The 140226-nt window shown below is 40.5% G+C and overlaps 2 protein-coding genes across 3 annotated transcripts; one reads left to right on the forward strand and one right to left on the reverse strand.

The window, feature by feature from the left end:
• Positions 1–4131: 4131 nt before the first annotated feature.
• On the reverse strand, positions 4132–80663 carry cfap74 (cilia and flagella associated protein 74). Of its 2 annotated transcripts, XM_026270685.1 has the most exons (39): positions 80588–80663; positions 80235–80335; positions 80079–80154; positions 78760–78903; positions 77898–77996; positions 77697–77801; positions 73350–73523; positions 72950–73060; positions 72694–72796; positions 71607–71764; positions 71296–71467; positions 69978–70178; positions 68441–68599; positions 67498–67616; positions 55571–55637; positions 55089–55178; positions 54817–54972; positions 53745–53859; positions 52201–52319; positions 49073–49195; positions 48866–48987; positions 46387–46515; positions 36571–36658; positions 31374–31547; positions 17846–17979; positions 16901–17129; positions 15604–15732; positions 15391–15497; positions 15166–15297; positions 14089–14198; positions 13953–14008; positions 12905–13024; positions 11220–11372; positions 10214–10310; positions 9600–9754; positions 6978–7116; positions 6770–6885; positions 6537–6671; positions 4132–4459 (listed from the first exon to the last, which is right to left on the reverse strand). In XM_026270685.1, exons 2-39 carry the CDS (start codon positions 80311–80313, stop codon positions 4352–4354), a joined length of 4803 nt encoding a protein of 1600 aa, XP_026126470.1. In that variant the 5' UTR covers positions 80314–80335; positions 80588–80663; the 3' UTR covers positions 4132–4351. The 2 variants fall into 2 exon arrangements, with proteins under 2 accessions (XP_026126470.1, XP_026126471.1); XM_026270686.1 differs by lacking the exon at positions 68441–68599.
• Positions 80664–84012: 3349 nt separating this feature from the next.
• gabrd (gamma-aminobutyric acid type A receptor subunit delta) lies at positions 84013–98969 on the forward strand. The gene is made up of 9 exons (XM_026270687.1): positions 84013–84277; positions 91404–91519; positions 93662–93729; positions 95281–95501; positions 95900–95982; positions 96377–96514; positions 96689–96844; positions 97178–97386; positions 97918–98969. The coding sequence occupies exons 1-9, from the start codon at positions 84210–84212 to the stop codon at positions 98227–98229; spliced, it is 1371 nt and encodes a 456-aa protein (XP_026126472.1). The 5' UTR covers positions 84013–84209; the 3' UTR covers positions 98230–98969.
• The last annotated feature ends 41257 nt before the right edge of the window (positions 98970–140226 follow it).

Genomic DNA, 140226 nt, shown 5'->3' on the forward strand with positions numbered 1-140226 from the left:
TTTTTTTTTTGGTAATCTGTGCAGGGTTGTCTTTGTGACATTTGGCGACGCTCTCGCTCTGATCAGTGAAGTCTGTTGTGCTCTCAGTGCTTTGCTATACGGGAGCGCGCGCTCTTCCGGCAGAAGTGCCTTAGCACCCATATAAGGAAATTCCGCTCCATGTAACGTCACACAGAGCCATACTCGAAAAAAACTTTCCGAAACTTGTGACAAACCGGAAGGAGTATTTTTGGAACAGAAATACTCCTTCAAACGTACAACTTAATTTTTGAAACTTTGTCCATGTTTAGCATGGGAATCCAACTCTTTAACAGTGTAAAAAACTCAGTATGCATGAAATAGCATTTCACCCCCCCCCCCTTTAAGGAAGATTAAGGAAAACACTCAAACACTGTGCTATAACAAGTTCACTTGCACCCTAAAGAGAGCAGCCTGAAAAATGAAATGTAGCTGGGAAAAAAACAAACAAACAAAAAGACAAAACTAGAGGTATTTCCTATTGCATGGCGGGATAGTATCTTTTCTTACAGAAAAGCCTTTTCATCTCTTTTAGAAGAAAAACTAACACAACTCCAGGTACTCAATACAGTGGTTAAATTAATGAAAAATAAAACATCAATAGGCATTGACATTTCCCAACAGCATAGCAATAATGACTTTATAAATATTTTACTTCTAAGACTCTATTATAGATAAAATTGTTACAATCAGACAGTGCACTATAGACCCCCTGAGGAACAATTCCACTCATTCTCTACTAAAAAGGAGAGAAAGAATTGTATAAACTAGTAAAATCATCTAAACTAACAACATGTATGTCTGCATTTAATGTCTGAATATTATAAATTTGTCATTGTCATTAGGATATGTCCCATAAACCTGTTGTAACGATATGAACTTCTTACTCATCGGGAAGAAGGAGGCGGGAACCGGTGCACAATCAAAAATCATTTTAATACTCAAAAGTAAATACACAACGGCGCACCAGCCCCTCGCGGACGACTGGTGCGCGCAAATAAAAACCAAAACATAAAATAATATCCCAGGCCTGGTCCTCTCTCGTCCTTCACGGTCGTCACTCCAGTTTTATATCCTTCCATCTCCTACGTGGGACTCGATACTAGCGGTGGGGCTCAGGTGTAGCTCATCTCCAATCACTACACCTGGCCTCACTCCTCGTTCCCACGCCTCTCGGCCCCGCCCAATGGCATCTACAGTATTATTTTTTTTTTAAGTCAAGATTTAGACCATATCATAATAATGAGATGGCTCTCATTAGAGTTAAAATGATCTACTCTTATCATCTGATCATGGTTGTAACTCTCTATTGGTGCTACTGGATCTTAGTTAGTTAGTTTGACACTATCGACCACAACATTCTTTTGAATAGACTAGAAAATTATGTTGGCATAAGTTGAAGTGCATTGGCATGGTTTAAATCATACTTATACATATCTGACTGTCATCAATTTGTAGCAATAAATAGAGGTATCATTCCAAACACTAGTGCTGTATGGAGTACCTCAAGGCTCAGTACTAGGGCCATTACTCTTCACGCTTTACATGTTACCCTTGAGAGATATCATCAGGAAACACGGTGTTAGCTTTCACTGTTAGTCTGATGATACTCAGCTCTATATTTCTTTGTGGCCTGACAAAACATACCAATTGCAAAACTAACGGTATGCATAGCTGATATAAAAAACTGGATGAATAGTAATTTATTACTGCTAAATACCAAAACAACAACAACAAAAATGGAGATGTTAATTATTGGGCCAAAAACCTTTGTATGTAATGATCCAGAACAGTGGTTCTCAAACCTTTCCTGGGACACCCCCTGTCCTGCACGTTTTGTATTTCTCCCTTATTTATCACACCTGATTCAACTCATCACTGGAGACTGCAAGACCTGAAGAGGGTTTGACAGATGGAGACATACAAAATGTGTTGTGCTGGGGGAACTTTATGGAGAGATTTGAGCACCACTAACCAACAATGGATGGCTGCTCTGTCAATTATTTGTCATTAGTTAGGGACCAAGGTGTGCTATTTGATAGCAAGCTTTCATTTGAAAGAAACATTTTTAGCATTTGTAAAAAATATTTTTTTCTGTCTCAAAAAATATTAAAATTATGACCTATGCTCTCAATGTCAGATGCAGAAACGTTAATTAATGTGTTCATGACCTCAAGGTTATATTACTGTAATCCTTTTTTGGATGGTTACTCTCCATGTTTAATAAACAATCTCCAGCTAGTCCAAAATGCAGCAGTAGTGTTCTTTCTAGAACAAGGAATTATGACCATATTAGCCCTGTTCTGTCAACACTGCACTGCCACCCTATTAAACATCAAATACATTTAAAAATATTGTTAATTACCTATGCCCTGAATGATTTAGCTCCTCAGTACTTGAATGAGCTCTGATCACATTATTGTCCTTCACATCTGCTGTGAGGCAGACACACTCTTGCAGTTTAAATCTAGATTAAAGATCCATCTCTTTAACTTGGCTTACACATATCACACTAATAAATTCCTGTTATTCAAATCCATCACTGCAGTCACCTGGATCAAGATGCTGGATCAGCAATTAGAGACAACCTCTATAGCCCTGAATGTCAGCAAAAACCATGTCAACTAGATGTGCCCCAGAGACAGATCTCCAGTGAAGACCTCGTTACCTAGATGTCCACCAGGACAAGACCACAGGAACCAGATGATTCTTCCGCACAATCTGACTTTGCTGCAGCATGGAATTAAACTGTTGGTTTCATCTGGCCAAAGGAGAACTGGCCCCTGATTGAGACTCATTTCTCCCCAGGTTCTTTCTTCTATTTCTGTCACCGATAAGAGTTTTGGCATGCATACTACATTATTTTGAGTTGGTTTCATGTGTACGCAGATATTTCTTGAGATAATATTGTGATTACGTAAGAACGAGGAAGAAAAAAAAATCGGATAGGGAAAGCTCTGGCTTTGTGTCGATGTGGCCTTAATTTCCAGTGATATCCAGGTGTCTTTTGCTATCCTGAGGTTCTGTATCCTGTCCTGTGTTTAATTGATGGCGATGCCCGCCCAGGAGAAGGAGATTGAAGGTTAATTTTCAGCCACAGGTGGTCCAGTTTCCTTGCTAGAATTGATTTCTTGCTGCAGTACAATTTGTATCCAATTTAGGCTTTTTAAAGTATATTCTAATTTGTATTTGCTTCAGCATTTTAAAATTAAAGTCAAATGTGCAGTTGTTACATCTGTATGTTGTAAAGCATTGTGGGCAGGAGTAACTGAAACTGACAAATCATATTTAACTTTTCTTTTTGACAAGTGTATTTGACAACCTGACAATGGAAACTTGCATTTAATCTTTTATATATATATATACAAAAAAAGATGGTTACTACTACTATTATTATTATTTTTTATTAATTTCAAATTAGATTCAAAGTCACAATTCAAAGTGGGTGGGCCATAACTTTATCACTGGTGCCCTTTATACAAATGGACTGGGGATTTATCATTAACACTAATTGCACTTAGTGTCTGCACATTTTTACATTGTACTAATATTTTAAACATATCTGCCTATTGTAACCTACACTTAACCTTACACCTTAACCTACCCTTAAAGGGGCCATGATGTGGATTTTATTATATGTTCCTTGAGGTTTATTTATAATATTAATACAGTTTTCTACACAAAAAAAAAAACAAATGTGGGAAAATAGTGTGTTAATAATGCAAAAAGGAAGTTCATCATTGAATTCAGTGATGTCATCATAAAGCTCAGCTCAGCTCAGTTCAGTTTAAATGGTATCTGTGTAATCAAGTCAACGAAATCGCTGGAAATTCAATGTCCCCAACCAAGCAAGCCAGAGACGACAGCGGCAAGGAACCAAAACAGTGTGAAGATAGCACTGCAAATAAAAATCACCAGATTATTACAATTAATGGCAAAATTAACGTTTGGAAATGTAAACTGATATTTCCTACTGACAAACAATGGCAAAAGATATAAATAACAGACTTAACACCAGTTTTAGCTGATGAAAATACCAGTGTTCTAATAATGTTGGCCACCACTGTAAATATACGTAAAAAGAAGTTGATCCTTGTCAATGTTTTGTACATCATTGTTATTTATTGTTGCACAGTGAATTGACGGCACATTACAGAGAAAGTAATTCAGAAATAACATATATCTCTTATACAGAGCACAAAAAGGCCACAAACTTATACAAAATCAATAATGATCAAAAGGATTTCTACTACAATTATATTTAAACAAATATCAGGATTCAGTGACGTTGAATTATATAATAATAATCCTGGCACAGATTTAGAATGGAGTTCTATGTAGTTGTATTTGTATCAGTGTGGGCCATCAGCGTGACTCGGTAAACCTCAGTCTCATCTCCTCTCACCGTCAGCAGAGCACACGCTTGCACCACAGAGCTTGGCTGGAAGACAAAACACACACACACACTTCTGACTGACACCGAGTGTGAATAAGGTGAGGCGGAACATGCAAACTACACCAGGATTATTGTAACACACAGGTTTGTGAATAAGACTAAATTTATTACCAGATTACTCTTGATTAATTAATCAATTCAAACAACATCCGTCTTGTTCACAGTAATAAAAACTGAACAGTTCTTCAGAAAGTTAAATTATGGCACAAGTAACAGAGAAAGAGAACAGGATAAGATTAAAACATGATTGTATAACTGCCCAGTAGGTGGTGCCCAGTAGCACTTTTACACTAAATATGATGTATTAATCCATCAGGTGACTGCTTGAGCCCATATCAGGTAAATCAGATACTACGAGATGTTGTGGGGAAAGAGCCTATACACAACCACAGCTTGCGTTAAGAGAGGTATAAAATTGTTTCTTGTCTCTGCATGCGAAGGGTACCCAGCATGAAACATGTTTTCTGCAGTTCAAAGCCCTTGCTGCTTGGAGTGAACCACTGTTGTATGAGCTGAACAAACAGTCAGGAACAACCAACCTGAGCCAAAGGCTAAGCAGCTTCGACTACAGGTCAATGTGCCTGTGATGATGCTGGCCCAGAATGCAACATGCAAGACTGCTGTTGACCTGCAGAACTTGTGTGCACTTGGATGGGTTAAATGCAGAGCACCAATTCTGAGTATGGGTAACCACGACTTTCACTTTCAAATATCCTGATCCAGATTCGTATAAAGGAGGTATTGGAAGAAAGTTTGCAATATTACAAGTCAAGAAATGCTTGTTTAACTTCGACTCTGTTTCTGTCTGGGCCAAATTAGGGCAGTCCAAGTTAAGACTTGCAGTAGCTCAGTATAACGCATCATCTCTTCCCAACTGAGGGGGAAGCATTAAATAAACTACCACCAATCTCATTCAGATCAATGGAGCCACACTGGGCTTGACGCAGCTCATCATAAGTGTATTTGACCAGCGAAACATGGTTAATAGAGATAGACAGAGAGGGAAAATACCTTCTCCTCAATCTCTCAAGCTTTAACTTGGTGTTGTTGGTTGGGCTACAGGAAATGACCACACCTGGGGGGAGTCCCCATAGTGTCAACTACTGATGCAGCATTGACTGAACCTATGAGAGGGACTGACACTGATGTGGTCTTTGACTATATAGGCCCAACAGAATCTGGAGACTTCTCTGGAGAGTAAAGGAGAGTAAATATGCTCAAATTTAAACATGGTAAAATAACAGGCAAGACTTTCCTTCTGTGTTCTGTGGTTGCAGATTCTGTGTGGGCCTGTTTCAGAAAGCTTTGTGATATTCTATGACCTAAACACTAAGTTAAAGGGTTAGTTCACCCCAAAATTTAAATTCTGTCATTAATTACTCACCTTTATGTCAATCCAAACCTGTAAGAGCTTTGTTCATCTTCAGAGCACAAATAAAGACATTTTTGATGGAATCCGAGAGCTCTCTGACCCTCACATAGACAGCGATGCAACTGTAATGTTCCCAGCACCAGAAACATAGGGAGGACATCTGTAAAATAGAGAGGAGTCATGGGACATCAGTGGCTCAACTACAGTTTTGGGAAGGTACGAGAATAATTTTTGTGTGCAAAGAAAACTAAAATAACTTAATTTATTTAACAATTCTTCTCCCCCGAGTTATGTCTTCTGCCATTTTAGAGAGTTCCCAAGAGCGTAATCGACGTAATCAGAGTTGTTCACGCTTAGGGTAAAGCATACATATGCGTTGTGTTACTTTCCAACATGGTGGAAGACCGTAACTCTGGGGAGAACAATTGTTGAATAAAGTTGTTAGTTTTGTTTTCTTTGCACACAAAAAGTATTCTCGTAGCTTCCCAAAACTGACGTTGAACCACTGATGTCACATGGACTATTTTACCTATGTCCTTACTGCTACGTTTCTGGAGTTCAATATGTCTTCATTTGTATGCTGAAGATAAATGAAGGTTTTATAGGTTTGGATCGACATGAGGAGTGATTAATGACAGAATTTAGATTTTGGGGTGAACTAACCCTTGAAACTAAGATTTCAATACTCACGGCGAGACCACTAGGTGGCATCCAGGAGATGGTGATGGGACATCTATGTCCTGCGTCCACACTTCCTTGCATCGGTGCCACTTTGAAGCCCAGCTGCTCAACAGGTGAGATATTCTCCCAGGTAAACTCAACCGTCTGATAACAGAGAGCGGAAGAGAGGATAAAACAATTAAACAAGTTAAATTAAACTGAAACATGGCTTCAGATGACACTGTGTTGAACTGTTTGCTTACTTTTTTTGTGGTTGGTTTTGTGTTGTAGATACATCCAACATGAAGTCTGCGTGTGGCTAAGATTGCTCTCCCTTCTTGATATTCACTCCTGAGTGTCAGTAGCAAACGCTTGCTGTCTACATATGTGCAAGTTTGTGACAGAACGACAAAGACAATGAAATCAAGGATAACAATCAGTTAAAAAAATAAAATAAAGACGTAGGCGTACCTTCATGTTTCATGGTTCCTGATGTGTATATATGAGATGGGATGAGTGATTCAGAACAAACATCTACTGGATCCCCACCACAGACAAACATATTGTGTCGACATGAAGAACCCCGGAGCTCCAGCGCACACACCGTTTGCTATCAGTACATTCACAAACAAACTCATTTATGCTGTGAAAACACTGTCAAAACATCAGAACTGCTGTGCATGAAGCACACTGTGTATCTGAACAGACTTTACAGCGATGTGTACACTAATCTAAGATACTAGAGATACTGTATGTTACTTTGTATAAACGTCATATCACATTCCTGCAAAGATGACAGAAAAATTACTTGGAACTGCCATCCTGGGGCAAAACGTGTTTTATATCAAACATGAAGAGGACGCACCACCCTAGTGAAAAATACAATTTGAAATACATTTATTTCATGCTAAGTGTACCCTGTAAATGTACCTTTATTATATTAAACTGGTGCTTAAAGGGGGGGTGAAATGCTATTTCATGCATACTGAGTTTTTTACACTGTTAAAGAGTTGGATTCCCATGCTAAACATGGACAAAGTTTAAAAAATTAAGTTGTACGTTTAAATGAGTAAAAATACTCCAAACGTACAACTTAATTTTTGAAACTTTGTCCATGTTTAGCATGGGAATCCAACTCTTGTATAAACGTCATATCACATTCCTGCAAAGATGACAGAAAATTTACCGGTTTGTCACAAGTTTCGGAAAGTTTTTTTCGAGGATGGCTCTGTGTGACGTTAGATGGAGCGGAATTTCCTTATATGGATCCTGAGGCACTTCTGCCGGAAGAGCGCGCTCCCGTATAGCAGAGCACTGAGAGCACAACAGACTTCACTGATCAGAGCGAGAGCGTCGAGAAATGTCACAAAAGGAGTGTGTTTTTGGTTGCCAGGGCAAGACAACCCTGCACAGATTACCAAAAAAAAAAAAACAGCATTAAGGGACCAGTGGATGGAGTTTATTTTTACAGAGCATCAACGGAGTTGTGCAAGTGTTTGTGTTTGTTCCCTGCATTTCGAAGATGCTTGTTTTACAAACAAGGCCCAGTTTGACGCCGGATTTGCGTATCGTTTATTTCTTAAGGATAATGCAGTCCCAACGAAAAAGGGTCACGATCGTGTGTTGGAACCGCATGCGGTGAGTAAAACTGCTTCAAATATCTCTGTGTTGTTAACTTAGCTATCGGCGCGTAAGCACATCAAGTAAACAACATGCGATGTTGTCATCAAACTGCACTTTCCACATGTACAGCTTAAAAAAAAAAAAAAGAAAGACAACATAAAGTGGAACTTAGTCATTTTCCAAAACCGCTAAGCAAATATATACAGTTTCAGTACATACCACATAGAGACATTGTTGCTGATGCTGCTCTTGTTAAATTTCAGCCTCTGGATCTGATTCTGGATCAGAAATATACGCTGAATCTGAGTGTTAGCCATGGTTTGTTTTGGATGATGTTTTTTTTTCCTAACGGTAATGTCACAGCTTCCAAACGCTCTCAACGCAAAAGCTTACTCGCGCTCGTGATTCTTTAGCTCCGCCCACACGTCACGCCTCCAGCAGCTCGTGTTTTTTCAGGAAAAATCGGTACAGACTATCTTTCTCTTATGAATATATTAAAACTAAAGACTTTTTGGAGTTGTGAAGAATGCAGTACTACTCTATAGGTACTCAAGATTAACAGGATATTGAGTAAAAACGAGCATTTCACCCCCCCCCCCCTTTCATGGGAACAACTCCTTTTGTACCTAATAGTAGTGGTAGTGCTAAAGTCCAACTAAAGGTATATTGAAGTAAATCTGATTGTGCTAAAGTGGAGCTATTGCAAGTATACTTCAGGTAAACTTTAAATATCTTGCATGTAAAGACCTTTATTATGCAAAGATCATACAATCCTCATCGATAGTGACATTAAAACACATTTTAGGCTTAACATTAAGAAATGTACATTGTGCACAAGTAGTTATCCAAATAAAGTTTAATTATAATTTTTATATGAGTAAGTCTCTGGCAATATGTCAGTAAATGTGTTAATAGATTTTAACTATACTTAATATTATAATATATTAATGTTTTTTTCATATATTACTTTATAGCAGTAAGTGTTGAGATAATTTGCTCATAAAATGACTGTGACAGAAGAGTAGCTTGAGAATTGTATTACGTCTCGTCTCGCTGTATCATCTCAGTGAGCTTTTATTATGTTTTACACATAAGCAGTAAGAGAGAGCCTTTTGAAATAAAAAACCTGTTTTCAAATGTATCCAGATTAATGTACACATAGCCTTAGAATCATATTTCATAATTATATTGTTAACAGGTGGGGAAATTAATCACCACACTAGCCAAATGTGCATCTAATTTTGCCCAATGAGACATGTTGTTATTTAGTAACAGTAAAATATGTTGCTGTTTATTTTTATCTATATATTTATACACACACACACACACACACACACACACACACACACACACATACACACACACACACACACACAGTGCACTCTGAATAAAAATGTATAATAAATTAGAATATAACACTGAATAAAACTGAATGTGAGCTGTATTGGTGTGTAGATGAACGTGTCTAACTTTGTTCATGAGCTGCACTGTGAGAACATCTCTGTAATGCAGACTCTCATGATCGGGGTGAAAGGTCACGGTGATGTCAAGCGCTCCTGCAGAAGTAATCGCTCCCCCTGACGGTGACACACGGAAGACGCTCATCCCACTGTAGTTCTGAGTACCTGAGAGGATGGATGGATGATGATGATATTAATCAATGATTTCATACATTTAGGCAGAATGGTCATGTTTATGCCAGTAAATGAGCCTGTTCTGTTCAGGTTAAGGTTGTGAGGCGTTCATCATTTACACATGAGCCTCATGTTGATCCAGTCTGAATAAGCCCCATATGAATGATACTCTGCTATGGCTGAGGGAAAGGATTGTTAGCAAAGAAAATCTTAGGTTAGTTGCTCACACAAAGGTATTATATGACTTGAGAAGACGTGTAATAAAGCAGTGGTTCCCAACCACACAAGAAACAGGAACATGGTTGGGAAGATCTGTAAAATAGGGCTTAAGAAAGGGCTGATTAAAAGATTGCAGAACTGTTGGGTGACGTTTTCTCAGGTTGAAAATCTGCAGTCACATGCGTGTACTCCACAGGAGAGAAGACCTCAGTGTGTGTGTCTGTAACTTACCCAGGTGTACGGTGGAGTCCATGAGAGCCAGCATCCGCTCGGTCTGTCCTTCTAACAGCACACTGAACTGCACATCCAGCGAGGACATGTTCTGCAGCTAAACACACACAGAATCAGTTCGTTACCAAATTCATGTTTAGATCTTGCAAATCTATACACTATTGCTCTAAAGTTCAGTACATTTTTTGTGTTTTTGAAAGAACATTATGTTCACCACGGCTTCATTAAAATAAAATGCAGTGGCTGTCACTCCATTCTTCAGGTGTGACGTGGATCGTAAGAAAACATTTCAATACACTGATTTGATGCTCCAGTAATATTTTATGTTATAATTACACCATTTCGGCAATGCTTTATGAATCAAGTCTTGTTTGAAGAACAGCATTTATTTGATATAAAAACTTGTATATTATAAAGATTATAAATATATCTTCACTGTCATTTTTGATCACTTTAACGCACTCATTTAGCAGATGCTTGTGTTTAGAGTGACTTACAGTACGTACAGTGCTATGGTCTGTTCAAGACCACAATAATGACCTGATATTTGACAGAAGCAGTCAACAGAATTATACTGTGGTGACAGTGACCTCTAGTGTTGAACTGCAGCATCAATTTGACACCATCATGGCCCTATTAATGGCTCATTTTATGCTGTCAGAAAAAAATGTGAAAACTTGTACCTTAACAGCAGTACAACAGTGGGCAGTTTATATTGAACTTAACACTTTATCTACCCCTAAAAATGCATATTTATACCTTAGAGATATTGGGTACTACTATGAACCTTTCAGGGGTAAGGTGCAAACATGTTCTTTTGATAGTACAATAACAAGCTGTTGTAACCTTGAAGGTACCATTTTTGCAAATATTTTCTGAGAATGTATGATTTGATAACTGTTTTTTTACACAATGCATTGTTTGTCAAAAGGCGTCGGCTAATTCCTCAGTCAATGTGTTGAATGTGATGTTAGTGCACTAAGACATGGCAATGTAGAGTCATTACCCTGAACACTTGTGAGGCGCTCTCATTCACAGGAACATAGTCAAAGTGAATGTGTCCTTCATTTGAGCAGGTGATGATGGGATTTACAGCTTCACCACACAATGTGAGCTCCAGCGACATCTGACTGCAGCTCACCTCCAGTGTTTCACAGTACTGACAAAACAAAAATAATTGCATAATATGAATACTAGCATCAGCTCGGTGACAGTTTTGGGGTGTTCAAATGAATCTCACGAAAACTGTTCAGAAAATGGCTGGATCATATTTCAGCCCAAATAAACACAGTTTGTATTACAATCATAAGAATAATGGGTAAAGAGAGATGTTTTTGTTAAATGATGGGGCATCACTGGTTTCACATTTTCTGGGGCCTGAAAATGGAAGTTTGTGGAAACGGTGATATCCTGTAGTTGTGTATTCAGTCTATAGGTATGTGTGCATAAGTGTAGCATTCCGTTAGAGGGTGACATTGTGAACTGCTTGCCTATTGCAGCATTTTTTTGTAATTTTCACGGATCCATGTGAATGTTTTTTTTCCATTTTTTTTTACAACATTTTAATCAAGGCATTTAATATTGTAGATCACATATTTAAAGGAATAGTTCGTTTAAAATGTAATCACTCTCAGGCTACAGTATATCAGGCCAATATGTAGATGAGTTTGTTTCTTCATTAAAACAAATTTGCTGAAATTTTTCATTAAATCTCTTGCTCACTATGGATCCTCTGCAGTGAATGGGTGCCGTCAGAATGAGAATCCAAACAGCCCAACATCAAAACAACACAGTAATTGGTCACCCCTAGGCTGGGTCACCTATCTTTCATCTAAACGTGCAGCTTTTGGCATCACAAAACATTAACTGATGGAGTCATGTGAATTAATGTGATGTTTTTATTATTTGTTTGTACTCTCATTCTGATGGCACCCATTCACTGCAGAGGATCCATTGTTGAGCAAGTGATATAATGCTAAATTTCTCCAAATCTGCTCTGATGAAGATATAACTCATCTACCATAATTCCTCAAATAAAAACGGGTAGTCAAATAAACGCCGGGTCTCTGATAGTGGACAGGGGCATGGTCAACTGGGACAAATAAAGGCCAGTCTTAAATAAAGGCGGGGGGGGGAATTTGTGTGAATAATCAGCAGAGCCAGATAACGAACGTACACGCCCACTGCCGGTTTTCGGATCACCAGTACACTGAACCAAGAAGCGTTTCTGTCTGACGCGTCCGATTCGAGAACCGAGGAGCTGATGATACTGCGCATGCGTTATTCAGCATGAAGCAGACCGACACACAGAGCACATCTGAACTAAACTGATTCGTTTGGTGATTGATTCTGAACTGATTCTGTGCTAATGTTATGATCTCTGTCCACTGGAACGCTACGCTTTTAATTTAAAATGAGGAATTACAGTATTCAGCAAATGTAAATTAGGGTGCACTATTCCTTTAAATACAGCATGTTTAATCAACATATTTACACATATTTCTCTGTAGCTATTACCAAATTGTCTAAAATTAAAGACTTCATCCAGCATCTGCATTTTATTATATCTACTTTATAATCAGCTGGTGTAGCAGAGCCTTAAATTTAGATGCAGAAAATTTTTTTTTTTATAATATAATTATAATCTGTGTAAGGGGGGCAATAACTGTCTAACAGTGAAGCAATGCTTACCTTCTTGGCCAGAGAGGGTGTAAATGCGATCAGGATCATGTGTGTGTCTTCAGGAGCGATGGGACGCATGGCATTCAGGACAGAAAACGGCCCAGTCACATCCAGCAGTGATGATGTCAGCTACAAGTCAGGTTAAGAGTGATATTCATCAAACACAGGGTTTTATTCGCAGTGAATACACTGAAAATGACATTGTACAGGTTAACAGCAGAAATGTGATGCTCGTAGTTATTGTATTTTAACAGCACATTTGTTTGAATGATTATTTTTGAAATGGGAATGTTTTTGTAGCTCAATATATTACTGATGTAATTCCTGTGGGTAGGGTTTAAAGTTTATTTCCTAGAGCATGTATTGATTTTGTTTTTAAAACTAAAGATTAGTTGAAACTATTTTCTTTCATAATCAATGACTTTAACTTTGAACCTAGAACATACCATGTAGTTTTTTTCCATATAATTACATAACACCTAACAGAAAATTACTTACATTTAACATGAAATGGAAACTGTGACCATCTTTTCTGCCCTATTTTGACATGCAGTATATGAGAGTGAAATATATTTTTTTTTTATAAGAAAAAAACATGGGGCACATTCATGTTTTCAATTAATTACTATGAAGGCATAAATATATAATGATGTGCATGGATAATTTATAATAAACACAGCAAAATGTCCATAAAGCAATGGTCATATCACTCTGATATGTTTTCATATTTTAAAGTCTTGCTATTGCCAGTTATATAAATTAAATTGCCCGCTGCAGATCAAGACAGGTGGAGCTAGGGGAGGTAGAGGGTTTCTGCAAGACTCGCTTACAGCAAACATTGACCCAAATTATTGAAATGTAAAGCAGCAAACTCAGTGACTGCTGATGGCTGCCACAAGCTGAAGAGAAAGAAGATGAACAGTACAAGCCACTATATGTGCACGCTGCTGTCAGAAGTATATAAAGATGCTGCTGCATCAATGGACATGATAATATGGTGATAAGGTTATGCAGAGTATGACAATGCTATACTTGGTAAAAGGATTGAGAAAGATACCTTTACAGTCTCTGAAGAAATGTTCTGGATTACACATTTTTTCAACACTTTCTGACCTACAAGGATAACACAATCGCAAGTGAACTGGAAGATAAAAGCAGAAACAGCAACAGCAGTTCAGCAGAATGTTTATTACCTACTGACACCTGATTAAAGTGGACGGTGTTGTGTCCACTGTCAGTGATGAGCAGTAATGCTGGTCTGATGGCTGGGCAGTGCAGCTCCAGATAGAGGGTCTGATGTGGGCTGCACAACACGTTTGAGTTCAGTGAGCTCTGAGATGTGACATTACTGCAACATACTACAACAAGAAAGTTTGCTTTTCCCATTCATCTTAAATTCTGTAGCTCCGTAGGATGTACATTGTTCATTGGTTTCGGGAGACAACATTTTTGTTTTAATCCAATCATCTGAGCCGAAAGTGTCATGTAACTGACTCTACAGTCACAAGAACATTATGACACGATCACAAACCTTCAACCTGGCACCGTGAGTGACTGCTGTGGTGTAGTGACTCAAAGGCCTGCTTCATGACACAACACTTTTTCTTGATTATTGTTGTTAAACGATAAGATAACATGGTAATAGTTGCAATCCAGTGAGTTGAGAGTTGTTGAGTGTATGAGCTTTACACAGCGGCAAAGGATGCTATTTAACCTTCTTTAACTGATGCATTGAAGATGTATCTCACTGAGTTTTGGTTTATGAAAGGTCTCTCTTATGCATTCATAGGTTTCGTTAAAAACCTAATGATACACTTTTTACAGCACTACAGCATAAAAAATACTTTGTGAACCTTCTTTTTGAACATCTGAAGAGGTAGGGGTGCTCCGATCACCATCGGCCGATCGTTAATGCGTATCTCGTCAGTAAAGCCGGTTTTCTAATCAGCGGTTAATTCCATCAGGTGCGTGATTTCACATAGAGCAGCTGTTACTACACAGAGCCATTGTTAACTGAGAAGATGCGCAAATCCACTTCATTTTAAGCGTTTATTGGCGCATCGTCTCAGTTAACAATGGCTCTGTGTGGTAACAGCTGCTCTATGTGAAATCATGCACCTGATGGAATTAACCGCTGATTAGAAAACCGGCTTTACTGACGAGATGCGCATTAATGATCGGCCGATCGTGATCGGAGCACCCCTAAGAAGAGGTTTTGTTAAAACTTGTTTTATGTATCAGTCCCTCTCAAAACCATACTCTCACATCACCTGTATCTGGGCTCCTCCGATGTTTCCCGAATTATGTCTGAAGAAGAGATGAAGCAGGATATGATGTAACGAACGTGACGCTCAGTGAAAGAGCGCAATAGTGAAGCCTTTACAGCCAAATATTCAGTAGAGCTGTAAAGAAACATTATAAATAAAATCATATTTTCAACTGTCCCCTGACCCTTATGTCAGTGTCATCAAACACAGACTGCTTGGCCTTCGTACCTTGCCTGAATATCTGCTGGGCTTGGGGAATGGAAGGGGCTGCCATTTGCAGGCATCACTTTGTTGCCATGATCTTTTAACGAAAGCAAGTGGGTCTCCAGTTTGCTCTGTAAAAGAATCAAGATATTAGGGAAGTTACTGTTCAACACTTGTTAATGCTGAATGTTGTGTAAGAAGTGGCATGGTTGTCCTGGACATTGTTCTGCCCCTCACTTTGGCATCAGGTTCTGTATGTTGGCAGTTGCTGGTGTCAGTATGAAACTCCTCTTTCCAGCGGAGAGCTTCTGCGTTGATTACGTCATCAGACAGTGTTGGGCTGAATGTAACCTGCACCAGACTCTTCTGTGAAGGCACACAAATGGATGCTGAGTATATTTTCGTACAACATTTCAGGGCAAACATATAATAGAGATCCATTCCATTCATGCTGCCAAAAATCCATAAGCATCTATGCATTTGTTTATTTTCTGTATGTTGGTTTCAAACATCTAGATCATAAATTATTTTTGTAAATAAAAAAAAATAAAATAAAAATTAAATTAAATTTTTAAAACAAGTAAATAAAATTAAATACAATTAATGCTAAAATCATTAAAACTGCACCGACAAAAAGTTAATAAAAGAAAAAAAACATTCACTATATGATGTAGGATTTGAAAGGTTTCTTTGTGCTTGTTTTTGTGTCATATCAGGACACAACTCTGTATAATGACATGGGTATGACACAGGTATTACAAAAAGAGGGTTCTTATGAGGACATAACCCATGTCACCATTTTTCAAAACGCTTATAAATCATACAGAATGAGTTTTTTTGAGAAAGTAAAAATGCACAAAGTTTCCTGTGAGGGTTAGGGTTAGGGGTAGGGTTGGTGAAGGGACATAGAATATACAGTTTCTACAGTATAAAAACCATTACACCTATGGGATGAGCACACTTTACACAAAAACAAACGTGTGTGTGAGAGTGTGTGTGTGTGTGTCATGCTTAAAGAAACTGAAACATTAAGATTTTATTCACTTCCCTAATTGCGGTAATTTTTATATTGCAGTAATAATTTATTTAAATGATCTGTTCTATTTGAATATAGTTTAAATGTAATTTATGTGATGTCAAAGCTGGATTTTCAACAGCCTTTACTAAACAAGATTCTTCAGAAATCATGTCAGTTTACATTATGTAATCTAAGAGGGCACAATTAGACATTGTGTTATTATGCTGATTCTATGGGAATGCAGAAATTTTAAATCTTAATAATATTACAATATCATTTTTTATTGTATTTTGTGTACTTACCAAATGTATTGTTCAGTGAACTATTTTTTCCAAGGAAAATAATATTTAAGTCTTGTTGTGTCCCAATATTAAGGTATATGACTATATTAATATGACTATTAAAAATAAACTTTCTATGAGTAATATTCACTGTAGCAAAATGTGACAGCAAGCTCTGATTTCGCCTAACAGGATAATAAAGCAGACTGTAAGCTGCAGCAGTCATTAGCGATACCTGTCCAGGCAGAACTCTTCCTGAAGCAGGTGTGATGGTGATGTCAGAGTTTTCTGGAACAGAGAAGGTGAAGAGCCGAGCTGCAGCCTCAGGCCCGGCGCTGATATTCTCCACATACAATACTGCTGTGGCCCGGTCTCCCACCGCTGTCCCTCCAAACTCAACCAAACTATCAGAGAGTTTCAAGGAAGGCTGGACGGCAGTCGCATGACAAGAAATCAGGAAGTCTCTGAGTCAAGAATAGAAAGCATAAGTTAGAAGACCGAAAAATAACATCAATAAATTAAAGCAAAATCAAATAATCAGATATAATCATGCAGAACATGGTCATAAACATAACCACTGAGAATAAAAGAGACATTCTGCTGAATGCTATAATCAATCTCTACAGGAACAGGCCAAGAAAAAACAGATGTGACCAGGCAGATCAAACACCTTCTGACGAAATAAATAAAACATCTTAGAGATACAGCCCCCGGTTCCTTGAGCAGGAAACAAGACACTGTGTCATGTGTGTACACTACGATAAGGCATGCAGGTGTGACCATCATCCGAAGTGTGTAGAAACACACCAATGATGATTGGCAGACGTAGTCCTACAGTATGACGTCACAGGGAGCGCATGTGCTTAAAAAGGGGCGCCTTACACCACACATAATAAACTTTATTGACTAAAGGAGATGTGGCTAAAGATGGTTGCACACAGGACAAGAAGTGCAGTGCTCTGTCACGTCATGGCTAGGACAACTCACAGGTATCAGTACAAGACATCAGTCCAAAACAGTTAATCTAATCAACAAATAACAAACAAACAAAAAAAATTAAGTAGGGGTGAAAATATTCCCCTAAGAATTTGGACACCACTTCTTCAGTGCAAAATAATTCAGCAGAATGCTGTCTTTCAATATGTCGCTTAGGTAGACCTTCATGCAACTGCTTTCTTACCTGTTAATGCTTGTTTTACATGTGAGTGTGAAGTTGTATTCCCCTGCCTTTGATGGACTGAAGATCAAGTAAATGTCCATGCATTGTGAAGGCAGCAAAGTGCCAAAACCATCATTAGGCTGGATGTCAATAAACTGAAGAGAAAGAAATATATATATATTTGTACATGTATTTATATATCTTCAAGGCCCCTGAATCTCATAGTCACATTTAAATTTTCATTTTCTTTTTTCTTTTGATTGAGATCTGATCTTTATAAATTCTTCAGATGCTCTCTAAATCTGAGCACATTTGAGCCAAACCCTCCTGTCACAGGACAGATTACAGACAAATTGCCCCCCCTTCAAAACTCTGTTTTCGTCTGATTTGTTTTTACTGTGCTATGCCTTACTGTGTGTGACCATGGAGTGATTTGGAAATGAGCGACACCTGTGCCACTCACCGGTCTCGAGTCCCACGGAGGAGATCGGAAGGATACAAAAGAGGAGCTATGACAGTGAAGGACGAGAGAGGACCAGGCCTGGACTTTATTTTACACTGTGCTTTGTCATTACTTTGATTCATTTAAGCAAAATACTTAAATATACATGCATTCAGTACACACCCACACACACACACACATCTGTAAATATATTAGGGCTAGTAATTCAATGCGTTAATTAGATTAATTATGGAGAAAAATAACGCGTTAAAATTAACACATTTCAATTCAAGATATGGGGCAAATGCCAGTTTGAGATTGTGTCTCATATTTACATCACATAATTAAGAAATATCAAATGAGAAGTAGGCTAAGTGCAATATCCCATTAGAGCAAATGTGATACTCATCTTATACAACAGTTCATTAAGAAGTTAATATTGTATTATTTTAGATAAAATGGTCTGTTTTGCTCAATTTTGCCAACCAGAAGATAAAGACAAAGCAGAATAGTTTATCTACGAGCAACCCACAGCGGCATTTAATTTCTTAATCCACATTTTGAATGAATTTAGTGAACCATTTGGCACGTTGAACCATTGGCATATGCATTGGCTTTGAAGTGGCGCTGCACAGATCAATCGGTTTATGCCAAAGTATCATAAACGTTATGACAAGTAATCGCCTGCTCTCTAAGCTCTAGCGGTTCTTTGATGTCACACACAGGTCGGTCTGATGGTTATGACCCGCTTCAAGTCGAACAAGCCTAATGATTCAATAAACTATTCACAAAGAACCATTTACTTCACTCCTGAATGAATCAGCAATTTTAATGAATCAAATGAATGAATAGAGGACTCGATGACTTAGTCATTTAGACATTAAAAAAATTCTTATTTTCATATTAATAACATACACACACATATATATATATATATATATATATATATATATATATATATATATATATATATATATATATATATATATATATATATATATATATATATATATATACTACCAGTTTGTAACAGTAAGATTTTTTTTATTTTTTAAGGCTCACCAAGCCTGTATTTATTTGATCCAAAGTACAGCAAAAACAGTAAAAAAAAATAAATAATAAATCCGTACTATTTAAACTAACAGTTTTCTATTTGAACATATTAAAATGTAATTTATTTCTGTGATTTCAAAGCTTAAAATTTAGCATCATTACTTCATTCACATGATCCTTATTTTCCTTATTGTAATACTCTGATTCACTGCTCAAAATTTTTTATTATTATTATTGTTAGAATATATTTTCTTCAGGTTTATTTGATAAATAGAACGTTCAAAATTCAGACATTTTAAAATTCTGTTTTCACTTTGTCTTCACGGGGTACGGAGTGCACCTCAATGAATGTGTAATATATATATTGCTAAATCAGCCAATCACATGGCAGCTACTCAATGCATTTAGGCATCTAGATGTGGTGAAGACGACAGAGTACAAACCGAACATCAGAATGTGGAAGAAAGTGGACTTAAGTGATTCTGAGTATTTTACAAACTGCTGATGTACTGGGATTTTCATGCACAACCATCTCTAGAGTTTAGAGACAATGGTCCAAAAAAGAGAAAATATCCAGTGCGCAGCAATTGTTCGTTGAAAATGCCTTGTTGATGTCAGAAGTCAGAGGAGAATGGCAGACTGGTTAGAGATGATAGAAAGGCAACAGTAACTCAAATAACCACTCGTTACAACCAAGGTATGCAGAATATCATCTCAGAATGCACAAGACGTAGAAGTCAAGTCACCTTTATTTATAAAGCTAAACAGACTGTGTCAAAGCATCTGAACAACATTAATTAGGAAAACATTGTCAATAATGCAAAATGAAAGTTAAAGGCAGTTTATCATTGAATTCAGTGTGTCATCATTCAGCTCAGTTCAGTTTGAATAGTATCTATCCTGTGGAACCATTTGCAATAAAGTCAGCAGTATCGCTGTAAATAAAGTGACCCCAACGAAGCAAGCCAAAGGCGACACCGGCAAAGAACCAAAATTCCATCGGTGACCGAATGGAGAAAAAACCTTGGGAGAAACTAGGCTTAGTTGGGGGACCAGTTCTCCTCTGACCAGACGAAACCAGTAGTTCAATTCCAGGCTGCAGCAAAGTCAGATTGTGCAGAAGAATCATCTGTTTCCTGTGGTCTTGTCCTGGTGATCCTCTGAGACAAGGTATTTACAGGGGATCTGTATCTGGGGCTCTAGTTGTCGCTGTCTTTCATGGCTGTAAAGGTCCTTTCTAGAAGCTGATCCACCATCTGGGCTGGATACAGACTGGATCCAGGTGACTGCAGGGACCATCTGTAATGCCACGTCAGCAGAGGGAGCCTTCACCTGAGTACTGACTGTTCACAGCTCCCTCTGCTTCTACAATAATTTCCTGTTTGGGACTATTTAACACAAGTCAGCATGTTTTTACTTTGTGAAGTATTGCCAGTTTACCTGCCTTACCAAGCGTTTCCCCATTGATTATTCTGACTGCCTGTTTGTGCATGACTTTGCCTGTTTTCACATTATTGCCTCTTGGATTGCCCCATTGGATTTATTGCCTAATTTGGACTGATGTTTGTGTTTGACATACTCGCCTGCCTACTAGTCTCTGCCTTTTGGATTCCCCTTGTGCATTTTGAAAGATCGGACTGCCATTATCGATTTATTTATATAATCAAGAAGACAAATTTAATTCTGATGATAAGAAATGTGCCGTTATGATGTCACTGTTGTCTGGAAAGGCTATCGACTGGGCTGCAGCCATTTGGGACACTGACTTGATTTAGACGATCATTTGACTACTTTATTCATTCAAAAACTACGAGAAGTGTTTGAATATCCCACAGGGGGAAATGATATATCAACCCAGCTTCTGCAAATGTCCCAAGGTAACAGAAAAGCTGCTGACTACACCATCTTGTTTCGTACACTTGCTGAGAGTGGATGGAATTATGTTTCTCTCAACACTGTGTTCCAGAAAAGCCTCAACCTCAACGTTGACCTACAGCCAGAATTGATATGTAAAGGAGAAAGTTTATCATTTTCTGACTTGGTCACTCACAATCAAGATTGATAATCTCATGAGACAAATCCCCACGAAGAAGGCATGTGAGATAGATCCAGCCTGTTACATCATGTGTTACTAAAGCCATACCAACATCTACCGCCAAGTTCAATGAGGAACCAATGTAAGTGGGTTTTGCCACACTCTCAGAAGGTGAAAGAGCAAGGCGACGCCAACTTCGTCTCTGTTTCTACTGGGGAGAACCATGCCATCGCTATCAAGGATACCCACACAAGGCTCAAATCCCCATTATGGTAAATAAGGAACAATTCTCTCTCCCCAGTGATCAGTCCTTCAAACTTCCCCTTACCTTAAAGGTGCCATCTGTAATGTTTGGCAAAAAAAATCAAGTCATACTCCACATTCCATACCAGATGTGGGCAGTATGCCTCAATAAAGTGAACTGGTCTACTCTAGAGTAACAAATGAGAAACGGCATAGTCTCTATGCTCCGCCCATACTTTCACAACAACACTACAGCCATAGCCGAAGACTAACTGTGCGTTCACACCGCCGGCGTCTAGAACGTCAAAAATCGCTCTTGCCGCTCTGCTCACGACGCTGCAGAAAGATTTGTGAGCGCTCAGACGCTCTAACGTAGATCGAATGCTTATTTTGTATTTAAAGCGGCCGCAAAGCAAACAAGCTTGTTGATCTCGTGCAGACTAACCACAAGGAGTTATAAGTTAACCTCATTAAATATTGTTGTGGACGAAATATTAGGATCCTTTACTTAAAATGAACGATCTCAGACACCTTGGTCCACGTATCACTTTTCATTTATTTTTTATGTCCCTGTACGCAAACAGGGACACATCATAGATTAATACAAACGCTAAACAGCAATAATCAACCTGTCCTTTATTCTGCTTGGGAACTAATGTGCCAACTCTCAAGCATTCACCGTGAGACACACGCAATTGACTCTTTTCACACGCTTTCACACCACATCAATTTTTCACGCACAGAAAAACCACGAAGCAAAGAGGACACGGAGACCAACAGACTAGACAGAGCAGGTTAGTTATGATATAATAAAATGGGTAACGTTAAGTTATAGCTAGCTAATTATCAAACGCAGCTACGGTTAGCCATCGCTAACATTAGCATGTTTATCGAACAGCCTTCGATACATTTCTATGTTATAACTTCCAGAAAAGAAATACACAAACATATAAAACAAACTTCTAGCGAAATACTAACAGCATCTAACTTAGCAATCCAAAAGAAATGTTGCAAGTTTGGAGTCTAACCTCATTTCTTTCAGGTCCATCAGCTGTCTCCAGCAATTAAAAGAAGTGCCGATGTTTACTCTGGTTCGGCTCCTTTTCTTATCGGATTTGATTTGTGATTCCGAGCGCGGTTGTTTCCCTGTAGCGGGTGGTGGTCTCTTTCCAAGGGCTTGAGCCATCCTTTCTCTCTCTTCCCTGAACTGAAATGAAGTACTGGGCTGTACTTTCCACATGATTGACATCAGCTTCAAGTACACGCCCACAAGCCGTGTGAGTTATTCATGTATTGCAGGTTGGCTGGTGGTTATGTTGCCCGCATACAGCCTCCCATGGCCAAAACTGGTATTACGACACCTGTCGGGCCAGAGCTAGTAATGCTAATGCTAATTAAGGTTGATATCTCTGCAGCACTATAACTTGACATTTTTTTAATGACATCGTCGCCCTTATTTCTTCTCATTCTTTTGATGCGTGTAGGTCATGTTATGGATATTTTTACCTCAATTTTTGCATATGGCACCTTTAAAAACATAATAACTGTCCATCTCGCTAACAGCAATGATTGACTCTGGAGCCGCATTAAATCTCATTCATGAGGATATCGTCAGGAAATACAATATACCCATTCAACCATGTTACCCACCCATCAAGATTAAAGCCATCAACGACTGCAATTGGAACTGGTATAATTCATCAAACCAAGACACTAACCCTACAAGTTGGTTTATTACTTCAAGAATACATATCCATCTATGTTTCCATCTATCACTGACTCCCCTAAGCATGAAATCATCCTAGGATTTCCATGGCTGTCTGTTCAGGACCCAGTCATTTTCTGGCATTAGGGTGAGTTGACCAGGTGGTCTGCCTTCTGTAAAAGTCACTGTTTCTTCTCAGTTTCCCAACCATGTTATACCACTAGTGTTGAAAGTCCCATAGGTACCTAGGCAGTTTATATTCCCCCATGTTATGATGACCTGGCAGAGGTCTTTAGTATATCAATCTTTTGTATGGCAACCCAACTAATTATTGATTTACTCCCCAATGCCATGCTTCCCAAAAGTCGTGTTTACCATTGTAGCAGATCTGATTCGAATCAGACAAATTAAAGAGAACTGGATCTTATAGCCTAGAATTTTCTCGTCCTGTTTGATCGCTCACAGAAAACAATATATTGATCTACATTTTCTTAGGCACTTTTTGTTTGTAAAAGGCTTCAACTATCATGAATATTGTGATTTACACCTGAGAAGACAAAGGCCCGCATAATGAGCTGCATAATGTCTTTAAGTCAGCTGTGTCACTGAGAGGGAAAAGTTACAAGAAAGAATGCGAGGACAAAATAAATGTACATAATTTTATCTTTGTAGTTTATTTAGAATATATTTAATTATCTCACAACATAATTTAATATTCACTTGCGAGTGCAGTTAAACAGTTTATTAGGAACAATCACAGCTGACTTTCAAAGCAGATTTTTTTGCTTTGAAAGCCATTTGCCATTCACACAATCCTTCAGTAATCCTTTTAAGAATTACATTTTATTACTATTATTATTATTATTATTTATTATTATTATTATTATTATTAATGTGGAAAAGAGTTAAGAATATTTTTTCAGGTTTTTTGTTGTTGTTGATAAATTAAAAGAACAGCATTATTGTTACATTTGTTACAGTTAAATTTATTTGTTACATTTATATTATTTACATCAAGCTTTTGTATGGTATAGTGTATATTGTTATTAAAACGTCATAATGTTTGACTTGATTATACATTTAATCAGGAATTATAGTTAAGTCTAGTGTTGTCAAAAGACCCGGTACTTCGGTACCAAGTCGGTACTAAAAAAATAAAAATGTCACGGTACCAGGTTTCTTTAAGTACCGGTAGTACCGAGGTCCAGTTCAAACCCGGTTCAGTGCAATGATTTCTGCAAAGCAGAAAATGTGGACAGAATCTCAAAATCCAGTCATGAAAATGAAACTTACATTTTAATATGGACAGGCATGGAATTTGTGAAGTTAGCATAAATTAATCAAAAGAAATCTCCATATGGACCAGTATTTGTAAATGATAAGCCACAAAAGTTATTGAAATATGAATCCTGCATGTTCTGCGCGTCTCTGTGTGAATGAATGAAAGACGTGCGGGTTTGTTTACTACACAGACTGAAGCGCGGGACGCTTGCAGTAATTTTAGCATCTGCCATCTCAATGAGGACATCAATACATAAACAACATCACCAGAACTGTTCTGAGACACTTCACAAGCATTTCACCGTTTCATTTGAGTAAAATAAAAGTAGCGCGTCAAAATACAAGTTAATTTTGACATAAAGGCATTGTGCTAGAAATATTACTATTATTTAGTAGAATGCATGTGATACTGCTACTACTGTTGAAAATTAAAAAATAAAATCACACAATATTTCTTCCATGTTTTAATTTTAATAGCAAATTCCCTTTATTTACCAAAAAATTAAATGTTTAAATTTCATTAATTAAAAGACAAATTAAATTTGGTTGAAACTTGTTTACTGATTTTAATAATTATATTACTTGTAGAAAAACTTTAAACACATTTGTAAATAAGTATAAAGAATGGCATTGGTTTTATTTTTAGTTATAAAAAGTGCATTTTTTTTTTATTAGCATATTTTTGGTTTTTGCTTTGGTACCGAAATTGGTACCGAGAACTGTGGATTTTCACTTGTATCGGTACCGAATACTGAAATTTTGGAACCGTGACAACACTAGTTAAGTCTAACTAGTAAAATGTTACATTACACATTATGTGAAACCTAATACAAGTATATAAATAAATAAAAAGAGACTTACTCATGTTTATGATCTCTGCTGAATAAAGCGCTTCATTCTTTTTTTTTGAGGAAATCTGAAATCCTGGGGTAATCCACAGAGCATCTTTTTGGGGTGAATTGTTTCTTATTGCTCTCATCACAAAGCGAACAGTAAAATGAAAAAAAAAAACTTGAACAGTCTTGCTGCTTTGTTTTCTGTATGGGCATATATATATACGGATAGATAAATTGATAGATAGCTCAAGTGGTAGAGCATTGCATTAGCAAGTGCAAGGTTGGGGGTTCAAATCCCAAGGAATACATGTTAGGATAAAATTGTTAGTTTGAATGCAATGTAAGTTGCTTTGGATAAAAGCATCTGCTAAATTTATTTAATTTAATTTATTCAAGCCGTGTGCTTCAGTGAAACAATCTCAATAGCGCGTTCAGCGCGGGGGCATGGTCGCATTACATATAATGAAGAGAGATGTGAAAAACGGATATTGTGTTGTTTTCATATGGATCACTTTATCACAGAATATTTGTTTTCAGTGGCACTTGTTTAGTTGAAAAGGATACACGACAAGCTTTCTATAGATATATCTCTCATGTCTCTTCGTTGAGTATTCACTGAGTTACAGTTACAGTTCATTTTAATTAAGTAAACGAAGATCACCACAGACAAAGGCTGCAGACAGCACACCTTGTTTGTTATCTTTATTTTATAAATGCCTGTATACTATGTCTGTATACAAAAAAACTAGACCCTTTACAGATTTGATTGATGTATTGCTCTTATCTGTATAATCAAAACTGAAAGTGTATTTTAAGTTATTTTGGGGTTATCATATTGTGTATACGCGTGAATCGACTCCAGAGGGTTAACCATGTCAAGTCTTCACTTCAGTTCAATTCACTTCACTTCACTAAGAATCAACTGTATGCCAAGTCAGAGAAATGTGAGTTTCATGTCAGGCAGAGATCATTCCTTGGTTAACACATTAGTCATCAGGGTGTCAAGATGGACGAAGCCAAGGTCAAGGCAGTGACAGAATGGCCACAACAATCTACCGTTAAAGAACTTCAAAGATTTCTGTGGTTCGCTAATTTCTACAGGAGATTCATTAGAAACTACAGCATGGTTGGATCACCTATGACATCGCTCCTCAAGGGCAAACCATCAAAACTCAGGAGTGGAGTGAGGAGGCTACTAAAGCATACAACACTTTAAAAGTTAAGTTTATCACAGCCCCAATCCTCAAACACCAGGACCCCAATCTGCCATTCATTGTGGAAGTAGATGCTTATGACCCGGGAATTGGAGCCATGTTCTCCAAACGCCATGGTCAACCTGGCAAACTGTATCCCTCTGCATTCTTTTCAAGAAAGTTAATAGCAGCTGAACGAAACTATAATGTTGGGAATAAGGAACTCCTGTCTATGAAAGCAGCCATAGAACAAAGGAGACACTGGCTTGAGGGAGCATTCCACCCGTTCCAGGTGATAACTGACCATAAGAACTTAGAGTACATTAAAGGTGCAAAACGACTCAACCCACGCCAAGCTCGCTGGTCTCTCTTCTTCGACCGATTCCAATTTCACAGTGACCTATCGTCTAGGGAGTAAAAACAGGCAGATGCTCTCTCCAGGCAGTATGATCTTCCCCTCGACAGCCATATTCTAGAATGCATTCTTTCCCCATCTGTAATCATCGCCCCAATCACCTGGGATATCATGGAGGAGATAAAGAGAGAACTGCTCCAAGAACCAGCTCCTGCCAACTGTCCACCTTACACACATTACGTTCCATAAAGTCTTAGTCACAGGGTAATTCAATGGGTTCACAACTCTGTCAGCTCTGGCCACCCTGGAATCTCCCACACTCTGCACCTGCTACACAACTCGTTCTGGTGGCCTTCATTGTCCAAAGACGTCACAACTTAAGTAAAAGCCTGTCAGGTCTGTGCCCAATCCAAGACCCCCAAGGAGTTACTATCCGGACTCCTTCAATCCATGTCCATTCCACGACACCCCTGGTCTCATCCCTCCATCGACTTTGTTACTGACTTACCTCTGTCCAATGGTTTCACTGCCATCCTAGTTATCATAGATCGATTCTCCCAGTCATGCCTGTTGATGCCCTTGAAAGGACTCCCCACAAACATGGAAACCGCACAGGCAATGTTCCACCATGTCTTCAGGAACTATGGCATCCCGGAAGATATTGTCAGTGACAGAGGGAGCCAGCTCACATCCCAAGTCTAGAGAGCATTCTGCAAGCAACTCGATATTAATGTCAGTCTCACCTCAGGTTATCACCTACAAGCTAACCGTCAGGTGGAACGATTAAACCAAGAACTAGGCAGATACTTACAATCCTTTTGCAGCAGAGAACAACATCAATGGTCGGAATTCCTCCCATGGGCAGGATACGCACAAAATTCGCAGACTCACTCGTCAAAGGGGCCTGACTCCTTTCCAGTACGTCCTTGGATATCAACCCTTTATGTTCCCATGGTCTGGCGAACCATCATCCGTCCCCGCTGTGGATGACTGGATTTGACATAGTGAGAGGGTGTGGGACAGTGCATATGTGAACCTTCAACTAGCTGTAAGAGTACAGGAACTCTAGGCCAACAAGCGGTGTCGGCCACACCAGGACAGCAGGTCTGTCTCTCTACATGCAGGAAGCTCAGCCCAAGGTATGTTGGCCCTTTAAAGATTCTACGAAGAATAAATGAGGACACATACCAATTAGAGCTTCCTGTTATCTACCGTACTCTCCCTCCTTTAAAGTTTCTCTACTTAAACTGGTCCAACAGGATGCTGACCCCAATCATGAGACTCAGGAACCGCTACTGCCGCTGGACGCTGATGGAGCACCAGCCTACAAGGCCAATGAACTGCTGGACTCTAGAAGGAGAGGGGATCAGCTCCAATATCTGGTGGACTGGGAGGGCTATGGACCTGTGGAGAGGTCATGGGTAGCTGCCAGTGACATTCTGGATCCCTCTCTCACGGAGGAATTTCATAGAGCCAGACCCAATTGACCAGCGTCACGACCACGGGGATGTTTCAAGGACTGATGTTTATGTTTGACCTACTAGCCTGCCAACTAGTCTCTGCCTTTTGGATTCCCCTTGTGCATGTTGAAAGATCGGACTGCCATTACGGTACTGACTCTCTGCCTGCTTAAAGACTCTGTCTGTAAGATCTTTTCCTAATAAACTTCTGCAAATGGATTCTAATACTGCCTCAGCCTCCTCGTTACACCATCTGATCTGGATACAGATACTGGATACAGATTTGCCATTTTGGCAAATCTGAGATATTTGCCAAAGTTCTTTATGTAAGTTCTGCGCAGCACTGATGCATTGTTTGCTTTCAAACTGTAACAACGTTCGTAGTTGGAAGAAGGAAGAGTACAGGGTTGGCATTAGGAGACTCGATTAATTTATTCAGAACTTTACAAAAACAAAAATAGTGCATCCAGCACTTTCACAAAACATTCAAGGCACACTTTAAATTTCTCTCTGTGCCACCATATTCTCCAGCCCCCCTCGCCACACAAACCAAAGCGTAAATACACTTAAAAAACACATCCTTATGACGTGGCTGATACAGAAGAGTGTACACCATCTGCAAACAGCTCAGATTTGCCAAAATGGCACTATGCTGATTTGGAGAAACACAGAGGAGAGGAATTGTTGAATAAAGTTGTTCTTTTTGTTTTCTTTGTATACAAAAAGTACTCTTGTCACTTCATTATGGTTGAATCACTGATGACAGATGGACTATTCCATGATGCCGATGACATGGGGGTAAGTGATTAATGACAAAGTTTTTGGGTGGAGTAACAGTTATAGTTTACAGGGAATCCAAAGTCCACCCCAACACCAGACCTGTTGGTTATTGGAGGATCTTCTGTTTCTGGTCTGTTAAATGCATTAGACATTTTGCAACGAGCCTTCAGCGCGTGCTGAGTGAGCGAGCGCCTTAGGGGCCATTCATATATCGTGCCTAAAAAGCGTCGCTTTCTCCTCCTTTCCAAAGCGCTCGGGCAGAAGCGCTCATGAGGCGTCTGTCTTTGCGAAGCAACAATGACGTGCTCTCTCCATGAGACGCGGAAATTTCAGCAAAGGATAAATGGATTTGCAGCTCTAAAAATCACTTGCAGTAGCTCTGCTACTAAATTTATTTCAAATTGCAATCCATATACAACTATGATCAGCTGTTCCTTCATCTTGGCTGAGCTTTCAACATTGTTACGGGAAAGGATGAAGCTGATTGGTTAGTTCTTGTCACATGACCCGCGGTGCGCTTGCGGCATTCTGAAAAGTTGAGATGTTTTTACATTTTGCTGTATCTAAAACGTACCGAACCGAAACCGAACCGTGACAGTATATCGTATCGAACCGAACCATGAATTTTGTGAACTTTTACACCCCTAATATATATATATATATACATACACACACACACACACACACACACATACTGACTCAAGGCTTTTTAATGGTATAGTGTATAATTTTACAAAAGCTTTTTATTTCAGTTAAATGCTTTGGTTAAACTTATTTCAAATAATCCTGAAAAGAAATGTACTCAACTATTTTAAATATTGATAATAAAAAAATGTTTCTAGAACAGCAAATCAGCATTTTAAGATAATTTCTAAATTATCATTTGACACTGAAGACTAGAGTAATGATGCTGAAAATGTATCTTTGATCACAGGAATAAATTACATTTTAAAATATATTCAAATAGAAAACATTTTAGATAGTAAAAATATTTCACAATTAGGGCTGGTAAGCGATTAACATTTTTTATCTTATTAATTACATGATGTGGTGATTAATCAAATTAATCACACATCAAATTTGGAGAAATTACTTACAAAAGATCATTTGAAATCATTGTTGTGTAAAGCATCAGGCATTACAAAAAGTAGGTTCAGTAAGAAATATTTTGTTTGATAAAACTGATTTCATATAGCCTACTCTTTTGGACCATGTGAGTTAATGATGACAGAATTGTCATTTTTGGTTGGGTGAACTATAACTTTAATAATTGATTTTCTTACTTTTATTATTATTACTATGAAAATATTAAATTATTTCTTTAATGAAATGATACTCTAAATAATAAACTAAAACAGCCAGTAGGTGGTGGAAAATGTTTTAATGATTAAGTCATTGCGTCATTTATTCAGTTGTTTGATTCGTTCAAATGGCTGTTTTATTTAGGAGTGAATGTCACACACCGATCAGTCTGTGCAGCACCACTTCAAAGCCAACGCAATAGGCCAATGGTTAAAAGTTCACCAAACTCATTCAAAACGTGAATTAAGAAATGATATGCCCCTGTGGGTTGCTCAGAGATGAACAGTTCTACTTTTGTCTTTATCTTGTTTGGCAAAACAGACAGTATTGTGTACAAAATAACACAATATTAACTTCTTAATGTTGTATAAGAATATTGCACTCATGTGATATTACACTTCTCGTGTGATATTTCTATTTCACATCTACTACGTGATGTAAATATGAGACACAATCTCAAATGCGCATATTGCCCCCATATCTTGACTTTTAGGGACATTTTCTAGGCTCCATCACGCAGTAAGTTGTTGCCCAGCCTGATATTAGTCATCAATCGACTGCATGAAATGGCAGATGATCCACATAGGTTTGGGGCGGGGCGAGTGTGTTAAATTACCAGCCCTTTTCACAATATATCTGCTTTTGCTGTATTTTTTATCAAATATACGCAGGCTTGGTGAAACGAAGAGAATTCCTTAAAAAAACATCTAACTCTTCAAAACCTTTTGACTGGTAGTGTATACATACTTATATATATTGCCATTGAAGTTTAATGTGATGATTGTGCAGAATAAGGTGAAAGCTTAAGTGGCATTTGTTTAGCTTGAAGTTTTGTGAAGTGTGTACACTCAATATTGTGCTCACCTTAGGATTACCCACAAAGCCAAACTCCTGAGGTAATAAGGAACAGTTCGTGAGACGCACAGCAATCTGAGCAGACTCATAAATGGAGCAGTGTCCAAAGTCCACCTCAGTGTGGTCGAACCGCAGGTCAGAGCTGGTGACAACCGCATGGACCGTAAACAGGACTGGCTTCACCTAGTTAAAGCACATTGAGCAATGTTATTCAGTAGAGTCATGTCTCCAATCTAAACATTCCTGTACAATTATGAAGTTTGCATTTTCATGTGACATAAATTCAAGGGTAAATGTTTTTGATTTAATATTACAAATAAAATAAATAAAAAGACAATAATAAAACAACATTAAATAACAGAAAATGTGTACTGATATAAAACATTTATTAGAAATTCTGCAGCTTTCCTTAAGAAATAAGAATTGTTCATCTGATTTCTTGGTGACTTTAACAAAATTACATCTACCTCTTTGGAGGCCAATAGACACAATGTACAAGTCCCACATGTAGCATGCTTTTCAGCTGCAAGCTCCACAAGGCTATTGGTTTTTGACCCTGACAGTTACATGCTAGTCTCATTAGCTAAGATACAAATGTGTAAGGAGATAAGTATACATTTTGGTTTAACTGATGTTGGAGGATCAATCCTCAAATAAAAATATTCATACCAAATAATTTGTTTGGTTTGTTGGTAAAATAATAAGTACTGTACATACATAAAATTAAGTAGAAAATGTATCTGACACCTCAAACACTGAGAACTGAAATAGTATTGATAGAGATAGAAACATCAGTAAACACTATATAAAAGACACAGCTAAATATTATTGTGACACTTACAATGTGTCCATGTGAATAGTTAAAATGTTTAAAATTATAACTAGAGTATATATATATATATATATATATATATATATATATATAAAATCTAATTTAACATTAAAGAAATCATTATTAGTATCAGTGACACTGCCCTTCATTTATAGTAGAATACTCTAGAGAAATGTTTAAAATACCAAATATTTTACGGTGTACTCACACTAGGTGTTTTGGACTGCACCGGAGCACGTTTGACCCCCAAAGCTCGGTTTGTCGGACTAGTCTGAGTGCTCTGTGCAATGCTCAGGTGCGTTTCATTTATCCGGTCCTGGCCCGGTTGGAAGAGGTGGGCCAGGGCACGTTTTCGATTTGGATCAGGCACGATATGCATGGATTAAATAAAAAATTAAATCAAGTATACTTAGGTTTATAACGGCTATGGTACTTAACCTTATTGATGAACAGGAAATGTAGTTTGCAAATAATCTACAATCGCGTTCGGGTTTGGTTCAAGGCAGCTGTGCCTAGTGTGAGTACTGTACACCCTTAAATAATCTATTTTGTTTCCACATTCATCTGATAGAAAATTAATATGCAATCATATGCAGAAATCTGCTGAATGAATGAATTATTTTTTAATCAACTGATTAAACATACTTAAATTTAAGTTTTGGTTGGACCAATGATGATCAATCTTAGATCTAAAATAAATGCAGGTTTATGTAATTATTCTATTGGATTAAACTTTAAACCATATTCACAAATGTAAGGGATTGTGTTTTAGTTCGGTCACCTAGTTGCAATTTTGTTCCTATGGTTTCTTATCAATTTTGATATGTGTTGCACCTGTTGTTAATTTAGTTGTTTCATTCACTTGTATATTAATCTCCTTTATTCCATTCAGTCCATTGTCAGTTCTCGTCGTGTTTATACCAGCACACTCCAGATGGAGCCTGATGCGATATAAGAGCCAGAGCAGACACCTGATCCATAAAATCACCTGGAAGCCTAAACCTACCACGTCTGTTTAGGTGTATGAACTGGCAACATCGCCAGTTTCTGTGGACCTATGAGAGGAATATGAGGGGATGGAGTGGAGCCTGTTTCATTAGCAAACACCCAACAATCAATAAAATCTGTGTTCCTACCCCCTCCCACTCCTACCTCCTCTGTCTGTTCTGAGTCTACAAAGTCTATGTCTCCAACCCTGAATTGTTGTTCCACTAGCTCCACCCAGAACCTCTGTGCAAATTACTCCAGCTGTCTGTTGACCACTCAGCTCCACCAAAGCTCCTCGCTCCCTCAGCTCCAGCAGGCTTCCTCATCCCTCTGACTCTGCTTTGGTCAATCATCACTCTGCCTGCACCATGGATTTCTGGGCCTTCAGGTGTGCTTTCTCCCTCCACCCCTTCAGATTTGGTGGGCTCCTCCTTCCCTCCAGCTCCGCCTTTTATCTTGGACGCTCCGGCACTCTGGCTCCACCTCTGTTGTTTATCACTGTGGTTCCACTTTGGTCTCCTCCCTTGACTCCTCCGTGGGCTTGCATCATGGATGTCCGGCTGAAGATTCCACCCTGGCTTCTACCTCATCAAGTCATCTTTTGATTATACCTCTGTTATCGCTGGTCCTGCCCTGCATCCACCTCCACCGCCCTCCTCTGGGACTTTAATTATGATCTTTGGTATGTTTGACTTTAAGTGGTGCTGCATAGATTAATTAGTGTATGGCAAAGTACTGAAATAGCAATCGGAAAGATTTATATATATATATATATATATATATATAAATGGGTAACTTGAATGTAAAACAATGTCATGAATTCGTTCTACTCTCATTTGTAAAATAGCCAACAAATCAATTGCTGTAGGCTAACCTGATCTCATGATAGTACGTATGGCATGATTTTCTGCTTCTATTTGGCATAATATTTATTTGCAGAAATTGACTTAGATATGCAAAAAGGCTGATAAATTCATAATGGCATGGCTGGTTAAATCGACAGAAATATCAACAAAACGTTGCACTTTTATAAAATAAAGAAAACAAACATGCTGCGTGTTGTGCAGTCACAGGTATTTACTTCATCTAAAATGAACCAAAACTCGGCAAATACATGCATCACAGACATGATAAATATATCTAAAGAAAGCTTTTAGGGACGAAAACATTTCATTATAATAATAATCTGTTTGCAATTCACTCTAATGGCGCATCTGAGGAGGCGGCGAGTCAGGATTGTGACAAACATTCTCAATTCCCTCTTTTTTGCAAAGGTGCCAGAAAATATATGCCTATATGCGCTACAACTGCTCCCTCGGAGCATGTATTCAGTGCGGGTGGAAACATTGTCACTCCATTAAGATCTTCGCTGAAACCAGACAAAGTAGACCAGACATGTTCGTTTTCCAGGCAAGAAACTTGAAGAAAAATAAAGCATCAGGACTTGTTGATTCACTTAAGCGGTCCAGTAGTTTAACACCAATGTTTCTGATGTTCCCTTATGTTGCGTTTTAAAAAACCCATATCATAGGAACCTAGGTGTGTTATTTGATAGCAATCTTTCTTTTAAAAACCAAATTTCTAGCTTTAATACTGAATATTTCGTTTCATTCTCCAAAATATATCTAAATTATGACCTATGCTCTCAATGTCAAATGCAGAAATGTTAATTCATGCGTTTATGACATCAAGGTTAGACTATTGTAATGCTTTATTTTGTGGTTGTTCTGCACGCTTAATAAACAAACTCCAGATAGTCCAGATATTCCTAAGATCACAAAACGCTGGACTTTTGGTCGTTCTTAGGATAGCAAAGTCCACTAAAGGAGGTAGAGCTTTTACACATTTGGCTCCCAAACTCTGGAATAGCCTTCCTGATAATGTTCGGGGTTCAGACACACTCTCTCTGTTTAAATCTAGATTAAAAACGCATCTTTTTGGCCAAGCATTCGAATAATGTATCTCTTAAATTGTGACTGCAGTTGTACCTGATCACCTGCACATTCTTATTTATTAGCTTTGGTTAAACTACCGTAATTCTTCAAATAAAAGCCGGGGCCTTTATTTACCTGAACTGAAGAAGGTAACAGGCTTTTATTTGAAGCAGGCTTTTATTAGAGGCAGGCCTTTATTTCTAATTCCATCTGTTTGATAAGTAATTATTTTAAATAACCCGTTTTAAACTAAAAGCGTAGCGTTCCAGTGGACCGAGATCATAACATTAGCACAGAATCAGTTCAGAATCAATCATCAGAAGAATCAGTTCGGTTCAGACGCTCTGTGTGTCAGTCTGCTTCACGCTGAATCACACATGCGCAGTATCATTAGCTCCTCGGTTCTCGAATTGGACGCGTCCAACAGAAACGGTTCTCGGTTCATTGTATTGGTGATCCTAAAACCGATGCAACCGGTTCTTGACTCGAGAACGAGAAACTCTCCGGCAGTGGGCATGTACGTTCGTTATCTGGCTCTGTTGCACAAATTTCCCCCCGGCCTTTATTTAAGAACTGCCTTTATTTGTCCGTGTTCACCACGCCCCCGGCCACTATAAGAGGCCAGGCGTTTATTTGACTACCGGTTTTTATTTGAGGAATTACGGTAATTAAATTTACTTTGTTGAAACAGCAACTATGCTAATGATGTCTCTATTTGTTTCTATGTTTTGCCACGGGATTTAAATGTCCCTGTCTTAGACTTGCTATATCCAGGCAAGCCTTGCCCTGTCTTGTTTCAGTATGTGTTTCATGGTGATATACAATTTGGAGTATTCATGTTGGAGGATACATTTCTGAACTAATTGGCTGCTCAATATTATATTTTTGTTTACAGGATGCAGACTAAAGAGCCTGCATTATGTTTATTTACACTCAATATGGGAATGACTGGATTTTAGTGTAAATAGAGCTGATTTTCTACAAAAAAAAATCAGCATGTTAATTTGCATGCATCAGGGTTATAGTCAGTTACAGATATGACTAATGTTTTCTGAAGCATTTTATAGTGGGGTGCCAAGAAGAAACTGGTTTTGTGCCAGCACTCTGTTATGGACAAAGGATTGGCATCAGTAAGAATCCTGGCGTGAATAAAGAGCCTAACTGAGGAAAAGGATGAGAGGACGTGATGAGATCCTGCTTTCTTCTTTAGCATGCTGAGACAGAGGGATGACAACCAGTGTCCAGTTCTGAGGATTATGGAGGTTTTTATAAACAAAATAAAGGGCAAAATTGGTGTAAAAAACCTAAAATACCTTTGCACCATGGCAGCAATTTATGCATGGACAAAGACATGAGAATAAAAGCATTAAATATAATGATTGGCAATGAGCCACTAGATATAAAAATGGGCATACCTGAAAGATATCCTTACTTTGAGAAATAGACTTCATACCTGATCCGCTACTTGTACAGCCAGGGGAACCTCCAGAACTCCTGTGTCTTTATTGAAGAAGCTTTTGGCATCTGCATACAAGCTCTCTCTATAAAGAAAAATGTTTTGTCATGATCTCCTCAAGATCTTAAATATTCCGAATTTATTAGACTCAGTATAAGTAATTATTAAAAATGCATACTATATACTTCTGCATCATGGTTGAGCAAATTATTTTAGCTTATCTTTTTTTTATGCATTAAAATGCATTTCACACACAGTGACCTAAACACACCTTTTTATGAGCATATTTTTGATTTCTGAATAAAAATGTATTTTGTTATTTCAGTGATGCTTCTGTTGTAGTACAGAAAAATAAACATTTTGATAAGAAAAACTTTTGCCACCAAATCAAAGTTGTGTTCAATCAAATGTGGTGTGACCAACTAAATGTTAACATTCAGAAACATATATTAACACACACACACACATACACAGGTTTACATTTTTTTGTGGGGACACCTTTATAAAACTTTACTTTATAAACTGTATGTTATATCCCCTTACCCTAAACCAACCTTTCATACAAAATGTTCTCCTATTTTAGATTTTTAAAGCACTTCTTTCTACTGTGTTTAATTTAAAAGCTTGTTTCCTCGTAGGGACTACAAACATGTCCTCACAAGGTCAAAAGTTACTGGTATTACTCTACTTATGTGTCCTCAAAATGTAAGGAATACCCGGTACACACACTGCATTCGAGGAAGCTCTACAGCAGGGGTGCCCAGGGGTGTTTGATTAGGGTTGGAGCTAAACTTTGCAGGAGAGTCGATCTCCAGAAACAGGGTTGAACACCCCTGCTGTAAAGAGTCACGCAGACCAAATGGTTTTTGGTTGGTGAATCAAGATCCTTACAAAACAAAACAGAACAGAACAAAAATAGTAATAATTCATGTTCTCTGGAGTTGCTAAACAGAGAAACAATGAATAAACAATGTTAATTTTTGTTCCTCTAAGCGTATTATTAGTTAAAGACTTTCAGGAACTGCTTCTTCTGAGTTAATAGAATCAGTTGGAGTGGCACTCTTGAATTGGCTTGGCACAGCATTGTGGAACAGCTTTGTGGGATGCCACCCAGCCCATCTGTCGATGGAACAAACACCCCTAACAGGAATCTGACTGGATCTTGCTTGTGAATACATCCTGACACATCCTCTGCTTTAAAAAGCTATTTTTAGCTGACTTGAGCTGAACTAAAACTCACTGCTGCACACAGTGTAACAATAAAAATATGCATACCCTAATATAACTCCAGTAAAACTGTAATTACCACTTTACAATTTTTACTTTGGTTGAAGTGCAAAAGTACTTGATTTACTTGAAGTACTTTAAATGCATGTATTTATATTATAAGTAGTGTTTTTTATTTTGTACTTTTATTTATTCAATTCATCAAATTTGGGAGGGAGAGGAGGGCTAATGAATTAGACAGAAACTGTAAAGCTAAATTAGGTTAGCGCTCTATATAACCTTACTTTATATTATTATTAACTGTCAATTAACCAGCCTGAATCAATAAGGACGATTGGTGGAGGCAGATGTTGTGTTGTAAATCAGTTTTATGCTGGGACCAGCATGGTAGTGGTAGTGGGCCATGCTGTGTGTGCCACCTCTTATTACAACAGCCAGTCACAGCAGTGAAATGGATAAATGCCAAAGTGCAATCTTCTCATTATTGGAATGGGAAAAAGTACCCATTCAGTAGCCCATTCCTTGTTCTGAGTCTCCAGCCTGTGAGGAAAGAGACATTAACAGATATTAAGAGCCTTCATCTGGCGAGACAACAACAAACGCTGCATGTCCTGAGTCTCTTTGCCAGAAGTAGAGTGACTGATTTCTGACTCTCTGGCCCAGAGAGGCAGAAAACAATACAGATGCATATGCAAACTAACCAGCTGGACCATGTGGGAAAATATTTTACAGAGACACCTTGGTGTTCTATATTGTCAGTATAAAATTATTTAAATAGAATTTTATGTTGTATACAGTATATAGATGAAGTCAGTTAATATATATATATATTCTTTACCTTAATAGTTTCAGAGAAGCATTTGATATTTTCATCTCCATTTCCTTTTCTATTCCTTGTATTCATTTAGTGTTTTTTGTGTTAATAAAATTTGAATGATTTTAATTTAATTATTATTTACTTAATTCTGTATGATTCTTCTACTGTTAAGGTGTCCTGAGCTGCTGGCCTGAGGTAAAAGGAGGATGGAGTCATTTATCATTCTCACGCACACCTTAAGTGACATGACCTAAACTAACAACATCATTGGTGCTACGTGTGAGAAACCACTACTAAAAATTTTGTTTTGGACCTAATTCAAACAGCTACATAATGTCCTTTCTTAAATCAAGATTTTGTTTATTTGAATGTATAAGGGATTGTAGATATGAATGTTTACCTTTACTAATTTATTTTAATGGTAATAAAGTACAAATATTCCATATAGTCTCACAATAAATATAAGTGCAGAAAAAAGTTTTCATAAAAATGCATCACTGGTCCTAAGAACCACCATAGTTCTTTATAAGCTACAAACACACACATTTTTGTCTCTTATTGTTGTGATCTTTAAGTGTTTCAATAGATAGATATAATCAGCAGCACTTGGGAAACAGCTGTCATTGTGTGTGATTCAAACAAGTTCTGTCACAGTACACACGGACAGAGAGAATAAGAAAGACACAGAGACCATATACTTTCTAAAAGCATAAATCAAAGCTGAGCTTTCAAAAAGCAGCACCATCACACAAATATCCACATCAAGAGAACAAGGAACATAAAGTAACTATAATTTTACATACAGTGTTTCACTCTCTCACAAGCTAAATTTTTAGCCCTAAGCCTCATTAGCATAGATGCTTGGGAAACAGTAGGAGTCAGTGTCAGCAGGGGAGTGTTAACAGCTGCAGCGACTTAATGTAACATGCATTAACAATGAAAAATTAGTTTACATATAAACTAAAATTAGCAACTTTTTTTTCAAGATGTAAAGATTCATTATTTAAAAAGTATTAAATGTAATTGTTGAAATTAACCAAAGTAAAAAAATTTAATTGGGAGCTATGAGCTTCTCAACCCTTCCTCCTGTAACGAGGATCCATGTGCAGAACTTTATTCAGAGAATGGTCAGACAGGCAGAAATCAGGAATGGCATCAGGTATGTTAGGGGCCTGACTTGACTCTGGAAGATCAACTGAGGCGGCCACCTTGTGCAGCGGCGCTGGGCTGATGGCAATCTTGTGCAGCGGTGCTGGCCTGGCGGCCATTTTGTGGAGAGACTTTGGGGCTTCAATGCTGTCCTCCGCCTCTCCCACAGTGAATGGACAGTCACATAATATCAGTGTATAGTCCATGATGTCCCTTAAACTCCCATACAGGTAACAATGATTTAGATGGTTCATTGAGTCCAAAACGGAACAAGTCCTTAAAGGGGGGGTGAAATGCTCGTTTTCACTCAATATCCTGTTAATCTCTTAATCTGTTAAGAGGAGTGCCCTCTACTGAAGTTCATTGGCCCTCCAGCTAATTATCGTGACACCTCCAAACTGCATGTATAATAATTATTAAAGAATTTAAGATTGAATTGGCATGCCTATCATTTACAGCGATATCGTTTACTTGATTGCAAATGATTGCACAGACACTATTTAAACTGAACAGAGATGACATCACTGAATTCAATGATGAACTGCCTTTAACTGTCATTTTGCATTATTGACACACTGGTTTCCTACTGAATGTTGTTCAGTTGCTTTGACACAATGTATTTTGTTTAAAGTGCTATATAAAGGTGACTTGACTTGAATCAAGGACGTTGGTTTCCAAATTAAATACATATCTTGCTCTCATCTGAAAAGAGGACTTTGGTCCACTGGGCAACAGTCCAGTTCTTTTTCTCCTTAGCCCAGGTAAGATGCCTCTGATATCTGTGGTTCAGCAAATTCCTTGACACATCTGTATGTGGTGGTTCTTGATGCCTTGACCCCAGCCTCAGTCAATTTCTTGTGAAATTCACTCAATTCTTGAATCGATTTTGCTTGACAATCCTCATAAGGCTGCGGTTCTCTCGGTTGGTAGTGCATTGTTTTCTTCCACACTTTTTCCTTCCACTCAACTTTCTGTTAACATGCTTTGATACAGCACTCTGAACAGCCAGCTTCTTTGGCAATGAATGTTTGTGGCTTACCCTCTGTTAAAAGGGTGTCAAATGATTGTCTTCTGGACAATTGTCAGATCAGCAATCTTCCCCATGATTATGTAGCCTAGTGAACCAAACTGAGGGACCATTTTGAAGGCTCAGGGAACCTTTGCAGGTGTTTTGAGTTGATTAGCTGATTGGCATGTCACCATATTCTAATTTGTTGAGATAGTGAATTGGTGTATTCTTGTTAAATGTGAGCCAAAATCATCACAATTAAAAGAACCAGAGACTTAAACTACTTCATTAGGTGTGCACTAAATTTATTTAATACACAAGTTTCACAATTTTAGTTGAATTAATGAAATAAATGTTAAACTTTTCCACAACATTCTAATTCACCTGTGACCTGTATTAATATACAGTTTAGTCATTATACATTATTATGTCGCTGCAGTACTTGATCCTGATTGATTATTCAGGTATTGTCAAAAAATAAAATTGAAAATAAAAATGTAAAAAAAAAAAAGTTGCTCATGGCAACATAGTTCGAATTACAGGGGTCCCCCAAAGGGACAGAAATATCAGTTTGTTTGTTTTGTTTTTTGGGTGGGGGGGGATCCAAGTTTATAATCGTTAACGAAAATGAACGTAAAAACGGAAACTAGGTGGGAAAAAACATTGTCGTTAACTGAAATAAAAATAAAAACGAGGCATATATTAAAAAGCTAGCACCCCAACTGGACGGATATAACGGCATTAGAACAAGGCAATGGACAAACGTCTACGAAAAAGCAGTGTATATGTGGCAAAATCTGCAAGAATAAGCAAGGCCTAAAGATCCACCGAGGGAGGATGAAGCGTCTGGTGGGGACAGGACAAACACAACACATAGGTGTCCAAACTGGTGAGACGCAGGAGGAGCCAGGCCCGGAGACACCCCACAGTGCCCGGAACCTCCAAGTGTTGCAAATGACTCCCTCTAGCATTAAGTCTGAGAGGAGGCAGATCAGGTGGCCTGCATCTAACATGACCTCGTTGTGGAACCAGTTTGATAGTGATGTCGATCAAATCCTGGAGACCACCATAAGGGGAGAAGTTGACAGAAAACTGCAAGCTATGACAACGATTGGAACAGTGGATAGGGTCTGGATTGCCAGGGAAGTTCAAAGCTTGGCTGTACCAACATGGCATTCTTCCCAGAATCCTGTTGCCATTACTCGTTTATGAAGTGCCAATCTCGACCATGGAAACCTTAGAGAGGAAGGTCAGTAGCCACCTCAGAAGATGGCTGGGGCTTCCAAAAAGTCTAAGATGCATCTCACTCTATGGGCACCACAACGAACTGCAACTGCCGCTTGGTCCTTGGAAGAGGAGTTCAAGATTACAAAAGCTAGGGAAGTGTTGCTATATAGAGACTCTAGTGACCCAAAAGTAGCAACAGCTGGGATTGAAGTGAGGACTGGTCGGAAGTGGAAGGCTGAGGAGGCTGTTCAACAAGCAGAAGCAAGATTACACCACAAGAGGCTGGTGGGGGTGGTAACAAGAGGCAGGGCTGGACTGGGTTCCTTTTCAACTCCCCACATTGACACCATCAAAGGGAAGAATAAGCGCTGCCTAGTCCAGAGGTGAGAGCAGTGGTTGAGGAAGAGAGAACCTGCAGGACAGTAGGAATGAGGCAACGGTACCTGGACACGATGGGAGAACGCGATCGAAAGGAAAGTGACATGGGCGGAGCTGTGGAAGGCAGAGCCACAGCGGATCAGTTTTCTCATTCAAGCGGTATATGATGTGCTTTCCAGTCAAACCTTCACATATGGGGCAAAGTGGAGTCTCCAGCATGTCCACTGTGCTCTAAGCGTGGAACCCTAGAGCACATTTTGAGTTGCTGCTCAAAAGCATTGGGAGAGGGAAGGTACAGGTGGAGGCATGACCAGGTACTGAAGGCCATTGCGGAAGCCATTGCTACAGGAGTTGAGTGGGCCAAGCACTCCCGACCCTCCAAGCAAGCCATTGCCTTTGTCAGAGCTGGAGAGCTGCCAAAACCAGCCGCAAAAACATCTGCAGGTATCTTGGCCACTGCGAGGGGCTGGCAATTGTTGGTGGACTTGGAGCAGCAACTCAAGTTCCCCAACCATGTTGTGATCACCAACTTAAGACCCGACATCGTACTCTTGTCGGAGTCCACTAAACAAGTAGTTCTATTGGAGCTTACAGTCCCCTGGGAAGACCGCTTGGAAGAGGCCTTTGAGAGGAAGTTCGCTAAGTACGAGGGACTGGTCAGTAAGTGCAGACAAGCCGGATGGAGAGCTAGGAGTCTCCCAATAGAGGTAGGATGCAGGGGCTTTATAGCCCGATCCCTGGCCAGAGCCTTCAGCTTGTTAGGTATAGATGGGATGAGGAGGAGAAGAGCCATCCGCAACACCAGTAAAGCAGCAGAGAAAGCCTCAAGATGGCTATGGCTAAAGAGAGGAGATCCATGGAGGAAGGATAGCTAGATTTGCCGACTGGACACAAGCTGTGGTCTGATCAACCACAGCTGGGTCGCCTAGATGAGGGTGTATGATGTTGAAAGACCCGAAACACTCAATGAGTCCAGGAACATCACTGAAGATGTGTCCAGTAGCATAAGTAGATGTATTTGCAAAAAAACCCTGATAACTAACTAAAACTGTAATGTGTGTAAGGCAAAACTAACTAAAATAAAATTATAGAGTAAATGTCCTTAGTTTTCGTCTTTGTCAAGGTCTTTCATTTTCTAACGATATTTAAAACACGCAGCGTATTCGTTCAGCTGCATTTCCTTTCCCTGCTCTCCCTCCGTTTCTCTGTCACTCATGCGTCTCTCACATGTGCGCACACACACACACACACACAAACACAGCCCCTCCCATCTGTGCACACCGCGTCTCCATGAGAACGAGTGTTCTTTCAACATTGAAAGCAAGTTCGCGAAAGGTTGGTATCTCTATCTCGTGAACACCTTTACACAATCATTTCTCTGCTTTTTGTGGACCTTAATGGCCATCCTTTGGAGATCTTTAACCCTGCTCCATATGTGATGTCCCGGGTAAAGGCAGGGCATCGCCTTTCTAAATCATGGGTGCCAGGGAGGAAGGGAAAAAAGGCAAAACCCCGATCTCTGTGGTCAGTATTTTAAAACAAGCCTGCTTTGCAGATATATTACAACAGTGTTTGTTGGAATGCCTAGCCGTTTACTATTTCAATTTTCAGTGCACTTCAATCATAATACATATACAATACAATGCACCTTGTACACATACTCATACATAAAATACTTTTTTTTGTCAGATTTGGACAGGTCTAGAAATATAGTGCTATATAATGTAAATACAATGTCTGGAAGTAGTGTATCTGTGCTTGCGCATGTGTGTATGTGACTCATTTGTAGAATACTGTAGTGTTGATGATACCCAGCTTGTTCTGACATTAACAGGTTAGCGGATTCTTGTATGTTACTGCTATGCATGTAGTTCTTCTGTGGTAGTATGGTTTTTCATAGTATGCTTCTTAATCACATTAAAGATTGCTCAGGTTTCACATATCACATTTCTGATTTGACACTGACTACAATAGACTATAATGGGAAATTGGTTTCTGTTTATACAGTATATGAGAGGGTTGGGTTTTACCTCCAGGTCTTATGAAATCTAAAAATAAACCAAATCAATATTTGTAAAAATATTACTAACTAGTAATTAGAATGGTATTTCAGTGCACTTAACTTCTAACTTTTGAGTCAATCAAAACAGTTCTCTTTTGGATATATAATAACAATGAGATATTCTTTAGCCTGCTGATTATCAGTTTGTCGCATGTTTAGTGCACTTGGCGATCACTTTGGCTATTGATATGGTAGTGGACCATGATGGTCATAGAAGAAGTGAAGGAGCAGTACCCCCCAATTAGGGTGGGGTAATTCGCACTCTGGCAACATAGCCAATACTATTTTCACATCTCTTGTTTCATTTGCAACCATTTTTTATAATGTGAGGGTACAGTTACAAATTACTGCAATAAAAATGACCTCGGAAGACAGTATTCATTTTTAATCTATTATATATTACATTTAAAATGGATAGATGGATGGATTCAATTGCGATTTGTCTTTTTGCTAGGATGCTGCTAGACAATTTTCTCATGAAACAATGTAGAATAATAGATATAATATATAGTCATCCAGACATTATCACAAATTATTAGAAGGATAGTTCCGGTCGTTGATTATGATTGGCTGAGTCATGTTCGAAGCCACTTTTGTGACTCTAGAAACACCTGTGACCTGATTACATCAGTTTTACTGCGCTACTGCTCTATGTTGCTCATTTTTACAGATCTGAAGATTTTTTTTTTTTTGTGTTATATTTTGCTGTTAATTATGACTAAATGGGTGGGCTAAGTGCATGCTTATTGTATTATAAATGTTTTGTTAAACCACAGATTCTTGGGGCGTATTACTTTAATAAACCTCTTCAGTGAGATACAGGATGAGGCTATCATCGTTTTTAATTGGCAAAAATGGCAGGCTAACTGCATTTGACCACAGGATGCTGTTAATCAATCACAATCACAAAGTATTACAGAGAGCTGTGCAACAATAGTCCATAATAACGACCCACAAAAGGCTCCAGTGAGAATGAGCCATGTGAACAGCATTACATAAGAAGGAGTCAAGACAGATCTGTGGGCTTTGGATCATGGGAGAGAGAGAGAGAGAGATTAGTGAAAGAGTGTGGATGCTGTTTAATGCTGTTCTAATCTGCATTTTAAAGCTTTCAAGAGAAGATTAATGCAATTTCTCCTCCTCCACTGCAGCACATCAGGCTCACAAAATGTTCTATTAACTTTTATTACGTAATGTTGTTTCATCTGACCTAAAATCAGCTTAGATATCAATATGCTGTTCTGTCTGATGAAAAATGTGGGCGAGGAAAAGGGCACCACATGCACGCTCTCAGGAGCCTACAGCACTGCAGCACACCGCGTTACAGTTCTGGTTTAAAAATATCTCAGCAGCCTCATTCAAATTCAGCTCCAACTAAATGTCCACATGCTTGTCTCAGGAGCTTTTATTGATGGTTTCATGTGTTATGTTGTGAGATGTTCCTATGATATAATTTACATTTTTAAAGGAGGGGAACAGGTTTTATTTTTTATTTTATTTTTACAACCATCTTATTTTTTTCTGTTTTTTTTTTGGTTTGTTTTTGTTTTTGTAACTTTCTCTGAGCAAATCTCCTAAATCCATCCTTAATCCATTCAAGCAATGTTTGCAACAAAAGTTATTTCATGAAGTATGAAGCATTTAGTGGAAATCAGCAGACCTTTTTAAATGAAACCGTGTTGGAGGCATTACATTACAAATAACAGGCGTTACTGTCCATTTCCATGTTAATTTGGTGCAAATGATTGTGGGAAAAAATGCAGTGTTAAAATTATTAAAGCATTCAATGGACCTGTACATTATAAGTTAATATTATGTTTTAGATAATATTGTCAGTATTGTCTGTTTTTGTTCAGTTCCGCCAATAAAAATGGTTCCAAACAAAGCCACAGCAGAATTGTTTCAGAGCAACACAGTGGTTATTATTAAATTATTAAAGAATACCTGGGCAGAAATTTCAGCTGAGCACTGAAGCTGGATTTGGCCTGGATAAATCCTGTTTTAGGTAAGATGGACATATGGTTCCTCATCTCTTTACACACCTTGAATGTCAATCTGAGAGCTGTGCTGGCCCTTAAAAGAAAGAAAGAAGAGAAAACGGCAGATATTCACATTCTCGATCAACAGACTAAAAGTGGAGACATAAACTGAGAGAACAATTATATTCATATCTGGAAGATGGCTCGTTTTCAATTTAAACAAACAAACAATTAGACTAGATTGTAAAAATGTAAACATCTATGGTGATTCAGGTAAGATTTTAGTTTTAGTAACATTATCTTCCTACAGCAGAGAGCACATGCTTCACAAATCAAAACTGGACTATATAACCAGAAAAATAAACAAAGAACAAGAAGCAGCTGACAGCACTCATTCAAATCCACATCGGTTGGGCTGTTTAATATGCAGTATTCCCACTATTTATATGGATCTGGAATAGGTGACCCATTCTACCTAATGTTGGACACTGCCTGCAGCAACAAGCTTCAAGAACAGCAGGTTATAATGCATGATCATCCTGAACATAAGTCAGACTGACAGCTACACCGAGAGCTCTAGATCATGCAACTCCTGCTTGCAAGTTTGACAAGATTCTACTCACATTTAGTAAAGTAGCTTTAGAGCAATTGATCAGGGTCTAAATGCTCAAGGCATCAGCCATCAAATAAATATTGATGTTGCTCTATAATGGTCTTTTATACATACTCTGGATTTATCACAAATCCATTGTACAGTACTTTATGTTTATTAAAAAGCTTGAGAGCACTTTTACCAATGAGTAATAGAACAGATTGTGTCATACTGTACAATAGGTCAGAAATAGAGTGCAACAATAGGAAATACACTATCACTGACTACCTTTACATGGACATCAGTAATCTAATTATTTACCTTAACTTAATATTATGATAAAGGTGTTTACATGAGTTGCTTTTAGAATATTCCTTTCAATGTTCCTGTTTTACATGTTGTAGTACATAGATCGATTAATGGTACACGTCATTACATCCCCACATGACGCCATCCAACGTCCCTTCCAGAATTTTATGTGTATAGTTCATCTTCTTTATGATGCCATATACAGTTTTGGGTGTTTCATTTTTTATTTTACAAAAGCTTTGAATCCAGTTAATTATTTTTCATGCTATACGTGGAAACAGATGACGGCATTATTAAAGCCATGCTCTTTTGTTAGCTGTCAAACGATTGACCACTTCCGTGTGTAAAACATGGCAAAAAGTCCTACACGACAGTAATAGTGTGATTAAGGTGTTTATGTCTATACTGCACTTTGATAATGCGACTAAAATAGGCATACTCTACGTCTTAATTTGATTTGATTAAATGGCAGACTCTTAAGCAGTCGTCTAAACATACAGTAGATATGTGCCTCTACAGTGTATTATACTATAATAATTCATTATAATAATAATAATTACTAATTAGTTACATTACTAGTTAACGTTCCTTTTTTTCTCCATGAAATGTATGAAATCCCAGCATACACGCTCCCTATAAATATTTGTTATTAAAGCATCAACATTCACAGAACATTGTTATTTTTAACTAAAGCCTACGGTTGCTGCGTGCATGGTTTGGCAGAATGCAAGCAAAGAGCACTGCATTTATAATCTCTAAAAGACATCTCAATTCATTGCAATCTCCAAATCTCTGTTATAACTTAATAAATATATGCATAATGAATATTTTATCATGTCTACAATTTGTGTGTTATAATGAGAGGATTCGTGAGCAAGCTCATTTCAGCACTGCATTGCTTAGCTGCAAACACATGTTATAGCCTAAACAGAAACACTCCATACACACCTGTTAATCGTTTATATTTCATATTACTTTATATTAATTATATTTATATTATGCTTTTGTGCAATAGATTAATAATTTATTTGTTTAGATATTTCTATTTTACGGGAGTCCAGCAAATCAATTTATTCTCCCGAATCCCACACACACATCAAGTCTTGTCCCACACACTGCTTTCTGTTGCGTCGGGTCTCGCGGGAGAAGGTCTCTAATCCACTGGCACTTGACTCGACAGTAGGTGTGCTACATCCTTTTTACAATCTCTAGATTATAAAACACTGTATTCTGTCAGCAATGTAACGTGGCGGTAACATATAGAGACCTTGGCTTGTAACTATACTCTAATTACTATTTTGAAAATTATAACACGGTAGATTACTCCATTACTAAAAAAGTAATTAAATTACAGTAACGCGTTAATGCCCAACACTGCCCACAACAAAGATTTTGGGAAAACGGATATATATATATATATAGATATATAAGGAGTAAAACGGATGTAAAAGACACATCGGACTTTCAAACTATCTGATGAGGTATAGAGATCAATGGCTGATGTGGATGTTGTGTTGATAAAAATATAAATGGTGCAATTCACCTGCTTTGAACTTCGATGCTGTCCTGATACAGTCGATCATACATGCAGATTCTTAGGTCAATATTTGGCTTGGTCACCCAGACAGGTGCACTCTCTGCCACCCCACAAACTGAAACCATAATCTATGCATTCAAGAAAACAAGGAGAAAAGTCAAGTTAATCTGCTGAGCTGTTATATTAAGCAAATATTTAAAAAAAAACTGATACCCGTTGACAACTAGGTTGAGAAAATGTGATTTGGAAATCCAGTTTTGCCTCCCCTGGAATTGTTGGTGTGAAGATGATGGGTAGTTTGACACTCATAAATGGGCCGACATCACCAACATACGCCTGCAGAGAGACAATCAATCTGTCACATTTCCATTTAACTCTCACACCAAAGTGAGATTCACTATGAATAAATTGCAGATATATATAGTGGTGTTTAATTGCAGAGCATGAAAGGTTAAGCACAAATGTTCACCCCAGAGAGGATTTAGAATTCTAACAATGGATTCCTATAGAGCTTCTCACACCATGGGCAAACATTTGCCCACTGACACAGCAACAAAAAAGTCTTCAGTCAAATACATTTACATTAGTATCTTTATTTGATCTTTATTTACCAAAGTCTTTGCTGCTTGGCCTAGAGTGCAGCAATATCTTCACTGCTTCACCACTGTGATCGAGGGAGCTGAATCGGGACTCTTTAAGATGTTGACACCACTTTACAATAATCTTTCAGTTGTTGGGCCCAATTTTAATGATCTAGACGCATAGTGTAAAGCGCACAGCGCATGTGCACTCAGGGCTTGTCCAAATCCACTTTTGTTATTTTAACGACAGAAAAATAGTTGGCGTATGGTCTAAACGGGTTGTCCCTATTCTCTTAATGAGTAATGGGTGTTTTTTGGGCGTAACATGAAATAAATCAATCAGAGTCGCATCTTTCATTCCCTTTAAGAGCCAGTTGCGCTAGTGCCATGACAGATTTGCTATTTAACACAGTGGAATTTGGCAAGCACAAAAACAGAACGCGTCTCCGAGATGAAACGGAACTGTTCGTGTGCGAGCAAATAGATAGATACATGCGATGACTATCCATTATGACATGTAAATGCACAGACACTATTTAAACTGAACAGAGATGACATCACTGAATTCAATGATGAACTGCCTTTAACTATCATTTTGCATTATTGACACACTGTTTTGCTAATGAATGTTGTTCAGTTGCTTTGACGCAATGCATTTTTGCGCTATATAAATAAAGGTGACTTGATAGATTTTTACACATGTTTGTGTGCTTCTGTGCGTCCCTGTGTTTAATAAGCAGCGTGTATGTGTGTTGCAGACCCGCCTATAATAACATGCTTTAAACAACAAAGAAAAAACATTGCGCCAGACTTTAGACCAGGTTTAAGTTGGTCTATGGCGTAGTCTATTTTCAGCTCCTTAAAATAGCAATGTGCCAGCAATGCGCCTGATCACACCTCTTTTTTAGACCAGCACTGTTTTGTGCATCTGGGCGTCACAGAGATCACACGCTCTGTATCCGTGCATTGCATATATAGTCATTCGGATTGATTACCATTAGTACTATTACACAATAAATACTAAATAGCTAGTATAGCAAAACCATGTTAATGTGTGGTTTCTGTAGTTTAACTTGTTTTGTTTTTTTGTAGTAGGCTAAACCCATGTTTAATTTTCATAAAGGTACATCTGTAATTAAAACATTATGTAACTGAGTGCATAAAGGAACATGAGTAATCTTACCTGATGCTGATATTACAATAGCCAGTACTAACAGTTTACGTGATCTGGCTCTTGATTTTATTATTTTAATTTTTGTATTATTATTATTTCTTTGCCGGGAGTCAAATATCTCAAACATGTGCGCGGTAAGAGCATCTACGGTAATTCACATTGGCCTAAACACACGAGGAAACAAGCTGTGAAATAAAATATCACTGGCAATCACAGACATTCACATTTGGACGGGATTAGTTTTCCCAGAGGATCACGGAGTTTGCTGAAAAACAGTAGGTCGTTTGCTCTGCAATTATCACAGAGGTTGTGTGAGAAAAACACAGACGTGGCAGATTTGGACGGGATTAAAATCACCAAGTACGTCTGCGAAACAGATTTCTCTAACGACCCCCTGTAAAACTAGTCCCGTCCGAAATAGGGCTTTAGTTAATATGAATATGGGCTTCAAAGAAAGTGTTACCAAAATGGGTGTGAAGTTTCAGCTGAAAATACTCCACAGATCACTTATTATAACATCTGGAAAATATAATTTTTAAAGCATGTCTACAATAGAATGTTTTGGTGGGTTGCACTTTAAATGCAAATGAGTTTAAAGTTGTATCTGTTAATCACTGTACTGTTAACTAACATGAACATTTTTATTAACTTACATTGATAAATTATGTAAATATAATTATTGTTCATCATTAGTTCATGTTAGTTAATGCATTAATGTTATCAAAAGAGACCATACTGTACTGGGTATATGTCTTGTTATTAGGGGTGCACGATAAATATTGGCCAATAATTAATGCGCATCTTGTCAGTAAAGCTGGTTCTCTAAACAGCGGTAAATTCAATCACATGCGTAAATTCAAATACAGCAGCAGATATTTATCATGCAACCTACTGGTTATGGTATTCTTTGCAATTATTTGTGACCCTGGACCACAAACCCAGTCTTAAGTCGCTGGGATATATTTTTAGCAATAGACAAAAAATCATTGTATGGGTCAAAATTATAGATTTTTCTGTTATGCCAAAAATCATTAGGATATTAAGTAAAGATCATGTTCCATAAAGATATTTTTTTAAATTTCCTACCATAAATATATAAAAAACATAATTTTTGATTAATAATATGCATTGCTAAGAATTCATTTGGACAACTTCAAAAGGCGGTTTTCTCAGTATTTAGATTTTTTTTGCACCCTCAGATTCCAGATTTTCAAATAGTTGTATCTAGGTCAAATATAGTCTGATCCTAATAAACCATACAAAAATGGAAATCCATTTAGGAAAAATTCTATATATAACTTGGGATACAGAATGCTAGAGCCATTATGTTGTTATGTTGTTGTTATGCTGCATTTGTCCAATCATTGACACTGGCACACAAATATGCAAATAAGAAAGGTTTAGAAATGCTCAGTCTGAACTGTCAGTTTGTGAATATCCAGGATTAATTGTTAACTGTAATATTGAAACCTTGAAGCAAGATATGCCAGGGTTCAATGTACCATGATTAATTACTGATTTTACCAGATTTTTTGCTTTCCTGTTTTGTTTTCTTAAATGTGTGTAAATGGTCAGTGTGCTCATACCGCTCCAATGCTAAACTCAGTTGGCTCAAAGCTGCTCTGCTGCTCCACTGTAGTATCCACTAATCCTGAATCAGCCATCAGAAGCTCATCAGGACCACGACTGCTGACAGGAGACACACCTACCATTACAGGCAAGGAGAATTTACTATTAAAAACAATTACAAAATGAATACATTGCAATGGGAATGCAAAAAAAAAAAAAAAAAAAAAAAAACCTTCTATTAAAGGGGTGGTTGACCTTTCCTTTTTTTTTTTCCTAGGCTTGATTGAGTTTATGTGGTGCAGTCTAACGTGTTCATGCTAAAAAAATTTAAAAACGCATTATTGTTCACATAATTTACTTTTATTCCACACTGATCTGTCCCTTCTCTGACAAATGCCTCAATTTATCTCCTGTTATTTTGAAGCCCCTCCCTCAGAAATATGCGACTGGTCAGCTCTCAGTGTGCTGTGATTCACTAAACTGTCTCTACAGCGCATCTGAACATCTTGGCCCTCAAGCTCATAATGTACTCCGGTTGTACTGTAAACCATGACGTCCTCTATATTGCTTATTAATTTGAGTCCAATTGAGACACAGAGAATATTAATGAAGAGGATTGCACAGAACCTGTGCAAGCATGGCTCTTAATGGTATGTTTGTTTGTTGTTGTCTCATACTTTTAGATATGCTTTTAATATACAGTTTTATTCAGATTAAAGCTTTAATACAGCACAGCAACCGTATACGTGTCCATGTATAATGCTTCTCATTGCTTTGTGAAAATAAGTGGATAAATGGGACAGTTTACTGGAGCTGATCTGACGATCTGAATGAGAGAGAGAGAGAGAGAGAGAGAGAGAGAGAGAGCGACGTGAGGAACAGGATTGGGAACTGCTGCTTTAGAACATTGGTTTTGAAACTTTGCGTCCATTAGAATCGTTAAAAGACAGATTTGCAATTCATATATGAACAAACTTTTACGTGCACCCCTAGTTTTCTCTTCCCCTTCTCTAAAGCAGCACATCATGGCCTTGCACCCTTTGTTGTGTGTTCCTGGGGGCCGGGTTAATTGGGTTTGTGACATAACAGACCATTGTGTTGTAGTCCCTTACCAGCATTTTTTGTAGGCATTAAACTGCCAGATTTTTTAAAGCTGATATCTCAGTTTGCATTGAACCTTCAGCACTGCATCTTTGCAGATATTGCTCAAACAGCAACAAACTAACGTTAAAAAAAGTGAAATCAACCACAGCCTTTAATATACAATTATGTAAAATTAAGAAACAATTCTGTTTAATTTTTTTAGACAGACGTCAGCACAATTAGTTTTAATTGATTATTTTTGTTTTGGATGCTGGTTGAACAAGGGGTTAAGTCATTGCTCAAAGAGCCTAGTAAGAATGCAGGCCTAATTAAAAATATACAGCCACATCAACATGAACATTATGTTGACATTTTTACATTTGCAACTAAAATGACCACAATTACAATTCTGTTACTGCAACAAACAAAAAACAACAACAACAGCAACACTAAACTACAGAAAAAAGCATTGTGTTACCTTGTTTAAGGTCCATGTGAGCAACGTCTCCTGTGTTCTTTGTGCCTGATGGAATTTCTGCTGTGTTCTCTACATTTACACTCGGCATCTCAGCACTGGAAGTTTTACCAGAAATCTGGGCAGAGAGATTGACTATAAAAATTAAATCTGAACTTCCCAAAGACCTTCTCTGTGCCCAATTGTTAATCAATGTTATTATGTGCAACTGATTGCCTTCATAATTAAGACTGTCATCAATGTAACTAACACAAATTATTGTAAACTGTAGCTAATGGGTGAATTTCATGAAACTTGTCAAGAACTGTCCAAAGATGTTTTTGCAAAATATGACCTGATCATAAGATTGCCCTGTGTCCTGTGATTGTCCTGTGTTGGCAAGGATATTAATTTTGATTGGCTAAAGTGATTTTGTTATAATGGGTTCTGTTCTCCCATATCCTCCACCATGTGTAACTGAAATCCTGTGTAAACCTTACGTTGATTTGACAATCAATGTATGTTGTAATTTTTATTATTATTATTTGCACACAGGAATCAGCACAGAAGTCAAATATTTAGTACATTTATGAAAATTTTACATAAATTGTATAAGTGTACAGTTTGTGTGTTTCCACAGGTTTGGTTGCACTTGTGAAGGTCTACATTTTGAAGAGAAACATGGCCTTACTCTTTAAAAGGTATATAATTTGGACAAATCATCTAATAAAGTTGTATCTACAAATGTAAACAGGTTTCTTTGAGGGTTTGGGTCAGCCATATAGATCATTGCATTGAAGTAATGAGTCTATGAGATGTCTGTGTGTTGGTGAATGTTTCCTGTAACATAAGATTTGCATCTGTTTGAAGTAATACAGCAACATATCTGCACTGGCACTTTATTCTACCACCTTTAGCATATCTGGGGATTAAAAAGCTGGCACCCCTACCTGAACATATTTTAGTGAGATTCAACCTTTTAGAAATATGAACATAACCAAACATCAGGACTATCTCCCTCTCGGTTCATTTATGACCACAGTGGCCTTTAAATAAGGCTCTGCCAAAGATAATATTCTATAGCAGTGTTGTTCACCAGTGTTGTGAAGGATTGCTCAAGTGGGCCGTTGGTGATGGGGGTCAGCATGTAACGAGTGCCTAGGGCTCCTCTGTTGGTTAAGGTGATTACTCGTGAAACGTTCTGTCCAACCACATGAGAACCAAAATCCACAAGCCACTGATCAACCACCACCTGGAGAAAAAATAAGATATGGGAATAAAAAAATTAAATGAAAAAACCTTATTAACAGCTCCTCAAAAGCCCATTATCTTGTGTGAAATCTGTGATGGATAATTTAATCACCTTACCTCACATTTTTTCTTGGAGCACTTAATGGAAACTGAAAAAGGGCCAGTAGCTGACTGAAAATGAATCATTCCATCCAAATCCACATCAAGCTAAAACAAAAAATGGATATGAATTACAAACCATTCCACAATCAGTTTAATTGTATTTAAAACAGTGAAAGAAAGAAAGAAAGAAAGAAAGAAAGAAAGAAAGAAAGAAAGAAAGAAAGAAAGAAAGAAAGAAAGAAAGAAAGAAAGAAAGAAAGAAAGAAAGAAAAAAAATGCAAATGTTCAACTGAAATTATAGGTTTTATCTACTAATTTTCCTGCTCATATGCAGTGATATAATAATAAAAACAAAAACAAAGTTACAACAGAATTTCATCTTATTTTCTCTGGCAATACATCACAGGGATGTGTAGTGACTACAGAGTAAAGTAAATAAATATATTTCCTGTGAAAAACTAGAGATGATAAATATATAAAGTGGGGAAAAACATTACCAAAGGCCTAAATATAACCTCCAGTTCACAAGCCATGCCTGCAGACATAGGCCCTGGTGGCTCAAAACTGAAAGAAAAAAAAGGTCACAGATTTATTGAATTAGAAAAAATAAAAGCAAACAGATTTATAGTGAAATTTGTAATTCAGGTTTCACTTTATTTTGATGGTCCCTTTAACATTGTGTTGAATATAAGTAACATTGCACCTACAAATCTACTAACTCTCATTAGAGTGTTTGTAGAGTAGTAGTTGACTGGTAGAGTTAGGGTTAAAGTAAAGTTGACATGTACTTACAAAGTTACTTATAGTCATAAGAATGTCTGTTGGGAGATCATCACAATAAACATTTAGCAGAAATGAAGCAGACAATCTACTAATACTCTAAAGACTACATGTTTGTTGACATGTACATGTAGATGCAAAGTTACTTATTGTCAACAGAATGCTTAAAGGGGTCTTACGACGTTGCTAAAAACAACATTATGTTTTGTATTTGGTGTAATGCAATGTGTTTATGCGGTACAAAAAAACAAAACAAAAAAAAACATTGTTGCTCCTCTATGCCCGCCTTTCTGAAACTAGTCTGTGGCGAGTGGGGCGGGGCCGAGAGGCGTGGGAACGAGGAGTGAGGCCAGGTGTAGTGATTGAAGATGAGCTGCACCTGCACCCCACCGCCAGTATCGAGTCCCACGTAGGAGATGGAAGGATATAAAACTGGAGCGACGACCGTGAAGGACGAGAGAGGACCAGGCCTGGACAATATTTTATGTTTGCTTTTTATTTTGTGCGCACCAGTCGTCCGTGAGGGGCTGGTGTGCAGTTTTGTGTTTATTTTTCAATTATTAAAATGTTTTGATTGTCCGCCGGTTCCCACCTCCTTCTTCCCGATGTATATGGAGTCTCAATATTATTACAGTGGTGCCGAAACCCGGGAGAAGGAGGGACGCGCTGCTGAAGATCCCTCGCCGCTGTGGTGAATCCGCGGTGCCCTCGAGCAGGCGGTGTATGTGCCGCCATGGACACTCGAGGCGGTGGGCTGGAGGGAGTTGCCGGGGACGGGCGAGCTCGCTGCCGGCCGCCCACGATATGGAGGGGCGGCTGCCGTCCGTGATGGAGCGGAGGAGTCAGCGCCGTTCGCCAGGGGGCCGGAGCCTGCTGCCTCCGCGATTGAGTCCGGAGGGGCAGGGAACGGGGGACTCCTGCGGCTGTCCAAAATCGGAGGAGCCGTCGCCGTCCATCGGGCGGCGGAGGAGTGTCGTGCCGTCTGCTGAGGGCCGTCCAGTGCCACCGCCAGGCACCGCGGAGGAGATCACCCAGCTGGTGGAGGGCCGAGCAGCAGTGCGTCTGGGAACCTGATTTTTTTTTTTTTCCTCTCTCCCCTCTCTCGTCCTTGTCGCTCCTCCTTCCATCTCCTTTTCTCTCGCCTCATCTGTCCTACCCCCAGGTTCCTGCAGGTCCCCGTGAGCGGTCCCCCCCGGAGGGACGGCTTGCAAGGGGCGATGGGGGTATGTGGCGGGTGGGGCGGGGCCGAGAGGCGTGGGAACGAGTAGTGAGGCCAGGTGTAGTGATTGAAGATGAGCTGCACCTGCACCCCACCGCCAGTATCGAGTCCCACGTAGGAGATGGAAGGATATAAAACTGGAGCGACGACCGTGAAGGACGAGAGAGGACCAGGCCTGGACAATATTTTATGTTTGCTTTTTATTTTGTGCGCACCAGTTGTCCGTGAGGGGCTGGTGTGCTGTTTTGTGTTTATTTTTCAATTATTAAAATGTTTTGATTGTCCGCCGGTTCCAGCCTCCTTCTTCCCTTTGTATATGGAGTCTCAATATTATTACATAGTCCATTTTTACAAAGCTCATGGTTCTGAAAAGTGAGGTGTGCTCTGACTGGCCAGCTATCCAGTGCATTGTGACTGGCTGATTACATTAAGCATATGATGGAAATGTTACACCCCTTAACATACTGTGATGCCATCTCCCAACCGGACCAGACAAAACCAATGAAACTTATTACAAAAGAGGGATTTGTAGCATCCAGTGGGGACATAATTACTGATTATAATGACTTATACTGTCTTTTTACACATTGTGTTGCGTATCGCGTTACGTAAAAATAAAACCCATGTCTGCATTTGTGACCAGAGAAATGACAAACTAGTGCCACTGTACACTACTCAAAACTTGCATTTGAATAGTCAGTGGCAAATTCTTAAAATTTAAAAAACCTACTCACAGGCTGCGAGTCAGAAGCACCAGGATGTCAGTTGGAATTGCCCCACTTTACAGAAACAGTCTTTGTGCACAGATGCATAAGACGTATAAAATGTACTGCACACTCAAAATATGGCGTGGCCAGCGGATTCGATGAAGGAGTGGCCAATGGGCTTGAGTGAAGAATGACTGGCAGATTCAAAGGAGTGGCTAGCGGGCTTGAGTGAGGAACGGCTGCTGAGATTCGACGAAGGAGCAATCCCGACAACCCCAAGCTAGACTCCCCTTTATCCATGGTGAAAGCAAATTGTGGCAGGGGGGGGCGTGGTTTAGAGAAGTTTGCAGCGGGAGAGAGGATCAGGAGACGAGCGGTAAGTGAGTGGTTTGGGCAGAAATTATTATCACCTGTTTCTTGTTCTAGTAATTGGCGTGGAGCGGGTATAAAACGCCAGGAGAGACGGAAGCAAGGGAGAGAGAGCGGGACTGCTGACGGGAGTCGAAACCGGAAACCGGAAGCCGGAAAGCGAAAGCACCGAGTGAACGCAGCAAAATAGAAGTCACCATAGGGTGTTTGAAAACGTTTGTTTAATTTCAGTTAATAAATATACGTCAGCAGTCCAGACGACCCCTTGTCCTCTTCCTTACCCATACGAACTCACAACACTGGTGCCGAAACCCGGGAAGGAAGACTGACCGACACCGCCGCCATGCAAAGCCCGTCCTCCACGCCGCTTGCGGACATCATTTCTTCCCTCGCGGTCCTCCACCGTGAGCAACACCAGGCGCTGCTGGATCTGAGGACCGACCAGGGGCGACGGTTCCAGGCCATCGTCCAGGCCCAGCAGGAGGACCGCGAGAGGTTCCGGGGCTGGTTCGATCGGGAGGTTCGCGCTGAGGCCGCCGGGCCGCCCTCCATGCACCTGCCAAGATGGGGGCCCAGGATGATCCGGAGGCCTTCCTGGAACTTTTTGAAAAGGCGGCTGAGGCCTGTGGGTGGCCCCGTGAGCAGTGGCCGGTGCGCCTTATTCCCCTGCTCTCCGGCGAGGCCCAGGTGGCCGCACAACAACTGCCAGTGGCGAACCTCCTGGTCTTCGACGATCTGAAGAGGGCCATCCTCCAGCGGGTCGGCCGATCGCCCGAACAACACCGGCAACGCTTCCACTCCCTGGACTTGGGCGAGGCCGGCCGACCCTTCGCGTTGGCCCTACAGCTCCGGGACTCCTGCCGCAAGTGGCTACTGGCCGAGGGAAGCGACGTGGAGCATGTCATCGATCTGGTGGTGCTGGAGCAGTTCATCACTCGGCTCCCCAAAAAGACGGCCGAGTGGGTCCAGTGCCACCGCCCCGCGTCGCTGGAATCAGCCATCCACCTGGCGGAGGACCACATGGTGGCGTGCCCAGGGGTCGGCACACCCCCACCTACTAACTCTCTCTCCCCTTCTCTCTCTCGCCCTGTCCCTCTCCCTAGGTCCCGTCCACCAGAGCATTTCGTGGACAAGTGTCCATTGATGGAGGTGGAGATGAAGGTCCGGGTCCCTGGCAAGTACCAAATTCCCTGGCAGGCTGGCAAGTCCCAAATTCCTGTGAGTATCAAGGGGGGTACATACCCGGCCTAGGTGGATTCAGGATGCAACCAAACCTCAATCCATCAAAGCCTGGTTCAACCGGGGGCATTGGATACAAGCCGCATGGTTAAGGTGCGGTGTGTACACGGGGATGTGGTGGAATATCCGGTCGTCCCAATTTTGATTCAATTTCGGGGACAAAAACATAGTGTGGAGGTGGCGTTTAGTCCCCACCTCCGGCATCCCGTGATTTTGGGGACGAATTGGCCCGCGTTTACAGTCTTATTGGGGTTGTTATGTGCGGATGCCTCTTGGGGAAAAATGGCACGGAAGGGGACCGCGCGGGTGCAGGTGGGGGAAACTGAGCCAGGACCGCTGAGGCCGGCTTCAGGGGAACCGAGTGGAATCGGGAGACTAATTCTCTCGGACCACGATGACTTTCCCCTGGAGCAGTCTCAGGATGAGATGCTAAAACATGCGTTCCAGCAGGTCCGCACCATCGATGGCCAGCCTCTCCGACCAGCCCTTCCGCTCTCCTATCCCTATTTTGCCATTTTAAAAAGACCGGTTGTATCGAGTGACCCAAGACGCTCAGACAAAAGTAAATACAACCCAGTTGTTAGTTCCAAAGAGCCGCAGGGAAATGCTTTTCTGCAACATTTCCGCTAAAAGTGTTTCGTCTTATCTACCGGGTGTGAGTTCCGAAAGAAATCCTTACTGATCAAGGCACAGCGTTTATGTCATGTACGCTACGTGAACTATACGGATTGTTGGGCATTAAGTCGATTCGAACAAGCGTCTATCACCCACAAACGGACGGCCTGGTCGAACGATTTAATCGCACTCTTAAATCCATGATCCGTAAGTTCGTTTAGGAAGATGCCAAAAATTGGGATAGGTGGCTAGAGCCCTTGTTATTCGCTGTGCGAGAGGTCCCACAAGCCTCCACGGGGTTTTCCCCCTTCGAGCTTCTCTATGGACGCCAGCCCCGGGGGGTGCTGGACGTTCTGAGAGAAACTTGGGAGGAGGGACCATCTCAGGGCAAAAACGAAATTCAATACGTACTGGACTTGAGAACAAAACTCCACACATTGGGGTGGCTATCAAGGGAGAATTTGTTACAAGCCCAGGACCGGCAGAGTCGGCTGTATTACAGGGGAACTAGCTTACGCAAATTTGCACCGGGAGAGAAAGTACTTGTATTACTCCCAACGTCGAGCTCTAAATTATTGGCTAAGTGGCAGGGGCCGTTTGAGGTCGCACGCCAAGTCGGGGATCTCGATTATGAGGTAATACTGTCCGATAGGAACGGGGCGCATCAGGTTTACCATCTCAATCTCCTTAAAAAATGGAATGAGGCGGAATCAGTGATGTTGGCAACGGTGATTGGGGGGGAGGATGATCTCGGGCCAGAGGCGAATCTCAAACCACAATCCCTCGCCCTGGCTCCAGGTGGAGATCATCTCTCGCCGTGCCAACTCACTGATTTAACGAAGTTACAGGCAGATTTTGCCGATGTCTTTTCGCACCTACCGGGCCACAGTAACCTAATTCAGCACCATATCGAGACCGAGCCGGGCGTGGTAGTTCGCAGCCGGCCGTATCGCTTACCTGAGCACAAGAAAAAAGTAGTTCAGGCTGAATTAGGCGCTATGCTTGACATGGGGGTAATAGAAGAATCCAACAGTAACTGGGCGAGCCCGATAGTTTTAGTTCCGAAAACGGACGGCTCAGTCCGGTTCTGTGTGGATTATCGCAAGGTGAATGCTGTGTCGAAGTTCGACGTGTATCCAATGCCGCGGGTTGACGAGTTGCTTGATCGGTTAGGCACGGCTCGCTTTTATTCGACATTGGACTTAACGAGGGGTTATTGGCAGATCCCCTTGTCTCCATTATCCCGAGAAAAAACAGCTTTCACAACGCCGTTTGGTTTACACCAATTTGTTACCCTTCCGTTTGGCTTGTTCGGGGCGCCTGCAACCTTTCAGCGCCTCATGGATAGAATCTTGCGGCCCCATGCGGCATATGCGGCTGCCTACCTGGATGATATCATTATATTCAGTAATGATTGGCAGCGGCATATGCAGCATCTGAGGGCTGTTCTGAGGTCGCTGAGAGGAGCAGGCCTCACGGCCAACCCAAAGAAGTGTGCAATTGGGCGAGTGGAAGTAAGGTATCTGGGCTTCCACTTGGGGCATGGACAGGTGCATCCCCAAATTGATAAGACAGCCGCTATTGCGACCTGCCCACGTCCCAAGACCAAAAAGGAGGTGAGGCAGTTCTTGGGGCTGGCGGGATATTATAGGCGGTTTATTCCTAATTATTCGGACCTCACCAGCCCCCTGACTGACCTCACTAAAAAGGAGGTGCCAGATACGGTCCAGTGGACGGAGCCGTGTCAGCAGGCTTTTACCCAGGTCAAGGCTGCTCTATGTGGCGGGTCGTTATTACACTCTCCTGACTTTTCTCTCCTTTTTCTGTTGCAGACAGACGCGTCGGACAGGGGGCTAGGGGCGGTCCTGCAGTGGCTCCACCGCATGAAGGATACCAACGCGCGGATCACTCGTTGGTATCTAGCTCTTCAGCCTTTTAAATTCAAGGTGATCCACAGGCCGGGTGTTCAGATGGCGGTGGCTGACTTCCTCTCCAGGAATGGGGTGGGGGGGGGGCTGCAGGCCGGACGGCTCCCCGGCCTGAGTCGGGCGGTGGGGGTATGTGGCAGGGGGGGCGTGGTTTAGCGAAGTTTGCAGCGGGAGAGAGGAGTGGTAAGTGAGTGGTTTGGGCAGAAATTATCACCACCTGTTTCTTGTTCTAGTAATTGGCGTGGAGCGGATATAAAACGCCAGGAGAGACGGAAGCAAGGGAGAGAGAGCGGGACTGCTGATGGGAGTCGAAACCGGAAGCCGGAAAGCGAAAGCACCGAGTGAACGCAGCAAAATAGAAGTCACCATAGGGTGTTTGAAAACGTTTGTTTAATTTCAGTTAATAAATATACGTCAGCAGTCCAGCCGACCCCTTGTCCTCTTCCTTACCCATACGAACTCACAACACCAATCCATAGCGGGAATTTGAGGCATTCCCTCAGTAACCAGTATGGATCAGCTCTAGGGATGAAGCAGATATCATCCTTTTTTGGAAGGCCAGACAAAGTAGTTTTGCTTTCACAACAAAACACACAGTGTCTCCATGAGCAGCAGTGGTAACAATTCTACAATGAGAATAAAAGTTACTCCTTTCTTTGCCCGAATATTTGGGAGGTATTATGTAAATCTTCCCACATAGTGACCTTGTTACAGTACAGACAGGTCGGAGACGGGAAATCACAGGTAAGGTGTTTTATTGACACAAGCAAATGGGATAGTGAACACCGGCGAGTCAAACTGAAGTGACAATCGTGACTGATGAGTGAGTGTAAAGATACTGTCCTTAGTATAAAGCAGAGTGAAGATCCAAGTGGCAGTATAGGAGTTGAGACATTGGAGGATTAAGACACACTCACTCGAGACAGGTAAGTATAACAATGGAAGTCCTTACAGAAAGCAAGTATGTGAGCCCTAGGTACAAACGAGACCAGACAGTGGCTGTGTGTGTGTGTGTGTGTGTGTGAGTGTCTTTTATGTACCAGTTGACTAGGGTGCTGACGAGGGGCAGGTGTGTGTGATCAGAACTCAGGTGAGGGAGTACGCTGTGATTGGATGGTGTTGGAGCCTGGCGTGTCTGTGACAGACGTAGACATGTGGGGGGGTGTCTAAACGAGCTGTTTTTAGGAGGGCATGGACATGTCTAAACTTTTATAAAGTTTTATAAAGGGTTTGAGACGTTAGTCTTTACAACTTTAGGTATTTTATCTATTCATGAATGACTTGTTACACTCAAAAGAGTAAGGAAAATTTGAAATTGCATCATATGAACCCTTTAAAAAGATCCATCAAAATAAAGTGTTACTGTATTTCTTTGCAATAACTACAAATTGACCGCATGAGAGAATCACCCTGCATTTACATTCAACTTTGATGCCAGCATATAAATAGATATGCTAATGTTGTCAATACTATATAAATAAAATACACATTGTGACATGAGAATAGATTTTAATTAGCACAAACTAATTATTATTAAGAGGCAAAAGCTAAGTAGCATGTTTCCTGGTTTCCATAAACTCATAGAGCACATGATGAGTGTGGTTTTGTCTATATTGTGAGAACCAAATGAGAGTAAAATCATCTGAAATAATTTATATTGCGAGAAGCAACCAACATTCACATTTTGGGGCCCAGAAAAATTTGCTTTGCTGATGGCCTTGTCTTAACATAACATCTCAGGTTACTTGACTGTAATCCTGTTCCCTGATCACTTGGCCATCTTATTTTCATCTGATTGAAACTGATATTTTCTAAGGCTCTATGGGGCCCTCATCAATCAGAGTGTAGCAAGCTGAAATGTTGGCTATATGGACTCTGGGAGTACCAGGACATGTACCTGAGAACAGTTTTTCCTGCATGAATTCCAACACTGAAACAACTTGGCTGTGAACTGTCTGTAGCGTTTGTCCTACACAAACTTCTGTGCCATCTGATAACATAGTCTAGTGGAGCAAAACTGTAGCACTTAGAATAATCTGTAATACATCATTTGGAAGCCCAACATCTCTAAATTGGTGTTTTTTTCAGAGGCCAATCAGGAAGTTTCCAGGACTCAGGCCGAGGATGAAGTACCATCCCCTATGCCTGAGATAGGGGATCTCTCCTGTTGGGAATTGCCCATGGCGAGCCATCGAGAAGGGACAATAGGTATGAGAACCACACTCTGGTTGGCCACCAAGGTGCTATCAGAAAGAGGCAACACCCTTTTTAATGGACTTTGGCCAAACAAAGCAATCAGGGCAAATGCCTAAAGATGCAGTTTGGACCATGTATAGGCCATTTTGTCCAAACCCAGGGCAGTTGGGGGTTTCAGAGACAAGTAAAGGGGATACTGTGCTATCTCTTGGGAAGCAAGAAGGTCCACCTCTGCTTGGTAGAACTGTCTGCCTACATTGGGGTGGAATTTCCATCTCCCTATGTCACAGCTTTTCTAGGCGACAGTAACTTTTCTGGCCTGATATTATTCAGGATGTTTAGAATGGTTTCTACACATGCAGGAGAAGGCCGGGCCACATTGTGGTCGAATCCTATACAAACCCTTAATAAGTTTTCCCCTGGGGAGGAGAGTGAATGCTTTTCTTGGCCTGCAGTCTCAACCCCAGGGACATGAGATAAGCAGGGACATCATCTCGATGTCACAGCACAAGTTCTTGAGACTGGGTCAAAATCAGCCAGTCATCTATGCAATTTAATATGTGGATTCCCTGGAGCTGCAATGAAGCCAGAGCAGCATCCATATATTTTGTGTATGTGCGGGTTGACAAGGCTAGTCTGAAAGAAAGAACATGATACTGGTAAGCATTGGTCCTGAATTGGATTTGAGAAACAATCATTTTGATTGTCAGCATTTTGAACTTGTTCTATGTGAGTTCTGAAGTAGCTATTCAATCCACGAAGATCCAAAATTGGATGGAACCCATTTTTTACCCCTTGGAAACCAGAAAACACTGGCTGTAGTAGCCCGACTCTCTGTCTGGGAGGGGAACGTTCTATGATCCCTTTGTCCAGCAGATCTTGCAATTCATGTGTCAACAAATGAACTTTTTCCAGGTTCATGGTAATGGGCTGGATGGCTGACAGCCCCGACACTTGAGCACAACAAGGGAGAAACTTGTCGAAAGTTTATTTGTGATGCTTTGCCTCTTGGAACCTAATGATGACTTTTCTGACAGAGTCACCAAATAGACGACATGTCAAGGAGGAACATCAAGGGGGAACGCTCTGGCCCTGAACTTGATGCCTGAGAGGTTAAACCACAGATGCTTCTCCACGTTGACCTTAGCAGCCATAGAAAAACAGATGGCGTGAGCTGTCTACTAAGTTGGGAGAGACAGATCTGTGGCCGTGAGAAGTTCTAATAATGAGTCCTCCTCAATACCCCTGCTCACCTCAGATCTTTTAGAAGGTCAGCATGTTATGCCTGCAAAACTGCAATGATGTACATCATGTAGATGCTAATCTGCATGGCTTGGTCGGAAGCATTGGTCTTTAAGTGATGATGCACTCCCAAGGGGAGAGGTAGCCTGTGAGCATCTCTTCCACCTGGGGCATCATTCTATGCCTTTTTTTCATCCTGGATAGTCGAATAAGTCAACATTGAGTGACATCACTACCGGTTTGACCGTGAATAAAAGGGCGCCAGTAGTATACATCATCCTCCTTTGTCTGGTATGTTCCAGGAACTGGACAAAGTGCATATCAGGGTGATAAACCTGAAGGCCTGCCTCGTTTGCAAAGAGAGTTTCTGTAGCTCAGTATTAACCAAAAATGGTTGTTTCCACCCAGTTCTCAGAGCTCAGAACAACAAAAAAGGGTGTGCAAACTTTGTTGCAAAAGAAAACCCTCTTGTCAATACTAGGAGAACTGTCTGAGTTTTTTTCGTAACATGGGTTTCAAGAAATCATACCAAGCTCTTTAAATGGGAAGAGAACCTTGCTAATTTACCCTACATTGGATAAGAGTCCTAACTGCTCTAGTGAAGACATAGCTATTCAACGCACACAACCCAAGAACGTGGCAAACACTCAAGACTGGAAGGGCCAAGGAAGAAGCACAGGAGGAAGAGAGATGATATTTTTCCTGAGCAGTTCTAGAACACTCAGCTAGTGAAGCAGAAATCATGATCACAATTAAAATATGATTCATCGTGTAGCCCAGCGGTTCTCAATTCCAGTCCTCGCGCCCCACTGCTCTGCACATATTGTATGTCTCTCTTTGTTAACACACCTGCTTCTGATGATCAGTTCATTAGAAGTGAGCTCTGTGCATGAACTCTGTTCTGACTGACATGGTCTCTACACAGTGTTAACTGCTCCCTACTCCCTGAGCATTTGTTGAAGTTTACTTCACTTTGGAACATTCATTCACGGATTTGCATTGCACAACGTCCATCTGCACACACGGACAACTATGACATCATATACCTCTGTAAATCAATACAGTTTAAATTCATGTCTCGCACACTTCAATACACATGAGTTCACTTCCACCATTATAACTGCAGTATATATTCCACCATCTCAGGGGACCTGTGCTGGGCCACAAACACCTCCAGCCTGGTCACGAAGACTCAGGAAGAAGAACAAGCTGTCTTCAGCCATGCTGGTGAACTTTTACCAGTGTGCGATCGAGAGCGTACTGACCAGTTGCATCACAGTCTGGTATGGGAACTGCTCAGTTGCTTGCTGCAAGGCACTGCAGAGGGTGGTGAAAACCTCCCAATGCATCACAGATACACCACTTCCTACTATTGAGGACATTCAGAGAAACCCCTGTCTATGTCGAGATCGCAGCATTCCTAAGGACTTCTCTCAGCCTGACCATAGACCATTTAACCTCCTTCTGGGAGGCGCTTCAGGAGCCTCCGGACAAGGACCAGCAGATTCAGGAACAGCTTTTTCCCTACAGCTGTCTCCTTACTGAATTCTGCTCTCTGACACCCCACACACCATAACTACATCAATACATCTGGTTTACAAACAAACAAAAAAAGTTCACTTGTTACAACTTGCTCTACTGTCTGTTCTGTCTATTCTGTCATCCCAGAATACCGAATGATCCATTTGTACACTGGAATATTTTATATTACTTTTTTTACTATCCATTGCATTAGTATTAATTATGTTGGTAATGTTTGGTTCCAGGTATCCTTTGTAGCTTCAGCAGTACTTCAATCATCACTCACTGAGTGATTAAATATGCTTTAGATGCAGAAGCTTTATCAGTGTCATCATAGACACTTCCCTTCTCAGGGAACCATAGTTAAAGTCATAACCTGAGATGTTTTTCCACAGAAGAAAGTAATACAGATTTGGAATGACATGAGGTTTAGTAAATGATGATCAGATTTTCTATCCCTTCAAGACAACCAGTGAGAGCCAGTAAAATGTTTTTGTATCATGTGCGAAACTGTTTTGGCTTTAAAAGATTATTGCTTCCATCAAAATGAGACTGATTAAATGCCTAAATGTAAGATATTCATGTGATGTGCTAAAAGAGCAGCTCACCTCACTGACACATAATCTTTAAGATTCTGTGACACTCCCAACAGCTTACAGTAATTAGTCATGTATGTGACATTTGTGAGCATGACTTTCTTCTTGTAGATATTCCCAACATCGCAATCCTGCAAATACAGTTTAGAAACGTATTGGCATGATGTAAAGATGATGGCTGCATTCAAATTTCAAGGCTGCGTTTACAAATGGCAAAAAAAAAAAAAAAACTGATTCTTTTTTCACGTGACACAAGTAGGATATTGTTGCGTAAACACAAGTTTCTGCACAATATCTGATTTTTTGCATTTTTGAGCCACTTCCAAATGTGTTTTTAAATCAGATGTATTTCCAATGTGGACATCTGACCTATGTTTAAACGCTTATATCTGATTCCAAGTGGAATTCCAAGCCATCGTAAGTTGAGGGAGACACATTTGGCAACAAATTTAAATGTTCTTAATGTCAAATTCTAAAAAAATTATGTTTATGCACTTGCACAAAAACACAATTTCTTTTCAAATTCAAAGAGCCTCTTGACGGTAATTATATAAATAATTTTATATACAGCTGTTCAAAACCTGAGGATCAACCATGTCGAATTATTAAATTTCAGTGGAGATTCAGGTAAATTATATCGGACACAAGTCATGGCTTAAGTGTATGACAAAAAATGAGATAAGGTTAAATAAATAAATTAATAAAAACCTTGTATCTGTGCTTTAAGCCTTGCAGTGTAAACGCAGCCTTAGTGAGCTGATGATGTGTATAAAAAAACATATTAGACTAAAACATAATGGAAACTTTGAATGGAAATTCTTTGCCGCCCTCATGGAAATGCATATGTTATTGTCTTATAAATGAAGAATATGTGCAATATTTTAACAGACAGCATGACTTAAGAACCTAAGTTTTGAACACCACTATTACGATGGAAAAATGCTGCATTCTGTACCTTAAACAGAATAACCTCTGGTTTGCTGATGAATGGTGGTCCTTTTGATTCCCTACTCTTTACAGTCTTTTTTGCCAATTTTGAAACCAAACTTTTGTTCACGTCTGTCTTTATGGTGGTATAAAATGTTTCAAGTTGAATATTTTCATCTGATGTTGCCTAGGTGGGACAAATATGAAAAAAAAGGAATTGTAATTAAGTATAATTAAAGCAACATTGAGGGGAGGGTAAAATTAAAATGAGAGATTGCTATGCATTGCCAACCAACTAACATTGCTCCACTCCTGCTGCAGTGCTTAATTTGTAAATTGCAACATCCTGGAACAAAGCGGGGTGACAGATCTGGCATGTGATTAGAAGAGGGAGAGCTAATGGAGCGCTCATGTAAAAACATTTCTAGGCCTGTAAAAGTTTTTGAAAAGTCATGTAATTTTATTTCACAAATCTCTATATAATAGTGTTATATTTAATCCGGACCGGAATTTCAAAGCTAGATTTTGTGTTTATCGAATAGCTTTACCAATTCCTGCAGCTTTCAATTTATTATGAGGAAATACCTGCAAACATTTATTCAATATAGCATGTAGATTAGATGAGTAAATAAATCCACCCAAACAAAATCATATTTAATTAGTAATTAGAAAAATGCATCAGTGGTTCCTCTTTCACTCAAGTGGCTTCACATCGGTGCATCTCACCTGCACTACAAGCGAGCTGCTGCATGCTGATCTCAGACTTTCACTCGCATTTCAGGACATTTGATAGAACTGCCACATGCCTAATCAGTCACTGTCGTTTTTTCATAAAATTTATAATTTGCACATCTTAAGTCTTTTCAAGCCATTTAGTACTTGCGCACTCCAGATGTGTTTTTTTGTGTGCTCACAGTCATGAGTATCATATTGATTTATTTTGTGAACAAGTGAACAAACACACAGAAATCAACATCAAAATGGCCATCCCGGTGAGTATCCTAGCACAGTCAGTTTTGTCTAAAGTAAATGTATACAGTTGAGAAATAAAAAAAATATTTTTTATCAGTTTATCAGTATTGGATCCGTTCACATGTCCCAACTTTTGTGCGGTCAAGTTCATTATTTAAAATGTAGATGTGCAGCAAGTCTTCACATAATAAAATATTTTTTTGTGAATTATATGTATTCTACTGGTCAGCACAAACATCTCTGATTGGCACGTGAGGAGGGGGATCTGCCAAAATGAGGTGCTAGATCAGATTTCAGAGGTGCCAGATCCGGCTTTGTTCCAGCGCAAATTAAGCCCTGATCTGCTATTTCAACATGAAGAATGTAGTCTGCAGAAATCAAAGTTGCATTCTCAGAGCAAAGACAGTATACATTCGAGACATGTCAAATGTAGTGAGAATCCAGTAGCATGACAGAAGACCTTTGTAAGAGAACCAAAGCTCTCTACATTTCAAACAAGCACTGCAGTTTGAGTGAGTGATGTAAGTAAGTGATGTTGACTTCTGATCAAACTTAATGAAATCAGTGTCATTGTATTTAATTTAAATTGTTACCTTATAATCTCTGTGTTTGTGTTCCCAAAAGCCTGTAAACTCAGGCTGGGCCAGGCTCATCTCTCCTTCATCTTCATCCTCAGTTTCTCCACGCTCTCCCCACTTCAGTTCCACAGAATCTAGAGAGGAACTGACCTCACTGTCACCAACACTGCGGGACCTGCCACAAGATGCTCTGGAACTTGAAATTGCATGCCTTTCCTGAATTAAAAACAACAAGTGGACAAAAAAGAAGTTTTTTTCCAGTATGTTCAACACTCCACCAGCCTCTCTTCTGTCAAAAGCTATTGAAACTAGAGTTGTGTTCAATCAGCTCTCTGCTTTTATCTCTTAGAACAGACATTTAGTTTAGTTAAATGTTCCAGTTGGTCCATTGTTTCATTGCTTTCAGGTGTATCTTGTAATAAATCTGTATATTTAGCCTGCATACTTTATTTGTTTCTGTTCTAGCCTTGTTTTATGCAACATGTTGTCAGTCTCTTGCTACTCATTCAAGTCAAGTCATGTTTAAGTTATAGTTTATAATCACAGATGTATCGGATTCGATTGCGGTATTGCCTTGCTTGTCAGTGAACAACAGCTCTGTGTATTAAATGCCGCTCCATCTGAAAAGGAGGTGATGGAGATCTACTACCAGTCACAGAACCGTCTTTGCTGACGAGATGAGCTTGACAATCACATTCTCAGTTAATTTTTCATTCATTATATGTTACGCTGTCAGTCTCTGTTTTCCTGGGTGTTCCCTAGTGAGCTCACTTCTCCTTAGGCACTTCACCATAGGCACTTTAATTCCTCTAGTCTGGTTCTGTCTTCACAGTAATTGCACTCCAATTAGAATCGCACAGGTGCTGACAATCCTCTGTCATTAGTCTCCCTATATATAGTTGTCTTTGTCTGTCATCTGTATGGAGTCCTTACCGTATGTGTGAGTTGTGCTCGTCTCCCGAGTCTTCCCGTTACCTTCTTGTTCCTCCGAGTTCTTATCCGTTTCATCCGGTTCCCTCTTTTGTTTGGTTTGTCTCCCATGACTGTTTATTTTGTATTTTTCCCTTCTGTTAATAAAACCCATACTTGCAATTGGATCCTACCCTCTCCTTGTGTTTATCCTAAACCCAACCGTCACATTATATCCATGAACTCCACCAAACCAGGTGAATGCTGCACACTGGTGGTGGTTAAGGAGAGACCCCCCCGCTTGTAAAGTGCTTTGGGTGTACAGCAATACACAATAAAACATCATATAAATGCATAATTAATTAATTAATTATTCTAATGATATACATTTATGGTGAGTGTCACACTAAGCATTCACTGGTACCTCTCTCTTTGTATGTGCTGATGGAGACATAAAGTTCTCTTGAAGTTTTTCATCAAGTTTTCTCTCGTGGCTCATTACAGGAGACTTTCTATGCCTTTCCTTCATGTTCTGTTCCAAAAGCAATTTAGCCACAATTTCCATTTGCCCCACTCTCTGTGTCTCCTCAAACTCACTTCAATACAAACAAGATAACAGATATGAAAGATAGGGAGAGAGAGAAAGAGAGAGAGAGATATATATATATATATATATATATAAATATTTTTTTGTGTGTGTCTTGGATTACACATATATTTATTGGAAATTCTTACGCAATTTTCTTGTTAAAGCGCTCCTGCAGTCTTTGTTGGTGTATGAGTTCAGTGCTGTTCAACCCTTTAGCCTCAAGTGACTCTCTCAAGTTTTGCTCTCGCTCTCTCTGTTTCTGTTCGTAGGCTTTCTGTCGTTGTTTTCTAGAACACATAGTTTCCTAAGTATATGGAGAGAAGATCAATCAATGGCTTTTACTGACACATACATTATTAGTGGCTCACAAATAAAGCAAAGTTCTTTAGGTTCCGTGTCCAGTGCTGTTGTGGATACACATATCAATAACACGTTTGCACTGTGTGAGACATAGAATTAATCACCATCAATATTCTTTATCTTATAGTTTGTTACGAGTCTTGGTATGAGTCTTGACTCGGTTGTGTTGGCAGATCTGGCTAGAAAAAAAAGTTGACTGATAAATCAAACTAGATTGATCAAGCTAGAGGTGTAATAACTAGCATCTTTAGCTGTTTGTTTGACACAAGAGACTGCATGCTGCACAATTCAGATGACAACACAGAAAATGGACTATACGTGGATACACTGCAGCAGCAGTTCTCAAATCCAGTCCACGCGAGCCCCTGCTCTGCACATTTAGTTTGTTTCTCTTATCACTTCTGAATACTTCCTCCAGAGGTAGAAGTTAAAGATCTTCTTAACAGGATTTTCTGCCAGATGTTGTTCCTATTTACAACCTACTTTGTTTGAGTTTCTTATGACTGATCCGGGATGAGAACATATGTCCAACAACAGAACACAGCCCTGGTTCAAATCAAGTAGGCAATTCTTCCCAGACACTCCTCTCTGTCATCACCAACATTGCTGTTAAAGCCTTTTAATTAAACATTTGCTTTGGTCTAAGCCTTTGCTTTAGTCTAAGCATCTCCTTGAAGGTGGTGAACCTACAAGGAGATTAATAAGCCCCATGTTGATAGTTCAGGTTGAGTCTGAATTGGCCCCATTGAGCACCATGATTAAGGCATTTCACACATATTACCATTTAATAATAGTGTAAATACAGCTTCTGCTTCCACAGACATGTCATAACTCCAAACTGAACAAACAACATAAGACTGATTAATTGAGTACCTGACTTGCAGCAAAACTGGCTTTAAGTGTCATCACGGCGGTCTGCTTCTTCTTTATTAGCTCCTTCTTCTTCTCTTCTGCCTCAGCCTCTTTCTGTTTCATCCTAGAACACAAGTGCTCTAAGGATAAGTTATATATTTCATTCTTTTGAATACACCATTTTACATTTCAGACTGGCAGCTAATATGAAAGCAGAATATTAAAAAGTTGTAAATATAAAATATAATAAATGTAAAATAAAATATACTGTTACTACCTCTGTAACGTCTGTTTGAGGTAGACAGCCGCTTTGCGATGGCTAGCAAGAGCCTGTTGCCGTTGTTTCCTCTGAACATCCAACTCCAATTGTAAAGTCTTGTTATATTCTCTGTCATATGGAAGATCACACAAATAACATTATTGTCTGAAAAATTAACAATCATTAAGAAATTTTCAATTTAAAGTTTTTAAAAATGGTGTTTCCCCCCCATACAACTCGTCTCTGTAATGCCAAGCTCTGTAGATGTAAAAATTCAACAACAGGTCTAAAAGTGACATGACTTAAACTTTTAAATGGCTCAGGGCAGATTAGGTTATTTGTCTTTGTTCAAAGAAAACTGCTGTGTATGTGATGAAAGCATTGTGTAATTGTGTGAAATATTTCATATTCAATTTACATTTTGTCATGTTGTGCTTTATGTCTACGTTCTTTGATAACATCCTTCTCTCGTTGGAGTCTGAGCTTTTGTTTCATCTTGTCCTGAGAGTGGATGTTCTTCTCTTCCAGCTCAAGCTCCTGACGCAGAGACGAGAAGCGACCCAGTTCTACTTCCACCTGACACAGCTCCAGCCTGAAAAAAGGGCAAATTACAATCTAAATTCCATTCAAGGCATTCCATTTTTTTGCAATAAAAACTTACTCAGTTACTAACGTAACCTTAGTTCCCTTAGATATGGAATGAATACTGCATCGTAAGCCATTTAGGCTAAGACACTATGGATAAAGTCAATTTCGTTTATTTCTGACAACTTTTTCAATCACGCAGTGAAACCGCACAACTATTGGTTCGTAGAGTTCGAAGGAAATGAACCAATGGCAGCAAGAGCTTATGGTGAGCGAGCATGCCCGAACCCAACAAAAGGGAAGGGGCATCGGGCTATATAAGCAGCCGTCTCAACCAGGAAAACTGATTTAATTTGACTCAAGCAATGACATAAGGTGTCCTTGCATATAGCACGGAAAAATATGCAATACTTGTTCCGTATCCAAGTTAGTAACAGAGTATGTTCCCATTCGATACTACACTCGTACTGCGTCGTGAGCCGTTTAGGCTAAGACGCTAAGGGGACAATACAATCACGCCGTGCTATCAAGAAGGATGACCAGGGATGTGCCCAGAGCAATGACAAGGGCTTGTAACAAATACGTAAAGTATCCCAGACCAATCGGGGAAGTAGTTACATCAGTCATCTTGATGACCTCCTACAGTTCAGGTGGCAAGGGGCCTGAGAATGTGTAAGGGACTTAGGCTAACACTAAGAACCCGGACACAGTCCTAGGCTGGACAACAAGCAAAAACCGACTATGAAGGTGGGCTTATGCTGACAGGCCCTGCATTTGTAGTGCAGTAATATCCAGGTTGTAGAACCTGACAAATTTGTACGGTGAGGCCCAGCTGGCCACAGCACAGATTTCTGGAGTAGACATACCACTAGACCACGCCCACGAGGAGGCCATGCCCCTTGTAGAGTGTGCTTTAACTCCAATCGGAAATTGGAGCCCGGAGGACGAGTGGGCGAGAACTATTGCATCCACTATCCATCTGGATAGCCTAGGCTTTCAAGACTGACAGACCTATTTCAACAGTTGGAACAATCAATGTAGGCTCAAGGCCCTGACAGGGCAGAGTAAGTTCAACTCCTGATCATCCTGAGAAGGAGGAAGTGCAGAGAGAACAACAATCTGGTCTCCATCGGAGAACACAAGTCGTCAGTCTGAAGCAGTTCGAAGGGCTCTTTGAGGCCCCTAACAACCGTGGATAGGTCCCATGTCGGGGTCGTGAAGGGGAGAGAAGGATTCAGCCTTCTAGACCCCTTCAGGAAATGAACAACCAAGTTGTTCTTATCCATGAACTGCCTGGCTATGGAGCATGAGAGGCTGCAATAGCCGCAAAATAGACTTTAGAGGTAGAGGGAGTATGGCCAAATCCATTAAGTCTTGGAGGAAAGACAATATCTGAGATATGTCACAAGTGAATGGGTCTTCACTGTGCACCAGGCGGTGAAAACCGACCATTTAAGGTTATAGAGGCGCCTTGTTGATGGAGCTCTAGCCTGTAATATGGTATTCATGATGCTTTCTGGGAGGTCTACCGATTCCCATCAAGAGGCTGTACATGGACAGCCAACAGATCGGGTCTGGGATGCCATATAGTTTCATTCCCAAATCCTTTGAACAGTAATGGGATGGAGTCTCCATTCTTCTGGGGGGAGGTTGCTCCTGGATAACATACCCCCCCCCCCCCCCCCCACTGTCATGTTGTCAGACCAGACTGGGACATGGTTCCCTGCCAGGAGTGGTAAGAAAGTGTAATTGGGAGGAACACAGGTAAACAGAATGACTAATTAGAAAGGGGAGAAACTGGGTCATGTGGGAGGGAAAACACAACAAAGACAGTCCAGGGGTGTGACATTACATTCCCGGAAGGCCCATCCTGCTGATATGGGGCTAAAAAAAAGTGAAGTGACATTCAGCCAAGTATGGTGACCCATACTCAGAATTTGTGCTCTGCATTTAACCCATCCGAAATGCACACACACAGAGCAGTGAACACACACACACACACACTGTGAGCACACACCCGGAGCAGTGGGCAGCCATTTATGCCGCGGCGCCCGGGGAGCAGTTGGGGGTTCGATGCCTTGCTCAAGGGCACCTAAGTCGTGGTATTGAAGGTGGAGAGAGAGCTGTTCATGCACTCCCCCCACCCACAATTCCGTCCGGCCCGAGACTAGAACTCACAACCCTTCGATTGGGAGTCTAACCCTCTAACCATTAGGCCACGACTTCCCCTAAAGGAGAAGCATAGGGGCTGCCAGGCAACAGCGGAGGAGGCAGCAGTGGGTGGGAGGGCAGAAATTTCTGGGTGGGAGGGTAGTAATTTCAGGACTTTCTCTGGGCTAAACTCAGAAATGATAGGGACAGAGTTCACCGACTGAAGAGAAAGGAAACGGGGCAGGTCGGTAAACAAGTCAATTAAGTTTTCTTCTGCTTTGCATTCTCCCAAATCCCTTTTCAGCTCACCTTCAGCCAAGGTGAAGGGGGTGGAGCTCACACAGAACACGGTATATATAGAGGAGCTGACAAGACTTATCACACATATTATAATTATTGGTTATGCTTTAAATTTTGTCCATATGATGGTGAAATCACTTTGATAAAGAAGAGATTTATTTATTTTATTTTTTTTACAGTGGATTCTAATCTTCAAAACTGATCTTGTTGTATGATTTATGTATTTTGAGTTCAGCCTTTAGATTAGACTATATAACTGTAGTGTTGTTTAGGATTCAAAATGTTATTTGCTTTTAATTTATGTCATTATGTCCTTTTTGACCAATCTTCTTGTACATATACTAGACCAAAATGTCAAGTTTGCCAAGGAAAAGCAATTATTATACCAGCAAACTCAAAATTTGATTAAAAATGAACAAACTAGGCTATAAATACTTTGTATTGTAGGCTTGTATTATAATATTATTATATAGCCTAGTGTTTATTAACTGATAAGACAGTCAAAAAGACAAACTCATCTATATTTTATTTATAACAGGGCTTTATTTATTTATAAAATAATAACACACCACAGATCCTGAAGAAACAGTAACAAAAACACAGTGACAGAAATGTCAGAAATAGCGTTTGGGGCTGTCACGTGAATAAGGAACATGTAAAACTCGACCCGAGAGACTCATGAGATGAACTAATCAATTCTCTTTCTGGCTCAGACTGAATTGGTTGGGGATGTAACATGTAACATTTTAATTACATTTTGCTGAACTAAAATGTAATTAAATTACATTAAGGAACAAGTAATTAAATTACATTTTATATTTAATTACATTTTGCTGAACGAGACTCAAAAGTCAAGTCGGTAAAATGATCCGAACTTCCCATCACTAATGCTCTGTCCCTTCTCTGAGAAACGCGCTGATCATTTCCTGCTTTTTTTAAGCCCCTCCCTCAGAAATAGGCAATGGACTCTGACTGGTTAGCTAGCCCAGTGTGTTGTGATTGGCTAAACCTCCTCTAGTGCGTGTCTAAACATCCCACCTATCACCTCAGCAGCATGTGCTCCAGTTGTATTGTAAACAATGGAGACGTTAATATTGCTTATCAGTTTGAGCTCAATTGAGAAGCAGAGGATATTACTGAAGAGGATCATGCAGAGAGATGCAGAGCATGTGCAGAGCAGGGAGACGTGTGGAACAGTATTAAGAACCGTTGCTTTAGAACATCGATTCTGAAACTTGTGAATCCATTAGAATCGTTAGAAGACAGAATCGCTATTCATATATGAATAGATTTGTATGTGCACCTCTAGTTTTCTTTACCTCTTCGCTGCGCAGCATGGCCTCGCCCCCTTTGCTGTCTTTTCCTGAAGGTGGGGTTTATCTGGGTACGAACCCGGGAAGTAACTCATTGTGGTCCCTACCAGCCGTTTTTGTAGGCATTAAACTGCCAGAATTTTAAAAGATGATATCTCCGCTTGCATTGAACTTTCAGCTTCATAACTTTGCAGATATTGTTTATGCTCAAACAGCAACATTACATACTAATGTTAAAAAAGCGAAAATCGCAATTAACCACCCCTTTATCAGCGAGAATTGGACTTTGAAATAATAAAATAAATAAATGAATAAATAAAAAATCATGACAAAAACAAAAAGGTCTATTTCAAGAAAAAAAAAAAGTAATCAAGATTCAGAAATAAGTATGTATAGCATTAATGAATAAAACTCACTCATGCTCTTTCAAGACCATGGCTAAATGAGCTCCCAGATCTTCTTCCACCTGCAGCTCAGCACATATACGCTTATGCTGAGCACGGAGCCGAAACAGCGCCACGCTGCACAGAATAATGCAGAATTAGAGACATTCAGCAATGTATCTTCTACAGTGACCTTTGTTCTTAAAATTATCTCTGTGGGCTTTGTTTTTTTACCTGTTCTCAGATTGTCTCTCTCTTTCCATGTCCACCTCAATCTTGTCTCTCAATTCCTCCAGGTTAGTTACATGAAGTTGAAATGCTTTTAGTTCCTCCCTGCAAGAGGATACTTTTTGTACAAACTCAGTTCTCCAGATACATTTTGTTATGTTCTGTTGTTATTCAGCAGCTAAAAACAAATACTATCTCCATTTAACAAGTCATTAAAAACTGTATTTGGAAACAAGAACTTTCCTATTAGAAAGTTACAAATAAATGCACAGACACTATTTAACTGATCAGAGATGACATCACTGAATTCAATGATGAACTGCCTTAAACTATCATTTTGCATTATTGACACACTGTTCTCCTAACGAATGTTGTTCAGTTGCTTTGACACAATGTATTTTGTTTAAAGCGCTATATAAATAAAGGTGACTTGACTTGACTTGACTAGAGAATTGTGAGATAAATTCAAGGCATATCTAAGGGTTGATCATAAAAAAATATATAAGTATAGTATATTTTATTTTCCATTACAATCATGTTTAAGTTTTAGACTTTAAAGGTTAGATTGGTTCATTTAAGATTTGTTTTTGTACAAACCCAACTCAAACAAACTCTTGTAATTTAACTATCTCATATGGTGTTTTAAGACTTCTCATTAAACTGGGCTTAAAGAATCCACACACTGCAGAAATCTTAATTAACCTTCTCTCTCTTGTTTGTCTCAAACTCAGTCCACCTAACTAACAGCTTTTCTGTGGCATGTGCTCACACCATGCTGTACTTTTGAAAATACGGTATTGGAGGCAGAGTCTAAAAAACATCTTGTTACAGCAAGGGCCACATTATAACATTACATGTGAATACAGACCTGGCCTGTAACACATTCTGTTTCTTCTGTTGGTAAAAGATGTCCAGTTGATCTAGAATTTTCTGTAGCTTGAACATGCGTATCTTGTCAGTGTTTTGCTTTTCCCCTCCTTTGTCACTTCCATCTTCACAATCACTCCCTTCCCTTAAAGTAGACAAGAGCCAGTAATACAGATTTACACCAGTGTTCAAAAGTTTAAAACAAATTCATTAAGGTTACATCAAATAGATCAGAATTAAGAGTATTGTAAATATGTATATAAATTAAGAGTTCAGATGCAAAAGACTCTTTTAAGTTCTAAGTACTATTTGAATTTTTCTTCTAAAATGAGTATTTTAATCAGGCTCCTGGGTGTAGGTTCAATAATTTCACTTTAATAATAATGAATAATGAGCATTTTTATCAGGCTCCTATGTTTATGTTCAGTTATTTAACTTAAATGGCAATGAACATAGCCTATTCGTATCCAAATTACTGAACCTACACAAAGGAGCCTGACGAAAATGCTCATTTTAGAAGAAAATGTCACACAGGAATCCTTCCTATATTCTAATTTTGTGCCCAAGTAACTTTTCTTTTAATTATCAGTTGAAAAGTGTTGTGCTGCTATATATTTTACAATAGAAGAAGGGATTTCTGAAGGATCATGTGACACAGAAGGCTGGGAAAAGGTTGCCGAAACTTCTGCTATGCCATCAGAGGAATAAAATTACATTTTTAAATTTAGTCAAATAAATAACATGGTAATAACATTCCATAGTATTACTGTATTTTGGATGAAAACAATATATAAACAATATATATATTGTGCTTTTGTTGGTTTGATTGCTTCTGTTGTCCTAAATGTAAGTTCTCAATGTAAGTTCTTTATATATATATATATATATATATATATATATATATATATATATATATATATATATATATATATATATATATAATATAAGCATTTGCTGAATTACTAAATGTAAATGTACTTGACCTGACCTAAACTGGGTATCATACACTGTTGTTTACTCCATATCTTAATTTCTACATGCTGCACAAAGGCAAGCATAGTTGTATCTACACACTGAGTGATGCAAAGTGATAAAACTATATTAATATAAACCCAAACATGTGTTTAGTACAATATTTACTCAGCATTAGTTAAACCCATCTGAATACAAATCAATAAGGTACTTCAATAAAATAAGTTTATTATTAATTTCAAAAAAATTGTTTATTCCTGTATCCTAATTCATGAAAAAAAAACAGTCTCACTCAATTGGACTTTCAGTCAAAATATTCAATAAAAAAGCACGCATTTTAACACCCACCAGCTGTCAGATCCTGTGGACCAATCAGGGACTAAGTCATCCTCAAACCTGAAGATGTCATCCCACGAGCCAATCTCTAAATTAAACACAACATAATTAAACATGTATAAAATACTAGCAACAACAGCTTGTAGTGGTCTTTAAAAATAGCCTTACCGTCTGTGTGCTCCTGTGCGCTAGTTTCGTGTGGCTCTGGCTCAGGTGCAGGTGTTGAGATATCTGCAATGTTCGCCATATTCTCGTCTCCAAATCAACAACTGCAGGAATTACAGAATAATCAATACTCGATAAGGATCAATCGCCGGACTTTATGCTGCATCAAGAGGATTAGCCTCATATTTGATACTACAACTTCAACGCGAAGCAGTGTTTGTGTTTGTAAGCAACCTAACCAGACTATTTGTCAGGCTACTTATTTCTAACTTTAAATACGCGTATACGCGTATACGCGCATGATATCCATAACCTAAATATATATTATATATTTTCCTATGGCAGAAGTTTCTTACATTATTAGTTTTTCCTGTCAACTCTCTTGCGTCTGAAGTCACGGCGTCTCCTATTGTTGGTGTGTTTCCATGGCAACACATACGCACTGTACCTTGGGAAATGTAGTGGCTGCAAGTAAACACACTTTTGTGCGCGCCTTTTGTGTAGTCCTTGTCCGATTTAAAAATAAAAGTCAAGAACTTGTTGGCTGTGGTAGATTGCCGCTTACCTTACATGCTCATTAATTTTTGTTTTGCATATTTAAAGAGACAAATCGCGAACACGGTTGAATAATCCACGCTGTTTTATTTCTTCCATCTCCAACCCAGTTTAATGTATAACAACCACTGATCTATATATATATATTCTATATTATAGATCAGTAACAACTGGTTCCTTGCATTAGTTTAGGTAAATGTTTAACAATTACAGTATTGAGCTGCTCCAATGGAAATTAAAATGAACAGTGAAATTAACCAAAGCTTATACAATACATTTTAACAGGTATATTTATGTGTGGAAATAACCGAAGGAAATATATGTTTGTCAAATGAAGCCAACTATCATGATTCTACTTCTTCTTCCTCCTCCTCTTCTTATTGTTATTATTATATTGTCTCTGTATCCAATATTTGCAAAAAATGACAAATGCTGTGAAAATACAGGTATTGCTATTGGCGATTACCAAAAATGAGAGTATCGTATCAGTCTTGTTCTGAAAAAAGTGTTATTGGTGCTTCCCTAATTTAAACTGAACTGAGCTGGATGATGACATCACTGAATTCAACGATGAACTGCCTTTAACTTAAAATTTTATATTGTGTTTAATATTGTCATGCTGCATTATTGACACACTATTTTCCTATTTAATACTGTAAAGTGCTTTGACACAATCTGTATTGTTAAAAGCACTATATAAATAAAAGTGAATAAAGGTGAATAATCATATGAGTTTACCTTATATGGTGTGAACCCAGAGTCTTCTGAAGGATACATCAGTAGCAAATTGATAAAATGAGCATCGTCCATCCAAAGACTTATATTGCATTTCGGGGGAAAAGCAAAAAACAAAACAAAACAAAAAAACATTGTTGAACAATATACAATATGGGAAACCATTAATTTGTTTTTCTACAATTAACTGTACTATAAATTATACTCTATGATTGAAAAATACTGTAAACTGATAAACTGCTCAGCATGATGACGTTTAATGTCTATGATAGCGCCTGTAGTCCCATTTAGCAACTTGTTATAACTGTCTTTTTTAAGAAATGTAACAGTTTTAAAAAATCACGAGTGGGGGTGTAACTGGTGTTTTATGTTGTAGACTAAAACATGAAAGTGCTTGTATGAACCACAGACCTTATTTCAGGGGATTTAACCAAACCCCCATTCAAAAAACCCATTGAATCTGGGATGTTGGAACCAGAATACTAAAATAATAGCTCACTTCTTGGTTTTTGTCTACAAAGTGACATCATAGTTCCATCACTCTATTGCACCAGCCTTCGTCGCGCCACGATTAAGCAATCACCCTGGGAATGCAGCCTTCAGAGGACTCATTGTGAATTGGGACGGTCTTTGCCGCGCCACATGACATCTCCCCCTTTTTCTAAAAAATAAACTATGCTATCTATTCTCCTCTATCCCCTTTTGTTGTGTCAGATCATGAATCATGAATTTGAGCAAAATAACACTTGTTTAATGAACAGAACAAACAGTTCAATTTTCATAAGCAATCATAAGAAGCTCTGCCGGACTAACTCCTGTAGTGGCAGAAGACGTCGATCAGTAGCACATGAGAGCTACCAGAGGATCTGTCTGCTTCAAGATTCTTCGGCCACCCCTGTATAAACTCTGGCCACCCCTAGGATTATTTGCAGTGGGTAAATTAATTTAAATGCAGAATGTAAATTCACAATAGTTAGTGAAAAAAAAAGTGCAGCACCTGCTGCAGCCCACAGTTTTGCGTCTCTGTGCAACATTAAAGTGTTTCGTTCCTGAATGAATCAACCGTTTAAATGATTCGGTTCAATCGGAATGACTCACTTATTAACAGTGACTCGCTGCCGCCTATTGGCGGTTTTAATTTCACATTTTAGGTACCTTTTCATTTTTTAAATAATTTCAAACATCAGTTTTCAATGTTTTATCTTTAAAATATCAAAACATTATTTATTCATTTGTAACTGCAGGTTACAGTATTCCATGTTCCACAGAGCTGAACATTGGTTTAAAGGTAAAAAAAAAATCAGGTGTCAGCACAATTAAAAATAAGATATCAGCACAATAGCACTCAGCAAAATAGTCTAATTATCGTTATCGATAAAATCCTAGAACTCACTGAGATATAACTTTTTGTCTATATTGCAAACCCTTAATTTTTTTTCTTTATTTTAATGTGCCACCCCAAAATTTACTGTGGCCTCATTTGGCCACCCCTGTTAACATTTTCTGGGGGCGAGACTGTGTCCACGATGTTCACAAAGATAAGCTTGGCCACCACACTGAGACCTGAGTTCTCTTTCTAGACTTTGTAAGGCCCTGGTGACCTTCCTGAATCTTTCCCAGAATGTCCTGGGAAATATGGGTTTGATGCCTTCTACATCTTCATAAATGTAACAGCATCGCAAACCAGGACGCATTAAATGCGCTGTGGCTGTAGAGATAAACCTAAAACTATGCGGTGTGAGAAATGAATGAATACACTGGCTTTGAAGTATACACTGACATGGGCTAAAGAAGACTGTAAAGCAGGGTTGATGTTATATAAGTACATCGTGTAATCGTGCAGAGTGGTTGCATCCTCCGCAAGCGGAGGACTTAATCTGATGTGAAAGAAGAGGAGGGAGTTGCAGCTACTGTTGGTAAATCTGATTCATTCAAATGAATCGGTTCGTTCGAACGGTTAAGTGCTTAAATTCTGTATGGATTCAGAACAGTTCAAAAGTCATCAGAAAGAGATGTCCTCTTTGCAAGGAAAATAGAAGCATAGTCTAATTAAGGTTTTATTTTTAATAGGCTATAAAAGATTAAAGGGCACATAATATTTCATAACAATAAGAATGGACAATTTTGGTTTCATATATATATATATATATATATATATATATATATAGCTATATATATATATATATATATATATATATATATATATATATATATATATATATATATATATATATATATATAGCTATATATATATATATATATATATATATATATATATATATATATATATATATATATATATATATATATATATAGCTATCTGACAAGAACAAACAAGAACAAAAGCAAATCATTTAAGCAATCATTTATTAGCCAGTAGGCCTACTGCACACTGATAATGTACAATACGTAACTGGCAGCTAGTGAAATAATTCAGGAGCGCTTCGTTAAAAAGAACCGACTCAGAAGAACCATTCGTTCGAGAAACGGACCTCGCGATTATTCCGGCTTTAGAGAGATGTCTATGAGAGGAAGCGAGTTATGTGTGCCGTTTTCTCTGCAGTCTGGATAAGGCTGGCTAAACTATGGATCATTATATAATTTTCCTGCGATTCTCCCAGGAGGCTAAGGAAATTAGGATATATTAATCTGTCTGTCTTCTTTTCGTCCGAATCAATTTTGCGCAAAATGGATGCACGGAGTTTTGCCGAGACGATCTTCTGGTTTGTGCTCATCGGGGGGAACAGAATGAGCAGGTGAGAATGCGCGCGTCCGTCACACACTGTGAGGAGAAGAAGAAAACATATAGCCCATATCTCTGCAGATTTATTCTCATGCTCAATAAATTATAGCAGTTTAATTGGTTGTCGAAATATTGCCCATTTATGAGAATCTTTATCAAATAGGCTTTAAGCAGTAAATAAATGCATTTGCGAATTTCATCTGATCTGTGAACATCCATCATCCCTCTCTTTTCAGTAATGGATTAAGATGATATTTCCAGTGAGGATTAGAATTCATGCATTTTACGCTTCTGCCTCCAACGTCAAATTTAATGTTAAACATGGGAATCAGAAGATAAATTTAGCCAAAACTGTTCATTCTCATGGATATCATGAATAAACTGATAGGTTAATAAATCTGTGCAGTGCCGTGATACACATTCACATACAGTAATCTGCTTCTATCTCAAATTCTCGTTGTTGCTATGAAATTGGTCAGATTTTCATGTTCGTGTCTTTTGCTTTATAAACAGGATAGATACGTTGTAGTTATGTCTCGCTGGTGGTATGTTAGATATAAATAATATGCTGTCATAAATATTTCTACGTTTCCATGGAGCTCTGGACCTTACAGTTTAAAGCACGCATATTCAACCATATATAGGTTAAAAGGGGTTTTCAAGCATCACAACAATAAAAGTGCAATACATATTTATTTCCCCCTTACATTAGAATGTTTCATTTTTACATAAATATCTGTTACACTGAATGACTGTAATATTATTTCATCCACATGATATTTTATTTTTATAAACATTATTGGAAACATTGAAATAGACACTTTGCTTGCATGCTCTTTATGTATATAAAATACATTTTGTAAAATGTATTTGATTCTGACACTAAAATGGGATGTCTTGTCCTTGACCCACATGCACACGTCTCTCCCTTTGCTTGTTGTGCGGTTCACATGCAGTTCATTTCTCATGTGAATGTGCATCAACACATTAGGCTCTTTTGCCCCTTGTTTACAGTACACTACAGCTTGTATGTTGTTCTTTTTTGGGATGAATCTAACAGAATAATCAGTATTGTAGGTCAAATTTCAAAATAAAGAAAAAAAATAAGATGTAATGTTACGTAATGTATTAACACCTATTTTAGGACTATCCCATATATTGTTTATTGTTGTTGTTTTTTTTTTAATTGTGGGAAAGGTTATGGTAACTTTTTTGTCCAATGTACTTGAAAATGATAAGTTGAATTGATATATAATCTTAATTTCTTTGGTTATTAGGCACATTAAACAGCATCATAGTGAATGGGATTTGAAAAGACAGTGAGAGAAGTAGCACCTCTCTCTGCAGTCTCTGTTAATAGTTTTGGTTCCTTGTCGCTGTCACCTCTGGCTTGCTTAGTTGGGGACACTTAATTTCCTGGGATATTGTCGACTTGATAGTAAACGATTGCACAGATACCATTTAAACTGAACTGAGCTGAGCTGGATGATGACATCATTGAATGCAATGATGAACTACCTTTTTGCATTATTAACACACTATTTTCCTATTTAATGTTGTTCAGTTGCTTTGTTACAATCTGTATTGTTAAAAGCGCTATATAAATAAAGTTGACTTGACTTGACTAGTTCCTCTGAACATGAAGCGCTTGACTCAGGCTCAGGTTAAGTTACCACAACAATACCACAATACCACAACTAATGCCATCTGAAGCACTTGTGCCAAAGAATTGGTAAGTCCTTTTTTTCCTCTGCTGTGAGAAGGGGGAACTCACTGGTCCCACCACCTGATTTTTTTAATTGCAGTCCTCTGCAGTGCCCTTTTCTTCTATGGCAGGCTTCCTAGATCCTGCCACTTCTTGCGGATGTCCTTGCCTGAACCTTTAACACCCCTGGTAATTTGGTAGCAATGTCCTCACATATGTTTTGTTTTTCCTTATTTGTATGGTGTCCTTTAAATCTGGTGAAAATAACATATTTGTTTCACTCTACCTCCTCCAGAAGGACATTAATTTAAACTGAATTGAATCTTTTTTTTTTTTCATTTTGTCAGTACCTCAGCCTGTTGGTAGGTGCTTTATATTCAGTAGACTTGTTTTGACCAGTGAAAACAATTGACTGCAAACAATAATTGTTTTGTATTAAACAATGACTCAGATCATGAAATACATTTATTAGGCTTAGAGTAAGGGAGGCTTGGGAAAAGAGAGTATACACGGAGCGTGTGAAAACTATGGCTTTATTTTAAATATTTTGTAAATGTTCTTTAATGTTATCCATAGTTTTTTGTGGATTTTTAAAAAAAACATTTTTTTAAAACAAGTATCAGTTCTGGCACCGTTTAAGCACCGGTACCGTTTTAAAAGTATGAAATGGTACCGGTATCGTAAAAAACCCAATAAATACCCAACCCTATTTGTAACTCTAAGGAGAGCAGTCTCAGTACTATGATACGGTCTAAATCCTGACTGGAAATCCTCACATATACCATTATTCTCTAAGAAGGAATATAATTGTGAGGATACCACCTTTTCTAGTATCTTGGACAGAAAAGGGAGATTCGAGATTGGTCTATAATTAACAAGTTCTCTGGGGTCAAGCTGTGGCTTTTTTATGAGAGGCTTAATAACAGCCAGTTTGAAGGTTTTGGGGACATATCCTAATGACAATGAGGAATTAATAATAGTCAGAAGAGGATATATGACTTCTGGAAGCACCTCTTTTAGGAGCTTAGATGGTATAGGGTCTAACATACATGCTGTTGGTTTAGATGATTTAACAAGTTTATACAATTCTTCCTCTCCTATAGTAGAGAATGAATGGAACTGTTCCTCAGGGGGTCTATAGTGCACTGTCTGATATGATACGGTAGCTGACGGCTGAATGATTACAATTTTATCTCTAATAGTATCAATTTTAGAAGTAAAGTAGTTCATAAAGTCATTACTGTTGTGGTGTTGGGAAATGTCAACACTTGTTGAGGCTTTATTTTTAGTTAATTTAGCCACTGTATTGAATAAATACCTGGGGTTATGTTTGTTTTCTTCTAAAAGAGAAGAAAAGTAATCAGATCTAGCATTTTTTAATTCTTTTCTTTAGGATAGTTTACTTTCCCACCAAGCAATACGAAATATGTCTAGTTTTCAGCCCATTTTTTCAGGCTGCTCTCTTTAGTGTGCGAGTATGCTCATTATACCATGGTGTCAAACTGTTTACCTTAACTTTCCTTAAGTGTAAAGGAGCAACCACATCTAACAAAATGCTAGAAAAGAGAGAGTCCATAGTTTCTGTTACATCATCAAGTTCTTGGATATGCTAAGGAATTGAGATAAATCAGGAAAATTAGCTACAAAGCAGTCTTTTGTGGTAGAACTGATGGTTCTACCATACTTGTAACAAGGATTAGAATTTACAGTTTTAGATGCATGAAGTTTACACAAAACTAAATAATGATCTGAGATATAATTTCTTCTATTATCAGCTGAACGTGTTGTCTAACCCCAATAGAGTTCAAAATGTCTATGAATGCTGATCCCAATGCATCTTTTTCATTATTAACATGGATAATAAGATCACCAAGAAATAAAACTTAATCTGCAGCCAGAACTAACTCGGTCATACTCGGTCAAACTCTTTGATAAAGTCTGTATGGTACAGTACCCTGGTGGGCTGTGTACAAAATAATGTAATCATCAGGTTTTAGCCAGGTTTCTGACAAACGGAGCACATATACTGTAGATTATGTTCATATTGGATCTTTATTCCTTATTTGTTGAACCTCAATGAAATTTTTACTCTTAATGTTTTTTTTTTCTTTCTAGTTCGGGGAACAGACACAGTCTCTATAGTGTGATATCTAGGTGAAAGAGTCTCTATGTGCTGAGAATTAACTGACCTCTGTGACGGGAGGCAGCTAGCAGACGGTCGGTTTAGCCAGTCTGTCTGCTTCCTGACCTGGGCCCCAGTTAGTCAAGTATAAACACTAAGACTATTTGCCATATTTCTAGAGAGACCATCTCTTTTAAACAGGTCAGGTCTGCCCCAAAAGCTCGTCCAATTGTCTATATAACCTATGTTATTCTGTGGGCACCACTTAGACATCCAGGCATTGAGTGATGACAATCTGCTATGCATCTCGTCACCACGGTAAGCAGGGAGGGGACCAGAGCATATTACAGTGTCTGACATCGTGCTTGCAAGTTCACACACCTCTTTAATGTTATTTTTAGTGATCTCTGACTGCCGAAGTTGAATTTCATTAGCATGAATATCTTACTGTATTTACGTTTAGCATTAGCCAGCACTTTTCAATTTGCCAAGATGTCAGGCGCTCTGGCTCCCAGTAAACAGTGGACTATGGTGGCTGGTGTCTCAATTTGCATGTTCCGTCATGGCCGTCGCTAGTGGGGTGAAAGGTTGTGATGATTATAGGGGCCCACGGCCGAGGGGGGGCCCCCGGCGATCTCTACCATCTGGCTGAAGCGAGAGACAGGCCACTGCTGCGTGTCGTCTCGAAAGCCTATAATTTCACATGTTTTTAAGCCTTGCCAATTTAAACATTCAAAAGCGTTTAAAGCATTCAAACACAAGACGCGGAAAAGCTCAACTGAGCAGCTGGTTACTCGCGCGCTGTGTTCGGTGCGCACGTGGAGAGAGAGCCGCGTCTGACAGACAGCAACACTGAACCGAGCTCTCTTCTGCGACGTTCTCCTCGAAGTTCCTCCTGTACCTGAACGAGTGAATGCAAATCACAGTTTAAACAAACAGAAAACAGCCCAATTCAGCAGCCGCGGTGTTCTTAGTTCAGGGTTCACGCTGATAGAGGCGGCCCAAAACACTTGAACACTTTGTCTGTTTTTTCTTTTCTTTTCTTTTTTTTCTTGTACGACAAATACATAAAAAATATGTCAAAATACCCGTCTTGGAAAGTATGTTCGAAAAAATTATCGGTTGTCTTAAACATTTCGGATGTGTATTATATTGGATGAGTTCATTGTCTCTTAAAATGAGGGTTAGCTGCTGTAATGTTAATCCAAGAAAATGAAAGAAAGAAAATCACTCCCTGCTCTCGACTGAATTACTTTGTAGTTTTAACAAGAATTAATGCATAGTCAAACCAACAATTATTCAGACACCAGATATCATTTTTGATAATATTTTTTTTCTTCCTTTTTTATTACTAGTACGTGCACACTATAATGAATTTATGTAAGTGAGTATAGCAAAATAAAGTGAACTGTGGCATATTATACCCAAATAAACTTTCATAAAGTGGATTAGTGAAATTGATACAAAAAATAAATGAATAAATAATTTTTGGGACCAAAGACCACACTTTGACCTCACCATGTTTTGCTTACGTGTTTTTTCCAGAATTGCTAATGCAACCTTTTAACACCACAGACTGAACAAAATTAATCATTGCTTGGTAATTGGTCAACAAAGTATTGACAGTTGTCTGAAGTTTCCGTTTGATTGTAATCCATTAAATATCTTTCTATCAAATTTATCTGATATTATGATGATATTAAGATGAATTTGTTCTGACAGTCTAACTCTGGGTTCTTGTCAGATTTTATTACCATTTTCTGAACTAGAGCAAATAAACTCTGACACAAACTTTGAAAAAAAAAGTAAACTCTGTGTAAATGGCACAAACAAATAAAAAGAACGAACATACAAATTAAACACTTTCAAACAGGGCTCACTGGTACAACCTGCACCAGGGCCCCTCTAACCCCTACTGCCCTGCGTTCAGTACAATAGAATCACCAAGAACTAGAGCACTTTCTTCAGGTTTCTCAGTGGGTGCATCACTGAGTGAGGAGAACCTGTTTAATGTATTGATCGGGAAACAGAAAAGCTGTGTTTTGACCCACAGTCACCCAGTTGCCTTGCTGAAGGGGCGCTATTATTAGCGGACCCGAACAATGTACAGGAATCCCTGAGCTAGTCACATCCAAAGCTGTTTCTAGAGCCCTTTCTGTCCTCAGTTAAAGTTTGGATGCGTGTCTTTAATTCTGAAACCTTCTCTGTCAGCCTAACTATTTCCATGTATTTATCACATGTGAATCCCTCGTCGCCGACAGAGATAGATAAACTGTACATGTGGCAAGAGGTGCAGATAACAATAGCAGGAGAAGCCATTACTCACTGAGCTTGAAGAATGATTCTGACTTACCACTGTTGTTTGATGAACTCATGAAAAAAGCGCGAGAGATAAAAGAAACGAGGCAAAATAAAAAAGAAAATGCACCGTTTCTTCCAGTAAACACCACTAAAAGAGATTCACAAAGAAAAGAAAATGAAATGTGGGAGAATGGAAAGAAAAAAGGAAGGATTCTTATCGCATTGAGTTATTCATAGGACATATTGTTTTTTAAATTGAAAGCGCAGGCCACAATTGCACAGTATCTGCTCTCTTTTTCATAGATTTGGCAGAAGAAAAAGACTTATAGAAAATAGTGAGGAGGAACAGAGAACACTGGACTAAAAAGAGCACTTGCCACAGAAATTCTTATAATACCAATGTCTCATACTAAAATAGCTCATGAAGGAAAATTTGCAGATCATTCAGTCAAATTGACAGATGAGTATAATTTTCAGCGCAACCTTATTATTTGAAATTATTTGTTTCAGTTTTGAAAATCTCCAAACTAGAAGTTTCAGCCATATTTTTAAAACGCAATAGGAAAAAAGAGCTTTATATTCCGATTGTCAGTTTTGTTACTTGGATTTGTCCTTTATGTCTGTTTGGCATAGCCCTCATTACCTTCTTAGCTTCCTGATTCAGTGCCCCAATTTGTATTTGATGTCTGTGTCTGTTTGTTGTATTTTGGGCTCGGTTTCTATCATTTTTGGCTTATTTTGTTTCTTATTGTGTAACCAGCATCCATTAAGCCCCTCAGTAAGTTTGGGTTTTGCTTTCTAATGCTAGGTTTCTGTGTTTTATCCTATTTTGCTTAACACCTTTTCAATCCATCCATTTGTCCTGTATTTACATTCACTTCCAACAAAATATGTTCCCATAATATATTTCAATATTGTGAATACCAAACTGCAATTTCATGTCACACATCTGCATCTATGATAAAATTGTGAGAGAGAAAGTGAAGAACATTTGTTTGTTTTGTCCCTTAGGGCCATGCTGAGTGATATTGGTGACTATGTTGCCACAGAAATTGAAATATCCTGGTTGCCTAATCTGGATGATTTAATGAAAGGTTATGCTCGAAACTTTCGCCCAGGGATTGGAGGTGAGTTTATATGTGCAGTTTACACTACACTTCTCAACAACCTGCAGTCATCAGTATTTAGCCTTTTTTCACAACAAACCTCACACTTCCTGTGACAAATGCTCCAGTTTTTACTGTCTATTTTTAGAGTATTTCAATTATCCCACATATATTTAAAACATGTCCTAAGAAACAGGCTGGCACACCACATGTCATATTGATAAGTACCTAGTAATAAAGTAAACCTATGTCAGTGGTTCTCCTCTGCGGACCTGTGTACACATTGCTCTGCATTTATGAAACTGAAGTTATAATTGATTATAATATGTGGGTCATTCTATAATTTAGTTTAAATTTCACGTCCACTGATGTTCATTATTTATTAAACAGTTTTCTATGAGAAAACATACTATTATTTCACAAATATTTTGTATACCAAGTTTTAGTTCGTCCTCATGCAATGTCCGCTTTTTTCTTGAGTTCAAAATAATGAATAAAAAATTGTCAATGAAATCATCTTGCATCTTGATATGCCACACCTGTGAGGTGGATGGGTTATCTCGGCAAAGGAGAAGTACTCACTAACATGGATTTAAACAGATTTGTGAACAATATTTGAGAGAAATAGGACTTTTGTATACATGAAAAAGTCAGAAAACTGGGGGGAAAAACTGAAGTCTGGCATTTATAATTTTGTACAGTGTAATTAAAATATACACTACCAGACAAAAGTTTTTGAACAGTAAGATTTTTATGTTTTTAAAGAAGTCTCTTCTGCTCACCAAGCCTGCATTTATTTGATACAAATTAGAACATAGTAGATTTTTTTAGGTTTCTTTTTTTAATAGAAAGTTCAAAAGAACAGCATTTATCTGAAATATAAATATTTAGTAACATTATAAATGTCTTTGTGAGAAGTGGGTGATAATGAGTGACACCTGCTCCACTCAACGGTCTCGAATCCCAAGGAGGAGCTCTGGAAGGATAAAAGGAGAAGTGACGCCATTCACCTGGGGCTGGAGCCTGCTGCCATCCACCATGATGGGAAGGAGCAGGGAATGGGGAACTCCTGCCAGCTGCCCGAATCCAGAGGAGCCGTCACCGTCCACCAGGTGGCGCATGACTGTCGCGCACAAACAGAACCAAAACACAAAATAAAATCCAGGCCTGGTCCTCTCTCGTCTTGCACTGCTGTCACTCCTCTTTTTATCCTTCTGGGGCTCCTCTGTGGCATTTGAGATCGCTGAGTGGCACAGGTGTCGCTCGTTATCACTTTCACTCCACCGGCCTCACTCCGTTCCCACGGCTCTAAGCCCCGCCCCTCTCGTCACACTCTTAAACATCACTTTTTTTGTCTTACTGATCAAAAAGTTTGATAGGTAATGTATATGAATATTATATTATAATGGGAAAGGATAAAAGGAAAGTGAATGAGGTGGACAGGTGGCTCTTACGTCTTTAAACCTTTGACCCTTGCACATGTGCATCAAGCATAAACCAGGCTTTAAAGGTTCTCAGTTGCTTTGGGAACTACTTCACTAATTTTACAATGTGGCACCCTTCAAACATGACAGATTTGTGTCATATCCTTGTGGATTGTGCTCTGACATATGGCATGGTATCGCTTCAGGAGACTTGAGTCCTGGCTCAAAGTCCCTTGCTGACACAGTTCTCTCTCTTCTCACACTGGCTAATATACTGCAGAATAAAATATTTACATAATTATATATATAAATTATACAGTCACATTGATAGCATTCATAGCAGTCACATGACTCACAACAAATCTAAGCCACTCAAGACTTTTTGTTGACACTGTACACCAAATCTGAGTACCTTGCATTTGTTTTTCTTTCAGAAACTTACCATTCTACATAAAAAAAATAAAAAAATAAAATAAAAAACACAAGTGGAAGTGATATTTTACATTCTTGAAGCAGCTTCCTTCTTTTGGTGTCCAGTGAATGAATTTGATCATTTTATTTCATTTACTTCATTTTTATCTTTTAGCATGGTTCATGTACATTTTTAGTTTTGTATTAAAGATTTTTACAATATAAATAAGGCTTAAAGAGTGCTGTTTTTTCTCAAATTATTTAAATTTAGTTGTCAAGTAGGTGAAGTCTGATCATTTATTTTTTCTTTTCTCACATGTCTCCTCAGGACCTCCTGTGAATGTTGCCATGGCAATTGAAGTCGCCAGTATTGACCATATCTCAGAAGCCAACATGGTAAGGTTTTCCATATCACTATTTCACACGTGTGATGTACTAGATTTGTTTTGTTGTGGTTTAGAAAAAAATAATATTTTTGTCATTAATGTAAATTTAAAAAAAATGTAATGTGCTAAGCTTCTTTTTAATATTCTTCTTTCAAAATGGAGTGGATTGAGTTCCAGAAAGAAAATGTAAAATTAATAATATTTTACACATTTAAAAATCACTGGACACATAAGAAACAACATTTCAGTGGTCCTCTAAACACCATCTTCAGTTGTAAAAACACAGGAAGTAAATTTTGGCAAATATACATAGAAATCACAAGACCACTAAGTTGTCTAAGCTGCTTGCTGGAGCAGATGGTCTTCCACTGTATGTGGTCTTTTTATGTAGTCCAGTGACTCTTAACCTTCAAATGTCCTTCATTTCCTGTTTGCAAATCTGGTCTTTGGGGTCACTATGAACTCAGGCACATATGTTTTCCAATCTAAAAAGTAAAAATCTAAACAATTGTATTTAAAAAAATAAATAATAATAAACACTGCAATAATCAGATATGAACGGGTGTGTGTGTGTGTGTGTGTGTGTGTGTGTGTGTGTGTGTGTGTGTGTGTGCGTACGTACGTGAGTGAGTGAGTATGCTCATTCCATTTTTATTTGTGCTCTATCAGGCCTTCATTTTTGTCTATACATATTCAGATTTATTTAGGATTTATTTGCCAGTTTTTATAAAAATGTCACTCCTGTATGTGCGCGTGCATACATGTGAGTGAGCGTGTCTTTTCTACATTGCATTTGTGCTCTAGTACCAAGCCTTCATTTCTGTGTGAAAATTTTCAGATTTATGCTGGATTTATTTACTTTTTTTTTTTTTTTTTTTTACAAATGAAAAACAATTTAGAGCTACACATACCAACCGAGGATAATTAACAAGACACACCTGAACAGAATCAATCAATAACCATGACGACACAAGAGAAAACAGTGCAAACAAAGTCCAAACTAACAGAAACTGACACATTCAATATTAATGTGTTTACAGCAGAACAAAGCACAGAAGGTTCACAAGCACTTATTGTTGAGTCAATGGTATTCCTGAGAACTGCTGGCAAATAAATCAAATCAGATAAACTTAAAATCATCCTATTAAAATAATATGGGTCAGGTTGATCAGTCAGTCTATTTTCAGACCATATCAACAAAGGTTGTGAATTATGTATTGCTAGTCCTAACCATTATTACCATATTTGATGCACTGATGGATGGCATTATACCAAACTGAATCTGAAGCTGCCACCAAACTTTGTGTGTGCCCTTTATCACAGCACTAATAAGTATTAATTATTATAAAATAATAAGTATTATTATTATCTATGTTAATCGCTGATTTTAATGTGTTTTAGGAGGAAGAGCACCCCATATCAATGGTCAAACTATTGTAATGCACAGCCTCTAATGGCTTATTGCTTGATTTAATTCAGTGCTTTAAAGTAAACTTGTCTGTAAATCTGTACACTACGCAAGTCTCAGAAAGGTTTTGTTTGTGTGCATTTGTTTTGACAGGAATACACCATGACAATATTTCTGCGGCAGAGCTGGAGAGATGACCGTCTGTCGTACAACCACACAAACAAAACTCTTGGCCTGGACAGCCGCTTTGTGGACAAACTCTGGTTACCAGACACATTCATAGTTAATGCCAAATCAGCCTGGTTTCACGATGTCACTGTGGAGAACAAACTCATACGCCTGCAGCCTGATGGAGTCATCCTCTACAGCAGTCGGTTCGTGGCTGTTTTTTGTGCTTTTTAAACTAGTTCGTAATTTTGCATTGGCAATAATGTAAAAGGACTTTGTAATGTTGACTGGTCACGATAAAGGGTAGATAATTCTAATTAAAAAAAAAACGAATACGTTTTTAAATAGGCATTATAGCAAAATAAACACAAAGTGGTCTAATAAATCTGCGTGTCTACTTAATTAATAAATAAAGGCCACCATTGACCAATGACTTATTTCTGAGAGCTGTGTAAAGCAATCTAACTGCACCAACAGTATGAAAAAAATCCCAACAACATCAATATTTTAATAGGATCATATCATTTACTTTCAAGAGGGTTTATTTCTTCTCTGTGACCTGCTTCATGTTCAGAATGTTTAATCGTGATGGTTTCCCTTTTAGAATTACGTCTACAGTTGCATGCGATATGGACCTCACAAAATACCCCATGGATGAACAGGAATGCATGCTAGACCTGGAAAGCTGTGAGTAAAGGCCAAACTTATATCTGGCATCTCTTTTTTGCATTACAGTGTTTCAGCTTCATGAACACAAAAATGATTCCTACACAAAAAGCAAACCATGATAATGATGCCTGTGACTTTTTCTCCCGGTTTCACAGATAAGTCTTAAGACTAGGCCTAGACTAAAATGCATGTTTGAGCTGTTTTAACTTATGAAACTTACATATCTTAAATTATGTGTCATTGATTTGTCTAAAGATGCACACCAGTAATGTTTTTATAAAAACAACAAAATGTCCTAATTGAACTATTGTTTAATCCTAGCTTAATACAAGGCCCGTCTGTTAAACCAGGCCTATATTTCACAAAACTCCTTTATTTCATATATTTTCTTTTTCCTGTGGTGGTTTTGCAGATGGCTACTCTTCAGAAGACATTGTGTATCACTGGTCAGAGAGTCAGAAACACATTCATGGGCTGGACAAATTGGAGCTGTCCCAGTTCACCATCACAGATTATCGCTTTGTCACAGAGGTGATGAACTTTAAATCTGGTGAGGCTTTTCATCGACACTGTCTGATACATCAGATGTAACTAAATTCTCTCAAATACATTATCGCTAATACTGCTGCTACTCTTTTTTGATTTTGAATTGTTTTAATCTGCTTTGTTAACTCAGAAACCATGTTACATATTTTCAAGGCAAATATTGTCGTTCTTGTAACAGCAGGGAGATTTCCACGTCTCAGCTTACGGTTTCAACTAAGACGTAACCGAGGAGTTTACATCATCCAGTCCTACATGCCCTCAATCCTACTGGTTGCCATGTCATGGGTTTCATTCTGGATCAGCCAATCAGCTGTGCCAGCAAGAGTTACTTTAGGTCTGTAACTTACAGTTTCTTAAGTGTACTCTTCACCATATGTGTGTGTGTCTATATATATATATATATATATATATATATACCAGTTACTAGAGTATTAGTAGACTGTCTGATTAATATTCACTTTATTTTAACCTAACTCAGAATATATTCTGTTGACACTAACCTAATAGTATACTATGACTCTGAGTTAGTTGACATGTAGTTACTAAGAGTTAGTAGAATGTCTATTGAAATCAGTAATCAGTAAAATTAGAACATTTAAAACAAATCACACACACAAATGAACCTGACCAGTTAAAGGAATATTTCCATGTGTCCTTTAATCTTCAGGAATCACAACGGTGCTCACCATGACAACACTGATGGTCAGTGCTCGTTCATCATTGCCCCGTGCTTCTGCCATCAAAGCTCTGGACGTGTATTTCTGGATCTGCTACGTCTTTGTATTCGCTGCCTTGATCGAATACGCTTTTGCTCATTATAATGCAGACTACAGCAAGAAGGAGAAAGCCAAAGTCAAGACGAATAAGAGTGCAGAGGTACTATCAAAAGATTATTTTTGTGCAGAAGGGTGAAACTGTGTGCTATAACTGACCAAGTCTCGAGCATTTCATATATTCTCAAATCTCAAGTAGGATGAATTCAGGTAAAGTGGGTCATTGAAGATTGCACTGTGCTCAGTGGGTTTTCACTTTAAGAGTATAACAATAGTCTTTAATTTAAGGGACACTATTAAGATATGGGATATTTTTTTTATAAATCAGAGATGGCCTAATTTACCTGAAAATACATTTGTCCGCATGTCAAAATGTTTATTGTTATGTACCTTCCAAATAAAATTTAAATCACATGAAAATATTACAGCTGCACCTTAAAGTAAACAAAGGCAATAAATAAATGGAAAACATATATCGGTAACTAAACTAAAAGCCAGTTTTCCCTGAATTTACCATTTCCCACCAATATTAATTAAAACCTTATTCAGTTTAGAGTATAACATAGTTTAAAAATAATTCCCACCTGTGACTTTTAATGGACAACTCTTATTTTCCCCTCATTTTCTTTTGCAGTCCATGGTAAAGAATGGAAAGCAGGCCATGGTTCTGTTTTCGCTCTCTGTGGCTGGCATGAACCAGGGCCTCCTCGTCACAAACAGGCAGAACAGGGCCCAGCGGACCACTGACCCTCCTGGAGATCCACATGAAGAGACGGAGGTCCGTGGCACTCGGTCCCGACGGGCACAGAAGGAAAGCAGTGAAGAGAAGAAATGCTGCAAGTGTAAACCTATCGATGCTGACACCATCGATATCTACGCTCGGGCTGTCTTCCCTTTCACCTTTGCTGTGGTAAATGTCATCTACTGGGTGGCATACACAGTGTAAATGATTTATAATATTTTGACCTCTGCATGTATATAAATCAATAAATGATGTGACAACAGAACTATACTATTATTAGAATATGAGAATAGCTGGATTGTTAATGCTTATATATTATCATAGGGTAGTCTTTAAAAATATGTTAAATGCATTGTTTGTTTGTTTTTGGAAGAAGAGGGGTCTATTGCATTTTAGAAGACTGATACATACCTCTGCATCTTTACAAATAGTCCTTAATGCTTTACAATGCCATTTCCTTATTGCTTTTTTGCTCTTTCATAATATTTGCACCAGAATAGCCTTCTAAGTACTGGTATGAATGAACTAAAGCAGAAATGTATCCTGATTTATGAATTATTATTTTTTTATTAATTATTTTTCTCAATCTTTAAATCTTTCCTCATAGAAGAGTTCAGCATTTTTGTTACATTGATAGCTATTACTGTTACAGCAATATCTGTGTTTCTTGCAACTTAATGTTGTTCTTGAAAAAAAATTCTAATTATTATTAACATACAAATTAGATTAGATTTTTCTGTACATGTAATCTCAATGTTATTAATCTCCTAGCAATGGGGTTTAAATATGAGCAAATACAATTTTTTGTGTTGGAAAAATGTTACAAATGAGCCATGGGAACCCTGCCCACAAGTAATGATGGTAGTGATGCTATTCTGAGCAATTTGTTCTGTTCAATATCTTCTATTTAGCTTTTTCTTTTGTCAGAGGTAGCTCTAATTCTGGAGTGCCACATTTGTGCTGCAACAACATTTGCCATTGTCATGACAATCAACACACATTGGTGAAAATTAACGTTATTATTTCCTTTTTTTTTTTTTTTAAGTATATTAATGCCATCACTGTGTTGTAAGTCTGTGAGGGGACATTGGCACCAAGATAAAGACATGACAAATTGACAAAGTTGATAAATAAACCTGTTCTTGTCACCCAAGATTGAAGTGTTTTGAGATTGGATTGCGAAATTCCTATAACCTAATATTAATGATTACTCTAATATATATCCTCTTTAGAACTCATGGTAGAGAGGTGATGGTGATTGTAACGAGGTTCTGACTAATGTAGAGGAAGGAGACCAGGGTCAGCGTACGGGGCTCGTGAGTGTTTAAACACTAATCAAAACAAAACAAACAAACGCAGCAGGTGCGCGCACTTCACAAAACTCTTCTCTGCTTCGGTACTGCAGTCTTCTGTCCTTGACAGCTCACCAGCTCACACTCATTAGTCCCAGTCTCTCTCGTTCTTCGCTGGCTGTCGCACTGCTTAAATACTGGTTCCCCCCGCCAATCACTGCAACGAGATCCAGGAGTTAATTGTCTCTCACCTGAACCACTTACCGCCGCTCGTCTCTTCACTCGCTCTCCTGTTGCAGACTTCGCTAAACCACGCCTCCCCCGCCACATACCCCCACCGCCCGACTCAGGCCGGGGAGCCATCCCAATATTAGTTCATTCCTGGAGAGGAAGTCGGCCACAGCCATCTACGCTCCCGGCATGTGAATCACCTTGAACTTAAATGGCTGTAAAGCTTTATAGATACCAACGGGTGAGAATAGCGAAGGGTGAGAACCGCCCACCTGATGGCCAAACACTCCTTCTCTATGGTGCTGTACTTAGTCTCTCTCTTCGAGAGCTTTCGACTGATGTACAGCACCGGGTGCCCCCCCCCCCACCTCCTGGGACAGTACCGCGCCCAGCCCCCTGTCCGATGCGTCAGTCTGCAAGAAAAAGGGGAGAGCAAAATTAGGAGAGTGCGGGAGCGGCCTGCCACACAGGGCAGCCTTAACTCGGGTAAAGGCCTGTTGGCACCGCTCCATCCACTGGACCATATCTGGCACCTCCTTTTTAGTGAGGTCAGTCAACGGGCTGGTGAGGTCCGAATAACGAGGAATAAACCTCCTGTAATATCCCGCTAATTTGCAATTGCTGCCGTCTTATCGATTTGGGGACGCACCTGCCCGTGGCCCAAGTGGAAGCCCAGATACTTTACCTCCACCCGCCCAACTGCGCACTTCTTGAGGTTGACCGTTAGCCCCGCCCGTCTTAGCGCCCTGAGGACCGCCCTCACATGCTCCATATGCCGCTGCCAGTCCCCACTATAGATGATAATATCATCCAGGTAGGCCGCGTCATATGCAGCATGGGGCCGCAGCACTCGATCCATGAGGTGCTGAAACGTAGCCGGGACCCCGAACTAGCCGAAAGGAAGCGTAACAAATTGGTGTAATCTTTGGACATGGGAGATAAGGGGATCTGCCAATATCCCTTTGTTAAGTCCAAGGGGGGAAAACACGTCCGCAAATTCTACCTGCAAACGCACAATGTCGGAGAGCTGCAAGGGCGAGAGGTGGTCCCCTCCTAGGGCCAGTGCAAGGGGTTTTTCTTTAATAATCGCTTCTGGCCCGAGATCCTCCTCCCCACTCACTGCCGTCGCTAGCAACACGGACTCCTCCCTGCTCCATTTTTTAAGGAGGTTGAGGTGGTAGATTTGCCGTGAGTCGCCTCTATCTGTTCGTACTACCTCATAATTGAGATCTCCTATCCGCCGTGTGACCTCAAAGGGTCCTTGCCACTTGGCTAATAATTTACAGTTTGGCAGTAACATGAGCACTTTATCTCCCGATGCAAATTCTCATAGCTTAGTCCCCCGGTTATATAGCTGGCTTTGTCTGTCCTGGGTCTGAAGCAAATTCTCCATAGAGAGCCGCCCCATTGTATGGAGTTATGCGCAGGTCCAGGGCATATTGAATTTCACTTTTGCTCTCCGAGTGGCGGTCCTCCCAAGTTTCTTTCAGGACGTCTAACACCCCCCGGGGCTGACGTCCATAAAAAAGCTCGAAGTGGGAAAACCCAGTGGAGGCTTGGGGGACCTCGCACACAGCAAATAAGAGGGGTTCTGGCCAACGGTCCCAATTTTTCGCATCTTCCTGTATGAACTTCCGGATCATGGTTTTTAATGTGCGATTAAACCGTTCGACCAGTCCGTCCATTTGTGGGTGATAGACGCTGGTACGCACCGCTTTAATGCCCAACAATCCGTACAGTTCGTTTAATGTGCATGGCATAAACGCGGTGCCCTGGTCCGTGAGAATCTCCTTTGGGATTCCCTTGTGGGAGATTAAACGAAACAAGGCATCCGCCACACTCTTCGCCAAGATGTTGCAGAGCACCACTGCTTCAGGATATCGTGTCACGTAATCCACTAACACCAACACGAAACGGTGTCCCCTTGCCGATCGCTCTAACGGCCCGATGAGGTCCATACCAATTCTTTCGAAGGGGACCTGCACTAGAGGAATAGGGCGCAAAGGCGCTTTTGGGGTGGCTACATAGTGGATTCGAACCCGGGTCTCTCACACCAATTGCATGTGTCTTATCCACTGCGCCAACACCAACCCTTAACCATGCGGCCCGTATCCAATGTCCAGGATTGATTCAGGCTTTGATGGATGGAGGTCTGGTTACAACATGAATCCACCAGAGCCTGATAGGTACCCCCCTTAATACTCACGGGTATTGGGAGACAGGGAAGAGAGAGAGAGAGAGACAGCAGGGAGGGGCTCGCCAACCCCGGAGCACACCGCCAGCTGATCCTCCACCAGTTGGATGGCCAGATCCAGCGACGCCGGGCGGTGGCACTGGACCCACTGGGCGTTCTTCTTCGGAAGGCGGGAGATGAACTGTTCCAGTACCACTGGGTTGATGATGGAATCGCCATCACTGCCTCCGGCCAACAGCCATTTGCGGCACGAGTCCCGGAGCTGCTGTGCCAACACAAAGGATTGGTCCGCTTCAGCCAGTTCCAGCGACCGGAAATGCTGCCGATGTTGTTCTGGGCTGAGTCTGACCCTCTGGAGGATGGCTACTCTCAGGTGGGTGTAGACCAGGAGGTTTGGGACGGGCAGTTGTTAGGCCGCCTCCCCCGACAGCAGAGGGATCACCCGGAGGGGTCAGCTGTCCTTCGGCTACCCACAGGCCTCCGCCGTCCGCTCGAAGAGGACGAGGAACGCCTCTGGGTCGTCCGTGGGCCCCATCTTTGTGAGCGGCATGTGGGGGGCGGGGGATACACTGGGGGAGGCCGTCCCCATCTGACTCTCCCGGGTCCTGCAAGCTCCGGAACAGCTCGCTGGGCCGGCATCATGGCCTGGAACCAGTGATCATGGTCGGCCCGCAGATCCAGCAGGGCCTGGTGGTGTTCTTGATGTAGGCCCATGAGCAATGTAATGATGTCCGCAAATAGCGACGTCGATGGTCCCGACAGAGTCTGCATGGCGGAGCGCTCTCCTTCCTCCCGGGTTTCGGCACCAATGTAACAAGGTTCTGACTAATGTAGAGGAAGGAGACCAGGGTCAGCATACGGGGCTCGTGAGAGATTTTATTTAAACACTAATCAAAACAAAACAAACAAACGCGGCAGGTGCGCGCACTTCACAAAACTCTTCTCTGCTTCGGTACTGCAGTCTTCTGTCCTTGACAGCTCACCAGCTCACACTCACGAGTCCCTGTCTCTCTTGTTCTTCGCCGGCAGTCGCGCTGCTTAAATACTGGCTCCCCACGCCAATCACTGCAACGAGATCCAGGTGTTAATTGTCTCTCACCTGAACCACTTACCACCGCTCGTCTCTTCACTCGCTCTCCCGTTGCAGACTTCGCTAGACCATGCCTCCCCCGCCACAGTGATGAAGTAATGCAGCTCTATTCAATTTTGTTCTGACCTTGTTTAATTAAACACACCAAGGGCTACATTTCCCCAAATCATTGTAAGCCTAAACTGATAGTAGAACCATCGATGGCCCTATGATCAACTTAGGTTTGTGATGCTTTTGGGAAATGCAGCCCAAGATTCTCATGATTACTTGGGTTTGAAAGGGGTGGTGTATGTAATAATCAGATCAACAAGAAAACTATGAATGTAACTGCTCAAAAATACATTGCACACGTGCAGTGTTTTGATGCATATGTTTACAGTAACGCTAGTTTACAGAGCTAGTAGGATTAAAGTGCAACACATTTAATAAAAATAAAAGTAAATACAGACACAATTAAACATAAGAAAAAACAAGTAAATCAATGGGGAAAAAACTTAACTGACAATAAAACATGTGAAACATGTGTAACAACAAGGAGTTTTACAGAATAATTAACTCAAATGATATATAGGGAATTTGAATAATTAATCAGGAATATGATTAATTTATATCTCAGATGACAGTTACATTAAATTTGATTGATTATGAAAAATAGCTCAATTGCCTATACCAATAAATAATCACAGGGCAATGTAACTTACTCATTAATATGTCAATATTCCATTCTTCATACCAATTATTGTGATATCTCTTACTGTAAATTACTGCAAATCAAACAGTGGTATGTCCAGCAAACCACTGTTGACCTATCAATTTTCAATAAAGTTATCACGCCTTATAATTCAAGGAAAAGTATTCTCTGGCCATTAAAATATTATCCTATCCTTATGATAAATTTAGTTTCTAAATTTAGAGCTTGTAGCTATAGATCAGACATCTCAGTGACTCATAATGTGAGTGGGGTGGAGTCCAAGCCAATCGTCAGTATATGGGTTTTTAATAATTAAGCAAATACATCAAACTACAAATCACACAGAGTAAATATGCGTACGACAATACAAACAGTAAGCTTTACAAGACATAACTGAATCCAAATAAAAGAGAGAGAGAGAGAGAGAGAGAGAGAGAGAGAGAGAGAGAGAGAGAGAGAAAATAGAATGAGATCACATAAGGAGCTCAGGTATGGAAATCATAGTCAGTAACTTTTGGAAGCCAACAACGATCAGATCACAGCAATATTTAAAGCAGCATTTAAATCTCCATAGAGAAAGTGATACTTGCAAAGTGTCCAATGTGCATGAGCTGGACATCGGGGCGCGCTGGCTCTTTTGAAACCGGCGTGCGCGTGCTGGAGACCGGCGCACGCTGGAGCACGTGGTCTTTTGTTCTGTCCTCGCGCGGTATTTGAAAGGTTCAACAAACAATGTTCCAGAATTCGTCTTCCTTGCGTGGAGAGGCGAATAGTTGAATAAACTTAGTAAAGAAAAGAAAAGAACGAAAGCTTCCAAAGGAGCCATTAAAATGGCTTTTTCTCTCAGCCCCTGTGCTGAGGGGGGCTTAGGCCGCGCGGAAGCAACGTTGGTCGCACAGGAGAGCAGCGAGTCCGAGAACGAGAAGAAGAGGAAGAGCGAGGGCGGACCTTGTTCGGTCGTTCTTATGGCTTGAGATGGTCCCCGCCTCTTTTCGCGTAAACAGCCAATGAAAGTCCGCGATCTGAAGCGGAGGGAAAAGTTCCTTTGTCTCTGTGGAGACAACCCCCTGGTGATCTAGGGCTTGTCCAATTTCCAGGGATTATTCTAGCAAGTTTATAATTCAGATTACATACATTTTTCATTACTTTGCTCTAGATAAATGGGTCTGTCACAGCATGACGATTACACAGATACTAAACATAATATATATATAAATGATCAAAACATGAAGTTACATTCAAATGCAGAATTACACACATTTAAAGATTTGATTAACACATGATAACACTGCAGATAGTCCCAATTTATATGGGAAACATCTAAATGTACCAAAAGGGAATACGTAATACATGTATAAAACATAAAAACAGAAAGTTAATGAATACATTCCATAGAATGCATTGTTCAAAAGAAGCCAGTGATTTGGCTTCTCTCCTGTCCTGTGTGGTCGTAAACTTTTACGACCTGCAAAAGTGTGTGGGGGGGGGGGGGTTGTAGCACATGGCTTTCTTTGAGAAAGTTGGTGAGAAACAATTCCAATTTATACGCTAGTAAAATTATAATCCTCGCATAACAAGGATTAAACATTGTACCCACAAACATATTCAAAATACATATTAAGGACTTACATAAAAAAAAGCATAAAGAAACGTTCGTTTGCGTGTGTGTGCTTATGTGTGTGGGTGTGGGGGGTTTTCAGGTGTCCTTTGAAGCTCGCATGGTAGCCAGGCCCAGGCATTTAGTGCAAACAGGGTTTCATCTGAATTTAACCCCCTGAATCGATGATCTGCATATCCGTTACACCTCCCCCTTTACGTCAGATGAAGTCCCTGTGTGGACATCATCGGACGGCAATCATCAGGATGGGCAGATGACAGGTGAATCGTGATGGTCATGTAGCAGGTGGGTCATGATGGCAGGTGGTTCCTGAAGCTGAGGATTCAGCTCGATGAGGTTTGGTGTTGTCTTTGACTTGGCGTCCCTTTTCCGGGGATTCCATCGGAGACCTCCAGCCACAGTTGTCGTGAGTTTGGCTGTAGAGGTTTGCATCTCGTTGAGTATCCTGTATAGGATGAAGGTCACGCCAAGAGTCAGGGCGGGACCAATGACGGTGGAGATGCACTGTGCAGTGTCGGCAGCAGTCCAGGCTCGGACCGCAGATGACGGGTTCAGAGCGGGCTCTCGAGGCTGTGCTTGGAGGGCTGTGTCGACCGGAGTAATGTCAATGTGTTGGGTGGTACCTTTCAGTGCTTGGTCAAGCAGGTTGGCACGGGTGGCGGTGTCATGCTGGTCGTAGGTCAGCATAGCTGATCGCACAGGAGTGTTGACGAGCCATCTGTTACCCACAATCTCTGCTTGCATTTCTGTGACTTGTGTACGAGGCTTGGCTTCGGCAGGGCATCGCGTATCGCTGACCCAGGGTTGCAGCTCGCAGATTCCTTCAGAGTTGTGTCTGAGGAAGGGTTTGCTAAGGCAGAGATAATGAATGTCTTTGGACAAAGCACACATGTGCATGTTTGGGGCCAGGTACAGCTGTGTGTCGCTGTCGTGGTAGGCCACCACATTTGGAATGTGTGTTTTGGTGTGGGTGTTGCTTTTCCCCATCCTGACACTGACAATGTCTTTAGGTCTGTAGACTTGGCTTGACTCGCTGATGGGTTGGTTCAGGAGCACGTTCACTTCTCTCTGTTTGGGGTTGACGTGCCGTAGGAAGGCGCTATCCAGAGAGTTGGCCAGGTGTATTTGTTGCAGGTCAGCTGGCATGGTGATGGCGTAAGACGGCACAGTTAACACAAAGCTTAAGGGTATCATGTACGGTGGGGTTTTACTCGTGGTTAGGCTGTCATTGGAGGAGCTAACCTCCCACAGCATGTCTGTTGTTAATGCTGTAAACAGCTGAGTCTGTGTAAAGTCCTTCTGGAAGACAGTAAACAGTGGTTTCAAGGAGTTTACGGTCTGGTTCACTGCATTGACACTGGACATAACAATGTTAAACATTCTGGCGGCAGCAGCGGCTCTAAGCAAAGCTCCCGGGAACTGTTTGGAGCGGTGGTGGTGTCCACTTAACTCCATTTGTGTAACAGTCACTTTCTCATGTTGGCTGAACATGTGTTTTACATAGGCCTCAGTGTGAGTGAGGGAGTCCTCTCTCCATCGGAACCTTGTACAGCTGTATTCGGTTACAGTGCTGGGGTAGTGTGCCCTGTCATCGGTAGTCAGGAGTCTCAGCGGTTTTCTCGGTGGCAGCTGTCCTCTCTTTGGCTGACAGCACGGCACGGCAAAACACAGCAGCATCCTGGTACAGATAATAGGGAGAGAGAGAGAGAAAGGGGAGAAAGAAACAAACAAGGCCTGTCTTTGGTTGGACCGGACAGTCTCTTTGCTTCGTGGGCGACGACTGGGTTTAGCTCGCCCTCGCCCATGTTTTGCCACATCTTGCTGCTGGCATGACGCTTGCTTCAGTGTTTTGTCAGTGGCTCTGGTGCTGCGTGGTGCAGCACATGCTGCGTCATGGAAATATATTAGCATTATCCCCCTTTTGCTCCGTGGCATTACAAGCCCTGGCATTGTGATGTCAGACGGTGCACAACCCACAATATTGTTCTGTGCACGCAGCATGGTTAGTGTATCATGCAGTGGTCTGTGGCTTTTATTGTCAGTGACTGTAGACTGGTTGCCAGGGTGGATGGAGGGGTCTGAGAGGTGGTAAAGCAAAGTCATTATCGAGGTTTCAGAAGCCCGCATGTCCGCTATGTTGGTCTGTGTAGACAACGGAGCCAGCGTAAGCGATTCTGAGGTAGGCAGTTTAGCTAGTAAAGTTCTTATGCTGTGTGTAATCACTTCAACCTTGAATGTGGGTGGGTGGGTTGGGAGTGACCACAGAATGTTGTTTAGTGTGCCAGTTTTGGCAAGGGTGTCAGTGTGATCTTTAAAGTCCTTGTCTAGACTTGGTAACTTCGAGTGTCCTTTTACCTTCTTCCAGTACATGATCACATTGTGTGTTTTTGTGATGTTATCACATTGCTGGAACAGGTGTTGGTGTTTGACATGCTTGTTGTTTGCAAGTGTGAGTCCGAGTTCCACACATTCAGGTGAGGATTGGAAGAAACCCAGCGTGTGGTGTAGGGTTTGACCACATTGCAGGTTGAGCCAAACAGCGACCCCTTTGGTGTAAGCTGGAACCACCGTACCCTGTTTGTTGACTAAGGTACAGAGGCTTGAACTTGGGCCTGTCGTTAGGGCGTTGTACTCATGGCTGGCTGCTGGGGTTCCCGTGACCTCTGTGACCTGACCGTCTGGCTCTGTGGGAGTTCCCGTGACCTCTGCGACCTGACAGTCTGGCTCTAGCAACCTGTGTGGCTGGAGAGAAAGAGGTTTTCGCACTTGAGCAAAGTCTTTTAGCTGTTTGAAGTTCAGAAAAGGGTCAAAGTGTTCTAGCAGGTCTTTGTCGATGAGCAATTTATGAGTGTTCATTGGTGGGACATACATGGGATGTATTAGACTCATCGGAACGATTGTCAGGGGAATGGAAACAACCTGTTCAAACTGGATGTCATCCTGTCTGTACACCTGTACATTCAGTTCATAAGTTTGAGGTGTAAGAGTTCGATCTTGTCTCTTAGCTTCAAATTGGAGTCTTTTGAAAATGTGAGATGAGATCACCGTCAGGTTTAATCCTGTGTCGATCAGGTCTTCCCTGTTGACTCCTTTTCGGCCCACCCCCTTTTTGACAAGGCTGCCCAGGAATGTTGGCATCAGGGCAGGTGTGACGATCGGTGGGTGGCGAGGACCGGTCTTGTGTAGCTCGCTGCGAAGGCAGGTAGTCAAAACAGCATTTTCTGGTACCTTGTGTTTGTGGTACCTGGTGTGAGGACCTGTGCTGTCTCGTTCAGGGTGTGCAGCTGTTGACTGTGGAGCTTGGGTGTTGTTGTCACTTTGTGCTGTAACAGTTAGCTCTGTGGTCTGTAGATGACGGGCAGTGTTCTGGGTGCTTGGCTCATCTTCCTTGTGAGTTTTCATGTGAAGAAGCACTTTCAGCACCCTCAGGATCTCTGCTGTCTCAGACGTGGCTGCACTGTGTTGCCCTCTGCTGGCTTGGAACGGTATTGACTCTCTGTAAAAATGTCTGTGACTGTGGCGTTGTAGGGCGCCATCTAGGGTTAACTCCAAGCAGTGCTCAGAGACAGAGACTTTGGGGTTTTTCACAGTCTTTTCACAAATAGTCTTTTGCTTGGTGCAAGCTTTGTGGGCTAAGTTCCGTAACTCTTGTGTAGTCCTGTTACGGGGACACGCTGGGACTCTGAGATGAAAACTCCAACTGGCATGTAGGTTTGGGAGGAACAGAGTTTTTAAGTTGAAATCCTGTTCCATACCTGGTTTGTTGCATGCTCCGAAGTAGGTGTTTCGTAGCTGACTACAGAAAGTCTGTGGGTTTTCAAATCGGCCCTGTTTGAGGTCCATAGTAATAAGGAGCCCATGGTCTGAGTTTGGATCAGAGAATTCAAGAATCAAAGTCTGTAGCAGTTGCTGGTAGTACGCTTTGACAGTCTCTGGTTGACGATCCAGAAAACAATGCACATCACGGCTGGCCGTGATTTTTAACAGGTACAATGTGTTCACATCTGTCACGTTGGCGACAGTTTGCACATGAAAGTCAATGGCTTGTAAAGAAGCATGAACGTCATGTCCTCCTGCAGGATCTGGATTGAATGTAGAGATGCTTCTGGCTAGCTTGTGAAGTTCTCTGTGAGCAGTGCAGGGTTTAGTGACATGCGTTCTCTGGAAGGGTTCTCTCCCCTCCGTTGTTGACAGGTGTTCTTGTAAGCTGGCTGGTGATTTCCTTAGAAGTGAGCTTACACCCCCTTTTTCAGCTCTGGGTTCTTGGCTGAAAGGGTTGGAGTGGCGGGCCGGGAGAAACTTTGTGGTGTGCGTTTCTCCGATGCAGCCACTCTGTAATCTGTGAGATTGTCTCAGTTCTGTGTGAACAGTGGCAAGTTCATCTTGGAGCTTGTCTCTCTGCAGAGTAAGCTTGTTGAATTTAGCTCGGGCCGCTTGCAAGTGTGTTTTGCAGGCCCAGGTTTTATAGTCTCTTTCTTTCAGTTCAGTCTCTGCTCTTTTTAGGAGAGCGCCACCTTGCTGGAGTTTTTTGTTGAGGTCTTTTCGGGCTTCTCTCTCCAGCTGTTCTCTTTGATCTGTGTCGAGGCGAAGATCTTGCAGGGCAATCGTGAAGTCTTTCAACTCCTTTCTGTAGCTCTGGATCTGTATCGTCCTCTTTCTCGCGCTGGTCCTGGGTCTCGAGGAGGAGCTGATCAAGATGACTCTGGGTTGGGGCCTGGTCCTTCCAGGCCTCCTCCGCGATGTTGCTCCGTTCACTGAGCCGTGCCTGGGCGACGAGAATGTGAACTAGGCTTCCGAAGATCCTGGCGAGTTCTCTGTAGTAGTCGATTTGGTTTGGATCGCGTGCCATCAGTTCATCTAGCTCGGTGTCTAGTTGCTCTGGGTGCTGCAGGTTACTGGCGTCCTTGGGCAGGAAGGGGGTCGTCACTGCTTTCAACCATGTCGAGAGGTGGCCCCCGTGGACTGCTGGACTGGATGCCTGGAACATCCTGATTCTCTGTCGGCGAGAGAAGCACAGCACACACACACACAAAAAGACCAATGCAAGTTCGTTCTACGTTTAACAAGCTATATTCATACGGGCTGTGCCGTTTATGAGAATTTTGGGGCTGACTGATGCAAACAGTCAGACAGTTAAGTAGCCAATTAACTTGGGTCAACGAAGGACCTGAAATGGAGATTTGACAGGCAGTAGCCTAGCGGGTCGTGTGATGACACCGGCTGCTGGTGGTCGCTCTACTATTTAACTTCGTTGGTGGCTCCCAGGTTACTGTCTCTATGTGAAATCTCTATGCGTCATGGAAATATATTAGCATTATCCCCCTTTTGCTCCGTGGCATTACAAGCCCTGGCATTGTGATGTCAGACGGTGCACAACCCACAATATTGTTCTGTGCACGCAGCATGGTTAGTGTATCATGCAGTGGTCTGTGGCTTTTATTGTCAGTGACTGTAGACTGGTTGCCAGGGTGGATGGAGGGGTCTGAGAGGTGGTAAAGCAAAGTCATTATCGAGGTTTCAGAAGCCCGCATGTCCGCTATGTTGGTCTGTGTAGACAACGGAGCCAGCGTAAGCGATTCTGAGGTAGGCAGTTTAGCTAGTAAAGTTCTTATGCTGTGTGTAATCACTTCAACCTTGAATGTGGGTGGGTGGGTTGGGAGTGACCACAGAATGTTGTTTAGTGTGCCAGTTTTGGCAAGGGTGTCAGTGTGATCTTTAAAGTCCTTTTCTAGACTTGGTAACTTCGAGTGTCCTTTTACCTTCTTCCAGTACATGATCACATTGTGTGTTTTTGTGATGTTATCACATTGCTGGAACAGGTGTTGGTGTTTGACATGCTTGTTGTTTGCAAGTGTGAGTCCGAGTTCCACACATTCAGGTGAGGATTGGAAGAAACCCAGCGTGTGGTGTAGGGTTTGACCACATTGCAGGTTGAGCCAAACAGCGACCCCTTTGGTGTAAGCTGGAACCACCGTACCCTGTTTGTTGACTAAGGTACAGAGGCTTGAACTTGGGCCTGTCGTTAGGGCGTTGTACTCATGGCTGGCTGCTGGGGTTCCCGTGACCTCTGTGACCTGACCGTCTGGCTCTGTGGGAGTTCCCGTGACCTCTGCGACCTGACAGTCTGGCTCTAGCAACCTGTGTGGCTGGAGAGAAAGAGGTTTTCGCACTTGAGCAAAGTCTTTTAGCTGTTTGAAGTTCAGAAAAGGGTCAAAGTGTTCTAGCAGGTCTTTGTCGATGAGCAATTTATGAGTGTTCATTGGTGGGACATACATGGGATGTATTAGACTCATCGGAACGATTGTCAGGTGAATGGAAACAACCTGTTCAAACTGGATGTCATCCTGTCTGTACACCTGTACATTCAGTTCATAAGTTTGAGGTGTAAGAGTTCGATCTTGTCTCTTAGCTTCAAATTGGAGTCTTTTGAAAATGTGAGATGAGATCACCGTCAGGTTTAATCCTGTGTCGATCAGGTCTTCCCTGTTGACTCCTTTTCGGCCCACCCCCTTTTTGACAAGGCTGCCCAGGAATGTTGGCATCAGGGCAGGTGTGACGATCGGTGGGTGGTGAGGACCGGTCTTGTGTAGCTCGCTGCGAAGGCAGGTAGTCAAAACAGCATTTTCTGGTACCTTGTGTTTGTGGTACCTGGTGTGAGGACCTGTGCTGTCTCGTTCAGGGTGTGCAGCTGTTGACTGTGGAGCTTGGGTGTTGTTGTCACTTTGTGCTGTAACAGTTAGCTCTGTGGTCTGTAGATGACGGGCAGTGTTCTGGGTGCTTGGCTCATCTTCCTTGTGAGTTTTCATGTGAAGAAGCACTTTCAGCACCCTCAGGATCTCTGCTGTCTCAGACGTGGCTGCACTGTGTTGCCCTCTGCTGGCTTGGAACGGTATTGACTCTCTGTAAAAATGTCTGTGACTGTGGCGTTGTAGGGCGCCATCTAGGGTTAACTCCAAGCAGTGCTCAGAGACAGAGACTTTGGGGTTTTTCACAGTCTTTTCACAAATAGTCTTTTGCTTGGTGCAAGCTTTGTGGGCTAAGTTCCGTAACTCTTGTGTAGTCCTGTTACGGGGACACGCTGGGACTCTGAGATGAAAACTCCAACTGGCATGTAGGTTTGGGAGGAACAGAGTTTTTAAGTTGAAATCCTGTTCCATACCTGGTTTGTTGCATGCTCCGAAGTAGGTGTTTCGTAGCTGACTACAGAAAGTCTGTGGGTTTTCAAATCGGCCCTGTTTGAGGTCCATAGTAATAAGGAGCCCATGGTCTGAGTTTGGATCAGAGAATTCAAGAATCAAAGTCTGTAGCAGTTGCTGGTAGTACGCTTTGACAGTCTCTGGTTGACGATCCAGAAAACAATGCACATCACGGCTGGCCGTGATTTTTAACAGGTACAATGTGTTCACATCTGTCACGTTGGCGACAGTTTGCACATGAAAGTCAATGGCTTGTAAAGAAGCATGAACGTCATGTCCTCCTGCAGGATCTGGATTGAATGTAGAGATGCTTCTGGCTAGCTTGTGAAGTTCTCTGTGAGCAGTGCAGGGTTTAGTGACATGCGTTCTCTGGAAGGGTTCTCTCCCCTCCGTTGTTGACAGGTGTTCTTGTAAGCTGGCTGGTGATTTCCTTAGAAGTGAGCTTACACCCCCTTTTTCAGCTCTGGGTTCTTGGCTGAAAGGGTTGGAGTGGCGGGCCGGGAGAAACTTTGTGGTGTGCATTTGTCCGATGCAGCCACTCTGTAATCTGTGAGATTGTCTCAGTTCTGTGTGAACAGTGGCAAGTTCATCTTGGAGCTTGTCTCTCTGCAGAGTAAGCTTGTTGAATTTAGCTCGGGCCGCTTGCAAGTGTGTTTTGCAGGCCCAGGTTTTATAGTCTCTTTCTTTCAGTTCAGTCTCTGCTCTTTTTAGGAGAGCGCCACCTTGCTGGAGTTTTTTGTTGAGGTCTTTTCGGGCTTCTCTCTCCAGCTGTTCTCTTTGATCTGTGTCGAGGCGAAGATCTTGCAGGGCAATCGTGAAGTCTTTCAACTCCTTTCTGTAGCTCTGGATCTGTATCGTCCTCTTTCTCGCGCTGGTCCTGGGTCTCGAGGAGGAGCTGATCAAGATGACTCTGGGTTGGGGCCTGGTCCTTCCAGGCCTCCTCCGCGATGTTGCTCCGTTCACTGAGCCGTGCCTGGGCGACGAGAATGTGAACTAGGCTTCCGAAGATCCTGGCGAGTTCTCTGTAGTAGTCGCTTTGGTTTGGATCGCGTGCCATCAGTTCATCTAGCTCGGTGTCTAGTTGCTCTGGGTGCTGCAGGTTACTGGCGTCCTTGGGCAGGAAGGGGGTCGTCACTGCTTTCAACCATGTCGAGAGGTGGCCCCCGTGGACTGCTGGACTGGATGCCTGGAACATCCTGATTCTCTGTCGGCGAGAGAAGCACAGCACACACACACACAAAAAGACCAATGCAAGTTCGTTCTACGTTTAACAAGCTATATTCATACGGGCTGTGCCGTTTATGAGAATTTTGGGGCTGACTGATGCAAACAGTCAGACAGTTAAGTAGCCAATTAACTTGGGTCAACGAAGGACCTGAAATGGAGATTTGACAGGCAGTAGCCTAGCGGGTCGTGTGATGACACCGGCTGCTGGTGGTCGCTCTACTATTTAACTTCGTTGGTGGCTCCCAGGTTACTGTCTCTATGTGAAATGAAAGAAACAAAATCACAACAGAACAGAGGGTAGAAAAAGATCAAAGTGAAACAACACTTGAAATGAGATAAAACAATAGAAACACAATGTGTTAGTGAGAATAAAGAGGCCTAAGCCTACTGCTAGGTTTTAAGATAGGGCCAACAGGTGAATGGGCTATCTGGGTAGGAAACCTAGAAATGTGGTGTGGCTTAAAGAAGCAAAAGGGTTAAACACTTAAAATATATCCGGGGGAATATCTAATATTCTGTGGCTTATAATAAGTGGATGGGTTTTATCATATTGGGTTCACCTGGGTGAATTGAAGTCATTCAGGTGGGAACCAGTGGCTTGGTCAACCTCCCCGGTGCTCCCCAAACACTGAACCGCAGTGTCCCCGGTCCTCCGTTACTCTGGCGTGGCGCCGTCTCGAACGGCTTGTGACTTTTAGCACAACCTTTGGAGTGCCAAAATTGCTGATGTCTCTTGAGACAAGAGGAACAGAGTTTCACTCGCAGCCAGTATCGGTAACACCGGTCGGGCAGCCTTGCTCACTGGAAACCTGAGATGACTGTCCAATCACCGAGGGAGTTCTACAATCAAATACACAAAGGATGAACAAAGGAAACTTAAAGTTAATTAAGGTTTGGTTTGTTTAACATCAATTGAGTAACTATATATGTAGAGAGGAGAGGTAACAGCTTTACCTAATAAAAATAAAACAAAACAAAGGAATTATGATAATAATGGTAATTATCAAAATAACCTAAGTCAAAAGAGAGAAGCAAAATAATAAACATCAAATTAAAAGACAGGAATGAAACAAGGGAGAAGGAGTAGCTGGTTTTCACCACAAGGGGGGGAAGTACTGCTTCTCTGTCTTTAACCTGCTGAGCAGAAAACTTAATTCAAATTAAAAATTCAAAACTGGTTTAAATCAAAATTTAAAATAAGCATGTAAGAATTAAAAGGAAAATCTGAATAATATCCTATAATAACCCATGATAGCTTGTAAGTTATCATTAATAATTAGGAAATTAATCAAACAGGGTGAGATTAATCAAAAAGGGTAAAAGTGGACATGCAATTCAAACAGAATGGAAAAGACAGAGGTCTGTTAGTCGATCTAACAGGAGACTGCCACTAGATGGCTTACCTTCTAAGTGGGTCAAACCGTAGTTGACCTGACACATCTAGATTTCCACTATTAACAATTACATTTTAATTCAAATCATGTTTGAAACAAACTCAAAGTAAATGTAAACAGTCAAAGGCAGGGAACATTCTTTTGTTTCCCTGTAATAATATTCGCACGAGCAAAGCTGTAAATGCAAATATTTATCGAGAATTTAGACATCTAATTCAAATACATCACAGGGGATTATAAATTAGCAATCAGAGCGCATTATCTGAAATGGCCACAGGATGGCAGCTTTGCACTCATGCAGGCTGGAATCAGAAAGCAGGACGAACCCTGAAATTTCTAACCCACACTTTCTCTCTGGTGTTTAGATAGAGAAATTACAATTTCAATATTACTTAGAAATTATCTGATCGTTTGTCAGGCTGATTTTCTGCATCAAAAATCACAAGTAACAAACCAAAGGTTTTAATCTCTGAGGTGCTATATTAACATAGGATGAAGGAAGGATCCGTTCACTTCCAAAACACAAATGTAACAAAAACAGGAATTTTCCAACTGTTGACTCCAATAAACATTTATCAAAATAGCACTTATGATTTAAATGTTTTAGGTTTAAAAATCGGGTAGCTAAGCCAATTTTAGACCAGGAGTTTTTATCGTTTATTTTTTTTTTTGAATATCATGTGGTTTACCACGAATTCAATAATGATATTTAATAAGCAAGGCCTTTTTAACTGAATCAGAGGAACATCGCTCAGGTTCAGATTTACATGTTGCAACTATTAAAAGATTTATTTATCTTTTAATTATTCATATTAAAATGTTCTCACTGTAAAAAGATTTTGGTCTTTCTTAACAGGATACTTTTAACATTATACTGCAGTTTACTTTCATTAAAAATAACAGTGACTATACTGTTAAGTTTCTACAAATACCTAGCGCGCTGACTGACCAGCTTTTTGCCTCAGTCAGTTGAGTGCGTTCGCGTCTTGCGACTTATCTCACAAGTAACGTTACATAATTTCATAGCGCACGTGCAGAAATTATTAAAAACCATATACACAGACTGATTGCTCACAAAACGAAGTTTGAAATGCCCGCGCATTCTCCACCATAAAAATGTAACAACAATGAGTTTTACAGAATAATTAACTCAAATGATATATAGGGAATTTGAATAATTAATCAGGAATATGATTAATTTATATCTCAGATGACAGTTACATTAAATTTGATTATGAAAAATAGCTCAATTGCCTATACCAATAAATAATAACAGGGCAATGTAACTTACTCAGTAATATGTCAATATTCCATTCTTCATATCAATTATTGTGATATCTCTTACTGTAAATTACTGCAAATCAAACAGTGGTATGTCCAGCAAACCACTGTTGACCTATCAATTTTCAATAAAGTTATCACGCCTTATAATTCAAGGAAAAGTATTCTCTGGCCATGAAAATATTATCCTATCCTTATGATAAATTTAGTTTCTAAATTTAGAGCTTGTAGCTATAGATCAGACATCTCAGTGACTCATAATGTGAGTGGGGTGGAGTCCAAGCCAATCGTCAGTATATGGGTTTTTAATAATTAAACTAGTAATACATCAAACTACAAATCACAAAGAGTAAATATGCGTACGACAATACAAACAGTAAGCTTTACAAGACATAACTGAATCCAAATAAAAGATAGAGAGAGAGAGAGAGAGAGAAAATAGAATGAGATCACATAAGGAGCTCAGGTATGGAAATCATAGTCAGTAACTTTTGGAAGCCAACAACGATCAGATCACAGCAATAATTTAAAGCAGCATTTAAATCTCCATAGAGAAAGTGATACTTGCAAAGTGTCCAATGTGCATGAGCTGGACATCGGGGCGCGCTGGCTCTTTTGAAACCGGCGTGCGTGTGCTGGAGACCGGCGCACGCTGGAGCACGTGGTCTTTTGTTCTGTCCTCGCGCGGTATTTGAAAGGTTCAACAAACAATGTTCCAGAATTCGTCTTCCTTGCGTGGAGAGGCGAATAGTTGAATAAACTTAGTAAAGAAAAGAAAAGAACGAAAGCTTCCAAAGAAGCCATTAAAATGGCTTTTTCTCTCAGCCCCTGTGCTGAGGGGGGCTTAGGACGCGCGGAAGCAACGTTGGTCGCACAGGAGAGCAGCGAGTCCGAGAACGAGAAGAAGAGGAAGAGCGAGGGCGGACCTTGTTCGGTCGTTCTTATGGCTTGAGATGGTCCCCGCCTCTTTTCGCGTAGACAGCCAATGAAAGTCCGCGATCTGAAGCGGAGGGAAAAGTTCCTTTGTCTCTGTGGAGACAACCCCCTGGTGATCTAGGGCTTGTCCAATTTCCAGGGATTATTCTAGCAAGTTTATAATTCAGATTACATACATTTTTCATTACTTTGCTCTAGATAAATGGGTCTGTCACAGCATGACGATTACACAGATACTAAACATAATATATATATTCAATGATCAAAACATGAAGTTACATTCAAATGCAGAATTACACACATTTAAAGATTTGATTAACACATGATAACACTGCAGATAGTCCCAATTTATATGGGAAACATCTAAATGGACCAAAAGGGAATACGTAATACATGTATAAAACATAAAAACAGAAAGTTATTGAATACATTCCATAGAATGCATTGTTCAAAAGAAGCCAGTGATTTGGCTTCTCTCCTGTCCTGTGTGGTCGTAAACTTTTACGACCTGCAAAAGTGGGGGGGGGGGGTTTGTAGCACATGGCTTTCTTTGAGAAAGTTGGTGAGAAACAATTCCAATTTATACGCTAGTAAAATTATAATCCTCGCATAACAAGGATTAAACATTGTACCCACAAACATATTCAAAATACATATTAAGGACTTACATAAAAAAAAAGCATAAAGAAACGTTCGTTTGCGTGTGTGTGCTTATGTGTGTGGGTGTAGGGTGTTTTCAGGTGTCCTTTGAAGCTCGCATGGTATCGTAAAATAATTTAAGTCCAGCCAGGCTGGCGCCAGGCCCAGGCATTTAGTGCAAACAGGGTTTCATCTGAATTTAACCCCCTGAATCGATGATCTGCATATCCGTTACACATGCAACAAATACAATGTCAGACAAACATGGGCACTATCTGCCAGAGAAGGATTAAAAGTCAAACTGGGCAAATTCTACTTAGATTAATCCAGACTAAAACATTATTATTTTATTTTTTTATTTGAGATTCATTTATTTAGACTAGGGGGTCACAGACTACAGGAAATAAGGATTTGTATAGTTAGTTTTTGTGAAGCCTGGTAAGTTGTTAAATTGAACTGTCTCGTTACATTCCTCAGGCTTATAAATAACACACACACACAAAAATAAATAAATAAACAAATGTGCTTTTTTATTATTTATTATATGAATTAATCAAAGATATGTAACCTCGCCATTGTGCGTTTTTTCTGTGTCACTGATTCTTGAGAAGTGGGACAAAACAGGGTGAAATATTGCAAAAATAAAACTTTGTACTCAGACAAATGAAGCTGCATTTGTGTATCTTATCTTATGTCCTAAACTAATAAGCTATGATTTAACTTCTCAACTTTGTTTATTAAAATGTGGTTTTTACCTTGGACTATCACAGATCGGTCAGGTTAATTTACTAGCCAATCCCAGAGCACCCCATCTCCCGAGTACTAATCACTGGCACCTGATAGTAATCCATTCCCACTCAGAAACCATACATAATCACTATACCTCAGCTTCATTCACTGTACGATCTCGTGATGACACCGCTAGTCTGGTTATTAGCATCAACTGTATTGAATTGTACTGTATTGTCTACTTACCTCCTCTCCACTTCTCTAATGAATATCTCCTCCATAATCCTTCCAAGGCAAGCTCCAGCGTCTACACTGAGGTGTGTGCTCCTCTCGTTCTCCAGTCATTTATCCTATACTCCTGTAAGAGAGAAGAGATCATCACTCACCCTATTCACCTCAAAGTAATTATATAATTCACTGATCTGCTCACCTGTTTACCTCTCAAGTCTTCTCAGTACTCACATGTGATAATAAAACCATTCCAGTTTATACTGACCTTCTGCCTCTACTTTTTAAAGTCTACTTTTTACAGAAGATCGGACCAAAACAGGACTCACAGGATAAGCAAACCCAACACCTTCCAGGACCTCATTAACTAACTAAACATCCATTGGATCGTAGTATTCCCTCTCTGGTAGCATTCTCCAGACTCATGGGCAAACCAGTGCCCTTCTCTGGCACGGCGGAAGAATGCAATGAATACCACATCCATAGAAAGTCCTCTAGAGAAGGGCTCAGTCAAGATACCACCTTGATATAATTCATTCCATGACATTTTCTGTCCCAAGAAAACCTCCCAGTTACCGCCTCACCAACTGACGCAAGAAGCAGCTCATTTGTAATTTTAACAAGTGCAGTTTCTGTGTTATGGTGGGGCCTGAAATTCTTCATACAGATCATTTTTTGCAGGAAGGAGCTCAATTGAGCAGACACAACTTTTTCTAAAATTTTTGACATATATGAAAGATTTGAAATAGGACACTATAGGTATAGGTCACTAGGATCTAGTTTTGGTTTCTTAATAAGAGGCTTAATAACCACCAGCTTTATAAAGTTTTATTTGTATCACACTTGAGGTTGTTCATTGTTTGCTCATAAGTGAAGTCCGTAATAATGCAGATTTTTGCTACATGCTCTGAGTAGTATTGAAAGTTATTTTCCTTAACCAGGAAATTAACGTTCTTAGAATTGACAGGCAGTTGACACTGAGAGTTTAAGTAAATACTTACAGTGGATCTAAATATTTAGAATTACTCCTAACTAGTTATGATTGATTATTCAAATTTCCCCTTTGAGCTGATTTGAAACATAAATAGTGGAGAATTTAGGGCAATTTTTTTTAACTTAGTTCTGTGACCAGACTTGGTAACCATGGTGTGTTTCTTATATGTGTTCATTCAAACCAAGACTACTATCCAAATGCATGTTTTGTTTTTGTTAATGAATGTGTAGGCTTATTATTATTGTAATGCTTAATTGGGTGGTTGTTCAGCACGCTTAGTAAACAAACTACAGCTAGTCCAAAATCCAGCAGCAAGAGTTCTTACTAGAACCAGTATGACCATATTAGCCCGTTCCTGTCAACACTGCACTGGCTCCCTATCAAACATTGTATCGATTTTAAAATATTGCTTATTACTTATAAAGCCCTGAATGGTTTAGCACCTCAGTATTTGAATGAGTTCCTTTTACATTATAATCCTCTACGTCCGCTACGTTCTCAAAACTATATGATAATACTTAGAATATCAAAACCAACTGTGGGCAGCAGATCCTTTTCCTATTTGGCACCTAAACTCTGGAATAACTTACCTAACATTGAACAAAAGCCAGATCTAATGCCGTGTCGTAGTGTACACGTGCCGTGTACCCGTGTATTTTCCGGAATCGCAGTGTGAAAGGGGCTTTAGCAACGTCTGATCCCAGAAGTTGAGAGCAGCCTCTACTGGTTCAGTCTGATAACAGCACCACGTCACAGACTCTTGTGTAAACCAATAACTGAGTGTAGCCAGAGCTAACTTAACTTTTAGCTGTTAGCATCTGACCAACTGACACTCAGAGCCGGATTATCCATAAGGGCACTTGGGCCAGTGCCCAGGTGCACCAACCATTCACAACCACTAGGGGGGCACCACATGACACAAGTTTTAAAGGGGGGGGGGGGGTGAAATGCTACTTCATGCATACTGAGTTTTTTACACTGCTAAAGAGTTGGATTCCCATGCTAAACATGGACAAAGTTTCAAATTTATTTCCAAAAATACCTCTTCCAGTTTGTCACAAGTTTCGGAAAGTTTTTTTCGAGTATGGGTCTGTGTGACGTTAGATGGAGCGGAATTTCCTTATATGGGTCCTAAGGGCACTTCTCCAGGAAGAGCGCGCGCTCCCGTATAGCAGAGGAGAGACATTCACTGATCAAAGATAGAGACCGAATTGTTACAAAAGAAGTGTGTTTTTGGTTGCCAGGGCAAGACAACCCTGCACAGATTACCAAAAAAAAAACAGCATTAAGTGGATGGAGTTTATTTTTACAGAGCATCAACGGAGTTGTGCAAGTGTTTGCACATTGCACATTGTTTATTTCTTAAGGATAATGCAGTCCCAACGAAAAAAGGGTCACGATCGTGTGTTGGAACCGCAGGCGGTGAGTAAAACTGCTTCAAATATCTCTGTGTTGTTAACTTAGCTATCGGCGTGTAAGCACATCAAGTAAACAACATGCAATGTTGTCATCAAACTGCACTTTCTACATGTACACCTTAAAAAAAAAAAAAAAACGACAAAGTGGAACTTAGTCATTTTCCAAAACCGCTAAGCAAATATATACAGTTTCAATACATACCACATAGAGACATCGTTGCTGATGCTGCTCTTGTTAAATTTCAGCCTCTGGATCTGATTCTGGATCATAAATATACGACTGAATCTGACTGTTAGCCATGGTTTGTTTTGTATGATGTTTTTTTCCTCACGGTAATGTCACAGCTTCCAAATGCTCTCAACGCAAAAGCCTACTGGCGCTTGTGATTCTTTAGCTCCGCCCACACGTCACGCCTCCAGGCGCTCGTGTTTTTCCGGGAAAAATCGGTACAGACTATCTTTCTCTTATAAATATAATAAAACTAAAGACTTTTTGGAGTCATGAAGGATGCAGTACTACTCTATAGATATTCAAGATTAACAGGATATTGAGTGAAAACGAGCATTTCACCACCCCTTTAAAAATATTTTTTGTAAATGTAAATGTTTTTGTTTTATAATTAACTTGAAATTCTTGAAAGAACATACATAACTCATTTATGAACACTAACTTAACAGTAATAATAATAATAATAATAATAAATTATAAATAAATAAAGATTACATGACTACTATCCCTTCCGTTCCCAAGAGTTGAGTTGGTCCACAACAAGTACGTGCAAATTTGTCATTTTTTTTACGGCTACAGAAAATGAATCAAAATGGCAGACGTCAGTTGAGTGGTTTTGCAAAAAGAAAGTTGAAGAAAGACAAGGACGCTAGACATTTAGATACAATTCTAAATGTTCCTGTCACAGTGTCTGGGTTGTTGTTCCCTGGGGTTCCACTAGATGTCCTCCTCGCTCACGGTGTCTGTCACCAGATCACTTCCTCCTCCCTTATTTGGTCACCTTCCTCCTTGTTGTGTAATTGATTGTCCCCCACCGTTCTCTTGTTCCCTCATTATCCTTCTGTCTATTTATACCCAGTCTGTCTTAGTCTGTGTTACGGAGTCCTTGTTTAATGTCAGAGCATTATTCATGTCTGTCAATTCTTGCCTTGTCTTGCCTTGTGTTCGTGTCTTGTTTATGTTGGATTTGGATTATGTTTGGTTTTGACCCCTGCCTGGACTGTTTACCCCTTTGGATTATCCCTAAATAAACGACTTACCTGCAATTGGTTCTATCTCCGTGCCTCATTGCATCACGTGCCATGACAGAAGGACTCCTTCACTGCAAGAGCCAGCGGTATGTCAACTTATGTCTGCTCCCCAGTCACAGTGCGGGAGAGGAATGGATTTGAAGGAACTCGCCTGGTGGTTTTCTGGGGAACCAGAGGAGGTCGCCGAGGAGGAAGTGGTCGAGAGTTGGTCCGGCCGCACAGAGGTCAGCTCCGCCTTGGGGGGCTCTCGTCCTGACCACATGGCTGTGGTGGTCTTCCGCTTTGACCTGGGGGGCCCTCGCCCCGACCACATGGCTGTGGTGGTCTTCCGCTCCTCCCTGGTGGACTCCGGCCTCGACCACAAAGATGTGGTGGTCTTCCGTTCCGCCCTGGTGGACTCCGGCCTTGACCACAAAGATGTGGTGGTCTTCCGCTCCGCCCTGGAGGGCTCTGGCTTCGACCACATGGTTGTGGTGGTCTTCTGCTCTGCCCTGGTGGACTCCGGCCTTGACCACAAAGATGTGGTGGTCATCTGCTCTGTCCTGGGGGACTCTGGCGGCGACCACGAGGACGTGGTGGTCTTCTGCTCCGCCCTGACCACACTGTTGTGGTGGTGCTCCGCTCCACCCTGGAGGGCTCTGGCTTCGACCACATGGCTGTGGTGGTCTTCTGCTCCGCCCTGGTGGACGCCACATTATGTCCTTCATGGACGTCTGTTTTGTGTTTTTGGTATGTGTCTGCCTGTTCCCCTCAGTTAGTCTGGCCCTCCGTCCCTCCCCCTGAACCTCCTCCGGTCCTCCTCCCTCCTTGTCTCCCTGTTTTATATTTACATTTCTGGTGTTTGTTCCCCATGTTTTTCTTTTCCGGCCCTCCATCCCTCCCCCTGAGCCTCCACCTGTCCGCCTCCCTCCTGGTCTCTGTGTTGTGTCTTGTCCTTGCTCCTTGCTCACGGTGTCTGTCACCAGATCACTTCCTCCTCCCTTATTTGGTCACCTTCCTCCTTGTTGTGTAATTGATTGTCCCCCACTGTTCTTTTGTTCCCTCATTATCCTTCTGTCTATTTATACCCAGTCTGTCTTAGTCTGTGTTACGGAGTCCTTGTTTAATGTCAGAGTATTATTCATGTCCATCAATTCTTGCCTTGTCTTGCCTTGTGTTCGTGTCTTGTTTATGTTGGATATTTATTATGTTTGGTTTTGACCCCTGCCTGGACTGTTTACCCCTTTGGATTATCCCTAAATAAACGACTTACCTGCAATTGGTTCTATCTCCGTGCCTCATTGCATCACGTGCCGTGACAGTTCCAGGGATCTAACATTTTTTTTAAAAAAGTGAAGAATGAGCTCAAGGCGACAATGACACAGAAGCGATTGACTGCACTCTCCCTGTTAGATCTGTAATCTGGCCTTAAAAGTTAGGCCGGACAGGACCCGAGCCCGACAAGTACATTTTGATTGACAGCTTTTTAAAAGCCCGAACCTGTTTACAGCCCGACATTATTCAAATGTGTGCACACACACATCACTTTTGCCTTTTGTCAAGAATGAGTCATTTATACATATTTTAACATCATTTATTCATAACTAACGTAGACTTGGCCACTTGGAAGTTGTTCAGTTCATCTTTGTTCATTTCCCGAAGGCAATTTGGTTGCAGCAAACAAGCATACACATAAAACAATGTGACACACGCATACATGAAAAAAAAATTACCTAGAATTTAAAAGTTTTACAGCTGAGGGGACAAACGAGTTTTTGAACCGATTAGTTTTACTAAGCGGAGTTTTATACCGGCTACCCGATGGGAGAAGATTGAACTCAGAATACAACGTGTGAGAATCATCTAACAAAATGTTCTCGGCTTTACCCAACACCTGTCTATGGTATAACTGAGCCATAGACATCTGCTTCCTCCCTGTTATTTTGTTTCCCTGATTTACGATCCTCTCCATACGGTTTTTATTTTTCACATTCAGAGAGTTAATCCAGCTCAACAATGAAAAGTATAAAAACAACTCAATATATGATCTGTAAAACATGCACATCAATGTTGTATCCACATTAAAAGACCTCAATTTCCTTAAAGGAACACTCCGACTTTTTGGGACTTTAGCTTATTCACAGTATCCCCCAGAGTTAGATAAGTCCATACATACCTTTTTCATTTTTGTGCGTTCTGTAAAGCCCCTTTCACACTGCACGTCGGACCCGCAATATTCCCGTAACATTGCCTGGTCGCCTTCTGTGTGAAAGCAACCACGTCCCGGAATTGATTACCGAATCGAACCCGGGTCGGGGACCTAGTAACATTGCGGTAATCGATCCGGAATGAGCGCTGTGTGAACAAAAGCCAGATCTAATTCCGTATCGAAGTGATGACGTGCGTTATCGCGCAACTCTTTTACCGGCTGTTTTGAAGGAAGATCAACATTCGCGACGAAAACATATGTGCAAACTGTAATGAAGCAGAGATCAGTTAGTTCCTCACTTTCCGCGCTGACGCCGAGATCGTTTGCTTGCTTCAGTTAAAGTATAACGTGCCAAGCGTTGTCGACTCGTACATTACACGTCACGCGCTGATGTCACGTGTCCTTACGGGATCTTCAAGGGTTGTGTGTGAAAGCACGCACATATACTGGGTCATCACTGGCAGTGTGAAAGTGCCAAATCTAGCGACCAGGGAACAATTACAGGAACACTTTACCCCTGTATTTGCCGGAATGGCAGTGTGAAAGGGGCTTAAGTGTTATTTGACACACCCACCGCTAGCCTAGCTTAGCACAAAGACTGGATGTAAATGGATACTGTTAGCATAGTAATCCCAATAAGTGACAAAATAATGCAAACATTTTCCTATTTACATGTTGCGATCTGTATAGTCACAGTGTTTACAAATAACAAGTCTATATAAGACAGAGGCCATTTTTAATCGTATAAATACTGGGAACTATATTCTCACTAGGCGTAGGAGCACAGCTAACGTTACTTGGGCGGACTGGCTACTTGGGCGGAGTGATTAGCGCAGCACACGAGACGCCTTGTTGATGGTCCGTAAACAAAACAAGTGACTAGCTAGACGTGACTCGTGATCATGGCTGACTTTGAGGAATTGTCAGACTCAGAGGAATTTTACTGTGTATCAAACCAAGATCCAGAACCATATAGTTTTGAGCCAGAATACACAGACGAGGAGTTACAAACTTTGGAAGCTGTAAGACAAGATGTCGAAGCGAGAATCAGAACGAACACAGACTGGTGCTGTAAATGTGGAACATGCCAACCTATGCTGACAGAACCGAGTGCCTTTGTTGTAATGAATGGGACCGGGTATTGCCATCAATGTCAAGGCTTGATGACAACCAAAATATTTGCTTCACTACCACGGAAGATTTCTCTGCCCTAATACACCCGGCAGTTGTCGTTTTTTTCCCCCATTGTGACAAGATCAACTGGAAGAAACGCCCCATGCCGAATCAACCTAATGGTCAGCTGTCCACCAAGTAAGTGATTTTGTTATAATGATCACGAGCAGTGTGTTCATGAAAACACAATAATAACAATAAAGGGGATACACGGAGCCCCTATTCACGTAATAGTGTCACTACTAAGGTTATATTACATATATTACATTACCGCAGCAACAGGTGATCCAATTTGTCCTGTCTTTATTATCGATGGGATGGCTGTATCCTTTACCACACGTTTCATGGTCCGTGTGGCAACTTAAATTTTTTCAAAATAGTCGTCCACAGTAATCATCAATTCATCAGGTCAGCGTTTTTGGCCATGTTTCATTCCTGCATGGGTTATCCGACCATGTTCGGCAGGAGATCTACCTCCTCGTGCTGCCCCCTACTCTCAACGAAATCATTGATCTGGCGTTGCGAGTTGAGGCCAGGTTTAATCACCTGGGCCGCCAACACAGTCCTTCCAGGCCTCACTACTCTCCTGGTAGGGGGCGCTTGAGTCAAGAGAACACGGTCGGTTCTGTCAACGATCACGAGCCCATGCAGGTGGGTAGAGCTCTGCTGTCCCAGAGGGAGAGGGAACGGAGGAGGTCCCAAGGACTGTGCTTGTACTGTGGAGGCATTAATCATAACATCAACTCATGCCCGGTTAAAAGACCCAGCCCGGTAGAAAACTTGAGGCTACTATCGGGTGGGATCTCCGCTGAGAAGTCCTCACCTACATCATCGACGCTCCTTCCGGTGAAACTGCGGTGGAGGAATCAACATCACGAGTGTCACGCCCTTCTGGACTCCGGAGCCGAGGGTAATTTCATGGATTCTTCACTGGCATATCACTTGAAAATTCCTGTCCTTCCTGTGTCTCTCCCCATCCATGTCACCGCACTCAACGGCCAGGAACTGCCTCGCGTCACGCACCATACAGAACCCATCACTCTGGTCACGTCTGGAAACCATCAAGAAACCATATCCTTTTTTCTCATGGACTCCCCTGTTGCTCCCATTGTATTAGGTCACCCCTGGTTGTCCAAACATAATCCACGAGTGGAATGGGGTTCTAACACTGTCACATTGTGGAGTGAAAGATGTCATGAGTCTTGTCTGGTTTCTGCTTGTCCTGTTGTCCCTGTTTCTGTTTTTCAGAAGGAGACCATGGTCTTGCCAAACATGCCCGTTGAGTATCTGGACCTGAAGGAAGTGTTCAGTAAGTCCCGTGCTGCTTCTCTCCCTCTGCATAGTCCCTACGACTGTGCCATAGACTTAGTGTCAGGTGAGTCTCCGCCTAAGGGCAAGTTATACTCTCTTTCTATTCCTGAGAGGGAGGCCATGGAGAAATACATTTCTGATTTCTTTAGCTCTGGGTTCATCCGTCCTTCCTCTTCTCCAGTGGGGGCGGGGTTCTTTTTTGTGGGTAAGAAGGATGGTTCTCTGCGACCTTGCATTGATTACCGAGAGCTGAACAACATTACTATTAAGAATACTTATCCTTTACCACTCATATCTTCAGCTTTTGAGAGGTTGCAGGGAGCATCCATATTCACAAAATTGGATTTATGTAATGCTTATCATTTGGTCCGCATCAGGAAGGGGGATGAATGGAAAACCGCCTTCAATACCCCTAGAGGGCACTTTGAGTACTTGGTGATGCCGTTCGGGCTCTCCAACTTGCCCGGGGTTTTCCAAGCACTCGTGAATGACGTGTTGAGAGATATGATAGATCAGTTTATATATGTTTACCTGGATGACATACTGATTTTTTCTTCCTCTCTCCAGGAACACGTTCAACACGTCAGACGAGTGCTCCAGAGGTTACTTGAATAATGAGCTTTTTGACAAGGTGGAGAAATGCGTATTCCATGCACAGTCTGTTCCCTTCCTAGGGTATATCGTTTCGTCCGAGGGAGTATGTATGGACCCTGACAAAGTTAAGGCTGTGATAGATTGGCCATCTCCAGATTCCCGTAAGGCCCTACAGTGGTTTCTGGTGTTCGCCAATTTCTATCGACGTTTCATTCGTAATTTCAGCCAACTAGCCTCACCTCTGACAGCATTGACCTCCCCCAGTACTCCGTTCAGGTGGTCGGACGCAGCTGAGGCTGCGTTCACTAATCTCATGAAGCGCTTCGTTTCGGCTCCCATCCTTGTGGCCCCTGATCCCACACAGCAGTTCGTGGTGGAGGTCGACACATCAGAGGTGGGGGTAGGAGCAGTGTTGTCCCAACGTGCTGCTTCGGACGATAAGGTACACCCTTGCGCATTCTTTTCACATCGATTATCTCCTGCCGAACCTAATTATTACATTGGCAATAGAGAGTTGTTGGCGGTCAAATTAGTGGCGCCACTGGTTAGAGGGTTCAGGGGTTCCCTTTATTGTTTGGACCGATCACAAGAATTTAGAATACATCAGAACTGCCAAAAGACTCAATTCCAGGCAGGCTCGGTGGGCACTTTTTTTCCGGTCGTTTTGAATTTACCCTATCGTACCGCCCGGGTTCCAAAAATGTCAAACCCGGTTCTTTGTCACGTCTTTTTGATCCGTGTATTTTGTCTGAGAGATTAGTGGTCTCAGCACTCGTATGGGAGGTCGAGTCGAAGGTCAAGACGGCCTTAGAAGGGGTTATGCCTCCGTCCGGTTGCCCACCGAACCGTTTATTTGTGCCGGAGGAGTTAAGGTCTGAAGTGGTCCAGTGGAGTCATTGTTCTAACATGGCTTGTCAAGGATAAGTAGAACTAATGGTTTGGTTAGACAACGATTCTGGTGGCCACGTATGGCTTGCGATGTCCACGATTTTGTTTTGGCTTGCTCAGTTTGTGCCAGTGGTAAGTCATCTAACCGACCTCCTGATGGGCTTCTTCAACCGCTGTCTGTCCCTTCGAGACCCTGGTCCCATATCGCTCTAGATTTTGTTACCGCCCTCCCGCCCTCTTATGGCATGACGGTCGTTTTGACCATAATGGACCGGTTCTCGAAGGCGGCACATTTCATTCCCTTGCCCAAATTACCGACAGCCAAGGAGACAGTGGTTACTGTTTTAGATCACGTCTTTTGGCTTCATGGCCTCCTGGTAGACGTGGTTTCAGACAGGGGATCTCAGTTTATATCCAAATTTTGGAAAGAGTTTTGCAAATTGTTAGGGGCGTCAGTTAGCTTGTCGTCGGGTTATCACCCCCAAAGCAACGGACAATCTGAGTGAGCCAACGAAGATTTAGAGAGGACGTTGAGATGTTTGGTCTCCAAGAATCCTTCTTCCTGGAGTCAACAACTCTCCATGGTGGAGTACGCCCAAAATGTCAGCTACGGGCCTCTCTCCGTTTCAGTGTAGTGTAGGGTACTAGCCACCAGCATTTCCCAGTCTGGAATCTGAAGTCACAGTCCCCTCCGCTCACGCGTTTGTCCAGAGGTGTCACCGCACCTGGACCAGAGCCCGTGAGACTCTGCTCCGGGTGAGGGAGCGCACTAAGGCCAAGGCCGATCGTCACCAGTCAAATCCTCCTGTCTACGTCGTGGGTCAAAAAGTGTGGCCGTACCAGTAACAATCCTCTGCGATCCGTTTCTAATAAATTAGCTCCCAAATTTATCGGCCCGTTCACTATCACCAAGATCATTAGTCCGGTGGCAGTCCGCCTCAAACTACCTCCCGTGTACAAGAGGATAGACCCTGTCTTTCATGTGTCCAAAATTAAACCCATGTTTTATGCACGTATTAATCCGCCTACTCCAGTTCCCCCGCCGCCACGTCTCATAGATGGGGAACCAACATATTTGGTTAATCGTATTCTAGACTCGAGGCGGAGGGGACGAGGATTCCAGTATCTGGTGGACTGGGAGGGTTACGGTTTGGGGGGGGGGGGGGTTTGGTAAACCGTGATCTCGGGGTGTTTACACTTTGTGGTTAATTCTGTGTGTTCCGCGTCTGCACTGATTAGTTGTGGGCATCTCCGTTTATTGTATCAGCAACAGCTGCCACTCATTACTCATCCACTATATAATGGCTTGTCTCATGTCTTGTGTTTGTGAGATTGTTGTTCTATGTTCGATGTGTTTACTCCCCATCTTGCTTCAGTGTTGTTTTGCGTTTGGATGTCTGTTTCCCCAGAACCTCATCCACTCTTCGCACGTTCACTCAGCCACGGACACTTACCTACGGCTCTATTCCCCGCAGTTCCTGTGCCACTCTCTCCTGCTGCTTCACGCCGTCTGCATCTGGATTACTCACCTTCTCTCCACCACCGTCTGGACTTCTCATCCGCTTCACCATCTCCTCGGAGTATCGCTGTCTCAATCAATCACCTTTATTTATATAGTGCTTTAAACAAAATACATTGCGTCAAAGCACTGAACAACATTCATTTGGAAAACAGTGTGTAAATAATGCAAAATGATAGTTAAAGGCAGTTCATCATTGAATTCAGTGATGTCATCTCTGGACCACGGTGACCTCGGAACAAGAGAGAAACAGACAAATATTAGCGTAGATGCCATTCTTCTAATGATGTAGAAAGTACGGTGTTATGTGAAGTGTTTCCGGTGTTTTTGCTGTCTCATCGTCATTGTTTGTTTATGTACCATCGCCATATCTTCTCATTAAAACTATAAAGTCGCTATTGTTTCCAGACTGTCCTTTCACCAGCCGTCACAATAAACTGCTTTAGCCCTCTTTATTTCACACTTAATTTCTCTTTTTTAGCATATAATTCTCTACAGTATTTCCCTCTTTGAAAGCCCTGTTCCTTTTTGACAAGAAGAGTCTTGAGTGATTTTGTAACCCATGGTTTACTGTTTGGAAATTTCTTAAAAGATTTCACAGGTATTAACATGTCCTCACAAAAAGTCAAATAACTACAAATTGCATCTCTTACTTGATCAATGTCTGAACCAGAGTCCATAAAAACAGTCCAATCTGTACAATCCAGACACCCTTTTAAACGTAATGTAGCATCTTCAGACCAGACTTTCGTCTTAATTACCTGTGGCTTTTCACGTTTCAGAACAGTATATATAGGGACAAGTAAAACGATATTATGATCTGAGGTTCCCAAAGGTGGTTTTCCGAATGACTTGTAAGCTCCTTTAATCGACCCATAATACAAATCCAGAATTGAGTCCTTTCGTGTTGGGTAAGTTACATACTGACTGAAGTGGCCCAGTGATTTCTTCAAAGAACACTTATTAAAATCTCCCAGAATAAAACAGGGTGCGTCGGGAGATGCGGATTGTAATTCATGAACCACCCGTTCAATCTCCCTTACTGCATTAGGTGGATGTTCGAAGGTGGATGTACACTACAGTCGCAGGCTCGAATCCGAATCCCCCTCGGAGAGCCACGTCTCTGTGAACGCCATTACGCAAGCATTTCTAAAGTCATGCTGGAATTTCACCATAGCTTGGAGCTCATCTGTCTTTTTACGTAAAGACTGCACATTCGTTAACAAAATTGTAGGGAGAGGAGTTTTAGAAAGAATTTGTTTTTTCATTTTCTGACTAACACCTCCTTTCCGTCCTCTCTTCCGAATTTTAAATGTAGAGTCCTTTTGTTGCGAGCGATTTTGTTTTTGTCCAACAGCAACAGGTGAAAAACTTCCCAAATCAGGATAGCCAAATTCCGCGAGTTGTTTCACGTTGTTAGGCTTGTACCATTGTAAAAGAAACTCCCGGGAATATTGGATTCTTACCGACTCCTGAGGTGATTCAAATATCAACAAATATCCGCGTCCGACAGAGTTAAAAAAATAAATAGAAAAAAATAAAAATAAAATTTTAAGACACAGAAAAGCCAGAAAAAAAACAACAACTGACAAAGCACACCGACACCTGTAGCTGCGAGTCACCGCGTGCGCAAGCGCCTCCTCCTGTTGGAATAAAGAAATAAAATAAGTCCTATGTAACATCTTAACATCTCCGCCGGATTTGCTTCTTCGCTAGCAGTTGACATTTAATATAAGACTGCAGTCCCAGAATATACAAAATGGGGTCGCTGTTCAGCTCAACAGACAATGTGGCCAAACCCTCAACCACACACCTTCAAGGGAATGGAAGGAACCCAGCTCCACTTTGAGCAAGACCCCCTTTTCTGAAGAGACAACTGCCAATGCTAAAGCTGCTCTTCACAAGAGGCAATGATGCATAGCTAATGCTAACTATATGGACTCAAGACCACCTAACATCAAACTCAAATGGCATCTGCACCACTTAACACAGTCACCCGACTGTCCAAAGTGCTGTACAAAATAAAATGCATGACATATAGAGATAAAATAAAGCAGATAGAATTGACAACACTAGAAAATGTTACATGCCAGTCCAAGTTAAAGAGTGTATAGCTTCCCTTGAGCATTTGATGGTACATAATAATTAAAAACACCAAGTGTGAAAATGTACAATCCAGTAGACAGTATGTCTAGCACTTTATCACAAATATTAGTCCAATAGTGATTGACGATCATAGGACAGCAATGCAAGGCAGGGTGTAAGCAGGAATAGACCAAACAGACCAAGCGAGAACAGGAGCAGCAGATGGCATGCCACCACCGGCGCCATCTTTTTTATTATTATTGTTATACTCTGTTTACCCTCATGCCAAGGAGTTTCATCTGACATCTGGATTCACCAACTACTGTCTTAGTGCTGTTCTACACCATCAACATGGCCAGAACTAAAGGGACTGCCCACTTCAGCAGAACACCACTCCCACCAGAGCACAGACTACTCAGATGACAAAAAAGAGCCTGCTCTGCACTTCCTGAACCATCCAGCGATTTTCCAGTCACAACTGAACCTGGAAAGTGATCACAGAGATGTGCCTCCAAACTTTAATGGCCCTCAACAGCCAATGCATTGTACAGAGGACCAATGCCCCAAATCCACATGGTCAATGGCCCTTTAAGGTTGCAATGTTGAGGGACGGTGTGCCCAGATAAGGTGTTTTGTGGGTTAACAGCAAACCTCTCTCCTTGAAATAAAGTATTTTCTTCTGGGAGAAAAACCTCAGACTGAGTGTGATTCTTCAGAGAAGTGTCTGATGACACTACAGTAACTGTGTACTTTGTCTGTACAACTTTTTTCTTTCTTTTATTTTTCTCATAAACTATTGGTTCCCACCTATAAGCTTTTTTAGCTTCTATGGGGGACCCATTTCACTATACCAAATTCATATTCTGTACCCCCGCTGTATTATAGAATTAGCTTGTAGTGGTATTTGTGAATAAACTCTGAATAGACACTGGTTGGAGGGAGCGGCTCATCCTTTTAGTATTAACTTATCACAAGAATCTGCCATACCTCCGAGACACAAAATGCCTAAATCCCCGCCAGGCCAGGTGGGCCTTGTTCTTCACCAGATTCAAGTTCACTATTTCCTGTAGACCAGGTCCCTGTAATATCAAAGCAGACGCCTTGTCCCGTATCCATGCCTTGGAGGATGCAATTGAGGAACCAGAAGGAATAGTCCTCACTGATCTCATTACCTGTCCCATCCAATGGATAACTCCTCCAGTCGTCACTGAAAACGCCCTTCCAGTGCGTGCTCGGTTACTAGCTCCCACTATATCCCTGGTCAGGAGAGCCCTCCAATGTTCCCACTAGGGATGCACCGAAATGAAAATTCTTGGCCGATACCGAAAACCAAAAAAGAAAAAACCAAGGCCGAAAACCGAAACTGACACACCGAAAGAAATTATGCCAATTATTAGTACCATTGCATTTATTGCTATGACTGTGTACTAACTTTACTAAAATTAAGACATTGCAATTGCATAAATTAATATTAAAGTTTCAAAGATAATTACAATTACATAACTTATTTAAAAAAAAACATAAAAATACATAATTACAAATGATGCAAATATTTATTAAGCACATTGCAACAATGCACAGTATAAAATAAAATTCAAACCAAAAATTTATCCCACTCATGTGTATATTTAATAATAATGTACAGGCCTACTGGCCTGCAGAAAGGTTTTAAAATGAACAGTTCTCTCATAAAAGCAAAGTGCATTTAGGTGAAGTGCATTTGAAATTGTTCTCTGTAGGACTAGAAAGTGCATCACTTCTCCAGTATAGGCAAGAGGGTTGTCACTTCTGGGGATGGGGACTTCAGACAGTTAACCATCTAGCTGTTGATCAGTTGAGCTTGTCATCTGCCTAACATTTGAGAAATATTTGAAAGAGTGTATTTAAATAGGGCCAGGGCATAAATAAACATTTTTATCAAATTAAAGCAGAAATCTAGCAGAAAATCTAGCATAAATATGGCTACAATCTGATATTATGTATGTATTTATGTTTGTGTGTGTGTGTGTGTATATATATATATATATATATATATATATATATATATATATAGTAGCCTAAGAACAAAATAGCCAACGTATTATTATTATTTGAGGCACTTTCTTGCAGAATTCCACTGAACATATCAGACAACGATGGTGCATGCCACTCATCTGGTGCAGAGACGAGTCTTTTTTTCTGCGCTCTGATCTGTCTGCACTTGCCGCTTCTCCGTCTCCACGCGGGTTCTCCGCATCCAGCGCGGCCTGGATCATTTCTCGTGCGCGCTGCCTTATTTCCGCATCCAAGTAATGGTTTTATAACGCAGATCAAGCACATTCGCGGATGAAGTGCAGAGGATCCGAAAAGATCTCAGTGAGACGTGTGCTAACAGACTCTATAAGACTGTACTTTTCTTTGTTTTTACTTCGTGGTCCGTCTTAATCTCTTTGTTAGGAGACGCTTTAGTGCTGCGAATAAAGGAGTAAGAAGAGAGAGAATGTTCTCACTGGTGTTAAGTGAATGTCGCGTGGAGCTCGTGGTCTGCGCTATGCAAGTGCACGTGCAGGTCGCGGTTTCTGTTTGCGTCATCACAACATTTCGGCCGTGTTGTTTCGGTGATAAAAGGACTTTTTGAAAGAGTCTCGCAGGCTCGAATCCGAATCCCCCTCGGAGAGCCACGTCTCTGTGAACGCCATTACGCAAGCATTTCTAAAGTCATGCTGGAATTTCACCATAGCTTGGAGCTCATCTGTCTTTTTACGTAAAGACTGCACATTCGTTAACAAAATTGTAGGGAGAGGAGTTTTAGAAAGAATTTGTTTTTTCATTTTCTGACTAACACCTCCTTTCCGTCCTCTCTTCCGAATTTTAAATGTAGAGTCCTTTTGTTGCGAGCGATTTTGTTTTTGTCCAACAGCAACAGGTGAAAAACTTCCCAAATCAGGATAGCCAAATTCCGCGAGTTGTTTCACGTTGTTAGGCTTGTACCATTGTAAAAGAAACTCCCGGGAATATTGGATTCTTACCGACTCCTGAGGTGATTCAAATATCAACAAATATCCGCGTCCGACAGAGTTAAAAAAATAAATAGAAAAAAATAAAAATAAAATTTTAAGACACAGAAAAGCCAGAAAAAAAACAACAACTGACAAAGCACACCGACACCTGTAGCTGCGAGTCACCGCGTGCGCAAGCGCCTCCTCCTGTTGGAATAAAGAAATAAAATAAGTCCTATGTAACATCTTAACATCTCCGCCGGATTTGCTTCTTCGCTAGCAGTTGACATTTAATATAAGACTGCAGTCCCAGAATATACAAAATGGGGTCGCTGTTCAGCTCAACAGACAATGTGGCCAAACCCTCAACCACACACCTTCAAGGGAATGGAAGGAACCCAGCTCCACTTTGAGCAAGACCCCCTTTTCTGAAGAGACAACTGCCAATGCTAAAGCTGCTCTTCACAAGAGGCAATGATGCATAGCTAATGCTAACTATATGGACTCAAGACCACCTAACATCAAACTCAAATGGCATCTGCACCACTTAACACAGTCACCCGACTGTCCAAAGTGCTGTACAAAATAAAATGCATGACATATAGAGATAAAATAAAGCAGATAGAATTGACAACACTAGAAAATGTTACATGCCAGTCCAAGTTAAAGAGTGTATAGCTTCCCTTGAGCATTTGATGGTACATAATAATTAAAAACACCAAGTGTGAAAATGTACAATCCAGTAGACAGTATGTCTAGCACTTTATCACAAATATTAGTCCAATAGTGATTGACGATCATAGGACAGCAATGCAAGGCAGGGTGTAAGCAGGAATAGACCAAACAGACCAAGCGAGAACAGGAGCAGCAGATGGCATGCCACCACCGGCGCCATCTTTTTTATTATTATTGTTATACTCTGTTTACCCTCATGCCAAGGAGTTTCATCTGACATCTGGATTCACCAACTACTGTCTTAGTGCTGTTCTACACCATCAACATGGCCAGAACTAAAGGGACTGCCCACTTCAGCAGAACACCACTCCCACCAGAGCACAGACTACTCAGATGACAAAAAAGAGCCTGCTCTGCACTTCCTGAACCATCCAGCGATTTTCCAGTCACAACTGAACCTGGAAAGTGATCACAGAGATGTGCCTCCAAACTTTAATGGCCCTCAACAGCCAATGCATTGTACAGAGGACCAATGCCCCAAATCCACATGGTCAATGGCCCTTTAAGGTTGCAATGTTGAGGGACGGTGTGCCCAGATAAGGTGTTTTGTGGGTTAACAGCAAACCTCTCTCCTTGAAATAAAGTATTTTCTTCTGGGAGAAAAACCTCAGACTGAGTGTGATTCTTCAGAGAAGTGTCTGATGACACTACAGTAACTGTGTACTTTGTCTGTACAACTTTTTTCTTTCTTTTATTTTTCTCATAAACTATTGGTTCCCACCTATAAGCTTTTTTAGCTTCTATGGGGGACCCATTTCACTATACCAAATTCATATTCTGTACCCCCGCTGTATTATAGAATTAGCTTGTAGTGGTATTTGTGAATAAACTCTGAATAGACACTGGTTGGAGGGAGCGGCTCATCCTTTTAGTATTAACTTATCACAAGAATCTGCCATACCTCCGAGACACAAAATGCCTAAATCCCCGCCAGGCCAGGTGGGCCTTGTTCTTCACCAGATTCAAGTTCACTATTTCCTGTAGACCAGGTCCCTGTAATATCAAAGCAGACGCCTTGTCCCGTATCCATGCCTTGGAGGATGCAATTGAGGAACCAGAAGGAATAGTCCTCACTGATCTCATTACCTGTCCCATCCAATGGATAACTCCTCCAGTCGTCACTGAAAACGCCCTTCCAGTGCGTGCTCGGTTACTAGCTCCCACTATATCCCTGGTCAGGAGAGCCCTCCAATGTTCCCACTAGGGATGCACCGAAATGAAAATTCTTGGCCGATACCGAAAACCAAAAAAGAAAAAACCAAGGCCGAAAACCGAAACTGACACACCGAAAGAAATTATGCCAATTATTAGTACCATTGCATTTATTGCTATGACTGTGTACTAACTTTACTAAAATTAAGACATTGCAATTGCATAAATTAATATTAAAGTTTCAAAGATAATTACAATTACATAACTTATTTAAAAAAAAACATAAAAATACATAATTACAAATGATGCAAATATTTATTAAGCACATTGCAACAATGCACAGTATAAAATAAAATTCAAACCAAAAATTTATCCCACTCATGTGTATATTTAATAATAATGTACAGGCCTACTGGCCTGCAGAAAGGTTTTAAAATGAACAGTTCTCTCATAAAAGCAAAGTGCATTTAGGTGAAGTGCATTTGAAATTGTTCTCTGTAGGACTAGAAAGTGCATCACTTCTCCAGTATAGGCAAGAGGGTTGTCACTTCTGGGGATGGGGACTTCAGACAGTTAACCATCTAGCTGTTGATCAGTTGAGCTTGTCATCTGCCTAACATTTGAGAAATATTTGAAAGAGTGTATTTAAATAGGGCCAGGGCATAAATAAACATTTTTATCAAATTAAAGCAGAAATCTAGCAGAAAATCTAGCATAAATATGGCTACAATCTGATATTATGTATGTATTTATGTTTGTGTGTGTGTGTGTGTATATATATATATATATATATATATATATATATATATATAGTAGCCTAAGAACAAAATAGCCAACGTATTATTATTATTTGAGGCACTTTCTTGCAGAATTCCACTGAACATATCAGACAACGATGGTGCATGCCACTCATCTGGTGCAGAGACGAGTCTTTTTTTCTGCGCTCTGATCTGTCTGCACTTGCCGCTTCTCCGTCTCCACGCGGGTTCTCCGCATCCAGCGCGGCCTGGATCATTTCTCGTGCGCGCTGCCTTATTTCCGCATCCAAGTAATGGTTTTATAACGCAGATCAAGCACATTCGCGGATGAAGTGCAGAGGATCCGAAAAGATCTCAGTGAGACGTGTGCTAACAGACTCTATAAGACTGTACTTTTCTTTGTTTTTACTTCGTGGTCCGTCTTAATCTCTTTGTTAGGAGACGCTTTAGTGCTGCGAATAAAGGAGTAAGAAGAGAGAGAATGTTCTCACTGGTGTTAAGTGAATGTCGCGTGGAGCTCGTGGTCTGCGCTATGCAAGTGCACGTGCAGGTCGCGGTTTCTGTTTGCGTCATCACAACATTTCGGCCGTGTTGTTTCGGTGATAAAAGGACATTTTTGGCCAAAAATTTTCGGTGGCCGAAATTTCGGTGCATCCCTAGTTCCCGCCATTGATTACTGGTTCTGAGAGAGTGAGAGAGTCTGGGACAATGCTCACCACCATCTATAATGGGCAGCGCAGAGGCAGAAGATGACAGCCGACCTTCGCAGAGCTACAGCCTCCACTTAACAGCCACGTCAGAAGGTCTGGCTCTCTGTCATGCAAGAAGTCCCAGATTTGTCGGCCCCTTCACCATCCTGGAACAGATCAATCCAGTCACGTATAAACTACAACTCCCACCACAATATAAAATTCACCCCACTTTTAACATATCACTCCTTAAACCCTTTCACCCTCCTATGTCCACAGAGCCTGACCAGAAAGAGGAACCCTCCTCTCTCATTGCTCCTGGAAGAAGGATCAAAATATACAAGGTCAAGTAAATTCTGGAATCCCGGCGCTGTGGTGGTAGATTGGAGTATTTAGTCGATTGGCAAGGCTATGGCCCTGAAGAACGCTTCTGGGTCCTCAGAGACGATATCCTAGACCAGGTACTTCTGAAGGAGTTCCACACAGCACACCTTGATCATCCAGCTCCATGGGGTAGAGGAAGACCACCACGTCCACCCTCAGGACCACCCTCAGGAGCAGACCGTGGAGGAGGGGGTACTATCACAGATCGGTGAAGCTTATTCCCCAGCCAATCCCAGCGCACCCCATACATAACATACTAATATGCTTTCAATATTCAAATCCGTTAAAGCATTTTTAGGCTGCATTCATTAGGTAAACCGGAACCGGGAACTCTTCCTATAACACCCTATGTACTTGCTACATAATTAGAAGAATGGCATCTACCCTAATATTTGTCTGTTTCTCTCTTATTCCGAGGTCCACGTATCCACCAGATCCAGTCTGTATCCAGATCAGAGGGTCACTGCAGTTACCCAGATCCAGTATGTATCCAGACCAGATGGTGGATCAGCACCTAGAAAGGACCTCTACATCCCTGAAAGACAGCGGAGACCAGGACAACTAGAGTCCCAGATACAGATCCCCTGTAAAGACCTTGTCTCAGAGGACCACCAGGACAAGACCACAGGAAACAGATGATTCTTCTGCACAATCTGACTTTGCTGCAGCCTGGAATTGAACTACTGGTTTCGTCTGGTCAGAGGAGAACTGGCCCCCAACTGAGCCTGGTTTCTCCCAAGGTTTTTTTCTCCATTCTGTCACCGATGGAGTTTCGGTTCCTTGCCGCTGTCACCTCTGGCTTGCTTAGTTGGGGTCACTTTATCTACAGTGATATCGTTGACTTGATTGCAAATGAATGCACAGACACTATTTAAACTGAACAGAGATGACATCACTGAATTCAATGATGAACTGGCTGTCATTTTGCATTATTGACACACTGTTTTCCTAATGAATGTTGTTCAGTTGCTTTGACGCAATGTATTTTGTTTAAAGCGCTATATAAATAAAGGTGACTTGACTTGACTTGAATTGCCCAACTGGATCTTACCTTTATCGGAACACTTGTCATCTTTTCAAAAGTCCTTGGAGAGGCAAAATTCCTTGCAGACATGCTTCAGTCAACGTCTCTTGATTTAGCGAAGGCTGTGGACTTAGTTGTAGCATTTCAAGACACTCTCCAAGACCTAAGTGATTCATCTTTTGATGAAATCTGGAAAGACACTGTAGACACTGGAAAGCAATGCAATATTGCGGTAGAAACTGTGGGGAAAAGACCACAAAAAATTTGTTCTAGATTGAGCAGGTTAATTGTTGAATCCACTGTCG

This window comes from Carassius auratus, chromosome 8 (assembly GCF_003368295.1).
Source record: "Carassius auratus strain Wakin chromosome 8, ASM336829v1, whole genome shotgun sequence".
Taxonomy (NCBI): domain Eukaryota; kingdom Metazoa; phylum Chordata; class Actinopteri; order Cypriniformes; family Cyprinidae; genus Carassius; species Carassius auratus.

Excerpts from the sequence above, each read along its gene's own strand:
- cfap74 (XM_026270685.1), bottom strand. The coding sequence starts at position 80,313 with ATGGCGAACATTGCAGATATCTCAACACCTGCACCTGAGCCAGAGCCA. Across the intron at positions 77,802-77,897 it reads GAGAGACAATCTGAGAACAG|CGTGGCGCTGTTTCGGCTCC; the intron begins GTAAAAAAACAA and ends TATTCTGTGCAG. Across the intron at positions 15,733-16,900 it reads GAAGAGTTCTGCCTGGACAG|AAGAGTCTGGTGCAGGTTAC; the intron begins GTATCGCTAATG and ends GTGCCTTCACAG.
- gabrd (XM_026270687.1), top strand. The coding sequence starts at position 84,210 with ATGGATGCACGGAGTTTTGCCGAGACGATCTTCTGGTTTGTGCTCATC. Across the intron at positions 91,520-93,661 it reads CTTTCGCCCAGGGATTGGAG|GACCTCCTGTGAATGTTGCC; the intron begins GTGAGTTTATAT and ends ATGTCTCCTCAG. Across the intron at positions 95,983-96,376 it reads CATGCTAGACCTGGAAAGCT|ATGGCTACTCTTCAGAAGAC; the intron begins GTGAGTAAAGGC and ends GTGGTTTTGCAG.